Source organism: Danio rerio, chromosome 2 (genome assembly GCF_052040795.2).
Source record: "Danio rerio strain M-AB ecotype USA chromosome 2, GRCz13ab, whole genome shotgun sequence".
NCBI classification, from domain to species: domain Eukaryota; kingdom Metazoa; phylum Chordata; class Actinopteri; order Cypriniformes; family Danionidae; genus Danio; species Danio rerio.
The window spans coordinates 56026127-56170305 of record NC_141022.1 but is presented as its reverse complement, the minus strand read 5'-3'; the positions used below and the strand labels follow the sequence as shown (position 1 = coordinate 56170305).

General features: G+C 36.7%; 1 protein-coding gene across 5 annotated transcripts; it reads left to right on the top strand.

The window, feature by feature from the left end:
• The first annotated feature begins 53556 nt into the window (after positions 1-53556).
• Positions 53557-143429, top strand: gna11b (guanine nucleotide binding protein (G protein), alpha 11b (Gq class)). Of its 5 annotated transcripts, none has more exons than XM_087239311.1 (8): positions 53557-54540; positions 112555-112739; positions 115590-115744; positions 122413-122541; positions 129631-129760; positions 132428-132581; positions 134335-136480; positions 139862-143429. In XM_087239311.1, the coding sequence occupies exons 1-7, from the start codon at positions 54405-54407 to the stop codon at positions 134523-134525; spliced, it is 1080 nt and encodes a 359-aa protein (XP_087095437.1). In that variant the 5' UTR covers positions 53557-54404; the 3' UTR covers positions 134526-136480; positions 139862-143429.
• Positions 143430-144179: the final 750 nt, after the last annotated feature.

The window sequence follows — 144179 nt, the reverse complement described above, 5'->3', positions numbered from 1 at the left end:
TTGATGCCACATAATTGCGTTTAAACCAGCCTGATCTCACAAGAAAACATTAGTATTTTACATTTTGCCAGTTTAGTGGCTAATTCGTACGAATTCGTTGGAGTTCAGTCGTACGAAATTGTACGATTTTAAAAAGGAAGGCGTGGCACCAAACCCCACCCCTAAACCCAACAGTCATTGGGGGATAAGCAAATCGTACTAAATTTAATTAATTAGATCGTACGAATTCATACGAATTAGCCACTAAATCAAAAAGTTACGAATTGCCGAGAGATTGTGTTGGTTTAAACCCCTTATAAAAGTGATTTTAGCATAATAGCTCCCCTTTAAAACCTGCCAAACAATATTCAGAATAATAATTTAAAAAAAGCTACAATCCTAATTCATAGTTTCTCAAGTATAATTGCAAAGTGTAAAGCCCCAATTATGGAAAAAGTCCAAATTGATGATGAAAAAGTCAAAATTAGTCTATTTTTAACAGTGTGTGCGTGTGGGGAGACGCAAAGCAGCTTCACAGGACAATCCGTCCTTGCTCAGCGGACAAGGTTAGCGTCTACTAATTATAATTAGCCTTATATAAACACAACAGAAGTCAGTGCTACATCTTTTTTTTTTTTCCGATGTGTGCACGCTTTAATTGCTCAGACAGGTGTGAAACAGACACCAGCTGTGATGTGGAAGTGAAAGCGAGAGCGGTGTCGGGGTGCAGGAACAGCAGTCAGACCCGCTGAGACAATTACTCAGCATCCCCTCAATGAAATTAATGTTTTCTTAAGACTAATTGTAGCTTCTGGACGTTGATTTTAGCGTCGCGTTTGAAATCACGTCCCCCGTCGACCAAAGCCTGGCTGCACGGTGCGGTTTGCTGAAGAAAATAGCACAACATAACAAGACACACACTGAGAGTTAAAACAAAAACAGCTTTATAATATCTGAGATGCGAGTCATTTCCTTCACAATCCTCTTATTGTCTTACTTTCAAATTCTTTGTCGGTGTCTTTGCTACCAAAACATTTGCCATGGTTACACGGGGGATTACCATGGTAACCATAGTTTCTGCCAAAGTACCATAATTACTATGGTTCCAAAGCTTTCTGAATCATCAGAGCAGACCCGCTTGAGGTCCTGTTAACACCTGCTATTAAGACGTGTGTCTGTCAGTCCAATCGCAGGTAAGCAATGCTAAATGCAGGTGGGAAGGGGATCTAAAATGTTCTTGTCAGAGGCGCTGATTTGTGAACATACTGACATTTTAAACTGGAGGACTATTAAATACAAGAGTTATGCACAAATTTTGGTAGTTCTATAGAAATTTGAGGTGTACTAAGGAAGTTATTGAAGAATGTTGGAAACGTAGTGGGGATTAAATCTACACTGTAAAACTATATCTGTTAATGAACAGTTTCCACATGTTGGGATTCACAAGGGTTTTCCTTCTATTTACGGTTGTGAATTGCATTATGGGATGCTGATCTCTGCTCTGTCGACTTTTGAAGTTGAAAATACAACCGTACAGTTTAACAAAGTGACTTTTATCGACATTTTAGTAGTTTGACATAGTATAATATGGAGAGAAATAAGTCTGTAAAATAGCAGATAATATACTGGCTGCTTAGCTTTTTTGTAGAGTAATGTACAACACCAACCCAAACAATAGATCACTGGAAACTATTAACACTTTTTTGCCATTGACTTTGCCATTACCACTCGTCCAAATGGGGTTCTAGACTTGCACGATTACTAAAGTACTATTTCATACATATATATATATATATATATATATATATATATATATATATATATATATATATATATATATATATATATATATATATATATATAATTTTTTTTTATATATTTCCCAGAATATGTTTAACAGAGCACGGAAATTTATGTAACAGTATAACAGTATGTCTAATACTATTTTTTTCTTCTGGAGAAAGTCTTATTTGTTTTATTTTAGCTAGAATAAAAGCAGTTTTAGATTTTTTCTGAAAAACATCTAGTCGATTATTATTTACTGTCATCATGGCAAAGACAAAATAAATCAGTTATTAGAAATGAGTTATTAATACTATTATGTTTAGAAATGTGTTGAAAAAAATCTTCCCTCCGTTAAACAGAAATTTGGGGAAAAAATATATATATACAGGGGCGAATAATTCTGACTGTAGCTGTATATATATATAACGGTTTTACCAGATATTTGTTTTTATATATTGGAAATTAGTATCTATTTTATCTGTTTATTTGTGTATGCATTTGTGTTTATTCATGTTTATTTATGTTTGTTTATGTTATTATTTATTAATCTATTTAGTTAATTGTTTATTGATGTAATTGTTTATTTATTTGGGTTTATGTATTCATTTATTTGTCTTTGCATTTATTTGTGTTTATTCATGTGTTTGTGTTTATTTACTTGTTTGTGCTTTAGTGATTATTTATTTGTGATCATGTAATTATTTGTGTATGCATTTATTTATTTGTGTTAATTCATGAGTTTGTGTTTGTGATATATTTATTTATTTTTTATGTGTTTATTTTCTTTAACTATTTATTCATCTGTTTAAGTATCTATCTATCTATCTATCTATCTATCTATCTATCTATCTATCTATCTATCTATCTATCTATCTATCTATCTGTCTATCTGTCTATCTATCTATCTATCTATCTATCTATCTATCTATCTATCTATCTATCTATCTATCTATCTATCTATCTGTCTGTCTGTCTGTCTGTCTGTCTGTCTGTCTGTCTGTCTGTCTGTCTGTCTGTCTGTCTGCCTATCCATCTATCTGTTTATTTGTTTATTTATTTGATTATGTATTTATTTATTTGTTTATGCATTTATTTGTTTATCCATGTTTATTTATTTGTTTGTGTTTATAAGTAATTATTTATATATTTATTTATTTATTGATATAATTGTTTGTTTATTTACTCATTTATTTGTGTTTTTAAGTATTTATTTGCTTAAATTTGTTTTAAAGTTTATTTATTTGTCTGTCTGTCTGTCTATTTGTGTTTATCTGTCTATCTGTCTGTCTGTCTGTCTGTCTATTTGTGTTTACCTGTCTATCTGTCTGTCTGTCTGTCTGTCTGTCTATCTGTCTGTTCATCCATCCATCCATCCATCCATCCATCCATCCATCCATCTATTTATCATATTTTTATTTGTTTATTTATTTTTATGTGTTTATTGTGCATTTATTCATGTGTTTGTAGGTTTTTTTATTTGTTTGTGTTTATTTATGCTATTATGTATTTATTTATTCTACATTATTCACATAGTTAAAGCACAGGCAGGGAGGGGCAAAATAAGCCTGTTTTGTTCATTTATCTATTTATTTATTTGTGTTTATGTATTGATTTGTTTTTGTATGAATTTATTTGTGTTTATTTATGTGACTATTTATTTATTTATTTATTTATTTATTTATTTATTCTACATTAAAGGTAGGGAAGGGCAAATTAAGCCTGATAGGGTTTGCAACCCTAAAACTGAACAATTGAGTCTCTAAAAAAATTGTCTGTAATTCTCACAACATTGGTGTTCATAATTCATTAAGATTTTTACCTGCCAACTGGCAACTGACGACCGCTATAAATACTCACCACTGCTAATGTAACCCCTGCCAGTAACCATTGACTTCCATTGTAGGAAAGCAGATACTACAGAAGTCAATGGTTAAAGGTTTCCAACATTGTTCTAAATATCTACTTTCTTGTTTAATAGAAAAAAAAAATCTGAATTGAAATTTTGGGGGATCAACTAAACCAAACATGTATAAGGCTGGTTTAAGATGGTTTTGCTAATCATGATGGGATTGCCTCCAGAATTTTTCTTTCCTCTTTGTTAATAACATCTCTAACATCAACCATTTCAAGTAACACTTCATCTGATATGTAACCTGAAATAGAAATGTGCATCATTGTCTAGAAATGTAATGATATACGTCACCAAGGCTATCAAAAAAAAATCCACTGATCATGCAAGGCTTTTTAATTTACATGGATTAAATTCTCTGTGCATTGTGTTATTGTACAGAGTGAGTCAGAGCCGTGGTTGAAATGGTTAGTGTTCAGCATTCAGACGCGTCATTAAACTTGTGCATGTTCAAATGATGAAAGCGTGGCAGTGCTAAAAGCTAATCCCTCGCTTTTAAAAGACTCTCTCTGGAGTTCAGATGTGTTGTTGCCATGTATTCTTTGGGCTTTAAGAGATGGTCCTCAGTGGGGGGGCTCGTCTCTCTGATACATAGTCACTCTAATTGGCCAGTGTTTGCATGTAATATTTCTTACCGTTAATAATGAAAATAGCTCATGCATCTCGGTCTGACTGATCAGGAGCAACAAGAAAGAGAAAACATTGTCATTAAGAGGACGATGCAACAGATTTTAGATGGTATATGATAAGAGAAAATATGTAAACATTTATACAAGATGTAGATAATTAATAGGGATTTTTTTTGTAAAAACAAATAAATAAATAAAATTTAAAGGCTAATAAATTTTTAATCAGATGTAAGTAAAAAAAAGTTGCAGAAATACAAACAATTATCAGTTTGCATGTAATATTTCCTAATAATAACAATAACGAAAACAAACCATGCTGTCATTTAATGCTGTCAGATAATATAGAAAGTGTAAAAAGCATAAATATTTATCCAAAAAAAAAAAGGTTCATTAGTATGTGGGTTTACAGTGCCCTGATGTTTCATCTTTAAAGTACTTTTTGTAAAATGCAATTGAGGAAATGTGGGAGAAACTAAACTAAGCTAAATTTGGCCACAGTTTGCATGTAATATTTCTTACTGTTAATAATGAAAAAACTCCAGCATCTTGGTTTGACTCTGATCAGGAGCAACAAGAAAAAAAAATGAAACTATGTTGTCATTAAAGGGCACCTCTGGTGAAAAATCTACTTTTCAAGCTGTTTGTACAGACATATGTGTGGGTATAGTGTATAGACCGTCATATTGGGGTGATATAAACAAATCATATCAATCTTTTTCAATTTAACAACATAAAAACGGTGGACCAATTGGAGCGTTTTTTAGATTGACTGCAGCTTGATGTAGGAGTGCGGTCCCACAAATGATTCTGTGTCCAAGTCATATATTTATGGCTGAATGCTGGTCCTCTCACTCATGTTGCTTCTCTCTGTCTGCCTGTCTGTTGCCATACACAAAGCGGGGAAGCTCTTGGCTCCGCCCCCTTATTAGGGTTGGTGGGAAGTCGAAACAAATTTTCATGTGAAGCAACACACCCCTAAAACAACAAGCTGTGTACACACCCCCAACATGACACTTTTTAACACATTATAATAACAAATCTGAAATGTGTTTTGAAATGAACCTAAACTGACATGCTCAGAAGAACTATAATATTATTATTAAATCTTAAAAAGGGGGTAAACTCGGTGTTCTTAAAGGGCTATGTCACCCCCCACTTTTGGTTCAAGTTTACATCAGAATTTTTTCAAAAGATGCATGATAATGGGCGTGGAGCTCCGCGAGCAAAGGGCAGGAGTGGGCGTGGCCAGCAGGGGAGAAGAAGGGGAGCTAACAACTGTTGTCAGTCGGCTCACAAAATGAGACACAAACCGCGAGGAGATGCATGATTTTATAGTTTACAAAGTTAAAATGAAAAGAAATAAACAGTAATTTAATGTCCTGCTACATGTGTTATTTGTAATTTCATATACACACAACCACAATTTGTATCATTAAAAAGATAATAGTGTTCATGTAAACACTATAAAGAAGGACTTCTCCATCAATCCCCGGGTCTGAATGCAGACTCAGTGCAGCAGGTCTCTTGCCCTGTCTATTTTAACCATTAGCCCTGCTGATAATCTAGATGATCTAGGCAAACACAGCAGCACGGCGATGTGTCTAAATGTGAACGAACTCCTGATAAAGACAACATCCGCTATTCTCCAATTCTCGTACTGCTCTCCCGACAAAGACCGCATTGCGGGGAAAAACATGCAAAAACCCCATGGATCATGGAAACAAATACATACGAACCTTCATAAACAGCTAAATACTGCGTGCCATGGGTCTGTAGACGCGGTTTCACCAACATAGCGTCTCACAGCTTGGCACTGGCAGGTCTGCCTTGCCTTCGGAAAACATGTGCAGTCATGAATAATTAAGAAGCCGGCTCTTTCTCCATTATAAATAATAATGAGAAACCGACGTGTCATCTTTACACTTGCAGTTTTACGCTACGTTGCAGATTTTGATCCTGACCCAAAAATCACTTTAAACTCAGATTCTGAAATTAGCTGACAAAAGCTCAAAATGATACAGTTTTTTTCCCGAAATTAAAACTAACAGGTGCTAACATTGTCTTAACTAATGCTCAACACACACAAATCTGTTAAACTCTCAAAAAAAGTATTCAAGGGTTTTGTGAACATCTAAAGAAAGTATACAATGTGCAACTGTTTTTAGATGAGATGTAAGAGAAAATATATAAACATTTATACAAGAATGTGTATAATTAATTGGTAGTGTTTTTTAACAAATAAATAAAATTTAATTGTCCTAATGTTTTAATAACTTTTTAAATAAAAAAAGACTTGCAGAAATACAAACAAACATCATTTTTCATTAATGAAAATGACGAAAACAAACCATGCTGTCATTTAAGGGCATCCGTTACATAAAACATATCCGCTGTGGTGACCTCTGATAAATAAGGGACTAAGCCGATGGAAAATGAACGAATGAATGTTTTTGCTCATTTAATCTATTGAATTGCCTTGATATTTAACTTAAGTCAATTCTAATTCAAAATCGTCTTGTAAAATGCCTTGGGAGAAATGGACATACCAGAAAAAAGCACATGAATTAATGAAAAACCTTTGAATTCATATTGAACCTCTGACTCTGATTGCAGTCATGGGCTTTTGAGATTTTCACAGTTTCAGATGGTGTCGAGAGACTCTAAAACTTGATCAGGAGAAACATCTGAGAAGCAGGTGATGTTTGCTTCAACTTGCCTTATAATATAATCTCACGCTGTCTCGAAGAAAAACTGAGATATTACAGGGATCTCACTTCACTCTTGTGTTTTGTCACCTAGCTTCATTAGTTTTCTTCGACTAGGCTTTTTCCTTGTAATGAAGGCAACCCAGGCTCATTTCTATTATATACCCCTATATACATTTCTGGAGAGTGCCAAAAACGTCTCAGGAGCTACATTTTTTTTGCAGTTTTTGTTTTCACAAATCCACCAGAGGCCGCTGTGTAAGCTTTTTCAGATCTCAAATTTCTCTCACCAGTTTCATTTGGCCTGCTGTTCTCACATTAATTTACCAGAGGCTGCTGTCGACTGACTGAATGACTGTCCCTCCTCCTTCCCTAAACCCAACCAATAGTGTTTTCAAAAGCACTGATTGACCCATCCACCACTTTCCCTAAACCCAACTGACAGTTTTTAAAAAGCAATCCAAAAAAAGAAAAGCCCTCGCCTGATTTTGACCACATTTTCAGACTACTGAGAGATTTCAGCTGCTGTCTGGGCTTTCACTGCCTTTCTACACCTCCCTTTCTTCATGTGTTCAATACTTTTTCCCTGTATCGTTTCATTTTATTACGCGTAACTTTATTTGTAAACTAATTAGATTTGTTTTCTTTGCGTATATGGATTTATTTGGTTGTTACCAACATCCGAGGAAAATTTAAAGTCAACAGCAGCTTTAGAAATGTGTTTCCTGAGAAAAATGGTGACGTGTTGAATACTTATTTTCCCCGCTGTAGCTTACATCTAGAGAAAGGGGTAAAATAGGAGCCCTTTAACTTGTAAACTGGCCTCCGGTACACATGCGCCACATGTTTCAGTGTCCACTGGTAGGGCTTCCTGCTGATGTTAAGAGGTCTTGAAAAGAGAGAGAGATGAAGCAGACCAGGATGAGGTTGGGAAAATGTGTTCATTAATCCGAGCTGTGTGCAAAGAGTGTGTTAACCGCCGAGGCACACTTTGATCATCAAATGCTTATTTCTGAGAGAGAGAAGTGGGCGGAAAGGTAATGACAGCGTGCCTGAATCAACTGGACTTTGAATCAACTGATTTTTTTAAGACCTTTCGCCCCTTCTGCCAAATATTCTCGTTACAAAATACTACTCGAGCCAAAAAGCTATGATTTCTTGGCTGTATCGAGGGCGCTGAGAGCCATTTCCAGATGGCACAAAGTCGCACTTAAACAGTGGGAAGGATCATTTGTTTGCTCCAATATGCAAAAGCAGCCAGAAGGTGCAATAAACTTTAGAAATGTGATTTGTTTCTGATGTAAAAATGCTTTCTCATATCCCAGTTGACTGAATAATTGAAGACAAGGGGGACATTTTCAAAACGTTTCAATCTGTCTTTGAAGTGGACAACAGAAGATGTTCTGCTGAATAAAAACAGAAAATAAAACACTGTATGTAACCCTGGACCACAGATTGTATATTGCATTAGGGATATTTGGGGCTATATATATATATATATATATATATATATATATATATATATATATATATATATATATATATATATATATATATATATATATATATTTATAAGGGATGTCACTGTTCTCAATATAACATTGAACCGTTTGGTATGACCTCCACGGTTCAATACATGCTTGTGAATTGCGGTTTTCTCGGTTTTATGTTTAAATAATGTAGGTGCGTTTTATATCTCCCCGAACTGACTGTGTGTGCCTGTAAGTCCATGATCTGAGATGAGGAAACTCCTCCCCGCGAGTAAACATCCAATCATTATGCTCTAAAGTTCGGGGCGCTTGACTATCATCCCACACTTTAACATTGCGAGCGGCGGTGAAGTGAGGAACAAAGGCAGTACGGGTGTTTATTGTTAAAGATTTGTAGCCGTTTTCGGTGATTGGAGATGTGGGCTTTTGTCATCTTATAAAACCACTTGATCCCCGTTACAGTTTACAATATAGCATTTTTTCAGCACCAAGATAATTAAGATAATTTATGTTTGCTTAAGTACAAATATGTTTATTTGAAATGGCCAATTTATCTTTATTAGCTTCACATGTGTGTTTATTTTCAAAATGTAGAATTGTATGTATTCCCCAGTTTGTACATGGGCTACCAGCAGCTGTGAGATTTCAGTGTTAATTTTTTTTAAACAAAACAGTATGAACTAGTGTACTTTTCTTGGCTTTTAAGTGAAACAAAATGAGTATTGCAATAAATCGTTTAATTTTTTTCTCCTTAACCTCTTACTGTTCCTATTGCCTATATAAAAAAATTAAAAAATAAATGAACTGAAGACCGTGTTAAAAAAAACCGAGGTATGTATTGAACCGTGGGCTAACTGTATTGTTGCATCCCTTATATATATATATATATATATATATATATATATATATATATATATATATATATATATATATATATTAGGGATGTAACGGTATTATAAATACCGTCGTACCGCAATATAAATTTTTTTCGATATTACCGTAGTCGCATGACTCGGTAAAATTATAGGTCTTCTGAGAAAATTTGCTCAGGCGAATGAAGCGAACGGGAGGTACCGGAAACTACAATTCCCATCAGCCCAGGCTTGGCCATAATCCCTTGCGGTCTGTTGTCGCTACAGATCCAGTAATGCGGAAATGGAGTGTGCTGCTAGAAGCGGGGATCAAAAAGAGCTGGAAAACCCTAAAGCGGGTGTTGTCGCCGCGCGCGTACTGAATAGTGGTGTTGTCGCGCGAGTTCTTATCAGCTGTGTTGTCGCGCGAGTTCTTATCAGCTGTGTTGTCGCGTGAGTTCTTATCAGCTGTGTTGTCGCGCGCGTACTGTAAAGTGGGACGGAGGGTATGTCGTGTCACGGGGGCACTTTTGATCATTTTGGAAGGGAACTTTCTATCCAAGACTAAAAAGGGCATGTGCACTGCACAGGTTGAGCCCTGTGTGTGCACGTGCCTGCAAGTTGGGGAATACGCCCCCCAATACAATAATAATCAGTCATGGGGACTGCAGAAACACAGCACACTGTTCAGATTGATGCAGACATGAGATCTCTATCTCACTCATGGTTTGTCCTCTCAAGTGGGGGAAAGACAATGCACAACGTTACCCACTGCTGTCAACCTGGGCCAAGTCATATCTCTCTTGTCCCAGAAACCTCAGTCCCAAATGAGAGGGGTTTTTTTCTGTTGCAGGGGACATTGTAAATACCCAGAGATACCAGCTTTCACCAGATTATATTTATATGATAATTTTCCTTTAAACCCATCTCTATCTAAGTGAGTGAGTGATTAAATGTTGAATGTGATGAGTTTTCAACACTACTAAATTGAAACTTAATTTTTTTACATGGTTTAATATTTTTTTGTTATTAAAATTGAAGTTCCTGTTTCAAAGCTTACAGATAGATGGCTAATTTGTATGTCATTGACACTTTTGGCACTTTTTTGGAGTATTTTCATAAGTTTTGTTTTTTCCTGTAAATGATTCAATAAATACCGTACCGTGACATTCATACCGAGGTATTACCGTACCGTGAAATTCTGATACCGTTACATCCCTAATATATATATATAATTAGTTTTTTCTACATTTTTAGTATGTTAGTTACAAACACTCATTATTACATTTTCCATTAGTTTTTTTCTCGTATGTCTAGTAAAACAAAGTGAATATTTTTAAATACAATAATACAGTTTTTATACAAAATAAATAAATGTATATGAGCAATATCACATGAGTAGCACTGCGATATGGTACAGATGGGAGGCGTGCATTGGTTTGAGGCTGTAGGCCGAGTGCCTTAGTGTTCAACGAAATAAAATAAAATTATATAAAATAAAATAAATTATTTTAATAAAAAATAATTACATTTTAATTATCCAAACAATTATAAATTCAATTCTGTGAGTAATAATGGCAACAAGTTACAATTCATGCTAGTAACAAATCATTACAGCCGAGGCTCATTCTGATTATGTACCCCATACACATTTCTAGAGAGCAAAATACATCACAGGAGCTACGTTCTTTGCAGTTTTTGTTTTCGCTAATCCACCAGACGCCGCTGTGTATGCTTTTTTAGATCTTAAATTTCTCTCGCGAGTGCCATTCAAGAAACTGCTGTTCTCATGTAAATCCACCAGAGGTTGCTGTCGACTGACTGACTTACTGACTCACCAACTGACAAATCCCTCCACCCTCCTACTTCCAAAAGCACTGATTGACCAGCTCCAACCTCTTCCCTAAACCCAACTGATAGTTTTAAAAAGCAATCCAGAAAAAGAAAAGCCCTCACGACAGACTGGTTTTTACCATGTTTTTAGATTTTACCACATTTTCACCCTGTTATTTACTTGATTATTTTATCTTTTGCTCTTTGGTTTTGTCTCACCTGCTTTCTGGAACTGTTCTTCACTGTACATGAACCCCTAGACATCAACAATTCGCTTGTCAGAGGGCCTGTGGCTGCCAGCGGCACCCCTGTCTGCTGACATACATGTCAAGCCTCTGGACAAACTGGTAACTGGAAAAGCCGTCCACATGGAGGTAAGTTGTCAGCTGGTAGTGCGAAAAGGATCTCACTTCGCTCTTGGAAGCATTGAACCATGAATTCTGCTGTGTACCAAAATATACTGAAGGAAAATGTCCAGCCGTCTGTTAGTAAACCCAAACTTGGATTCTGTAACAGGAGAATGATTCAAAGAACGTATGAATGGCTGAAGAAAAACAAATGAAGTCTTTGAAGTGGCCTAGCCAAAGTCCTAACCTGAATCCAATTGAGATGCTGTGGCATGACCTCAAAAAGGTGATTCGTTCTCACACCCTCCAATGTGACTGAATTACAACAATTCTACAAGGATGATTCAATCACAATTCCTCAACAGCGCTGTAAAACAGAATCATTGCAAGTTTAAGAAATTGGTTGATTTCAGTTGTTGCTGCTAACGGTGGCCCGACTATTTATTAGGTTTAGGGGGCAAACACTTTTTCACACAAGGACTTTGTACTTTTGTATTTTGTTTTCCCTCATCAACTATAACTTTCATTTAAAAACTGCATGATCTGTTTACTTGTGTTTAACTAATTTTTAAAGGTCTAAATTAGTAAGGGGGCAAACACTTTTTCACACCACTTCTTATTGGGTATTATGTCAGTCATTCCGATTACGCATTACTTCACAGAGAGATTACAACCTACAAACTATGTCCTGCCTTAAGGACATGTGGTGCAGTCGAGATAAGAACAAATTTATTTACAAACTAGCTAGTAGTTGGGTTCCGTAGCAGGAGAATGATCCAAAGCACAGCAGCAAGCTTATGAATGGCAGAAGTAAAACAAAATGAAGTCTTTGGAGTGGCCTAGCCAAAGTCCTAACCTGAATCCAATTGAGATGCTGTGGCATGACCTTAAAAAAGGCAATTCGTGCTCACACCCTCCAATGTGACTGGAATTACAACAATTCTACAAAGATGATTCGATTACAATCCCTCATCAGCGCTGTAACAGAATCATTGCAAGTTTAAGAAAATGGTTGATTTCAGTTGTTGCTGCTAACGGTGGCCCGACCATTTATTAGGTTTAGGGGGCAAACACTTTCACACAAGGACTGTGTACTTTTGTATTTTGTTTTCACTTATCAACTATAACCTTCATTTAGAAACGGCATCATATGTTTACTTGTGTTATCTTTGACCAACTTTTGAAGGTCTGATGGCCCGTTTCCATTGAGTGGTACGGTACGGTTTGGTTTACCAAACTGCAGAAAGGGTCCCAAAAGGTGGAGCTACACGCGCAGCTGAACGCTATTGGTTTACAGAGATATGTCAATCGTAGGCTCAACAAGCCAGAATGTAAACAAAGAACCCGCCATGTTTGAAATACACAGCGAGAGATTACAGCGGAATTATAAATACATTGCAGCCATAGTCGATCCTTCAAACAAACCCTGTCGTCGTCATGATAAACAGCCACAAAGCCATGGAGAAGAGCAGATTCATCCTGTGCCGCGTAGTTTTTAACGAGCCAGTCTGAAGCCTGAGTGGTTTCGCTTTCATTCTTGTGCTCGCCGCGCGTCTCTATCTGAAATAACAAACTTCTTGATCTGATAATAATAACATGCACTTGATTATTGACAAGCTTTGGAAACCCGATCCTGTGAGAAGCTGACAAACGCGAGAGTGACACATTCAGAAAGAAAAGGACAAACGCGAGAGTGGAGCGCTGGAAAAAGGCGAAGCCTGGGGCGGACTGGGACAAAAATTCAGCCCTGGCACTGTAGCCACACAAACTACCACACCGACACAAATTACCACACCGACCCAACACAGCCCCACCCATGGACACGCACATTCACTATTAATTTTGGTGTACAGATGGTGAAATAATATGACATTCTTGCCAGATTTTGATTATGTCCAGGTAACCTCGGATTGGGTCAGCCCATCTTGAAACCAGGCAGCAATTGCCGATTGGGCCAAATGCTTAACATTAATAATTATTATTATTATCATCAACATAATAGCATCTAGCAAGAGATAAAAGTGGTCTGCACTTAAAAACAATACATATTAAAAACAAAAAAAACAAACTGACCGGCCCACATTTAAAAATTGGTCCGGCCCTTCTGGCATTTGCCAGAATTGCCAGATGGCCAGTCCGCCCCTGGGCGAAGCCAATGAACATTATTTCTTCAGCAAACGTGAACAAACTGCGCTGTTTTAATCTTTAGTATCACCTTTTGGACTAATATGAACTGGGAATGATGGAATGACTCTCTAACAGAGGCTTTGTGTGCTGCTGAAGATGACAGACACAGATGAGAGGTTTACTCTGACTGTAGGCTATATTTTGTTTTGTTTTGAACCTAATTAACGACGAAATGTCTGCTTTGTGTAGTTCTTCTGTAGTTGGTAACATATCGGAGACTGTAAGGGTCTGTATGTGTTCATATATGTTCATTTATTTATTTAATATAATTATAGACGTTACAGTAGGCTATTTCGCACCGTCATTGATCTGCAGTTAATCAACTCCTGTTTATAGAAAAGTTAGTAATAAACATTCATACACAAATATTTGTGTGTAAAGCATCTGTTTTGTGAGAAGTGCTTTTCATATGATATGTGAACGACCTGTGCAGCTTTACTGTAGACATTTTCTCGAGCGAAAATGACGTCGACAGAAACTTCGCATACACCACACTCACCAAAAGGGTACCCTTGGTAGTGGAAACGCAAGCCTGATAAAGGTGACCCGTACCGACCAGAACCGTACCGTACTGTACCAGTCAGTGGAAACGAGCCATAAATCAGTAAGGGGGCAAACACTTTTTCACACCACTTCTTATTCTGTATTATGTCAGTCATTCTGATTACACGTTACTTAACGGAGAGATTACCACTTACAAACTACGTCCTGCCTTAAGGACATGTGGTGCAATCAAGATAAGAACAAATTTATTCACAAACTAGCATGGACATTGCGTTCCAGTTTAAGCAAGAACATACGAACAGCTGGTGCAAACCTACCTAGGTCTCTAGACGGGTGATGGTGCACATGTTCCACATGATTAAAACCTTTGCGATGGATTTCATCAGCTCATGGGACTCTCTTATATAATACCATCTCAATAATGTGGCTGTTTCTCGCTCAGCCGACTTACAGAAGGATCAATCCATCTAAATGCCACCACACAAAGGAATAGCACTGGTTAAAACCGATGAACTTGCCTCCGTGAGGTTGAAGCGCGTGATCGATATCTCCTTTTCTTTGATAAGTTCTGGTTGGTCAATAGCGCATTGAATATCTAAGACTGTGACCCCGGGACAGAAGACGGCAGGTGAGGTGCTCTCCAGCATTGAAGTCAATTACGGAAACAAAAGAAGCTTTGAAATGGCATTTTAGTCAGGACTGGTTCATTCAGAGCGCATCAAGCACAGCTGTTGTGTTCCCATTTACAGATGTACGCTGAACAAGAGTGTAAACACCCAGCGGTTTGTGCTGGAGAATCAGCCGATGCCGCAACTTAATTCCAGCACTCTCTCTCTCAGTGTGTGCTGCAGGAAAATAACAAAATATCACATTTCTCAAACTCACACCTCCCACCGTCAGGGCTGAGTACAATTTGCTGGCAGAGTAATTTGCAGTAATGGTTATTTACGATGGGAGGAGGCTGTAAAAGTTCTTTCAGTCTCTCAAATCAGAGAAAAAGCTGAACGTTTACAGGTTATTACTTGTGCTGGCGGTAAAGCATTACGAGTGATTCTCAACTGCGGAGTTATAGGAGCGTTTTAAGTGGGTAGTGTGCTGGTTCTCAAAGTCTTGCTTTAAAGGTCTAAATCTGAATTTTCGTCAGTGTCAAATAGCCAGAAAAATTGATTATTACCAAACTTGTGTGACCAGATGACTTTTGTCAGTGTTAATGATTTAGCAGAGGGTAAATGAAGTGACTTACAGTTAGAAGAACAATTATATTTTATTTCACAAATTGGAGTATACAAATTGTCTCTTTATTGCAAACAAGGAGGGAAAAAAAAGTAAATAAACTAAATAAAAGAAAAGAAAAAAAACAAACCACTAATGACCACCGGTTACCCAGAAAGTGAGGACAGATGAGGTACCCAAGCAGCAGTGTTTTCACCACACTCAGCTCACAGCAATCACACTGCAACTTAAAAAAAACACAAAAATCAACAGTGACCAAATCACCAAACAATCCCAACCAGCTTTTCTCCACCGCCATCCACACAGTGCAGGGAACCCAGTGGCCACTGATGGTAAAGCAAATCCAAAACAGAACCTGCAAAAGAAAGAAAAGTTTAACAAAGGAAAATACAGATACAAATTGTTGTCAACCTAGCAACATAATAAACAACCCAAATTCGCATACAACAAAAGTCAACAAAAAGATTCAATAACAAAAATATTATTGTAAGTCTAAAGTAAACGGCAACCGTGCATCCCTAAAAAGGGGAAACACAGTTTATTACAACACAGAAACTCAGAATATAAAAGTCACAAACACAACTAGATTCTTAAAGTTTGAGAACAAACTTTGAGGCTGGCTTGTGAAAGCCTGACGGTAATAGTTTATTTAGTTTAAACAGTTTTAAAAAGTATGAAAAGATAGATAGATAGATAGATAGATAGATAGATAGATAGATAGATAGATAGATAGATAGATAGATAGATAGATAGATAGATAGATAGATAGATTAGCATGTTATTACCATGATTTTAACGTGAAATAGCATGTTGTTAGCATGATTTTAGCATGAATTAGCATGTTACTAGCATGATTTTAGCAATAATTAGCATGTTGTTAGCATGATTTTAACATGAATTAGCATGTTGTTAGCACGATTCTAGCATGAATTAGCATGTTACTAGCATGATTCTAGCATGAATTAGCATGTTACTAGCATGATTTTAGCATGAATTAGCGCAATTCTAGCATGAATTAGCATGTTGTTAGCATGATTCTAGCATGAATTAGCATGTTGTTAGCATGATTCTAGCATGATTTAGCATGTTACTAGCAAGATTCTAGCATGAATTAGCATGCTACTAGCATGATTCTAGCATAAATTAGCATGTTGTTAGCATGCTTCTAGCATGAATTAGCATGTTACTAGCATGATTCTAGCATGAATTAGCATGTTGTTAGCATGATTCTAGCATGAATTAGCATTTCACTAGCATGATTCTAGCATGAATTAGCATGTTGTTAGCATGATTCTAGCATGAATTAGCATGTTGTTAGCATGATTCTAGCATGAAATAGCATGTTACTAGCATTATTCTAGCATGAATTAGCATGTTGTTAGCATGATTCTAGCATGAATTAGCATGTTACTAGCATGATTCTAGCATGAATTAGCATGTTGTTAGCACGATGCTAGCATGAATTAGCATGATACTAGCATGATTCTAGCATGAATTAGCATGTTACTAGCATGAATCTAGCATGAATTAGTATGTTGTTAACATGATTCTAGCATGGATTACCATGTTACTAGCATGATTTTAGCATAAATTAGCATGATTCTAGCATGAATTAGCATGTTGTTAGCATGATTCTAGCATGAATTAGCATGTGACTAGCATGATTCTAGCATGAATTAGCATGTGACTAGCATGATTCTAGCATGAATTAGCATGTAACTAGCATGATTCTAGCATGAATTAGCATGTTGTTAGCATGATGGATAGATAGATAGATAGATAGATAGATAGATAGATAGATAGATAGGTAGAGGTAGATAGATAGATAGATAGATAGATAGATAGATAGATAGATAGATAGATAGATAGATAGATAGATAGATAGAGGTAGATAGATAGATAGATGGATAGATAGATAGATAGATAGGTAGAGGTAGATAGATAGATAGATAGATAGATAGATAGATAGATAGATAGATAGATAGATAGATAGATAGATAGATTGTTAGATGGTGTAAGAGCATGAGTCAAACAAGCCAACCCCCGCCTCTCTACGATGTTCTGATGCTGAGATATAGCTGGTGCCATATCGTTGCTAGGTTAGTCTGTTTTGTTGCTATGGAGTTGATTGACAGCTTAAACTGATGATGTATCAAAGCTTTTTGCCAGTATGAACAGTTAAACACAACCCCCATGTCTCTATCACACTGCAGCATGACAATATCAGTCTGAACCTCTTTAATGGCAGTCTATGGGACAGTTGCTAGGGTGCAGTATCTGGTTGTTAGGGTGTGGCTAGAAAGTTAAAAGGCCATCGGTGATTGGCTGCTGGCTAGACTGAGTTAAATGAGCCTAGCCATTAGTCTGTAGGACAGTCTGATGCAGAGTTATGAGCTCACAAAGTTTGATCCCATGTAAAGTCAATGAGAGTCTTTTGCAATGGAAGTCTATGGGACGGTTTCTAGGGTCCAAAAGTGGTTGCTAGGGCATGGCCAGAAAGTTTAAAGGTGATCAGTCATTGGCAGTTTGATAGTCTGAGTTAAATGAGCCCAGTTAGAAGTCTGTGTGACATTCTGATGCGGAGTTATGAGGTCACAAAGTTTGATCCAATGTTACGTCTATGGGATTTTTCCGACGGTCCCGGGACGTTTTTCGGGAAACCGAAAGTCGGATCAGTCGGAAAGGATATAGCAACTCGAGTCAGAATAGTTCGGAGGTCTGACCCGAGTTTGATGGTCATAGCTTGAAAGGCCTAAGAGGAGATAGAGTTTAATTTTTAGTCTCAGAAGAAGAATAATATAGAAAAATAATAATAAGTTTAATAGGATAACAGTAGTCTGGCTTGCTACACAAGCCAGCCTAATAAAACATCCTATAAATAAAACAAGCATTAAGAGAGATAAAAACTTTTCTTTGTTTTAAACAATACCTCTAAGATCCTTAATTTCCCATGCTGACACTCAGGCAACAATCAGCAGACAATGATCCTGTATCAGCACTAGAAATAAAAAGGATAATATCATTAAAACAATACTAAAAACGGTTTATTAAAATTATAAAACAACTACCTCTTTAAATAAGTTCGCAATGAAGATCTGGCAGCATTAAATGTTGTTTGCTCATCAGCTACCCCTCACGTGAAGTGTTGACTCGGCCTTTACGTGCCGCGACCAGAATGCAACAACGACAGCAAAATGGCAAACAAACTTTTACTCACTTATATAGTGCTGAGCAATCTACAACCTGTTGTTAATTTACGCCGCAATCAGGAAATAAAGTGTCCGCACATAAACAACACTTCCTTGCATTCCTAAGCCTGCTGGGACTTGTAGTGCCCAGACATAGTCTCATTACAATCGGTTTTGTAAAAAAAAAAAAAAAAAGTCACTTTAACTACTAAACTCGCATTGCGCTGCACTCTTATTTGCACTCTACCTGCATTGTGGTACTTGTAGGGATTGTTTACAGTTTAACCCAAAGAATGACCAGTCTGGTTGATAAAGAAGAGCCGGAGTCAGAGATTTAAAAAAAATAAATCAAGTTTACTGAAGATAGTTTGCAGTTTCATTCGCAGAAGCCAGCTTCAACACTCGCAGTGAGTTCCTAGGCCGCTCTGCTTACAGGTTCAACAATCGAACAATTATACTCTTTACACAAGTCCAGAAAGGGTGGGATCCAGGTAAACAGTTCTCATTGGTTACAACAGAAATAGACTATTCTAAATACATGCGTCAAAGAAACAATAGCCCCTTTCACACATACAGACCTTTCCAGAAAATTGCCGGCAAGGTCCTTTTGAAAATACCGGTAAATTCGTTCTGGCTATTTTCCGGAAAGAGAAGTTGTAACATTACCGGCAATTTGCCGGAATGCTGCGCTGTGTGAATGCAGATGGAAGATTGCCGTAATAAGCGCGTGCACGTCTAGAACGTGCTGACATGAAACGTCTGCTTAAGCCAATCACAACAGTCAGACGCATTTACGTCCGCGCGGTTTGTGAGAATAAAAGCCTTTGAATATTTTTCCAGACACATTTAGCTGCTAGAAGATAGTCAGATCACGTTTATATGTTCTTCTTAATGCCAACTGTGTAAATAATCATCGATGAGATGCTTATGATAAGCCGTTGTTTGCTTACGTTCGTGTGCCTGTGAAACAGCCTGTGAGCGCCTGCACACGCACATATTATGAACATCTCGACATGCGAAAGTGATCCTGCGAAAGTTGTTCACAATATTGATCATCCACAGAGTTTGTAATTTAGTCAAATGTTTACAAATACAAGCGCAGCCGTTTAAAGCTCATTTGTGGTGAATGATGTCAGAATTTACCGGTATTTTGGAATGGATGTGTGAATGCTCTTTTCCGGAAAATTTCCGTAACGTCCTCGCCTGTGTGAACAGCGCTTTTTTGAATATACCGGTAAAGTCGTTCCGGAAATTTTCCGGATATTTACCAGTATCACTGTGTGAAAGGGGCTATTGTATCTACTTCCAGATATGGATGGCCTTAATGTGTACGTCAAAGAAAGCATTGTATCTGTCTCCAGATATGGATGGCGACCTGATGCCTAGAGGTGAGGTCGCCCTAAGTTATTAGGAGCTGATCTTCGACCTGTAAAAAGCTAAACCAGGAACACAATAGACACAAACGACCATCTGTGTTAAAGACTCAAGGATGTTTCTTGTACGTTCAGCTGTGTTATCAGGCTGGTTCAAGACTGTTTCCATCAACAGTCTGCTGCAATATCTTTACTCCACACAGTCTATCTCCACACAGAAAGGAATTACATTAAAATTAATTATACTCAAAAACAGATCAATCAAACAGCTATAATATTATAGGCAATATCAGGACAACTAGAACAGGTGTCTTCTTCTCCTCTGTATTGGACCTCCAGTCATAGGAACAGATGGGGAGATAGAGAGATCTCCATGTCCTTTGACCTGGTTTGTGTGTTTCCTGAAAACAAAGTTAAAATAGACAGGCAGCTACCATATGCATTAGTTAAAATCAATTCCCAGTTAAATACTGAGAAACATGATGATGAAAAGGATAAACGGTGGTCCATGATGAGACGGATTGGAAAGCAGAAATGCGAATCCTTCATACTCATTTTCCTTCAGCTTGGTCTCTTGTTCAAAGGTTTCCACATCAGAATGAACCACCAACTATTCTGGGATATGTTTTACGCAGCAGATGCCCTTCCAACAGCAACCCTGTATTAGGAAACACCCATACACGCACACAAACACACATGCACTATGGCCAAATCAGTTTATTCAATTCACCTATAGCGCATGTGTAACCATCCCAAAGAGGACAATATTCAGACACAAACCATGTTATTTACTGGACAAAATAAAGTATTTATTTTGAGCCACAATAAATCAAGCAAAATTCAAACACTCAATTCACTTAAATACTAGTTTCAATTTTATTTTATACAATAATCTCAAACAGTAAAATTCCACACAAGGGAAGCAGCAGGTAGAGAATAAAATATTGCGGCTAGAATGACAGTTTGACAAAGGTGGCTGGCCTGACCATAGTCAAAATTCGCTCTTTTTGACCTGAACCCAGTGGCGTAGCGGACGGGCCCGCAGGGCATGCACCGCGGGGGGGGCCCCGTGTGATTAGGGGGCCCCACGTCGTCGCGATTTTCAAAAATTGAAAATCCAGGAACCGCAATAATAATAACTCTTGGGAACAACTGTGGACGGAACCAAAGTTCACAGGTCTGTGTACTCTGAACACCTCTCAAGCGGTGGACTACTTCATTCTGATTGCTTGCCGCCGAACCGCGTCATAGCCAATGAAGACGCGCCGCTGTTTCTCGCCGCCGGTTCTCGTTAAAAAATGAATGACTTCTGGCTACTTTGACGCTCTCGCCGCTTTCATTTTGTGATCGCTCCTCAGTTTGTGAAGGATTCCCCGCGTTGTCGCTCCACTCCGCCTCCTTTCCCCGCACCTCAATTTGTGACATAGATATATACACTAGATATTGTATAGGGACCCTGAGCATGCGTCAATATCGCCGCCACATTGGTACAGCGCTCCCAGGACAAATGTCATTCAGTCGCACTAGACAAGTGTTATTACGTGAAGATGCGGGACTGTAGCGCTGTCTACGAGTGTAGTAACGAGCAAACAAAGAAAACAAAGCACAAAGGCAGAACATTTCATAGGTAGGATTAAGTTTTTTACGTTTTTGTATGTTCTGAAATTTGTGCTAAACAGGTAGCGTTATTGATAATAATACAGCCACTTACTGCATTCACTATAAGTCAAAGTAGCTCCAATTCGCACTAAACACTCGGCTTATGCTAGTTTTGTTGAATAAAATCAGCAAACAATGAAAAAGAAATATGACAACGAGATGCTGCGCTGCCAGAAACTTGTATTATTGTCGGCTAGTGAACAAGTCGTTCATAATGGAGATTCATTCACAGACAAATCGCTTCCTCCATCAGTATGAGAAGTGAAAGCAGGAGAGGAGGTGTGTTTCAGGACATGATTAGATCAAATTTAACAGGGAGGGTGGATAGTACATTTCTGTACACACAAACACAAGCTTTTTGTCAGGAATGCCCATGCGATCACTGATCCATCAATGTAGAAAAGTGATGGAAAATTATAATTTTCATAATTGAAATAAAAATACTAACATCCAGGAAAACTCCCGATCATATGTGTATATGTGTATATCTCTGGCTCTGCCGCCCCCAAACCCCCCCCGACCCCCTTGAAAACTGGGGGCCCCATCGGTGATCCCTGCAGGGGGGCCTCCGCATTTTGCGCTACGCCACTGCCTGAACCCGTCGGGTCCCGCCGGTTCCTGTCTCGGGTTCAGGCAAAGATCTTCAGCTCTACCTTTAAAAATGTTTTATGGTCTCACAAAACTAAGTTATTATGAACCATACTGGTTGAATGCTGCTCTGGCAAAAAAAAAAAATTAATAAAACATTGCTTTAGACCCAGACAGGCGCGGAAGCAGCTGGTTTTTGTTGTTTTTTCCTTCAGATTTTGAGAAGACTGGGGGTGGACGGCGAACAGAAGCGTGTTTTTGAGGTGCAGTCTTGAACGCCCAGGGCTTGACGAGGCTCATTGCTTCACCTTCAACATCTCACACTGTGTGGCAGGAGAACTCCCACAATCCCACAAACAACAGCTTCTGGAGAAGAAAAAAAACTGCTTCACTTTTATATCTCAGTTGTTTATCTTGTAGAGCAAATGGAGGCTTTTATTTTATAAATCTAAATCGCCTGTTAAACGTTTTTAACTAATCCCGCTATAAAGTTCATTCATTCATTCATTTTCCTTCAGCTTAGTCCCTTATTTATCAGGGGTCGCCACAGCTTAATGAACCACCAACTATTCCAGCATGTTTTACGCAGTGGATGCCCTTCCAGGTGCAACACAGTACTGGGAAACACCCATACACCCCCGCATTCACACACACACATGCATACACTATGAGCAATTTTGTTTACCAAATTCACAGCGCATGTTTTTGGACTGTGGGGTAGACCGGAGCACCTATGAACCTACATAGGGAGAACATGCAAACTCCACAGAATGATTCTGTTGAGGTAAAATGAGCGTTGTATGAGTGTAGATATGATTATGTAATTCATGGATTCATTGTATTTATTTAACATTTTCCAGATAAATTGTATTTGTTTATTTGTTAGGATCTCTTGAAGAGCTTAGAATGTGTAAAGAAGCCAAAACAGTGTCAAGTATTATTTCTTCAGTCACCAAAACAATGAATTACCATAAAACAATAGGCCAGGAGATGAAGCCGTCCATAGAGGGTGGCAGAATAGTGACCTCCCCCCTGGTCCTCACTTTTGTTCAAATCTTTGCGCTTAACAAACTAAATTAATTATTTATAGGCTAATTGATGTCTGTGTACAAGGTTTCCCTATCCACGAGAGTGAAAGTGAAAGTAGATAAGGAGAGGCCTTATCTCTCATTCTCGGGCTGTAGATGCTCTGTTTAACTGTTTTCTTGCTAGTGAAATGCTCAGTTTGTCCACTTACAAAGTTCGTCACAGTGACAACTGATACGTTTACATGGACATCAGTAATTAAATTATTTGCTGTAATCTGAATTAGACAATAATATGATTGAGGTGTTTACACGAGTTGCTTTTTGAATGTTCCTTTCATGATCCTGTTTTACGTTGTTGCACATAAAACGATTATTGCGTCACCACGCTGTCAACATTTCCTCCAGAGTTTCATTAAATGTTGGGTGTTTCATTCTTAAATTGTCAACTTTAACTGCAGTTTGGCACTTACTGGATGTAAGGAACTTCTGGAAGTGTGTTGTTTTGATGGAATTTTTGATACAGCACCCCGTATGGGCATGGGCGAAAATCTGATTTAACAGTCAGTAGGGGGGGACAATAAATATAACATTTCTTTCAAGCATTTTTTTGAAGGGGACACAAATAATACAGCCGAAGTTTACTAATAAAGACTATTACTATTAAATACTATTAAAAATGGTTTCATTATAATTATTAGTATAGCATGGAGACTTCTCATTATGATTTTTGTCAACGTTTTTCTCAGGTTTAATGACAAAGCAAATTTTTCTTCAAAACTATTTATTGCATTGTTTGTTGTGTTGTTTACAATCAATAGACTGACTCCTGAAGCAGAATAAATGCAGGACAAGACATTTTCCTCATAATAACTAACTTTAAAACGTTAAAATAACCAATCATATTGTAAATCAGTGAGCCTGTAAAATCTGCTAAACAGCCACAACTCCAAAAACATAAAGAAATTGCTTCACCCCCCAAAAGAATTGTCATTATCCCTTCAATAAAGCACAACACCCTTACCTGACACTGTACATCTGACTGACCCTGCTCTGCCTGTTCCTCAATTATTTCTTTCTGCTTTGCCTGCGATTGATAATGTGACGTTAGTATTTTCATAAGCACTCATTCTGAATGCCAAATTGCTTAATATGTGAAGTTTTTGTACTTGGCGTTTAGCTGCACTGAAAAATTATTATGTCCATTTTCTCTGTCATTTTAAACGGCTTTAGCGTTAGCAACAAGCTAACGCTAACTAGATAAATAATTTTAATCGCTAATACAGAAGATTCATAAACAATTACATCCTTAATCATCATTTTTTGCCGCAACTAATTTATGAAAGAGTCTGTATTAACTACATTGAGGAGAATCACTTTAAGGTGGGTTAAAAACCCCCTCCTTACTTAAAATCAACAGTTACTCAGCCGCAGCCACACACCCTACGTGTGTGCGTGTGATTAGGTAGGATGAGTGAAAGCACGGGGTGGACCGAACCAATCTAAGGAAGGGGAGGGGGAACTCAACTGTTTCTAAATGCATTTAAAATGATGAATCCGGTTTTCTTTCTACTTAGACAATTATTTTAGCTATATATACATATATTTTTCACAATTAAGAGTTTTTATTTTTAATATTAAATTTTTTCCCCCCGGGAAACGACCATTTGTATGGGAGAAAAAAACCTCCGCATTTTTCGGTAAATGCAAAGACTCAATAGATGCAGAGAATAGCGTCAAACTGCCGTGTGTGTATAGACTATCATGTTGCAAAATGTGTTGAAAATCCTACAAGATGGTAATAGTTTGATTAAAGTGTTGACATGTTTACATTCGGAGAGCAGCATCTTTCAGCCCATAATATTGTAGTGATATTAATGTACTGTAAACTTATTTAGACTAAGGTCTGTCTTTAAAAATTGAAAGAGTATTGCTGACAATACTAACTTTGTCATCTGAATAAACGTAAACAAAGACACTGATCCCACACTCAACAAATCTGTCGAGACATAACAATTAACACCAACTGGAGCCGCGTCTTCATTAAAAGAAGACGAGTGGCGAATCAGGAATTTACCATTTCCAGATGCGAAAACCTCTCGGGTAAAATACGTTCCTTACAAACATTTTTGTCGCGTGTTAGCAGAGCACTGTAATCCACTCATGTCCACACGCAGCGGTGCTCTCTTTGCATAAAAATAGAAACAGTATCTTTGTTGCAGCACATTAACAAACGCAACACTGACCACTCGTGTCTCCAAACTATTCTTCTACTAGTTTTAATTACGGTCGGCAACACAACTTGGGGTCTGAACATTGTAACAGGTAAAATCAGTCTTTGAAGCTATATCATGCATATTAATGAAGTTGCACTTCATTCACAATAGAGCGTGCTGATTGGTTCGAACCAAGCCTTTCTCATAAATTAATGCTGAAAACTCAAAGACGTCACGTTGTACTCGCTGGAACAGACATTTAGGGCCCTGTCATACACTCGGCGCAATGTGGCGCAAGGCGCGGCGCAATAGTCTTTTGGTAGTTTTAGCTTGGCACAAGAGTCGTTTTGAGGCGTTGCGCTACACTGATTAAATAGCAAATGCATTAGCGCACATATGTGCACCCATAGGTGTTCTGGTCTAAAAAGGAAGGCGTTTTGAGGCGCATTGCTGGTGCGTCGCTATTTTGAGAAACCAAAATAGATTTTTCATTAGACCAAAACAAACCCGGTCTAAACTCCGGCACAGAGTTGCACACTGCTTAATACACACAAGAGAGCAATAGGCAAATATCTTTACATATGAAAAAAATTAAATATTAAGGATATATATAGTATATAATAAGAATAGATATAGAATATAAATATAAAGAATTAAAATATTACAAAACATATTATTTTCTAGCCTACATAAATATGAAAAATCACTGCTTTCATGTCTTCTTCATCTCGGCAGGCTTTTTCAGTTTATAACAATTTGCTTTTGTATAATGTTGTTATTATTAGCAGTATTATTTATTATATCCATATTTATATTTGTGTTATTAAAAACAAGCTTAGATTTGTCCACCTGTCAGGTTTTAGACCATATGGGGCACAGCATGTGTTTTAGGATATAACTCAAGTTTTTGAACACACTTCGTTATTGTTGTTCATTTATTCGTTTGCTGGAAATTAGAACTGAATTTAGAAATAGTTTTGAAACGAATATTTGTGCTTAACAAACAAAATTAATTATTTATAGACTAATTGATGTCTGTGCCTAAAGGTTTCCCTAAGAGCGAAAGTGAAAGTAGACCCATCTCTCATTCTCACGCAGTAGATGCTCTGTTTAACTGTTTTCTATTTAAACAAAAATGTCAACTGTTTGCTAGTGAAATGCTAATTTTTTCCACTTAGACTTACTTTGCGTCCTGTAAATAGCGAATGCGCTCATGGCGCGACATAGCTGGCTCTTAAAGGGAATGGAAGATGAGACTCTAATTGGTTTATTCTCAAAACAAACCTATAACTCATTAAAAAAATAAACTCAACCCTTTTAGACCATGCGCCGCGGTGCAAAGCGGATTTTCCCGTCCTTAAATGAGCAAAAATGCGCTCTGACACGCCCTGAAAGCGTTTGCGCCCTGCGTTTTGCGCTCTGCACATGGACCGTCAAAATAGAGCCCTTAGTCTCCACTCTGGAATTTACACAATGATCTAATCACTGTTACGTAGCTTAAACATTTCTTTCCAAACTGGAAGAACGAATTTGAAAAACAACCAATTTTCACTGTTTTGTGAAATATATGTGTCCTAACAGTGTTTACTAGCAGCGTGGGACACATGAATGACTATCAACATCTCAAAAAAATGTGTTTTGTGACCCTTTAAGTGTGGAAGAAATCTCCAGAAAGTCTTTTGGAACTGCAGTAAAGCATTTCAAAAACAGGCATAAGAGCCTTCAGTGATTATTTATTCTCTTTGAGTATCTATTGGCTTCTTTAGTTCACACTTTCTTTTATTCATCCTCTTCCCGCTGCTTTGCCAAGATCAGTGTAATTATGTGTTTCTATTTGCAGGTATGACTTATTTGTCTGGATAATCAGCTCCATGGTGATGACAAACAACTTTGACATTAAATTTCAGGTCCCGGTTTGAACACAACCGACGATGCTTGTTTGTTTGCGAAGGCTATAGCATCATTATTACTATTGCTCGTACTTGGAGATAGTGATGTGACCCTTAAAGATTTATTATGGACAGCGCACTGATCTTTTTCACCTTTCATTCAGTTGTTTTAATGAAAGGAAACCAGTATGTCAGGCTTTTTTCCAGTTTAATGGTCACTCGGACTCGACTTATTCTCGTTAGCAGGATAAATGAACACATGCTGGCTGCGAGACTGACGAAGGGGTGAAGACCAACTTTATGAAGCAGGTTTATTGAAATGCAGCATTGAGATTACAGTGGACATGTTGAGCTGTGTTGCTCATATAGGTGATATATACTGTAGGTTCAAATTCAGTTTCTCCTTCATTTACTGTAGGTCGTGACACAATATGTGACCACTGAAGTAAAGATTGTGTTCCATGGAAGTATTTAGCAAATTTTAATTACACCTAAGTGACATGACTTTAATGCCTTTTTAAAAATTCCAAGTTTAAATGTTAGTGTTCTAAATGAATAGTGCTTAGGGGGGATAACTGGAAATAGAACACAGCCAGGAGCTATGACTCCAGAGGTGTAGCTGCAAACGTACAAGTTCGTGACGCAGTTTGCGAATGTTCGTTGAGAACATTGTCAAATAAAAAAAAACAGGGCTGTTTCTCAATATCAAGTACGCAAAGTTTGGACTTGCGTCCTTGGAAGTTCAGACTTGCCAAGTTCAGACTTAGAAGAACGAACTCCCAAGGACACAAGTCGGGTACTTCTTCAAATGGAGCAGCAGTGTACTTTACAGTGTCACTTACCTCACTCTGGATTTCTCTGTACACTATCAACAACTTTCATCATAGCAAAGATAAAATAAATCAGTTATTAGAGATGATTTATTAAAACTATAATGTTTTAATAATGTGCTGAAAAATTCTCTCTGTTAAACAGAATTTATGGGGGAAATAAGCAGGGGGCTAATAACTGACCAACTGTATTTTATTCTGGAGAAAGTCGAATTTCTTCTGGTTTAGCTGGAATAAACAGTATTTAATTTTTTTATTTTTTTTTTACAGTCATTGGCTTCATTTATAATTATAATTTTTTGATTGGCTACCGAACGAACCATTGTTGTCTAGTAACTTGCTATTTAAGCTTACCTAGTTAAACTAATTAACAGTTTAGCCTTTAAATTCCACTGAACACTATCTTTAAACTTAACTTGAAAAGATAAAACTAAAATAAATTATTAGAAATTAGTTATTAAAGCTAATATGTTTAAAAACATGTTTTAAAAAATTCAATTTCACAGCAGGATTAATAATTTCTAAATGACAGCTGTAAGTTAAAAGATATAGAGGTCTGAAATATAGTTTACGAAACTTATTAGACTTAATGTAATTTCAAGTGCAAGTATCGAAATTGTTTCTGATTCCTGAAGAGAATTAAAATCACACCCCTGACAAAAGTCTTGTCGTCGATCTCAGTTGTAAGAGCAACAAATAATTACTTGATTTGTAGTTGATCATTTGGAAAAGTGGAAGAATGTAGATTTTTCTGATGAATCTGTTGAGCTGCATCCCAATCATCAAACATACTGCAGAAGACCTACTGGAATCCGCATGAACTCAACATTTTTACAGAAATCAGTCAAGTTTGGTGAAGGAAAAATCATGGTTTGGGGTTACATTAAGTATGGGGGCATGAGAGATCTGCAAAGTGGATGGCAACTTTAACAGCATAAGGTATCAAGACATTTGTGCTGCCCATTACATTACAAACCACAGGAGAGGGCAAATTCTCCAGCAGGACAGCGCTCATCATACTTCAGCCTCCACATCAAAGGCCCTAAAAAGCAAAATAGATCAAAGTGCTCCAGAATTGGCCCGCCCAGTCACCAAACATGAACATTATTGAGCATGTCTGGGGTAATATGAAGGCATTGAAGATTAATCCAAAGAATCTTGATGAACTCTGGGAGTCCTGCAAGAACGCTTTCTTTGCCATTCCAGATGACTTTATTAATAAGTGATTTGAGTCACTGCAGAGATGTGTGGATGCAGTCCTCCAAACTCATGGGAGCCATATACAATATTCAATCTTCTTCCACTGCAGCATGACTTTACAGTATATTCTATACTGGACATTATTCTAAGTATTCTAAGTGACAAGACTTTTGTCCAAGCTAAGTCAGACCTTACTGCCCTAATTAAAGAATTAAAAATCAGGGCATGATCATATTTTATTTTGGTAAAATAAGTGTAATCTAGAGGCCTTCGCCTTTCACATTAGCCACTTCTGTTCTGATACCAAATGATCAACTAGAAGTCAAGTTATTGTTTGTTGATCTTAAAACTTGGATATGCGACAAGACTTTAGTCAGGTAGTGTACACAAATTAGACAAAATTGACATACAATAAAAGCTGGCTATAAAGTTAATGTGGCATCCTGCAAATTAATTATTCCTGGAATAATATGATGAGAAACACGATATATTTTTTTCCTGACAGAAGCAAGGAAGATTAAAACATGTTAGTGAACAGTATTGTTTTATACAGTCATCATTCATAGCTCTGATTCAGACTGAAACTTTTTAGCCTCACGTTGCCGTTCAATTACTTCCTTGATTCCTCGTCCTCGCTGTTGGTGGACCAGTTTCAGGACCGACCGCTGGGTCTTATTTTGCAGCCGTTCCTATTTAACTTCCCTCCCCAGCAATTAATCACTCTCTTAATTGGATCTGTGCATCTTAATTGCAAAGAGCCTCTTGGTTAGTTTCAATCTGTGACTCTGTTGTAGAAGGAAGGAATTAATTAATGGCTTGGTTTTTGCAAAAGGCAAGATACCGTTGATATCCCACTGTTTTGCTTCACCACAGGATCCTGTGTACCCCGCGTTCTCTGTGATAGACAACTGAGAACTTGTCAGAAACATGCAGTCAGTTTTTCACAGTGTTTCATAAGCATTTTCCTTTGGAACTACAGAGATCATAAGTTATGAGGCGAGTGATTTATGCTATGAAAGTAGAGCAGTTTTGGTGGCGGCGACTGCCCCTGGTGTGGAAACCATTTTGTAATGAAAAATACACAAGACTTTGAGAACTATGAAGTAAGATATTCTGCTTTGAATGTGTGCAGACACGTGTCTTTGTTTTGGTCATTTATCCCACCCACTGCCAGTGTAGCCAATTATATTTCAGCACTCCGGGTTGCCTTGGTGGAAAACCAAGTATTTCATTCATTCAGTCATGAAGGCTGGGATGGGGTCTTCACGTGAACACAACTACTGCGCTCATGCATCCAGGTTAATCATGAACAACTCAGTGCGCATGCGCTATTTATGGAGACAGATTAAACTCAATAATAATTCACACAAAAGACACAATGTGCACATGCGTAGCCAAATTCACGTGCATAAAACCAAATTCACGTGCGTAAAAATATTTATTTTCACAAAAAATTTTCATGTGCACAAAATAAAAATAAATTTTCATAAAATACGTTTCACAAATGCAAAACACCATTTGCAAATTTATAAGAGTGTACAAAAAGTTTTGAATGTTTAAAACTTGCGAGTTCATCCTGAATGAGAATGTGCAAATCCTCTTTCACGTACGACTCCCCCTGGATACATGTGTGTGTATTTTTGAGACTTTCCTGGCAGAGTCAGGGCTACTCGTACCTTTCAGCCAATCAGATGAGATCTCATGAGCTGTAGTTAATGACACCAACGCTGCGCTTCATTTGCGCAGACTGTTTCTCTCCAGCATGGCGAACGGAGAAAGCAGCAGTAGCAGTCGCACTTTTTTTTTATTTATTTAATTATTTGACCATCGCCTCACTCTTTTTATCCATTATTTTGCCGCAGCTCCGCTCTTCTTATTTATTGTCTCGCAGCCTCATGAGCAAAATAGCCTGCAGAATGATGAATTATCATTCCGGCAAGGTAAGCATAGTAGTTCCATTGTGGTCTAGTGGTCAGCACATTGCATTATCAAGCCACCGACCCGTGTTCGATCCTCACCTGAGTTTTTTCATTTTTATTGTTAAGACATATAAAACTGTAAGGTTGTTGAACATTTGAAGTTCTAAAGCAGCTGCTATTTTTAAAAAGACTTGATAGTGTAATTAGAAACTGAATTGGAAATTACCTTATTTTAATATAGTCAGTCGTAAACTGAGGTAGGCCGGTCGAAGGCTTGAAACTCCAGGGCTGAAAAGAAGTCCCACTCCGGCCCTGATTATATCTAATGATTTTTTGCGTGAATTTCTTTTGAGACTAATCTGATTCCATACTAGTTGCACCATCGCGGTCTGATAATGTTTCAATCAAGGTTTATATGCATCGAATACATAACATCTGTGCCAAACATTTCAACTGACGAACATATTAACCGTATAGCCGAATTAAATGTATGCATTGGCATGTTACAGCTCTAATGAGTATGATTATGTGAAACTCCATATAGATACATATTGCAATGATTTCTGGTACTTACTAAGCGATGCACGCACACATATATGCACAATACTTAAATGCTCTGCTGATTTGGACCCTATAGACCAATTACTAACCTACGTCACACATGACGTCACACCGGTCCCCGGTTGCAAAAAACAGACAGGCTGCAATGGGAAAGATGTCGTGTTTTGCAGTAGGATGCCGAATTCGAGTCCAAAAATAGAAAACTTAACTTTTACCATACACCACACACTGCTTTAATACCGAATGCAGACGTCTTTGGCTAAATGGGAGCTGAATGAAGTGAGGAGCTAATTAGAAATGCTGGACTCTGCAGTTCTCATGTCATATCAGGTCAGTTCACGCTATGCTGAATCAGACACATCACTCGTTTTTGATTGCTGAAATGATGATGCTAAGAATGAAACGTGAAAGTTACGTTTGTTAAGGTAAACTTGATTTTATATTCACACATTCATTCAGTGACAACTTGTGACAAACTCCCTATATTGTTTACCACGGCACTTTGAATATTCGGTCTGAAATAACCTGCAAGTGTGACTTGAAAACAACATTAGCACTGTTTATTTGACTGTGAACAATGCTGTACTTTGATAACGTTAGTCATTGGCTGCTGCTAATATGATTTCGCTATTTAGAGTTTGCAAATAATATTTTTATGAAATTATATTATTAAGGAGAAAGTCTGAATGTGCGAATATAAAACCAACTTTACCTCTATGTGTAGGTTCACATACCCTGCCGTACAGGTGAAGTTCACTGTCAGAATGCAGTTGTCTTGCGTGATGGTGATTAATTACCCAGGCCTTGTATAACGTTAGCTCCGTCTTGTTTCCTTGTCTTTGGCTAGGCGGAATCTCGGTGTTTAGCTCTTGAATCTGGTCATCGTGGAGCATTATTTCTTGCACATGACCACAAAGAACAAAATTGTTGGCATCTAAAGACTTGTAGACCTTTAACTTCTCTCTTGTAAAATCACTCGGAGCTTCAATGTGATTGTATATTTGGGGCTGGATGCTTGATCACTTCGTCTTATTCAATATTCATTGGGAGGGTGCTGTCGCAAATGAACCTATCAGACGAACGCCGCTCACTTTAACGTTAATTTTGCCGAATCACTGTGCTTGTCACTGGGTGACGTGATGTTATAATATGCTGAAAGCATTATGTAAATAATATATATAATATGTAAGTAATATATCTTATTTCTAAGACAACAACAAACTCTGCACCGCATCTGATGTCATTCCCTCGCTGTAAATGCTGGGGCTCCCAGTTGCTTTCTGCCACCTCCCTGCGCGCGCATCCTGAATGTTTACAAACATGGTAATTGGTCTATAATACCTGTTTTATAACTTTAAACTATTAACAACCACCACTGAGCTTTATTCTATCGTTCTTCCCGCTCTGTGGTGGATTTTGGCATAGTCTGTCACGTGAGATGGCGGGGGTGAGTGGAAGAAACCAAGTCGTGGGGGGAATATTTTCTACAGAAATAATTTATGATTTCTTATGTGGCCCGGTACCAATTGTTCCACGGACCAGTACCGGTGGTTGAGGATCACTGCCCTACAGCCTGCAGTCCTTAATTACATTAAGATGGTCCTGGTGTCCACTACGGTGGACATTTAAAAAAAGGATGATATTTTGAAACACTAACAGGTTAACAGCTTGGAAAGCTAAATGTATTGTTCCTGACACTTTAATAAACAAATGTAATAATATAAAAAATAATATAATGTAAAAATGTAATGATAATAGTAAAAAAAACATTTAAAAAGCAAAATTTTACATGCCTCTCTCCTTCCCATAAAATGTGCTTTTTTGTATGTCGGCCATTTTGGATGCAGTGTAAAAAAGTGGTTGCTAGCATGCCAGCCCATCAAATGACATATCACTAGAAAGCCCCCCTCTGCACAGTACAACAGAACTTGACAGAGTAGCTCAATAAATTAAAAGGACATTCATGAAAACGCAATGTCCACTACAGAGGACACAAGTCAGTGAGCGGGGTCTCAGGAGGTTAAATTCCCTCATTTTCAAGTGTTTGATGTACAGCATGATGTTTGTGGATGCCAGAGATTCATTCAAACTTTACATTTCATGTTAGAATTGCAAACAGAAATAATAATTAGCTATAAAATTTGCTGTACTTTTTTTAATGATTTTTTTTAATAAATGGCAAATAGGGGGAAATCCCTTTTTGTTACTTAAAATAATACCAATGTTCAACATCCTGATTATCCCAGATTTTTGCATCACTGTGGTTACATTAATTGTAGTGTGGAGTCCCAGTGGAAGAGCAGGGTTAGGTTAATTGCCCTAATCAGATGTACAATGGCTAGAAGGCAGAACTGACGTCTTAATAATACTTCAGATCCATAGACCACCCCTTCTTACAAACGATCCCCTGACCTAGCAGAAGCAATAATCATGAAGCATTACCATATGTGTCCATAGCGAGTGGGGTTTTCCAATTCATTGTCTCTGAGAGCTGGACGACAGGGAATGTGGGAATGACTATGGAGTCATTGGAGTGGGGGAAAAACAGGACCGCAGTCCTTCTGTGTGAAATTAAGACAAGGTTAAGAAAACGAAAAATATGTCATTATTACCTTTTCACATCTCTCAAACTGCTATTGTTCTTCCAAAATTCCAATTGTGGATCCCAACACTAGTAAGGAATGTTTGGATTACATTTTTAGGCTCACAAAGGTACACCTGAAAATGCAACAGAGAGAATGATTTTCAGGTGATGATCAACACACATTCAAACATTCATTCATTCATTTTCTTTTTGGCTTAGTCCCTTAATTAATCTGGGGTCGCCACAGCGGAATTAACCGCCAATTTATCCAGCATTTGTTTTATGCAGCGGATGCCCTTCTAGCCGCAACCCATCTCGGGGAAATCCTTACACACTCATTCACACACATACATTCACTATGGACAATTTAGCCTACCCAATTCACCTGTACCGCATGTCTTTAGACTGTGGAGGAAACCGGAGCACCCGGAGGAAACCAATGCGTACACAGGAAGAACATGCAAACTCCACAAAGAAACGCCAACTAACCCAGCCGAGTCTCGAACCAGCAACCTCCTTGCTCTGAGGCGACAGCAGTACCTACTGCGTCACTGTGTCACCTACATTCAAACAGATAACGATAATTATCATTTTATTTTTATCTTTGTCCCTTTTTACCACAGCGGAATGAACCGCCAACTTAGTTGAAGTTGAATTATAAGCCACCTTAGAAATTCTTCTTTTCTTTTTGAAATATTTCCCAAATGTTGTTTAACAGAGCAAGGACATTTTCACAGTATGTCTGATAATATCTTTTTCTTCTGGAGAAAGTCTTATTTGTTTTATTTCTGCAAAAATAAAAGCAGTTTTTAATTTTTTTAACACCATTTTAAGGTCAAAATTATTAGCCCCTTTAAGCTACATTTTTTTCGACTGTCTACAGAACAAACCATGATTATACAATAACTTACCTAATTACCCTAACCTGCCTAGTTCACCTAATAAACCTAGTTAAGCCTTTAAATGTCACTTTAAGCTGCATAGAAGTGTCTTGAAAAATATCTAGTCAAATATTATTCACTGTCATCAGGGCAAAGATAAAATAAATCAAGTAAAGCTATTACTGTATGTCTAGAAATGTGTTGAAAAAATCCTCTCCTTTGAACAATAATAACACGAGGGGGCTAATAATTCTGACTTCAACTGTAAATAAAATGCATTACAAATATGCGTTGCACAATACAAATAAAACAGGTTTTAATATGAATGTCAGCCGATAAACACCCTAATGTGCTTATCCTTTATCCTTTATGATTTTCATGTTAATGTTTACTTTCAGCGTCTCATTTAGCGAAACTCCTGAGATAAATAAGTCTGAAGTTAAATAATGAAACTAAATAATGCTGCGCTTCCATCTCCTTTACTCAATCGCAATGACTTCTAGGACTTCGACACATCCTGCATATCAAGAACACATCCTGGAACTTTCATGCCTCCTCGGTTCTTGCGGTCTTAAGTTTTGGATCTGAACTTTGGCGGTTGTTGATCATGTTACATGAGGACACAAGATCACTGAAGAACGCATATTGAGAAACAGCCTTAGAGCGCAGTGAATGAGAGAAGACAAATGTTTTTTTTTACAATCCTGTTTGCTAAAATAATAAAAGAAAAACTTCATGATGGTGGTTTTGTTTGCGATTATACTGTCCTGTCCATGGATGCTACTTTAGAAATGCCTTGCAAAGATACATACATAAATACATATAAATGTATTTCATTTAATCAACATATTAAAAACTTTGAATCTGAGATGCTGATGACATGACACAAGACATGAAAAGGGTGCTCTGTTAAAATAGTCGGGATAAAAATACCCCAACATATAACCCAACTTATTATAGCACCTTTCCAACTATGGGTTATTTTAACGCAATGCATTGGGTTATATAATTTTGATTAAATGTTATTTTTTTCCATTCTGGTATTACTATTGAAGTACTACTGTTAATTTTAGAATTATGGCTGTGTAAATAAATAAATGTCTTCGCTGGGTCCTAAAGGCGAGAATGACAGCTGAAAATCCCAAATATGTGTATCATTTCCTCCCCAAAAAAACTGTCGAGATGAACACAGGAGGTAGAGAAAGGGGCTGTGAAGTGTGCATTTGTATCATCAATGATTAAGAGAGCTGGTGAAACAAATATAAAAAAAAACTCAACACGGAGAGTTTTTTTATAAAAAAGAACAACAATATTATTGAGTTACAGCTTAAATACCCTACTGAAAAAAAACAACTTAAACCAGCTGGTTGGCTGGTGTTAGCTGGTTGACCAGGCTGGTTTTAGAGGGGTTTTGGCCATTTCCAGCCTGGTCTTAACTGGTCAGGCTGGGAGATGACCAGCTAAAACCAGCTTCATCAGCAGGCTGGGAGCCCAGCTAAAACCAGCTATGTCCAGCTTAAACCAGGTTGGTCAAGCTGGTTTTAGCTGGATTTAGCTGGTCATTTTCCAGCCTGACCAGCTAAGACCAGGCTGGAAATCGCCAAAACCCCTCTAAAACCAGCCTGGTCGACCAGCTAAACCCAGCCAACCAGCCTAGGCTGGTTTAAGCTGGATTTTTCAGCAAGACGTAAATTTACAACGCAAAAACAACATACGTATGCATATTAATACAACTCTTTTTTTGTCAGTTAAATCAGTTGACTGTTGAAATTCAAAATTTTAAAAAAATTTTTAAAAAAAAATTATTTAAGTTATTAAATAAATAACCAATAAATGGTTAAAAGTAACCCAACAAAGCACCAAATATTTAACTCAACAGGTTACTATTAAAAAATCTAATAAAGGTTATAAATAACCCAACAAAGCCACAAATCATGTTTGACTCAACCATTGGGTTAAATAAATAACTCAACGTTTGTTAAAGTGTGGGTAAAATCAAGACGTGTCAATTTAAAAGCATTATTTCGCGTTAAAATCACGAACATGGCAACCCACAGTTCTACTTTTCACTGTTCTGCTGTATTAGGAATATAGCTTTCTTCATTCTCCTAGCACATTTTTTGCCGTTGGTAGAACATTAAATGTTTAAGCCTACAACCATTGAAAACACAGTTTATGCAATTTACCAACCAGTGGGAAAATATTCAGCCTTTGTCAACAGTTTAAAAGCCGCCTCGGAGAAAACCGCAAACTTGGCAACTGTGGTGTAACGGAGTTCTGGCACTCATTTGCCACCTTCCGTCACCACCGGTTGTGTGGTGAAATCACAAACCTCCCGCCGTGCGATCAGATGACGAGAGAAAGTTCTCCGTTCCCCGCGGAACTCTCCGGTCGCGGCCCCGAGCTGCACATGTATGGTTGCTATTGGAAACTGGCGGGAATAAAGAGATCTCTGCTCAGATCCAGTTTAAAGCACATACTGTAAATCCAGGGTGAGACCTTCACTGTAGAACATCAAAACAAAGTCAATACTGCTTTTATTTCTATACCACAAGCTCGTAGAGAGTTGATGATTTATGAAAATTGTAAAAGTTAATTTTCCTATATTAATTTAAAAGACTTTTTGGTCACAATTCACTGTATTAACAAACGATTAGCCTAACAAGCTTAATAAACTACTTATTAGCTGTTTTATTAATAGTTAGTAAGGTAGAAGTTGGGTTTAGGTTTTAGATAGATGCAGTATAAGATTATACATTGATAGCTATCTTAAGGGACCCAAGTAGCGAAGAATTCTGGCCCAGATTTGGCATAAAGCTGGCACTGCAGGCATTCATTCGGCTCTGCACTGTCAGAAATAAAGGTGTATGAGCTGTCACTGTGGTGGTACCTTTTCAAAAGGTACAAATTTATACCATAAAGGTCCATATTAATACCTCAAGGGTACACAGTGTTGGGCAAGCTACTTGACAAATGTAGTGAGCTAAGCTATTAGCTACTTAAAATGTAGCTCAACTACACTAAAGCTACCCCCTGGAAAATATAAGCTTAAAGCTACATGGCAAAAGTAGCTTAGCTACATCTAAGCTATTTTTACAATTTTCATTTTTAAATTGAAGCAACTTAAACACAAGTCAATAATAACACAATATGAGGCAGAATAGTTCAGTTCAGTTATTTACTGTAAATAATATGCTGTACTAAACACAAACACATTATAGTATATAACAGCTAAAACAAAAAATCCAATAAAACCAGGTGTTACACATTTAAAATACTATAATCATTTATAGTAAAGGGAAATATTTTTGATAATATATATATTGTAATAAGCATTATAGTTTAATATATACTAAAGTATTTTTATTTTTTGAGCGCAGCATCAGAAATTAATTATTAAATTATTATTAATTTAATACATTTAATTATTAAATTAATTAACATGTACTTCTCGAGCTATCTGCTTGTTAAGTGGTGATGTGTTTGTGACGTATGTATACTGTTTCCGGGTCCAAGCCGCCATTCATTTGAGTGGAGAAATCATTCGTTTATGATCACGTTTTATTCCTATCACACATTAAAGTTAATTTTATATAAAATCATATAGTGTACACAATCTCTGGGCTTGCTGCATAACAAATACCAAAAATTTAACAATTTATAAAAAAGTTAATCACTTTTTGGCCATCCGATATTAGGCATGGACATATATACTGCGATCGTGATTGTCGAAAGCCTTAAATCGATTCGTAAACGTTTATTATTACCATTTCATGAATCTCCCTATTCAGTTGAATAGAGCGCTTGGACCCGGAAGCCGCTTCACGTGACGTCACACTTAACAAGCCGATGGTCACAAGCTTGGCTGTTTCTCAATTCCAAGAACGCAGAGAACGGACTTGCGTTCTTGTGGAGACCGGTCTTGCCAGGTGTCCTCGGAAGAACGAACTCAGGAGACCGCGAGGGCAGAGAACGCGTCCTTTGAGAATTGAGATGCTGCGTTCTTCCTTATGGTCACATGACCTTCACGTGTTGTAAATGGTAAATTATTTAAACATTACAGCCTTCATACAACGATTTATTGTTTTTCCCCTTTTCAAAATTCCATAAAACATTATAAATATATGTTGCACAATATAAATAAAACTGATTTTAATACGAATTTCAGCAAACAAACACCCTTAATGTGTTTATTTCTTTATTAAGATGTCCATGGTATTGTTTACTTTCACGGTGTCATTTAGGGAAACTCCTGAGGTGAATAAGTTATATCTCTGAACTTTGTTAATAAATCTAAATAAAATGCTGCGCTTCCCATCTCCAGTCGCAATGACTTCTGGGACTTCCAGTGCGAGTTCGGTGCTCAAGTCTGCATCAGTGCGTCCTCGATATCAAGATCACATCCGGGAAGTTTCACGCGTTCTCCGTACTTGCGGTCTTGAGTATTGGAACTGAACTTAGGCAGCTGATGATGACGTTGCACGAGAACACGAGGACGCAAGACCGCTGAAGAACGCATATTGAGAAACAGCCAAGGAATCCTGCTTCAGAAATAACTCCTCTCCCTCAGTCATCTTTCCAACAAGCAAGTTTCACCAGAGGTGGCAGTAACGCTCCAAAAACGTTGTTGTCAAACACCGTAAAACAGGAAGAAGAAGAAATCATCCTTGTAGCGACACTACTGCCCAACACTGAGGGTACATATATTACTTAAGTACAAAATTCTTACAATTTTTAGGTACTAATATATACTTTTGAGGTACCAATATGGACCCTTTAAGTACAAATGTGTACTTTTTGAGAAGGTACCACCCCAGTGACAGCTCGGGTACCTTTATTTCTGAGAGTGTGGCACACAGCATGTGGGCCAAATATGGCCCTGGTTTGATGGCACCGTTTTTAAGGGGTAAAGTCTAGATTGGATACGCAGCCGACCGAAAGTGCGATATGCACATCAATCTAAAGTGTTACCGACTTTTAATAGATCATTTTACTTCCACAATAGTTAATGAGGACTGTTGAATTATAAAAATCTAATTACGTGTTCTGCAGAAACCAGAGATAGAAGCTGTCGAGCCCTTTTTATTTCTTCCCCCCTTTTAGGTCTCACCATCTTGGTCATTTGTTTGCTTTTACATAAAGAAAATATAATAAAAAGCCATACTAATATTTCAGATTGTGGAGCATTTATCAGAAAGGCAGCATAGAGTATAGTGAAGCAGTCTTGCAGTATATGTTTCTCACAGCTTCTCATTGTGAGTTCAAAGCTGTGGAGATGCCCATATTGCAATAAAGCATTGTGTATAATGTGAGAGTAGGCAGCACGGTGTCTCTGTGGTTAGCACTGTCACCTTACAGCAAGAAGAACGCTGGTTTGAGTCTCGTCTGAGCCAGTTGGCATTTATGTGGAGTTTGCATGTTCTCCCCGAGGTGGCGTGGGTTTCCTCAGAGTGCTCCGGTTTCCCCCAAAGTACAAACACATTTGCTATAGGTGAATTGAATAAGCTAAATTGCCCGTAGTGTATATGAGTGTATATGGATGTTTCCCTTATACTTGGTTGCAGCTGGATAAGCATTCGCTGTGTAAAACATATGGCAAAATAATTGGTGGTTCATTCTACTGTGGCGACCCCTGAAATAGAGATTAAGCTGAGGAAAATAGAGATTTCAAAGAGCATGGGGGAAAAATGCATTTGATTCGAGCAATGTGATCCAGGACAGCTGCAGCGCAAGATTTAAATTGATTTTCAGTTTTAATTGTCATCATCCCACGACTACTATATATATTTTGGAACGGTCTGGAGAAGACTTCTGGATGCATATTTTACCACAATTTCTTATTAGTTATGTTGTGCTATGTTATGTTGGAAGAGTAATAGATTAAAACACATTTAATGTCACTCTGTAACCTGTGGGACCTTTTAAGGTTTCACTTATAAACCGTAATATTGCAGTCTAAACCTAAAGCAATCATGTCTAACTGTATTTTGTTGTTTGCTGAAAGGATATATATTTTAAAGCATTCGTAAATCATACTAAATTACTTTGCTACAGCAATCCACATGTAAAATTGAGTTTAGATGTTTTTTAACGGTTAAATTCAAATCAAATATCACCAATCTGTCCATACTAATTTAAAATTGTATGTTTACTTTCCAAATATCGTCAAAGGTATGAAACAAAATGTTCATATTCTTCAAAACATAAGAGGCGCCCTTGTGTGGTCATTAATGTAAACTAAACTGCAGCCAAACAAAATCATACTGAAAGCAGGAAAAGTTTCTTTCCTTAGGCCATTTACCTCATTCATTCATTTTCTTGTCGACTTAGTCCCTTTATTAATCCGGGGTCGCCACAGCAGAATGAACCGCCAATTTATCCAGCAAGTTGTTTTACACAGTGGATGCCCTTCCAGCCGCAACCCATCTCTGGGAAACATCCACACACACACACTCATACACTACAGCCTACACAATTCACCTGTACCACATGTCTTTGGACTGTGGGGGAAACCGGAGCACCCGGAGGAATCCCACGCAAAGGCAGGGAGAACATGCAAACTCCACACAGAAACACCAACTGAGCCGAGGTTCGAACCAGCAACCTTCTTGCTGTGAGGCGACAGCACTACCTACTGCGCCACTGCCTCGCCCAGTTAAATATCCCCCAACTGTGCAATAAACATGTCCAATACTTTCTCATACGCACTTGTATATATACCATATATAAAGCAATACTTTCTACATTCGCATTTGTACACAGCACCTTATAACCGGTATATTTATAACAAATCTGTACATACAATTCAACATGCAGATTTCTTGACTAACTGCAGATGTTTAATGTTTAACATCTTTTTATTTATTTATTTATTTTTCATATTTATTTTGTGTTGTCACCAGATTTCTTGACTAACTGCATCTCCGTTTACTGTTTATCGTCTTTTTCTTTCATATTTATTTGGTGTTGTCACCAGATTTCTTGACTAACTGCATCTCCGTTTAATGTTTATCGTCTTTTTCTTTCATATTTATTTTGTGTTGTCACTTGTCACTTCATGTACACTGGAAGCTTCTGTAGCCAAAACAAATTCCTTGTGTGTGTGAAGCACCCTTGGCAATAAAACTGATTCTGATTCAGATTCACCCTGCTTTTTTTTTTTATTGAACATTTTGATTTTGAACAAAGCCCGAGATCCACCCAACAAAATATGTAAAATAAAAACAGTAATATTTTAATAACGAGTACAAAATCAGGATTGAAACATAAAGGTTACATCCTCTCTCATATTTGACCAAAATTGTAGTTTTTTCACTGGCTCCATTTATTTCGGCTGTGGTGTATTCCAGACGAATAATGTCCAGTAGATAGAGCCTCCATGATAGATCAGTTGGAGCAGATGGATCCAGCCGTAGTTTCAGGATTGTTTTCTGCAGCAGTCACAACAACTGACAGAGTCCTTTTTTGGTTGATGGATAAGGTGAGTGATGAATCGTCCAGCATAAGAAAAAGCAATGGCGGATTCACCCTGCTTTAACTGAAAGATCTGCCTGATCTGTTAGGTTTGTGTTCAGTGAGCATATCTGTAATGTATTGAGGCCATTTAGTGATTTATAGACCAGTAATAATATTTTTAAATCTATTCTGAATGTAACTGTGAGCCAGTGTGAAGACTTGAGGACAGGTGTGATGTGCTGGTCAGAATCCTGGCAGATGAGCTGCAACTGTCTCACTGTCTTTTTGGGAAGGCCATAGAGGAGTTATTGGGTGAACTATACTTTTAAATTAATGAAAAGAAGTTTGCATGGTGAAAATTATCTTGCAAAAGTGTGTATTGTGGATGTGCCAGACAATAAATTATTCTTGAGACTTGAGATTATGAAAAGTTTTTTGCCTCGAGTTGGATCTGTACACAATTGAATACATGCACACTGATGAGAGCATTTGTAGTCGAGCAGTGCCCTCTTTTGCTTGAAGAAACCACCTTGTATACAGGAACAAGTGCATTATTGATTATGGATATCTGCTGCCCTCTGCTGTCAGGGTCTAATGCAGTTTTTTTTTTACTTTTTTATTATTATTATTCACCCTCAAGTAGATCAAAATGAGTTTGCGTTTTCTGTTAAACACAAAATAAGACATTTTGAGGAATGTTATGGACCATGGAAAATACAAAACAAATACTATGGAAGTCAATAGTTAGCCATTTTCAGCCTTCTTCAAAATATCTTCTTTTGAGGACATGGCACAGTGCCAGTGGTTAGCATTGCCTCCTCACAGCAAGAAGGTCGCTGGTTCAAGTCAGTGGCATTTCTGTGTGGAGTTTGCATGTTCTCCCCATGTTGGCTTTGGTTTTCTCCAGGTGCTCCAGTTTCCCCCACAGTCCAAACACATGCGCTATTGTAAAAAATTAATCTTGAGCCTTGTCATTTTCATAAAAAAAAAAAATTATGTGGTCATCAAAAATAACGTGCATGTTTTCTTTAAAAATGTGATGTTCTGGATTTATTATAAAATATTGAGAATACTTTTCTAAAAAAAAATCAAGAATTTGACATACTTTAAGCAAACCAGTGCAATTATTAGGCTTAATTCGAGAAACCAATTAAGCTAATAAAATTGAGGAAAGATGGCTTAACATTTATTTTAAGAATATTGACTCAATTATGCGGATTTGATTGGGATGTTTGCATTTGAATCGCAACGACGGCAGTGATCAGACGACATTTTGAAGGAGCAGATCAACTGTGAATGCTTACCTCTTAACATGCTCACTGTTTATCATTTCTATTGTCTTAAATAAGCTCTTTCAGAAAGACACACGCACTTCAAGCTTGTTCAGAAGCCTATACAATGTATATAGAAATACACAGGTATTTTTAACCACCCTGTGTTCAGTTTCACGTGTTTTCCAAATGCAGTCCCAAAGTCAGCCAGAAGTTGATGTCAACCGATGTCGGCCATAGCTCAGCCTTACTAGGCTCTTCTCTGTTTTTTGTTAACTGGCCCACATACTGTAAAAGGAGCCGTGAGCCAGAAGAGAATTCCCGCCTTTTCTGAATGTATGGCAAAACATATATGGTAATAATCTGGCCCATATCTGTTCAGCCATGCCATACCTTAGCCACATGTGCCAGCTATCACCCACATTTGGCCCAAATGTTCTTGCTATCTGGGCCATTGCTATTTAAAAATTGATTATTTGTTTATTCTGAATTATAAATTGAAATTGAGTGAATTGTTTTCATTGTAAAATTTAACAGCAACGATCAGGCAACATTTTGGTGTGGTGGAAAAAACAACAGTGATCTTGTTAAGTGGCAAGCCTAAACTAAGCTAAGCTAAGTTAGCTATATGCACAGTGTTTTTCTATTTCACAAGAACCTTTTACAGCATTGATGATGTAATTCATTTTCATTCATTTTCTTGTCGGCTTAGTCCCTTTATTAATCCGGGGTCGCAACAGCGAAATGAACCGCCAACTTATCCAGCACATTTTTACGCAGCGGATGCCCTTCCAGCCGAAACCCATTCAGCCGGAAACATCCACACACACTCATTCACACACACACTCATACACTACGGACAATTTAGCCTACCCAATTCACCTGTACCACATGTCTTTGGACTGTGGGGGAAACCGGAGCACCCGGAGGAAACCCACGCGAGCACAGGGAGAACATGCAAACTCCACACAGAAACGCCAACTGAACCGAGGCTCGAACCAGCGACCTTCTTGCTGTGAGGCGACAGCACTACCTAGTGTGCTATTGCGTTGCCCGATGATGTAATGTAATTAATAAATAAAATTAATAATTAAAAGATTATATAATACTGTATATAAATACTAATATTTGTTTGCTTAATTTTAAGATTAATGAAGAAAATGTTCGCAGCATTTTCTCACAGAAGAGGAGCGGTTTATTCAGGCAGATTTTGATAGAGAATGGTTGCCATACAGCAGGTATTTTTAATTCTGTTATTTGTCTATTATAATAAACAAATAGAATTTAATATAGGTTTAATTTAAGTTTAACAAACTGTATGTACCATTTTGTTAGCAGTGGAACATGTAATAAAATCATATTTGGCAAAACTGCATTGTGTATGTATTTCATTATTGTATATTTCACAATTTATGAATGAGTAATTTTCATTAATAAATTTGAGTAAATGGTGGTTAATTGGCTTAAATTATTAAAGTACATTCCACTAACCATATTAAAATCATCATAAGCTAGTAATTTTTACATCATTCTTTCAAGTGTTTTTTTTGCTAAAAAATAATAATTTGAGTAAATGGTGGTGGATTTGCATTAATTATAAAAGCACATTCCACTAATAATATTAAATTTATCAATTTAATAACAATTATTAATTAAATAATAATTTTCACTTGATTCATTCAAGAAGTTTTTGCTTTAAAAAGTCTAGTTTTGAAAACTACTTAAAAATATTGCGTGCAATGGTGTTACCACTATTCTTTAAATAAATAGCCAGCCTGATCTCACGAGAAAACATTAAGATTTCACATTTTGCCAGTTTAGTGGCTAATTTGTACGAATTCGTCAGTCATACCAAATTGTACGATTTTAAAAAGGAGGCTTGGCACCTAACCCCACCCCTAAACCCAACCGTCATTGGGGGATAAGCAAATCGTATTAAAATGTACGAATCAGATCACACGAATTCATCAAAAAGTTATGTCAAACATCAAAAAGGTGTTGAAATAGCACATACGATTTTTACAGTGTAGGTGAACTAAATAAACTAAATTGGCCATGGTGTATGAGTAAGTGTGTGTGTATGGGTGTTTCCCAGTACTGAGTTGCAGCTGGAAGGACATCCGCTGTGTAAAACATATGCTGGATAAGTTGGTTGTTCATTCTGCTGTGGCGACCATCGATAAATAAAGGGACTACGCCGAAGAAAAATGCATGATTGTGTGGAGAAGAAAGAAACTCAAATGTGTGTGTCACAAGTAAATGGTAAATAACTAAATAAATGAGCAATTCCAGCGTTATAGATGTGACGGTTGCAGTAAAAACTCAAAACATGAATTCGCATAGAAAGTATGTTAACATTATATTGAAACTTTTGTATATATTTACCGGAACGACCACAGGGTTAAGATATCAGAAAAATATCAATCTGTAAACATGTTTTGTACTTAAAATGAGGAAAATAAATATGTTATGGATATGACAGAATACAATATAGCGGAGACTGGTGATGATTGTAACACAATTTTTCTTTAGCACCTAAAACTACCTTTTTTTTAAGCTACATGACTGAAACTTTTAGGCAAAGTACCCACATGTGTCTACTACAAACGTCAACAATTTAAATTTCTTGAACTATATCACAGACTTTGTGAGATGATGACAAATACAAAGTGGCCATTTGTTACATCCTATGGGGTGGGTTTGATTGGGGAAGATTTGTTACATGGGGCAGGTTGTAACCCATACTGGGGTAAGTTGTAACAGGTAGACAAAATGCACAAAAACTAAAGGTACTTTAAGTGATATGCCACAACAACAGTTTTATTGTAAATAAATGACTGCAACAACACAATATTTGTGAATATTGGATGTGTATGTGCATATTGTGTGTGTGTTTGTGCATGTCTGTATGTGCACATTCATCATACCTGTCAACATTGGGAATGTGAAAATAAGGGATATGCTCACTATAATAAGGGATTATTTTAAAAAAATCTGTAAATTACTAAATATGTTCAATTGGAGTTGTTTCATTGTAAATAAACAGTTAAATGGTCAGTAATATGTTTTATTATTACTTACAAAAACAATAAATAGTATAAATTAGCAGCAAATAAACTAGCAAACAGTTCAATTAATAGCTATTATAATGAAATAGAATCAAGCTTTCAAATCTCATTAGCCGTTTCTTCACTGTATGACACATATTCTGATTAAAGAGCAACGAATGATTTATTTAGATTTTTTTTTTCATTTGATTACATTAAATAAGAGGTGTCACTTTAAAAAAGCACACATCTAACATTATAATGAAAGCATTCGATTGCTTTCCTAACTTTTTTTGCTCATTTGGGACGAAATTACTTCTGTTTGAAATAAAAAACCCACCAAGATCGACATCTTTAGATGCTATTATTATTAGTTATGTGTATATCTGTTTAAACACGCACCCAACACCCAGACTTTTTCTCTACTTCAAATCTCGTGTACAGAATCCGTTAAGCAAACAGTGTCTATTCATCAATATGGAGTGCGTCAGCTGACAGTCACGCACCGCTATGACTGTTTAGAGAATTGCATATGAAGGGGAGACTGTTTTTATGTTTATAAAGACGCCGTTTTTATGTTTATTTCAAAGTGTTTTAATGTCTAAACAAAGCGAAAGCACAGAACAGACTCACATTTAAGAGCAAGTGGCGGCCTCTGGTGGTTCGGCGGTATGAGTTGCGTATAGGGAGGATCGGCTCTTTAATGTTTATTTGCCACCCTTCAGTGAAAGACTTAAAATACGAGAGAAATACGGGAAAATAGCTTTAGGGGATGATAGCGGGGTAGAACTGTAAAATACGGGAGAATCCCGGGAAAAACGGGAAGGTTGACAGGTATGACATTCGTATGTGTGTGTAATTGTTTTTATACTTTCAAAACACGTGTTTTAACCTACCCCATCACTCAATGTGTGATAGTTAAGTTAACCTGAGGAAACTGTAAATGTTGCATGACCCCCATCTTATCCCTGATTTGTGGAACTGGTAGTTTTACAACTCTCCCTGTGTTTCAGCTATACCCGGTCTCCCCTACTTGGTAGAAATTCTGTGAATTAAACTGCACAACCAAAAAGAAAAAATAATAACCAAAAGGATAAGAGTTGGCTCTCTATAAAACAAAAATTATTGGTTTTATTTTATTTATTATTGTCACATTTATGAGAAAAAAAAATTGTCCTTATGGATGTGGCATCTCTCTGTTATGGATGTGGCGGAAGTGAAAATGCCTCTTGTGTGACTTTGGTAAATCAAATAGAATAGTTTGAAAACACTGAGAGACATTTTGAATGTTTATAAAGGACTGTAAAATACTTGCTTACCCAAAAAAACTCAGAAACGGTTTCCATATTTTTGTGAAAACGTAATTTTTTTTCATGGCAGGGTTGACATTTGCACAGAATTACTCAAATGCATAAATAATAAAGAGTAAATAATACAATTTTTCTATTTAGGTTAACTATCCTTTTAAAAAGTTCCATGTAATGGAAAAACCCTACTTTTTATTGTATGTAAATCAATACATAAATATTTAAATTATTTAGCAATATATCAAATATTTGGCATTAGCAATATATAAAATATATTGCTAACGGTATCACTTTATTTTGATGGTCCCTTTAACAAATTTTGTTGAATTTATGTTACGTTGCATCTACAGTTGAAGTCAGAATTATTAGCCCCCTTCGATTTTTTTTATTTTTTATTTTTTTATATTTCCCAAATTATGTTTAACAGTGCAAGGAAATCTTCACAGGATGTCTGATAATATTTTTTTTTCTGGAAAAAGTCTTATTTGTTTTATTTCAGCTAGATTAAAACCAATTTTGAATTTTTAATAATCATTTAGGGTCAATATTATTAGCCCTGTTAAGCTATATATTTTTTTCGACTGTCTGCAGAACAAACTATTATGTTTAGAAATGTGTTGAAAAAGTATTTTTTCCATTAAACAGAAATTGGGGGAAAAAACATCAGGGGGCTAATTATTCTGACTTCAATTGTACATGCCAAGTAATTCTCATTAGATTATCAGTTAGGTTGGGGTTAGGGTTAGTGTAAGTTGACATGTACTTGCAAAGTTTAATGTCTGTTGAAAGAGCAGTATCAACAGATAAAGCAGACAGCCTACCAATACTCAAATGAGAAATCAGCGTGTGGTTGCAATGCAACGATTAGTCAACAAAGTGTGCAATAGGGACCATCAAAATAAAGTGTTATCAATATTTCTAGTCAAAAGTTTGAAGATATCCTCTTTCATTGTATTTTTATTCATTCATTCATTTTCTTTTCGGCTTAGTCCCTATATTAATCTGGGGTCGCCACTGCGGAATGAACCGCTAACTTATCCAGCATATATTCTATGCAGCAGATGCCCTTCCAGCCGCAACCCATCTCTGGGAAACATCCATACACCACACACATCCATGTGTGTGTTCTGTGCGTCAGTTTTACCTATACTATGTTTTACTTCATGTTTGTTTTGCCTTTAGTAATTTTATGTAAATAATTGTAATGTGTATATATATTTATTATATTTTCCATGTTGCTAATTTTTAAGCCTCCTGTGGACAGGTGTTGAGAATTAGCAAGTTTGTTAAAACAATTAAACAAATGCATTTAGTTGTCCAGTGTAATTGTGATGTCCATGTCAAATAAATAAATAAATAAAATTAAATAAATGTTTGGAGCCTTAAATGTAATATAAATGTCACAATAGCTTTTTTCAGCAACACTTGATCAAAGCATTTTTAAATTATTCAGCATGTAATACCTGATGTGTCCACTAGATGTAAGCAAAGTTTCACAATTTTTATGTCTATCTATCTATCTATCTATCTATCTATCTATCTATCTATCTATCTATCTATCTATCTATCTATCTATCTATCTATCTATCTATCTATCTATCTATCTATCTATCTATCCGTCTGTCTGTCTGTCTGTCTGTCTGTCTGTCTGTCCGTCCGTTGTCTGTCTGTCCGTCTGTCTCTAAAAATGACACAGGAATTTTCACAGCCTCTACTTCCAGCTTCTGTTTTTTAAATATAAAGGTTAAATATAATATTTTTCCATGAATTACAGAGGGATGGTGACCAAAATGTGCTCTTTTCCAGACCAAAATGTGCTCTTTTCCATACTAAAAAACATATTTTAATTTGAACAAGTATTATTATTCACACCCTCTCAGAAATAAAGGTATGCGAGCTGTCACTGGGGTGGTACCTTTTCCAAAGGTACAAATTTGCACCTAAAAGATCCATATTAATACCTCAAGGGTACTAACTAGTACCTAAAAAGAACAAAAGTGTTCCTCTTAAAATCTTTTAGGTTTAAACAATTGTTTATTATTATATGTTATGACAAAATATTAATTATTTGTGCAAATAAATCTCAAGAAATGTTTTATACAGCACAAGAATTCTGTGAAATTAACAACACTAATAAAAGCAAATAAGAAAAACCAAAACTGTACATAATTTTAAAATCTTAAACATTTTTTTAATATATTTTGTTACTTGCATCTAATTTTTTTTTATTTTTGTTTTATTTTTATTTTTTTCTTTAAGTTTATTATTGTACTTATTTTTAATTATTGCCCCTGTGTTCACTGTTATACAAATGGAAATTTAAAAAATAAATATTTAAGCTCTATGCCTTGTGAGAAAAACCTGTACGTCATTTTAAAGCCTTAAACTTACCTTTTAGTATGTCAAATTTTAAAATGGATTTGTCATGTCTCAATACTGTTTCTTTTTTTCTTTTTTATTGATTTTATTATTGTACTGCCTTTCTGATATTGTCCTTGCATGTTCATTGTTATACAAATGTCAATACAAGTAATTAAAATAAATAAATAAATAGTGTTATGCCTAATTAAGTGAGAGAAAAAAACATTTTTAAGCCTTAAACTTATCTTTTAGTTCATCACTACTTGGACCTTCATTTTAAAATGGATTTGTCATGTCTGACTATTAATTTATGTTCTGTATGTTCATTTTTATACAAATGGCAATAACAAATTATATATAAACAAAATTGTGCTTTGCCTAATAAAGCCATTAACAGTTTCATAAAGCCTTAAAATGATTTTAAGTAGTTTGCTACTAGCATCTACATTTTTGGATCATTTGTAAAGAGTGGACAGTAATTTGGATATTTTTTAAATAAATAAATTCTTTGTAACTTGCACCTAAATTTTAAAATGGTTTTTATCATGTTTTTTTTTCTTTTTACAATTTTTCCAATTTTTTTATTACTCTTGTACACTGTAAAAAAATCCTGATTGCCTTAAAATTTTAAGTTGAATCAAATTAAACTTGTTGAAAATTGTTTTTTTCTCTGTTTAACAGAAATTGGAAAAAAAAAAAAAAAAAACAGGGGGGCTAATAATTCTGACTTCAACTGTGTGTGTGTGTGTGTGTGTGTGTGTGTGTGTGTGTGTGTGTGTGTGTGTGTGTGTGTGTGTGTGTGTGTGTGTGTGTGTGTGTGTGTGTGTATATAGAGAGAGAGAGAGAGAGAATTTGCCGGACATTTAAGCAAATTTTTGTAATTTACCGTCTGATATTTTAGGATAAATGTCTTTTTACAGTGTATTTGCATCTAAATTTTAGAATGGATTTGTCATGTCTTTTTGCTATTTCTTTTCCCCCCTAGAATTTAATTATGGTACTACTTTTCTGTTACTGCTATTATGTTCATTGTTGTACAAATGTCAATAAAAGCAACAAAAATAAATGAATAATGCAATGTCTAATGAAGTGTGCAAACAAATTAGCATCATTTTAAAACAACTTATCTTTTATTATGTAACTACTTGCACCTACATTTTAAACTGGATTTGTCATGTCTTTTATCTGTTGATTTATTTTCTTTGATTGTATTATTGCACTCATTTTGTGATGTTGCCCTTGTATGTTCATTGTTATACAAATGGCAAATAAAATTCATTCACTCATTTTCTTTTTGGATTAGTCCCTTTATTAATCTGGGGTGGCCAAAGCGGAATGAACCACCAATTTATCTATCAAATGTTTAACGAAACAGATGCCCTTCCAGCTGCAACCCATCCCTGGGAAACATCCACACACACTCATTCACACTCCACACAATTTAGCCTATACCCAATCCACCTATACCACGTTTTTGGACTTTTGAGGAAACCCATGCCAAAACGGGGAGGACATGCAAACTCCACACAGGAATGCCAACTGACTCAGCCAAGCCAAGGCTTGAACCGGCGACCTTTTTTGCTGTGAGGCGAACGTACTACCCACTGTGCCAACATGCAGCCTATGGCAACAAAATAAATAAATAGCGCTATGACTAAACAAAGCAAGAAAAAAAAACTGTACATCATTTTAAATCTTTAAACGTATGTTTTAGTTAAAAACTACTAGCACCTAAATTTTAAAATGTATTTCTGATTATTATTTCTTTTTTCTCTTTTAATTTAATTATGGTACTTCTTTTCTGTCATTGCTCTTGTAGGTTCATTGTTATACAAATGTCAATAAAAATAATACAAATAAATAGTGCTATGCCTAATAAAGCGAAAAAAAAAAAACAATTTAAAGCCTTAATCTTTTTTTTTTTTTTTTTTGTTACTTGCTCATTTGAAAATGCTTTTGTCATGTTTTTTTTACTGTCTATTTTCCCTTTAATTTAATTATTGTACTGCTTTTCTGTTACTAATCTTCAATTCGATTCAAGCCATAGACTTTTCTCTCTGCTACGCTCAGGCAGGCGGTTCCGCAGCATCCGGTCACGCACCAGCCGGCTGAAGGAAAGCTTCTTCCCTCAGGCTTTCAGGCTGATGAACACTTAACACACCACACACAGACTCTTCCATAGCCTCACTGCTCACCATCAATATGTAGCATGCACTGCACTTTAACCAATCCATACTTGAAACAATACTGCCAACAACTATGTGGACACCTATTCATTGTATTTGCACTGTCTGTGTTTTGCACTGTTATTTTATTTGCACTGTCTGTATTTTGCGCAGTCGCTGTATTTTGTACTGCCTGGAGCCAGCACCTAAGCTTTTCACTCATCATAGCACATGTGCTGCTGATGATGTGACAATAAAAGTGATTTGATTTAATTTGATTTGGTTTATTTGAACGAAATGGGCACATTATTGCAGTACAATTACGATTTTAGAACTTTTGCATGTTTGTTTTAATACAAATTGCAACAAAAAAAACATGAATTAAAAGAAAAATTAAAACAGCGCTATGCCAGAGCACCTCTACGCAGTGCACACTATTCCTCAGACACACCCCGGCAGTGAGCACTTTCAGAATGCCTGACCGACTTGCGCCGTCCACCAAACTTGACAGCTCCTGCCATCCGCCTCCCAGAGCGCAGTTCCCGCCTCTTCTCCTTTAACCAAGCCTTGGTCTCCCTGTCAATCATTCGTCGCCGTGTGGAATCATTCTAGAGTGCGCTCATGATGTAGGAGGAGACGCTGCTGTCATCTGCAAAAAAAAAGTGGCATAATCCATTTCTAAAAGCAACGGGCTGTTTTTCCCCCGTCCAGGATTTCTAAAATATTCTACAGGTGTCATGACTGAGAGCTCTCGTGATCTGAAAACGACACGAAAGGGAATGTTTTTGACGTTATTCAATTAACCGTTGCGAAGCAGCAGTGACGCTTCATTCACACAGCAATCGGACAGCGATTCCTCCTTATTCCCGAGGAGGAATCCTTTTTTCCTCTCCCTCCATTTGAAGGGGCGGATAAGACTGGAGAAGGTGGATGTGGCGACTGTGCGGTCTGTCCCGTTTTCACCGGGACCCGTGTTGGTGGTGAGCCGCCGCGGAACCGTTGTGGGAGTGTCGCACGTACGCGAGGATAGTTTGCCCTGGATTTTTCAATCATTTGCGAGATAAGGCTCCCGGACCTCCTTCTCCTCCTCCTTGTCGTCGTCGTCGACGCTGCCCTCCCTTCCTCATCCTCCCGGTTTTTCTTCCTCTCTCACCTCCGTGCTTTATCCGCGGGGTAGAGGCTCCGTTAACCGGAGAGGACTGAACGCAGCGCGGAGGCCCCCCGGCCCCCTCCCCCACTCTCAAACCATCTCCCTCTCATTTTTCCTCTTCTTCAATATAACAAATTTTTCCTCAAAGAAGTAGGATTGAGGGGAATATTTCATTTTTAGCCGCCCTTTTCCCGCGGCCGCCCGAGCGCAGTGATATTTTTGTCGTTTTTCCTTCTTTCTGAAGCCCCGACGAGGCCGGGCTGTGTACAGTAAAGCAGTGGGGATGACTTTAGAGTCGATGATGGCCTGCTGCCTGAGCGAAGAGGCCAAGGAGTCAAAACGAATCAACGCCGAAATCGATAAGCAGCTGCGCCGGGACAAACGCGATGCAAGACGGGAGCTGAAGCTGCTTCTACTCGGTATGAAATCGCCGTTAACCTCACTCATACACGCGCATATATCTACACACACACACACATACACAGCGCAGGCTTTGCTTTGGGTGTTTTTGTTGTGGTGGTTTGCGGTACTAAACACGCCACAATTGTTTTAGCACTCTAAATGCACATCTGAGGTGATTGCGGTTAATATGTGTCATGTAGTTTGCTGTATATTAATGTTAGCGAATTGTGCTAAGGCGTTAGCGCGTTAGCATATGCGGGCCGAATGCTGGACAGGGCCTGGCATGCAACAGCAGCACTCACAAATCTCAGCATGCTCTCAGTTCTTGTGCATGTTCATGTCAGATGTCTGCGAGAACGCACTGCTTGGTTTGTTATTATTAGATATATTTTTCTAGCTGTCAGTTTTGGTATGAGTCAACCCCGAATGGTCTGTTGTGTGATATGCATGATGCACTGCATCGAGCTGTTGAGGAGTATGTGCAGTATAGGATCACTGCACTGTACTGCACAGCACATTGAATGTGGTTTACATGTGACTACATGAATCCTGTCAGATCGTAGTATTCAAATTGTAGGCAAATCAGGCTTTGAGGGTTGAGAGAGTTTACTGCTTTAGTGATAAAACTTGCTCACTTTTCTTCTGTAGGTGAAGCTGGTGTGTTTCCCTTGATAATCTTCAAATTAATGAGAGAAAAAAAATCAATTAGTGTCTTAAGTATCTGCCTTGAGTGCAAAACATCAATCAATGTATGCATCCTGGGAGCGTTAACACGTCATTCTGTGCCACCTGTCAAATTTGGGTCACTTTTAACATTTATTCCTGGGTTGAATTATCTCAAAATGGTGGACAGTTATTGCCTTATGAGGGCGTGAGTGCTCTGCACACTGGACTCTGGTTACTCCCAAGGAAAGAGAATTGGATGCTTTATCAAGCTGTAAAGTTGGGTTGCTGTTCGGTCTATGACTCAGTGTGTTGGTAAGCAGTGATATCTGACACGGACAGCCTTCATTCATTTCCTATTAGTCAGGACTGTTTTTCCGCTTCAAACCACAAAATGAGCTGCTCGTATTAAAATGGATCATACAGTAGGATGAAACGCTGAGCTGATGAGAAAGACAGACAGGCAGAGATGGTCAGAAGTGAGCGCTTTGGTGAATTCATAATGAAATGAAGTTCGATTGACTTTTCGCTAAACTCCGCCCATCTTGGTTACAGTTGCTAACTCAGAAAAAGGTCTGCAGAACCTCCTTTGGGAATGAACTGAAGATTTCTGTGAATGATATTTTTTTAGTAATGCATGCTGGGAAATGCTTGTCATATTGAACAGTTATCTGCCATGTTATGCTCATTCTAGAATTTATAGGACTATGTGCTTTCCTGCAGGGATGCATGCATTCAAGACACTTTAAAAGCTCTGCTGTTTGATCCAATTGAAGGTATTCCAGTGTTTCCTCTAGGATTTTTTTTCCAGCTGTGCCGGCAGATCTTTTACACAAATCTACCAACTACCTATGGCATTATTTCAATGACAAATGGAGAAATGTCGTGAGTGCAGTATTACAAGTCGAGATCGCATTTGCGTAATAAAAGCAGGGAACGAAATTGCGACCATTTTGGTTGCATATGTGCCTGAAATTTTATCTATGCGACCTCAAAATATATTTGGGATAAGGGTGTCACGATCCTCCAAATTCTCGATTCGATTTCATTTTCGATTCTGAAGGCACGATTCGATTCGATTTTCGATTATGAATAATTAATTAATTAATGACCAATTAATTATTTGTAGCCTACCGTTTAAACTACCTGACCTGCATGGTCTTTGTTTTACCCATAAACAAATCATACAGTAAATGAATAAAGGCAAGATACACACATAATTACCACCTGTCAATCACTTTTTTTCCGCGGGACTCGTGAATAGGCAGTGATCTGTGTCGTTATAATGGCGTCGGTAAAAAAGACGCACAGCCAACAGGAACCAGCCAACAGTATCTGAGGTGTTCGCTAAAATGACTAAGTACAAGTGAGTGAAAGATTGAAGCAGTCCTCTGACTGCCTGGATCTGCTGTCTCGAGCGCATGGCTGTGTGTGCGTCTGTGAAAACTCCTATTACTGTAAAACATATTTTACTGGACTGTCCTGCTTTTACTGATTCCAGAAGGACTTTTTATGAAATTAACTCTTTTAAGGACATTTTTGACAAAGTGGAACCAGAAAAGATTTTAGAATTTTTATCATGTATTAACACAAAAAATCTTATTTAATTTATGTTTTATTTTGTTTGTTGATTTTTAAATTGTATATTTATTGTTGAAAGATTCCTGCCATGAAGATAGCCTTGGTTGCTGACATGGCACTAAATAAAAAAATACATTACATTACATTACATTACATTGTGTGCGTCTGTGTCTGTGTGGTCACGTGATGTGCATTTTCAGAGGTACTGAGGAAGGAGGCTGCTCAGAAATGCTACACGCCACTGTGGATGTCAAATCGTTGTCGTTCTAAAATGCCATTTAAAAACAAAGACAGTGTAAACAGGGCCTGAGTGTGTACTTTTCGCGAGCTAATTTGCAACGGGGGCGGACGGAGGATCGCGATGCCGGTGTTGTCTATCGGACAAACCGTACGTAATACGTACATAGCAGAGCTTGCAAAACTGTGTTTTTTTTTTGTCGACAGCACGAACGTTGTCAACATAACTCACTGGAAATCCAAAATGCTTCCACACCGGCGACTTCATTGAAAGAGGAGAGGGTTTAAGTTCTGTCGAAGGATCTCCTGCTTCTGCAGTTTAACAAGCACTTCAACAAGCCTGTTTTTTTCCCGCTTGGCAAGCAAAGCTGACGTGACATGGGGGCGTGGCAGCATCGACGATTCTATTTTTTGATTCGATAATCGAAATTGAGCATAAATTTCGATCGATTTCGATTTGACACCCCTAATTTGGGAGTATTTTGTTGAGTGCATAAAATTGTTGTGTGCGACCAGTTTTTACTGCAAAATGTTCACCACATGCGCGGATTTGGGAGACATTCATGCAGAATGCATCTCTGCACTTGAAACGCGAAACGCAGCGCTCAGGAATGATTTTAAACAGTTGTCATGTCAACTTGCTGTAGTAAACAAAGCCAAGTCCGTAATGGTTGCCCCGCCTTCGCCCACTGCTCTAGCACTGAAATATCAGCTGTCAATCACTCAGTCAATGCCTTCTGGCTTGGATGACAGAGAGAGCTACAACTGCGAAAAATTGTAAAGCGCTGAAAATGAGAATGGAAGATGAGTGGTTCAAACTCGATCATTTTGAGACGGGAACTGGCGGACGTGCAACAACTTTAACCATGAGGTAAAACAAAACTTTCTATCCGGAGGTCCTTCACAGGACTCCACACTTGTAAACAATCGCTCCATCGGGCTCGCGCGGCTCTCAGTCCCACCCACACTCGTCAGCGCTAGCAGAGCCAACCAATTACAGGGTTTGCGCTACACGTCGGTGCGCGTCGGCGAGGGGTATCCATAGGGCCAGGCGAAATCTGCGGACGTTTTTTGCTATTTCTGCTGAGAATTTTGGTAAAAATCTGCGGGTTTCTGCGGAATTATTTTGTGAGTATCATAACTAAAACCTTAATATTTAAAATAAAAATAATAACTTTTATTTCACTTTTATTTAATATTTAAAATGCATGTCCAATTAGATTCCTTTTATTTGGTAATTAAAGCAAGTTTGTTATATAACATATCTAGTAAAAGACAGAAAATAATGCCGTACAAACTGCATTGTACATAAATCAGATGAACATTTTTACATTAGTCAATAATATTACGGAAATGAATTAAAATAACTGAATAAGTATAGATTTACTCACATTTACTCAAGTAAATAAATAGAATTAATGATGGGCTAAAAATCTGTGGAAACTCTGCTGAATTCTGCGCCCGCAGATTCCGGATGGGCCTAGCTATGCGTCCACGTTTATAAGAGCAGTGTGAACATACATTCATTCATTTTCTTGTCGGCTGGGGGTCCATTTTCTTGTTAATCTGGGGTCGCCACAGTGGAATAAACCGCTAACTTATCCAGCATGTTTTTACGCAGCGGATGCCCTTCCAGCCGCAACCCATCTCTGGGAATCATCCACACACACATTCACACACACACACTCATACACTACGGACAATTTAGGTTACCCAATTCACCTGTACCGCATGTCTTTGGACTGTGGGGGAAACCGGAGCACCCTGAGGAAACCCACGCGAAGGCAGGGAGAACATGCAAACTCCACACAGAAACGCCAACTGAGCCGAGGTTCGAACCAGCGACCCTCTTGCTGTGAGGCGACAGCACTACCTACTGCGCCACTGCCTTGCCCCGCAGTGTGAACAGCCATGCAAAAAAAAAAAAAATCAGATCTGAGAAAAAAAATCAGATTTGAGCACTAAGCCTGGCAGTGTGAACTTAGCCTATATTATCTTTACACATGTAATATTTTTCCTGAGGTAATTTAAACCAAAATACACCATGACACTCAATCAAACATATCTACAATGATAAGGAACATGGTTACTTACTGAGTTATTAACGCACAGCAATACCACATGAAGAAAGGACGGACTTTGGAGGAATAAACAGTGTGAGGAAAGCTCCAATATAGTGCACTGGACTAGTCTGAACAAGTTCCGCCCAAACATACGCAAGGCAGGCAGCTCAGTACAATTACGTCATTTATCGGCTTAAAGATATCGGCCTAATTTAGACATCGGACGGATAACGATAATCTTAAAAAAAGCCTTTGTCGGCCGATAACGATATGGCCGTCGTTATATCGTGCATCCTTAGTGATTATGCTTGGTCTTTCTTTGGTGCTAATAAAACTACTACATCAAACCTGCAGCTCTTTTATGAAATTATAGTAAATCGCATTTTAAATCGAAATTTTGATCAGATAAATCGCAATTTCTGTTTTCCCCAAAATGTGCAGCCCTATTTCTTCTCATGAAATGTATCAATTTTAAGTGCATTGATACTTCTTGTTTTTAGAAATTATAGAGCTGCATGATTCTAGTAAGGTCATAGTTGTGGGTTCGATTTCTTTTTTTTTTTTCTTTTTTTTTTCTTTCCTCAGTTAACTTTGGGTTAAAAGCTGCCATGTTCAACACATTCACATGATCAAGTAAGCAAAATGATTGTATACAAGTTTTTCATCACAACTGTAGTTAAGTTCTGATGAAGAGGAGCGGCTCTGAAACAGTGAATGATTCTGAGGCTCATACGTGGCTCTGTGACCTCTGTAAAAACACACGAGTTTGACCTTTACCGCTATGAGAGAATTAATAAGTGAAAGTTCTCTCCCTGTCTATTCAGTATCACCAAAACAAGTATAAAAAAGCAGCTTGTTGGTCCTCAGTCATCCTATTAATTGCCCATCCTAAATAAGTTAAAACTGTCAGCCTAATTCTGGATAAGTCCTGGTTAGTCTGGATTAGCCAGACCTTAATAGGCTTTGTAAACAGATATTCACTTGTAATGTTGGTGCCATAGCTGCTTTGTTAACCACATCTGTTCCCATTGTGTAAAATAGCTAAGCTTAGTTAGTTAGGGTTGGACAAATTGTAGTTATTAGTAGGATTGAGCTATATTTGAGGTATTTGCTATTTCTTAGGGTCACTATTTATTTGACCTTAATTTTGTGAGCTCTCAGATTAGTATATGTGAGAATGTTTTGTTATGTCTAGTGGTGTGAGGAGATCTCGGGCTACGAGATCTCACGAGACTAAATTGTGACGAGATTTCTTTATGAGGTGACATGTTGTCTCGTGAGTTGTGATGTTATGATGAAGCGTGAGGGTGAAATTAGGGATTGGATTGGATTTTAACCCAAATCAAGTGCAACCCGGGCTGTCTCTGTATTGCGCATCACCTGTTTGCTTAGGCATTTGAAGAAATTATGTTATTTGAAGGAATAAACAGTGTGAGGAAAGCTCCAATATAGTGCACTGGACAAGTCTGAACAAGTTCTACCCACGCATGTGCGAGGTAGGCAGTTCTGTACAATTACGTAAGTTATCGGCTTAAAGATATCGGAATAATTTTGACATTGGAACAGTAACGATAACCTTAAAAATACCATTTATCGGCCGATAACAATATGTCTGCCGATATATCGCGCATCCCTAGTTCTTTTTACAGCTTCGATGTTGTAATGTAATTAACATACAACCAGTTAATCTAACCTCAGTATTCATTTAGTTGTTTAAGCGTAAAATAAATTGAAAAGCTTTTACATTCGCTGTCAGGATCAGCAGGCTAGCGCAGAAACTCTATTGATAATACTAGGGTAAAACATTTACCGACATGGTGGGGAAAAATGGAATTAAATGCAGTGCTTGTACATTCTGAGACCCACATCATATTGTATATCAATCAGGCAGTGGAGATTGTTGATTTTTAAAGTAAACGAACCTTAAACTCACAGATTTTGTAACTGCGTACAGTTCACCGGAAGCGCTTGAACCCGTTGTATATATTATAGTAATATAATACTAAGACCCCGTTGTATTGTATATAGCTCTACATACACTTGTCTATTTGTATATCTACAATTTTACCTAATGCATAGTATCATCTTTTACTCTATTATCAGAATCAGAAAGAGTTTTATTGCCAGGTATGTTCCCACATACGAGGATTTTTTATTTTTATTTTTTTTTTTTGACAGATCTTCTATAGTGAAACAGAATTACAGAGACAGGACAAAAAACAGATAATAAATATATAAAAAAGCAGTAAGTAGTGAATGCAAATATACAAATAGACAAGTGTATGTAGAGCTATATTACTATATACTAAGGGTGTCACGATCCTCCAAATCCTCGATTCGATTACATTTTTGATTCTAAAGGCACGATTCGATTTTCGATTATGAATAATTAATTAATTAATGACCAATTAATTATTTGTAGCCTACCGTTTAAACTACCTGACCTGCATGGTCTTTGTTTTACCCATAAACAAATCATACAGTAAATGAATAAAGGCAAGATACACACATAATTACCACCTGTCAATCAGTTTTTTCCGCGGGACTCGTGAATAGGCAGTGATCTGTGTCGTTATAATGGCGTCGGTAAAAAAGACGCACAACCAACAGGAACCAGCCAACAGTATCTGAGGTGTTCGCTAAAATGACTAAGTACAAGTGAGTGAAAGATTGAAGCAGTCCTCTGACTGCCTGGACCTGCTGTCTCGAGCCCATGGCTGTGTGTGTGCGCGTCTGTGTCTGTGTGTGTAGTCACGTGATGTGCATTTTCAGAGGTAGAGAGGAAGGAGGGCTGCTCAGAAATGCTACACGCCACTGTGGATGTCAAATCGTTGTCGTTCTAAAATGCCATTTAAAAACAAAGACAGTGTAAACAGGGCCTGAGTGTGTACTTTTCGTGAGTGGATTTACAACGGGGGTAGGCGGAGGATCGCGATGCCGGTGTTGTCTATCGAACGAACCCTAATACGTACATAGCAGAGCTTGCAAAACTGTGTTTTTTTTTTTGTCGACAGCACGAACGTTGTCAGCATAACTCACTGGAAATCCAAAATGCTTACACACCGGCGACTTCATTGAAAGAGGAGAGGGTTTAAGTTCTGTCAACGGGTCTCCTGCTTGTGCAGTTTAACAAGCACTTCAACAAGCCTGTTTTTTCCCGCTTGGTAAGCCAAGCTGACGTGACATGGGGCGTGGCCGCATCGACGATTCTATTTTTTGATTCGATAATCGAAATTGAGCATAAATTTCGATCGATTTCGATTAAAAATCTAAATCGTGACACCCCTACTATATACAATATTATATGTGCAGCTTTTATGTGCAAATTGGCATGTAAAGTTGTTAAATAAGTGTATATGTGTATAAAAGTGTAAGTAATGTTGGTTCCACAATTATTATTATGAAGTGTTCATGAGATGGATTGCCTGAGGGAAGAAACTGTTTCTGTGTCGGGCTGTTCTGGTGCGCAGTGCTCTGTAGCGTCGACCAGAAGGTAAAAGTTCAAAGAGGCAGTGTGCTGGGTGTGAGGGGTCCAGAGTGATTCTGGCTGCCCTTCTGCTCGCTCTGGATAAGTACAGTTCTTGGGGAGTAGGGAGGGTTATACCAGTGATTCACCCAGCAGTCCGAATATATACACCTTTCTTTGGATTTACATTTTTAATTTCTTGAAAATATGACTTGGGAGCTGTCTTAAGAACCTAATGTTCATATCTCAGAGTTGAAAATTCAGTCTCTTCGCTAGGATGCCATCTGGATAACCTCCAATCCTTGTCGTGAATCTCAGTCATGTCAAGAAACAAGTTGGACACTAGAAAAGAATCAATCTGATTCAGGGTTTTGAGGGGCAGCAGGATTCTTGTTTGTTGGCCTGTAACTCGATTGCCTCTATTATAAGGATCATCTCTGTGTGGCTTTGCATTTTGCTTGGGCCACAGCTAATGCAGATTCACTGCCGATTTCTGTGAAATGTGGAATTTGTCCTATTTTCAATTGACTTTCATTGCACATGTTCACGCTGAAACATACTGGGACTGTGTCCTATTTTCAGCAGGCTGTAAAAGGGAGAAGCAAATGTACTGGATGTGTTGGTTTAAATAACCAGGACAAGCGTTTTAATAGCTGATGTTCTACCCTGAGTTAATCGTTTTAAAAATGATGCGTTGTTGAAGTTTCTGAATTTCCACCTGAATGTTTGCTACTTGTATACATTTTGTGCTTTTAATGTTATTTTATTATTTAATGTGATTTATTATTTTTATTTTATTAGTCATTTTCTCCACTAGAAGCCATGTATTCACAACAAACAAAGTATTTTGATGATTCCATGATTGAATGTGGAATCACGAGAGTTGTAGTCCTCTAATATGGTCAGTGATGGTTTCTCAATAATGTGTTATGTATTGTTGTATAGATTGCTGTTGTTTGAATTATGGTTCAGCTTAGGCCAAGATTTTATACATGTCACTGGGATAGTTTTGAATGGGGAAAGGTGTAACGGTCAATATTGTGAATAACAGTAGTACAGGAGCTCTTCCTGCAGTTGGGATTGAATGCAAAGTCTAGTTTGGCCTAAATCTGCACGATACTGGGAAAATATGTGATATTCCTCCTAAGGATTGGGATAGCAAATTTTCTTTCAATTTAACCTGATAAAAGGTTATCTTTTTAAAAATCAGTACAATGTAAGTTGTTGAGATAATTAAAACAATTCTTTTTTGTTTTATTTTTGCATTTTTTGGTCTTGGTTTTGGCTCTGAGTTTTCATTCTGGTACATTACTTAAAAAAAAAAGTGATTTATTGCACTGCTTTTCAATATGAATTAGAGCTGCACGATTCTGGCTAAAATGAGAATCGCGTTTTTTTTATAATAAAGATCACGATTCTCTCACGATTCTGTAGATGTAAATCTTATGTGTAGGTCTACTACACATTTTTTTTTTGCATGTGTTTGCATTTAAATTATCATATCTCATTTTAGAGTTATGATTACAACAAGCATTTGATATGTTTTTTCTTTCATAGCGAACACAGTGTTGTGCATGAAAATAAATGTTTAAAAATTTAGAAAATGTAAAAAAAATTTAAAATAAACTGTGTCGGTAAAATAACCCTAGCCTATATGTTTTGGAAATAAATGGTCTAATAATGTTGTCAATGACAAATGACAGGCACATGTCTCAAACATAATAATTAAATTATATAATTATGAATAGTTATATTCTGATGTTATCATTTTACTGTGAATTAACAATATTGAAAGTCTGTTCAAGTCCACCATAGTACAAAATTTAGCATTTTAAGCAACAGTAGAGCTACACATAGGCCTAATATTATAATTATTGTGCCTAATTATACAGCCCTACAAGCCTACACAAAACTAGAAAGGGTTTCGTTATTTTGTTAAAAATGATTTTTTTTTCATGGCAAGGTTGACATTTGCATGAAATTGCTCTTATACTATTATCATGATTACAATAATTTTTTGGATATTGTGCTGCTCTAGCATGGCTGGACAATAATTCAATATCAGTATATATCACGATAGATTTTTTTTTTCAATAACTGTGATATGATTTTTAAACCCATTTTCAGTATTTCAATATAAATTTGCATATATATTTTATTGTATTTAAGATCTTACACATTGTATCTATTGTCCCTGAATGACTTTCAGTGCTCAGCCTTCAGAAAGAGCGATGTCACATCACAGACACGCTGCCAGCGCTCAGCAATAAGTTAAGCTCCGTTGCAGAAAGTTTTAGCCACAAAATGAGTGCCCTGAACACAGATGTGAATGATCAAGCTTCCACAAGTAAGAATGCAGACAAATTAGTTGATTAGTTGCTTTTTAAGTTCCGATAAACTTCGGTGCTCTACTAAATGTGCAGCAGAGTAGTGCCGACTAGCAGCGTGAACACATCAAATCTGTTCCACCCGATAGAACAAACTGAAAAGATGAAGCATCATAAAAGTTTAAGCCAACCTGTCGCCTCACAAACATCACCATCCACCTCTCTGACACCAAAACCAGCGATGCCAAAAGAGAAGGCAATGAAGCCAACACAGATGGCTATGAGGCACCATGTAGGATTTAAATCAAACTTCGCTTATTAACACGTGCATATACACCTAAATTACTCGCATATAAACCTATACTATTTAATCTTTAAAACATGTATAAAACTTGCACATAAACATATACACTTGATGCATGCATACACCGATACACGCGCACATAAACTCGATTCTTGCATATACTCCCACATTAACACATGCACATACATACAAACTTGATCCTCGCATAAACACCCAAATGAACACACACATACACATAAACACGCTGCATGCTGGCATATGCCACTCGCGCAAACATACTAAATAAAATTCACCAACATATTTATCTGGAATCCGATTATTACAAAGCTGATGAAATAGAAAGAATGTGATTAATAGAGATATTAAATCTGTTAAATAATGAAAATGTGTTATATAAAATATTAGTCTATATAAATAGACTATATAAAATATACAAGAACTATTTCATGGTAAACCTTTTAATTTAATTAGGTAATTGCGTAATATTACAAATATAAATAGACAGATGGAACCCTTAAAGGATGATCAAGATGAAAAGCAACCAGAACTACAGGGCTCGAAATTAGCCTTTTTGCTTGGTAGCGCTGGTGCTCCTAACTATAAAAATTTAGGCGCATCAGCCAAAATTTAGCCGTACCCACCAATTATAAGCACTGTTACTACAAGTTTTATACAAACATATTTATTGCATTTGAAATCAACAGTAATCAAACTAAAAAGTAAAAAAAAAAAAAAATATATATATATATATATATATATATATATATTTATATATATATATATATATATATATATATTTATTATATGCATATGTCATGTTAATAGCAATACCGGTCTTTTTAGGAGTAGCGATATTAATTTACTCAGTGTAAGCCCATTTGCGATGGTGTACAGGGTGTTCAATTATACATATAGCTGCCCCTTGCATAGCGGACAGCATCTGGCGATTATATGAAGGATTAAACAGAAGCTCTCATGCTAGATGTGGCAAACAGTTACCTGAAAATTCCATCCCACAGACTTTTCATAGCGAACTTAAAGCCAATGGTAGTCTTTTATCCACTCTTTTATCCAAAGTGTAGATGGTGGATTAACATTCAGCACATGATCATTAGTAAGATGTGTCATTATTTGTAGCTTTAGATGCCATGGTTTCTAAGACAAAATCTGTCAGTGTTATCTTGATTCTCATCTTGAGCGCTCTACAGTTTTTCGCGGTAGTAGCTCTCTCTTTCATCCCAGGCCAGAAGGCGAGTAGTGATTGACAGCTGATATTAAGCAATCATTCGCGTTCAGTGCTAGAGCAGTGGTGGGCCAATAAGAAGAGCGCGAAGGCGGGGCAAGCATTAAGGACTTGGCTTTGTTTACTGCAGCAAGTTGACAATTGTTTTAAACCATTCCTGAGCGCTGCGTTTCGCGTTTCAAGTGCAGACAAAGAGCTTAGAGATGCATTCTGCGTGAATGTCTCCCGAATCCGCGCATGTGGTGAACCTTTTGCAGTAAAAACTGATCGCACACAACAATTTCTAGCACTTGCACAAGTGCTCCCGAATATATTTTGAGGTCGCATAAATAAAATTTCGGGCGCATATGCGACCAAAATGGTCGCAATTTCGAGCCCTGAACTATGAATATATCTATAATATATCTCAAGGCTAAATACAAATAAAAAGCGAACGTTATTTATTTATTTATTTATTTGTATTTTTTGTATTTTTTAAAAAGGTTTAAGAGCCTGGAAGTATTAAAGACTTTGCAAATTCAGTTCTTGGCAGTTTTTTTCCTGTCTTTTTAATATTGTCCATATCGATATCGGAATTATATCCTATAGACTGAAATTAAGAAATATATTGTGATATACATTTTTGCCATATCGTTCAGCCCTAAGCTCTAGTTTGACTCACAAAGAATATGGTAAATCGGATGAGAAGCCATGCCCTGATTTGTAATAAATAATAATAAATTGCAGAGTTGCAGGAAAGTGGTTTAGCAAATTTGGAATGCATACATCCATCTGTGTTGGTGTGTTTTGTTTGGACCCATTGTTTGAAACCATCATCATTAGTGTTTACCATTAAACAAGCTTCAACCAGGAATGCAACTTATATGTGTGATTGATAGGTTAAGATTGAACATGATTCAGTGCTCAGGAGTATACTCAGGGTGAAGTTCTTTGAGATGTTGGAAAATGCTTTTGTTGCATTATTCTGCGATTAAAAAGTGAATAACTTTGAACTTGAATAATTCGGATATAAAGACTTCTTTAGTTGCATTTCCAGGAGCAGGACTGAGCTTGCTCTAGTAGTGTGAGCGTTCCACTGAAGCGTGATTGCTCATTTAAGAAATTTCCAGAGATTCCTAATCATGTAATCAAGAAGCATTCAAAATAAGCTGTACCTTGCCTTCATCTTATGGGATGCAAGGAAGAGTAATCTCTTGCACGCTCTCAATTAAGGTGACATCTACATTCTCCTGATGATATAATCACCCTCTTATGTGTGTTAACTGTGTGTTTTATGAACCGCAGAGATTCCTCCACCCATGCAACTTTTACATAATTTGGCACGCGTGTTGAAATGAGTTTAATGGACTGTTCATTTGTTTGTATTTATCGATTTCCCATTTGAACGTGATGTTTGGCCTGGTTCAGGTTCTATTTAGAAAACCCAGGCTCATTCCGAAAACGTAGGCCCGTGGACGTTTCTGGAGACCTCGAAATACATCCCGGGCGGTACGTGTTTTTGTCGTTTTTGTTTTCGCGAGTCCATGAGAGGCTGCTGTGTGTGCTTTTGCGCATCTCAAATGTCTCTCACAAGTGCTGTTTGCGCCCACGCTGTTCTTGCGTAAATCCACTAGAGGCCGCTGTCGAACGACCATCTGTCTGACTGACTGAATGATTGACTGGGCAACCTGTCAATCGACTGACCCACCCTCCTCCTTCCCTAAACCCAACCAGTTTTACCTATTGACCCGGCCACCTGCCTACTTCCCAGCCGGGGAAGAAAAAGAAACTCCTCTGATTTTTACACAATTTCGGATTTTACCACATTCTCACTCTGTTATTCACTTGTTCGCTTTATTTTTTGGATTCTGTTTTTGTCTTACCTGATTTCTGGCACCACTCTTTACCGAACTCAAACCCGCACCCGAACTCAGTAATCACGATTATTCAAAACGATTACTGTTAAAGTCAAAATTAGTAGCGCTCCTGAGAATTTTGTAAAAAATAAACATTTCCCAAATGATGTTTAACAGAGCAAGGAATTTTAACAGTATTTCCTCTAATATTTTTTTTTTCTGGAGAAAGGCTATTTTATTTTTATTTTGGCTAGAATAAAAGCAGGTTTTTTCAAGCAAGTCTAATATTAGCCTCCTTAAGCAATATATTTTTTGATTGTCTGCAGAAGAAACTACTGTTATACAATGACCTGTCTAATAACACTAATTAAGCCTTTAAATCGCACTTTGAATCTGAATGCATGTATTTTGAAAAAATATCTAGTCAAATATTATGTGCTCTCATCATGACCAAGATAAAATAGATAAGTTATTAGAAAAGAGTTATTAAAGCTATTATGTTCAGAAATCTTCTTTCCATTAAACAGAAATTGGGGGGAAAGGGTTGCTAATATTCAGGAGGGCTAATAATTCTGACTTCAACTGTATACAAACAGTTATTTTCCTACCTGCGAAGGAAAGAGAAATAAATACGATAGAATAAAATATGAAACAAACTGGGCTTTAAGCATCTTCACTTTAAGAAACACTTTAGCTACAAAAGTCCTTCAGTCAACAGCAGAGGCATGTTCTCCATTTGTAATTTGATTAATAATCATAAAAACAGGCGGCAGAAGGATTATAGCGCGTTGTCTCTTTAATAGTTTCTCTTTAGCGTCTCTTTTGATTCTCAACTCATTTGTTTATTACACAAATGATTCTTGATATGAATAATCACTAAACACCACGTTTTGACACCTATTTGACCATTAAAGCGCTCATGTTAAGATGACTTTAGATGTGTGCGCTCTACTCGTCTCAGTGTGCGAGTGAGGCCGAATGCTGACTGCATGCTTCAATTCTGTGTGTGCGCGGCACACAGAATCATGCGGTCTTTCGCGCTTTTAAGATCAACACGTGGAAAGGGGGCGGTATATGATGGAATAATCGTTTATCTCGATTAATGGTTTTTCATAATCGTTAGAAGGCAAAATCGAAATCGGCTTTTCGATTAATTGCACAGCCCTAATACATACCTCTGGTTACATAATTCGCAGTCTCCAGAAACGTCCGCGGGACTACATTTTCAGAATGAGCCTGGGTTGCATTTAGAAGTCGTCCATAAATCAATTGTGCTAGTCATTGGGTTTTAACTCATCCTAATCTGCCTTTATTACCCGTTTGATGCCAGATGCAGTGTTTAAAACAGTTTGTTTCCTCCAGCTTCTTAGTTTGTCAGGGCCATGACTTCCTGCCAGTGCCATTCATTTTGCCGCTTGCTTCATTGAGCCGCTCCACCCTTTCCCCCTGTCCATGCGGTCTGTGCTGCCCACTGCCCTGAAGCCCTTATCAGGCTATGGTAGGGCTGGGTGCACTGGGCCTTGTCTCTGTCTGTACTTGGTCAAAACAGATTAAAGCCAGAATTTGTCCCTCAAAATTACTGCTGGTGCTGTAGCACTTTGGGATGTTCTTCCACTGGTCTGCATATTTTTCCTGCTAGTCAGTAGTTTGAGGTAAGCTGATGTATAAGAATTTCTGGCCTTTTTGGATCAGTTGAGCTAAGTTGAATGGCTGCTACAATTTTAAACATGTTTAATTCTAATGTCAATTTCAGCGGTGCACACAACATTTTTGGTCCAGCTCTCAAAGCAGATTTGGAAATATATTTTTAAATATTGGTTACATATGACAGCACGGCATGAATTTGCCAAGTACAATGCGACTCTGGATTATCACCAGTGTTGATGATGGACCATCATTTTTGTTCGAAAATGTAATCCATACTTATTCTCTACCCCTAAACCCAAACATAGCTGTATGTATGGCAACATCTAATTTCTATAGTCTGGAGCATCCAATAGAATGTAATGTAAAAGTAATGTAATGTAAAAGTATTCATCACTGCACAGTTCTCATGAAAGCGCACAACATACTGACACTGAGTAGGGATGCAACGGTTTTAGATTTTGCTTGTACGGTTATAGTTCAAGGAATAATCACGGTTTCACAGTTGTTACGATTATTATGGATTATTATGCATTAATTAATTTCAAAACACTGCTAGTTTAGAAAATCACTAGAAAACTCCTTATATTTTAAAACGTTATTTATTGCTGCTTAGTAACCAATTAATACTACACACAAAAAAAAAACAAAAAAAACAAACAACAGTTCATTTCTCTTTGCACTTAAAAATAAGTGAAAAAAAGTTTTTAGCATGTAGACATAAGTATTGATTTTGCCCTGAAAATAAATGACAGATCAATAAATGAATGAACGAATAAATTAAATAAATAAATGAATAAATAAATAAATAAATATAAGAATAAAAAGAAAAATTGTCTAATGTGAGTCTAAGCTACATTAGAGCTGCACAATCCTGGCTAAAATGAGAATTGCAAATTTTTTATTTATTTATTTATTTTTGCTTAAAATAAAGATCACAATTTTCTTACGATTCTGTAGATGTAAAATAAAGCTTCATATGAGATTATTTAAATTATATTTTTTTCTCAAACATAAATTATAGAGAGACATAGCAGATGAACCAAGACTGCATCAGATCATGAAGCGGATCAATGTTGAACTTACTTTCGAGCTGTCAGTGCGGAAATGAACAAAACAACTTTCCTGACACAACATATTATACGATTAAAATATGTAATAATTATCAGATGGTAACTTTGGTCAATGTTTCTAACAGATAAACAGCTCTCTGTAATATTTCAGCATGCTTTCACTTTCGCATTAGACATGAAAAGCACATTTACCGGTAAGAATGACATCCCGCCCTGCTCATCATTCTCTCTTCATATAACCGTAAGCTATTACACAACTATAATACACTGTGGTGTAGCCTGGGTCGTCAGTTTGTTGCATTGTTTTGTTTTCTCACTACAATCGATCTGCTCAATAGAGCAGAGACCATTTCATTCAGGCGATCTCGGATTGATTGATTTGGCGCGGATGCAAGCGCAATAGCTAAATTCACATATGCCAAACGAACCGCGCTAACGGGGAAAACGAGACCGATTCCAAAACAAACGTCTATGTGTGAAAGCAGCCCAAGGTTGTATTTGACACACAATTGACAGACAGTTGCAGCAGGCAGCACTAGCCCGATCAGGCCAGTAACATTCTGTACTCTGGCCCAAGCATCTCGCACGCTGGCCATCGGGCAGTCCTTATTGTCGAGCCCTGTACTCGTTACGTAAACGCACTAAATCGCACTTCAGCAGCGTTTATTTAAGAGCACACAAGAAGATCCGTATATTTGAAAGGGCGTGCAAGACGTTTTGTGCACGAGCAGAGGAAATCGGCTCGCAAGCAAAGATATTGGCATGCTTGTATTACGTAAATGCGATCTTCACTTGTAATACTGCGCTCACGACATTTCTCCATTTTTCATTAAAATAACGGCATAGGTAGTTCGTAGATTTGTGTAAAAGGTCTGCCGGCACAGCTGGAAAAAATCCTAGAGGAATCACTGATTATTAAATATTACAATTAAAACAATATCAACAGCAACACTCGTGCACAATATGCACCTGATAGTTGTTGCCTAGTGACATAAGCACACCGCACTGCTTTTTTTACTTGTTAATAAAAAAGTGTGTTTGGTGCGCCTCACGTTTTTGGAAATACTTGCTAATACTTGCTGTTTATTAACCAAACATGGCCTGGTGGAGTGGTATTGTGTATTATATTATTGACTGTTTGTAAGTACAGGCAGCACTTTTTATGGAGTGTTCTGTTCATGGCTGAAAATTAAGATTACATAATTTTTGACGGGCACATTATGTTTTAGTAAGGACCTTGGCTTCCACACACACTTTCAGTTTCAGTTGTAATGCCATCAGGACACTTCTGTCTTGGTTGTTGTTTTTTTTTCATAAGCCGTCCTTCAACTAAACTCCACTTTGTTTCAAAAGAAAACTTGAATTGTTCTCCAAACAGTCACCATTTCTTTCTCCGCTCCCTCCCAAGCAAGGCTTTCCAGTGGTTTCCATGGCCAGTGCAAATAAGAGGATTTGCACTTTGGACTTCCACCTAGCAGGTGACGAAACTCTTGGCTTGCGTGCGCATCAGGTGTCTCAGCTGGGCTTTCTTTCGTATGATCGACCCACCGTCTCAGGGAATAATGGATATACGAACGTACCACAACATCCGTCATGATCAAATAAGGCAATGCAGTCATGACTGTGACTCTGTGACTAGTCCGTCTTGAGCTGGAGTGTTGCTTCCTGTCACTCTTGTCCATGTTAGGAGAGCTGATGGGCTGCGTTTATCACAGAACCACTCGGATATGTGCTCATAGAACGGTGGATCTCTGCTGGATATTACTGCCAGTCATTAAGATGATTTTCAAGCTCATCACTGCCAGGATGTTCAATACAAATCCCAAAGATTCTTATTTGTGCTGCAGCAAAATGCACTTCAGCATTTATGATGTTTTTATAAGCACATTCAATCTGTTTTACCTTGTCAACGTGAATATGATATTTCTAAAAATCAGTTTTTTCAGCATTTCAGCTTTGTGTTCAGCAGAGTTTGCATTGACTGCTTTAACGATTTTGAATGTAAATTAAATTAAACAGCACATAAGATGGTGAATGTATGGAGTTACATTTCTTGAGAATTCAACAGTTCCCAGAAGTAGGGCTGTGCAATTAATCGAAATCTGATTTTGATTTTGGCTTCTAACGATTATGAAAAACCAATAATCGAGAAATCGATCATTCATTCATTCATTCATTCTACAGCTTCATCTTATCAATTTTTATTATCTACTGAAGAACTAAAGTCACATACATCTTGGTTCATTCATTCATTCTACCATTCTACAGCTTCATCTAATCATATTTTAATGTTCTACTTAAGAACTAAAGTAACCTACATCTTGGTTCATTCATTCATTGATTCTACAGCTTCATCTATTTTTTATGTTCTACTGAAGAACTAAAAAGCCACCTACATCTTGGTTCATTCATTCATTCATGCATTCATTCATTCATTCATTCATTCATTCATTCATTCATTCATTATGTTCTATTAAAAACTAAGAAGCCACCTACATCTTGTTTTTTTCATTCATTCATTCATTCATTCTTAATGTTCTACTAAAGAACTAGGAATTCACCTACATATTGGTTCATTTATTCATACATTCATTTATTCCTAATGTTCTACTAAAGAACTAAGTCACCTACATATTGGTTCTTTTTATTCATTCATTCATTCATTCATTCATTCATTCATTCATTCATTCTTAATATTCTACTAAAGAGCTAAGAATCACCTACATCTTGGTTCATTTATTCATTCATTCATTCATTCTTAAGGTTCTACTAAATAACTAAGAAGTCACCTACATATTGGTTCTTTTCATTCATTCATTCTTAATGTTTTACTAAAGAGCTAAGGACCGCCTACATCTTGGTTCATTTATATATTCATTCATTTATTCATTTATTCTTAATGTTCTACTAAATAACTAAGAAGTCACCTACATATTGGTTCTTTTCATTCATTCATTCTTAATGTTCTACTAAAGAGCTAAGAATCACCTACATCTTGGTTCATTTATATATTCATTCATTTATTCATTCATTCTTAATGTTCTACTAAATAACTAAGGAGTCACCTACATATTGGTTCTTTTCATTCATTCATTCATTCATTCATTCATTCATTGTGTTTTATTAAAAACTAAGAAATCACCTACATCTTGTTTTTTTTCATTCATTCATTCATTCATTCATTTTTAATGTTCTACTAAAGAACTAAGAATTTACCTACATATTGGTTCATTTATTCATTCATTCATTCATTCATTCACTATGTCCTATTAAAAACTAAGAAGTCACCTACATCTTGGTTATTTCATTCATTTAATCATAATGTTCTACTAAAGAACTAAGAAGTCACCTACCTCTTAGTTCATTCATTTATTCAATCTACAGCTTCATTTAATCATATTTGTTCTACTCAAGAACTAAAAAGTCTCCTTCATTCATTCATTCATTCTTTTTTATTGTTCTACTAAAGAACTAAGAAGTCACCTATATCTTCATTCATTCATTCATTCATTTTAAGTTTTCTACTAAAGAACTAAGAAGTCACCTACATCTTCATTCATTCACTCATTCATTATTAATGTTCTACTGAAGAACTAAGTCACCTACATCTTGGTTTACCCGAGAGCAAGAAAAATACCACCCAATTTCCATTTTCGGTGAACAATCAATTAAATATGGATCCACCCTCCATTCTCATTCCTTCTAGGCCTGCTTCAGAATTTAGCATGGCAGCAGGCGTGTGGAATCCTGAAGTGTCCCTAACGGTAGGTGATCTACTCTGTAATGAGGCTGGATTTTAATTGAGCATGAGTCCCTGCTGTTCCTCTTACATAAGCAACCCTAATCTCAACCAGGCCTGTAGAGAGCGCTGTTGCCTGAACCGCACACGCTGCCACACACGACGCCCAGAGCCAAACGGGGCCAGGTGGTCTCGAAGGACGACTAAGTGAAATCGAAGAAACGCAGGCCATGGTGCCTTGCTCTCAAGATGCTCAGAGAAACCAGAAGTTTTTTTTCATCCCAGTCCTGCTGTGTGGCATCTTACAGTGAGATTTCTATGTGAAGGGTCAGGTTTTTCCTCTCTGACTTGAATGGTTTTATAGTAGGACTGCAGGATATTGGAGAAAATGACATTGAGATAATTGCTTTTGGCATAAAATTCAGATTCATAAAAATGATCCATAATTGTACAAAATATAATAAACAAATGATTAAAACAATTGAAATAGATTTTAAAAATTGTAGAAATAATTCAACACAATTAATGTTGTTAAAGCGGTAAACTTTAGAATTATTTGTCTCAGTCTTAGGCCTTGGAAATTAAGATTGTGCTTTTTTGCTGGTATTGTGATGTGCATCTACTAGAAATGATCCTGAAATAAATATAAAAATAGGGCGCTGCATAATTTCGTTCTTTGGGAACCGATCGGATTGTTGGAGGATGGGTGTTGCTAACAAAACGAAAAAAATATTGACTAATGGTTAAAGGTAGAGCAGAAAAGATTCACTGCCTTATTGACCTTATTCTAAAATGCGGAAGTGCGCCTGTTTTCGCGATTGTCTTAGAACTTCCATTTCAGTCGCCTATGGGAGAAATGACAAGGAATAATAAACGGCAAAAAAAATGGTCAAACTACTTGCTCTACAAGCAAATGTTTGCATGACTATACAGACCAAGTAGAATAATATAACAAGGAAATATCAGTTTGCAACATAAAACAGCGAAACGAGCAGTTTTTAATGTCTAAAAATGAATGGAAGTGAAGAGACCGGAAGTCTCGTGCCAAAAAGATTCAAATGGCAGCGCCCGCTCGTCGGCGGAGAATAAGGTCAATAGCCCCACCAAAAAGACATTCTATGTGACCAGAAGTGAAGAAATGAGAGAAACGAGACGTTTCGAGGTTACAAGTACATAATATTTTACTAAATATTTTTCAAGATGCTAGTAGTTAAGCTTAGTGACATTTAAAGGCTTAATTCGAGTAATTAGGCAGGTCATTGAATAACAATGGTTTGTTCTGTAGACAATCGAAAACAAATATTGCTTAAGGGGGCTAATAATATTGACCTTTAAAATGGTTTCAGAAAAATTCAAAGCTGCTTTTATTCGAAAATAAAACAAGTAAGAATTTCCCCAGAAGAAAAAATATTATCATAAACTAGGGCTGTGCGATTTGGCAAAAAAAAAAAAAAATCTATTTTTTTTTTTATAAAGTTTGACCGATTCACGATTTCGATTTTGACTTTAATTTTTTATTGTGTTACTAGTCTTCTCAAAACATTACAACAACATGACTGAAGTAACATTCTCTTTATAAGTAACTTGAAAACCATCTGGTTAAGGAACATTGTATTTTTAATGGCCATGTCATACAAAAATCGGTCAAGGTGTAAATAAATGTAAAACAAATTCTCGAGTTAAATAGCGTTGCTGAAGATTTGAATAAGAAATATTTGTGTAAATATTGCAGTTGCAGGAATACAGAGGTATTTTTGCAAGTTTTGCTGAGCCTAGGAAAGATTGGCTGTCAGCTCAGCTTTGACTTTGTCTTCTGTTTGAATGACAGGTTGTAAAGCTGCTGCCTTTTTCTTAAAAAGATACAGTGGAAGAAAAGGACTGAACATGGAAACTACAGCCTAATTTAACACAATGTGTGAAGTTGTGGACGTATAGTAGGAGCAAATACAAGCACCAGATGTGTGTCTAATATAAAATAATATATTTAATCTATTTTTCTTTGTTCCCCCTTTTAAATACCGATCATTTGATGCGCTTTGCTCCACTCTCTTTATTATGCTGCCTGATCTTTCTGGTTTTCAACCAGGTCCGCTAAATGACGTCATGGGGGCGGGTACTTTTATTTTCACTGCTACAGTCCCTCACCTCTACTCGTGTTCAAACCAAAAGATAGACGTGGTTTTTCACATGGCAGGCTTTTACGTCCTTCAAACATGTTGAGATCGAGTTTATCGACTTGATGAGGGAATATGTCTTGACAATCCACACAGATGTGACTCAGACTAATGCAACAAGTAAATGACTTCAGGCTTTAACAGACAGTCAAGCAGGTCGCACACCAGAAGCGCCGCGACACGGCGCGCACATGACCGTTTAAACTATCACACACCAAACGCGCACATTCGCATGATATTTAACATGAAACTAATCAGATGGCGCTCTGCGGCTGAAATATTAACTGCTTCGTGAATCGTGGCTGGGGGCCGCCGGTGTGTGTATAGAAACCTGTTTAGAATTCTAAAATCCGTGGTGCTGCGCGGCGCGTCACCGAGAGGCGCTTCTGGTGTGCTTCCTGCTTCATACAGAGAGTGAACCAAAGCGCATTGGTACCATTATAATGTATTAAATATATATTTTTTTTATTGATTTGATTCAAAATTAAATCGTCTGAAAACGTAAATTCGAATTAATCAAAAAAATCTGAAAAGTCGACCAGCCCTATCATAAACTCCTTGCTCTGGCAAACATAATTTTGGAAATATTTGAAAAAGGAAAAAATCAGAATAGGGCGAATAATTTCAACTTCAACTGTACATACATCAATGCAAATATGATATATTGTGCAACCCTAATTTATATTCATATTCTTGTCTAAATTCTTTAAGGTGGTTGATCCACTGCTCCTTATGTGGCAGTATTTATAGATCAGCTGGCAGTTTCCAGCACTGACCTGCAGGGATAAGATGGCACACTGCTATCATTCTTTATTGCTCTCTGTCTTTCTTTTCATCATTTTTCTTCCACTTGGACTCATAAGTCGAACAAAATTGAGTGGCCAAAAACAATGACTCCGTATGATAACCATGCATCTAATTATACACAGCAAACCTCAAATGGCCTTTCCTGTCAGCCATGTTGCACGCATAAAACCTTTTTTTCTTCCTTTTCTTATCCTTGACACATTTAACGGATCAATTTCCTCACAAAGTAGGCCATAGAAGTGCAAACCCACTACAGAGAAAGAACAAATAAAGAACAGAGAGCTTTTAGCGAGTAGATGTGGAATACAGACAGTCTTTTTGGCATCTTGCTGTGGCAAATGTACGATTTCTGGTTAGATGACTATCGCTCGCAGATGCTTGATCATACCCTAATATTTCAATTGTTTTAGAATATGATTGGACTGTTTCATAATCTTTGCTGTTGTTGTTATTGTTGTCATCAATGTTAAACACAAAATGTGAATGACTCCTTAAACAACATGCATTTACTCAAGAAGCAAAGCAGACAAATTTCTGAAACTAAATGCCAGTAGGGTTTTGTCAACTTGTTTTTCCTTTGAAATAAGTTTATTTTTCTTACAGCGTTGGCCTTTTTTATTGGTAAAGCTTGTTTTATATAAATGAAAAATGAATCCTGTTTTAAAGGCACTTAGGACCACCTTAAAGTTCTGCCAAAAATGAAAATTTCTCTGCTCATGTGCTCTGAGCTTTGATTGTTGTCCTGTAGCTTTTGATGGACATGAGGTCATGTTACGCAGTTTTTTTTTAAAGATATTGGTGATTGTCACCTACCCTCTTGCTATCATCATAAAAAGAAACCTGCAATGCTTCAGCGTACTAGTGTTCTGGAGATACAAAAATGCTTTTTGCTTATAACTTCTCAACCCTTAGTCCAAAATTCATCAAGTTGGTCTCTTTACATCCGGCAGAGCATGCCGAGTCTAAAGATGTTTCCCAGATCAGCCAGTTTGGCTGTCTGTCATTTTAAAGGGCACCTATTGTGAAAAATCTACTTTAAGCTGTTTGGACAGACATGTGTGTAAGTTTAGTGTCTAGACCATCATATTAGGGTGATATAAACACACCCAGGCCTTTTTTTTTTTCAATTTGACAACATAAAAATGGTGGACCAATTGGAGCGGTTTTCAGACCGACCGCAACTTTACGTAGGAGAGCAGTCCCCCCGCCCACCAATATTGTTTGACAGCTTCGCGTCACGATCACATCCTCAGTTTCTTGTTGCACGTCCGCCATTTTCAGCATGTGAGTCAAAGTGATATCATTAAAGGTACACCCTTGCTCTATTTTTAGATGAAAAGCTCATTGGGCTCAACACAACATCAATATTCTCCACATAATCGCTCTCATCGGAATTATTACTTGTACCTTTTGCGTGGCGTGGCGCCGTGCATTTCGGAGTTCTGGGCGTGGGTTTCTGTCGGGGTGCACGTGGCGGAGCTTCGGGTCAGCGGCTCGGTGGACAAGATGTTTCTGCCACGGCGCCGTTGTGTTTGCCCTGGTGGAGGCTTGTGTTTGGAGTTCTGGAATGCATGGCGAGACGATTCTGGACACTTCATGTTTCTGCCGCGTCACTGAGTGTGTCTGGTGTGCCGTGTCGCGGCACATTCAGTGCCTCAGTCAAAGTTAATTCAGTGTGCGTGGTTATTAGTCTCGGTGTCAAGCTCAGCACTTGTACACCGAGACTATACAAAGACAAATGATTTTGTACTGTCTACTTGGTCTGTGTCCGAGTTGTACATGTACGGCTGAATGCTCATCCTAGCTTAGCTTAGCTTCTCTCTCTGTCTGTCAGCCTGTCTGTTGCAAACAGAGCGTGGGAGCTCTTGGCTCCGCCCCCTTGTTACGTTGGGCGGGAAGCAGGAACTATGAAGCAACACGCCCCTAAAACAGCAAACTGTGTAAACGCCCCCAACATGACACTTTTTAACACATTATAATAAAAACGTCTGAACTGTGTGTTGAACTGAACCTAAACTGACACACTCAGAAGAACCATAATATTAATATTAAATCATAAAAAAGGGGTAAACTATGTGCCCTTCAAAGGGCACCTATGGTGAAAAATTCACTTTTCAAGCTGTTTGGACAGACGTGTGTGGGTATAGTGTATAGACCATCATATTGGGGTCATATAAACACACCCAGTGCTTTTTTTTCTATTTAACAACATAAAAACGGTGGACCAATTGGACCGGTTTTTAGATAGACCGCAACTTGACGTAGGAGTGCCCACCAATATTGATTGACAGGCGCATCACCATATCCTCAGTTTGTTGTTTCACGTCCGCCGTTTTCAGTGCACGAGTCAAAGCAACTAAAGGAACACCCGTGCTATATTTTTAAATGTAAGACTCATTGGGTTCAACACAAGATCAACATTCACCAGATGATCGCTCTAATCGGAATTATTGTTTGTAACTTAGTTTGTTTGTAGGTAGGTTTGCAAACGTGTACTTTTCATTGCGTCTACGTTAAACTTCAGCCGTTTGCATTTCTCGCGTTCGCGGCTCCCTGTGATCTTAACTAGGTGCAGCTGGTAAGTGCGAGCGTGTTGTCTCACGTGAGTGTCTCTCCATTGGAAATAACATAAAGAACTTGCCTGCAGGTCGCACACCAGAAGCGCCGGTTCGATTCTCGATTTTAAAAAGAAAAATTTGAAAGCACAAGCTATGCCACTTTTATGCAATAAATTATATCTTATATAATTATATCTGACCTTTGTGCGCTGTGACAGTCATGAAGCTCTGTGTTGCTCTGGAGGTCCAGCAATCTTTAGTCAAAACTAAATGTGCACTGCTAAGACCTTCAATAACTTTCTCCTTCACATTATTGTACATGGAGGGTATCACCATAGCTGGGAAATGCGTTCTACTTGGAATTTCGTAGCGTCTTTATAGCACTCTAATTAAATGCCTAAAACCAGAGTTTTCTTGCACTGAATAAGGTTGCTTGTCCGCGGCTATAAGTACTCCTATCACGCTTGTAATTGTCTTTGAACATGTTGAGTTACTTGGAAGTTTTATTCCAAATGAAGACGGGAGAGTAGTTTGTGTTACACTTGTCGGTTTAACAGATATTTTTGTGATGTTTGCGGAGATGCCCTGCCATGTTAGTCTTGCTGCTGTTAGAATAATATGGTATACGTACATAGCAGAGCCTGCAAACTGCGTGTTTAATTATATATTTTTTGTCAATAACACGAACGTTGTCGACATATCTCACTGGAAATCCAAAATACTTCCACAACAGTGACTTCAGTGAAAGAGTTCTGTTGACAGGTCTCCTGCATCTGCAGTTTTCATGCTATCTTTTGGCAGTTTGTTGTAGCAGTTAGGTTGACTCGCAGCATAAGCGTGTTTTTTTTTTTTTCGCTCGGCAAGCCAAGCTGACGTGACATGGGGGCGTGGCAGCATCGACGATTCCATTTTTTGATTCGATAATCGAGATTAAGCATTTTAAAATCGAAATCATGACACCCTTACTAGTGATACTGTAAATAAAGTTCAATTTCTTACATAAACCAATCGTTTAGCTTCACAAGGCCTCAATGTGTCGCCAGTAGCCATGGCTATTGATTTGGACTCGATTGTATGCATTTATTTCTAATCTAAAAAAAAAACTATCACCATTCACTGCCATTATATCATTCACCAAGGACCACAGATTCAGCTGAAAATCTTCTTTAATTTTCTGCTGAAGAAAAAAATCCATCTAAATTTTGAATGACCTACTATGGGAGAGTAAATTAACCATACCTTTTTAATTTTGGGTGAGGTATCCCTTACTTTTTACTGGTCAAAGGATTTTAACTGTGCAGACGAGCAGTAACGTTTCTATTGTGGGTTTAGTGTTGTTTATTTGTCACTGCTCTCTTTTATAGAAGGGAGAGACTACTTTAATTGTTATTGGCTCCGTCCCTGCAGCATTTCCTGTTTTCCTGTAGTAGCACTGAGGCATGGAGCGTCCCTGTTTTCAGCTTCTCCTCCGTCACTCATAGAAAGCACAGACGGAATGGGAGGCAATGCAGCCAGTCTACAAGTAACCATTCATTAACATTACATTCCATCCAGAAGGCTAGGACTAGGAACCTTTAGACAACTAGTGTGAGCAGCTGCATACTTTTGCGAGATGACAGACATCTCCAAAATGAGAACTTCAAGGCCAGTAAAATGGAGACTTTAATTACTTTTATTAACCTTTTAAAAGGCAGCCAATACCATGTGTGTGTGTTTTGTGGATGCCATGTCTGTCTGATGCTTCACTTGTATACATTTACAGGTGATATTTGCACTAGTTTTTCTAGTTCTACAAACAAATTTTAGCTTCCTGCAAGCTTTTTGTTGTAGTAATTGCAAATTCTATTGATTTTGTAAATTGTAACAGGCTGTGTATTAAAATATTGCGATGAACTGATGTACATGCGTTTAAAGATAATCACATCATGTGATTGTGTTATTTCTGTAATTGTTATAACATGAAAACCTCTCATATTTTTTGGCTGAAATTTTGGTTTTATTTTTATCTGTATACAACGTGTTCAGAGCATTGTTGTAGCATTGTAGCATTGTTGTGTTATCAAGCACCTAGCATTTATTTATATTTGTTTTGCTGTTGTTGTTGTTTATGTAGTTAATAGAGTTGAGAGAGAGTTCTCTTGTGATTCTGGCACTTCGTTTTTTTTACATTCTTCAGTTTTCGAAGTGCGTAATCAGTATTAAATTGGCTTAATCAATTTGTGGAATTGTGACATGAAGGAATTGTGTGGAATCCAACATTTTTTTTTTACAGTAGCCCCTTTCACACAGTGAGACCGTTAAATATATGGAAAATTTCTGGAACGACTTTACCGGTTCAAATTTAAAAAAGCGCTGTTCACACAGGCGAGGACGCTACTGAATTTTTCCGGAAAAGAGCATTCACACATCCATTCCAAAATACCGGTAAATTCTGACATCATTAACCAAAAATGAGCTCTAAACGGCTGCGCTTGTATTTGTAAACATTTTACTACATCACAAACTCTGTGGATGGATCAGTATTGTGAACAACTTCGATGAAAACATGTAGAGAAACACTTTCGCATGTCAAGATGTACATGATATGTGTGTGCTGGCGCTCATGGGTTGTTTCATGGGCACACGCAAAGCTTGAAGGTAAACAAACAACGGCTTATCACATGCATCTTATCGATAATTAATTACACAGTTGGCATTAAGATAAACATATAAACGTGATCTGACTAACATCTAGCAGCTAAATGTGTCTGGAAAAATATTTAAAGGCTTTAATTCTCATAAACCGCGCGGACGTGAATGCGTCTGACTGTTCTAATTGGCTAAAGCAGACGTCTCACGTCAGCACGTTCTAGACGTGCACACGCTCTTTCCGGCAATCTTCCTTTTGCGTTCACACAGTGCAGCATTCCGGCAAATTACCGGTTATCTTACAACTTCTCTTTCCGGAAAATAGCCAGAATGAATTTACCGATTTTTTCAAAAAGGACCTGTTCACACATACAACCTTTCCGGAAAATTGCCGGTAACTTTCAGGAAAGGTGTGTATTTGTGAAAGGGGCTAGTGCTGGATGAAGATAGTAAGGGCCTCATCTGATTGGTCAGATTTGAATGAGTAATCTATGCATGCAGCATGCAAATGTCTTGTCTCATCAAATTATCTGAATTTAGTGCACTTCTCTGTGATATTGATATTGCTATTATCGTGATAGTGATATTCATTTTGTATATTGAGCAGCCCTACTTTCTGTATAATTAGGGATCGAGCACCGAAATGGTGCGTAGGCCCGATTGGTATTGCTCCGATTATTATTATTATTCTGTTCCGGAATGAATCGCGATTTTCGAGGTTAACATGCTCGAAAACTCACTAAACTTTGCACATGTGCCAGAAGTGGTTAAAATTTACGTAAAGGTTTCGAAAGTGGGCGTGGCAAAATAACTTGACAGCGCCACCTATAAAAATTTTATGAAGTGCCCTGCGAACTACGATTCATGCACACGTACGAAAATTGGCACACGTCAAACATGCCAACGTCTACAAAAAACGATCTTGTAGTGAAATCTCAAACAAAACAGGAAGTCAGATATGTTTATTTTCCTGACATGACATGTTTTACATTGTAACAAACTCCTCCCACAAGTTGTGTCGTATCAGCACTAAATTTGGGTGGTGTAATTAAAAAGCTCAGACAATGATATATTGTGAAGACCTAGAGTTTTCGCTTGAGGGTGTGTCCATGGCAGCCTGACAAACCTCAGTGTTTCGCCATAGAACAGGAAGTACTTTAAACTTATAACGGTAGGACATTTGGCTTATAACTCAACCAAACATTGTCTAATCTGCCTGAAAATTCATATGTTTGATAAGATTCCTCTCCTGAAGACATCTACATGCCAATGTTAAGTCACAGTCATAGCGCCACCTCAGTGTTTCGCCATGGAACAGGAAGTACTTATAACTCAGCCAAACAATGTCTGATCTGCCTGAAACTTCACATGTTCGATAAGATTCCTCTCCTGAAGACATCTACATGCCAATGTTAAGTCACAGTCATAGCGCCACCTGCTGATAAAAGGAAGTTTGGCATAAATTTGTGATTTTCTCAGATTGTTTTGATATATCAGCTTAATTTATTATTGTTTGCTGTTCTCTGTCATCCTGAGGTCACCTGGCGGCGGTTGGTTCCTTTTTATTGCTGCTTGCAGCTTTATTTAAAATGTAATTAATTTCAATTAGGCAAAGCTGAATTTTCACCATCCTCATGATTCTTCAGAAATCATTGTATTTGTAAAGCTATAGCGCAACTAACTCCCATCAGTGCATTAAGGCGCTTTCACTAGAAGCCTGATGTATTAAGCAAACCTACTGACTTATTTGGTAATTCAAAACAATCTCATTGATGCTGTCAAGACTATTAAAATAATTCAAACAAAACATTTTCTTTAAGACTAATCTGAATCTGAGTTTTGGTCTAGGGGAATTTTTTTGTTAAAAAGACATTTTGTGTGTTAGCTGAACCATTTCAGAGATTTGACAAAGATGTCTACTCACACTAAGATCCATTGCAGGCGGAATTGCTTTTATGCATGAACTTGTGAGACTTGCTGACCTTTTGAGAGAGAGTTGAGTGCAGCTGGTGCTATTTGAGTTCAGTCATATAAAATAACCAAGCACTTCCTTTCTGAATCATGTAAACCTCAGTAGGTAATCTCTAGCACTCATGCAAATTCTGTGGTTGCCGCTTATCTGACACGCTCACCTCAAACAGTTCACTGTGGTTACAGCCTGCAAATGGCCTACTGGTTCGATTTGCATGCTTTCCAGGAGCAGCCGTGATGTCACTTCCTCCTCACGGTCTCGGCGTCTGCACTGATTTAAACCTGCACTGACCGTAAGGTCAATATAACATATGGAGGAGAGAGAGCAGTGGAAGTGCATGCTGTTTCTCTCTGCTGAAAGCAGGAAATGCTTTATTAAGTCGAGACGCTGTATACAAAATGTTTTTTTTAGTCAAGATTCTTAGTCCTTCTTTGAATTTTTTGTTTTGTTTTTTTAAATACTTCCCAAATTATGTTTATCAGAGCATGGAATTTTTTCCACAATATTTCCTATAATTTTTTTCCTTCTGAGAGAAAGTCTTTTGTTTTATTTCGGCTGAATAAAATCAGTTTTATTATTATTATTATTTTTTTTTTAAATTTAAGGTCAATAATACTATATTTACTTTTTTCCCTTAAAAATTGGGGAAAAAATAAACAGGGTGGGCTAAAAATTCAGGGGGCCTAATAATTCTGACTTCAACTGGACCCGTCAATTTGAGAGGGTGCTCGCTGCAGAGCCATTTGAGCAGAGCTGAGCTCCAGCGAGGGGGAGCATGAGCTCTCGTTCTGCCTTCTGTAAGCTGTTTTAATGTGTACACCAACCCCACCCCTAACCCTACCCCCAGTGACATCACTCGTAGAAGAAGTGCAAAAAAGGTGGAGCTCAAGCTCCCCCTCGCTGGAGCTCAGCTCGCCCAAATGGCTCTGCAGCGAGCACCACTTGGTCAATTTTGGGCTTTTCATAATGTTTTTATAGTAAAGAAAACGTCCAACAGCCCGCTGCATGCATGCTCCTCCATGTCGTGTCAGTGATGGGTCGTTTTTGAACAATTCATTCATTTTGAACAAATCTTTTGCATGACTCAGGGAGTCAATCACTCCACATTTGTGCACATTTGTGCAAGTGGAGCATGCGTGCTACCTTGGGGTGGTCTGTTTCGCGCAGAATGCGCACATGTGGCCTCAAACCATATCGATATAAACGATCTTAAATATATATATATATATATATATATATATCGATCTTGAATAAATGAATATATATATATATATATCATGATATACCTCCAGAACCCGATACAGCCCAGCCCTAACCCAACTTCATTCAGTGTTCAGATTTTAGTGTTAAATGAATGCACATTAGCTCATATTTTAATAAATAATGCCTCCTTTCCACAATTAAACAACATCTTAGAGTACTTGTGAAACTAAAAAATGCTAGTAATTCTTAACGGGCCATGAAACCTCCTTGTTTCAGCAGGGTGTTTTCACACCTCTACTTTGGAAAAAGTCAGGAAAGTGGGCGTGTCCAGCTCTGTTTAGGGGGAGTGTCGCAGGAGCAAAAGAGCGAGGGTCTATATAAACAAAGACCACTGGTCGCTCATTTACCAAATCTGTAGAGACAGGACAATCACCAGCAACTTGAGCCTTGTCTTTATTAAGAGGAGACGAGCAGCAAATCCGGATCTCACCATTTCTAGATGAGAAAAGCTCTCGGGTAAACAATTTTCCTTAAACACGTATTGTTGTTGAGCGTCGCCTGCACTGATCCACTTGTAAGTCCAGCTGCGCTCTCATAGAGAGAAAATGAAAACAAAACCTTCACTGCAGCAAATTAGAAAAGCTACACTGCACGCTTGTTTTGCCAACACAACGTGGCGTCTCTTTGCCGTCTGAACACTGTAACATTAATGAATATTAATGAAGTTGCACAATAGAGCACACTGATTGGTTTGAACCAAGTCTTACCTATGCATTAATGCAGCACACTCAGAGACGTAATAAGGCACTCCCAGGTACAGACGTCCAGTCTACATGCTGGAATACACGTTAAGATCTCATGGCCGTGACGCAGCTTCAAAAATAGTTTTTGAAACCGGAAGTACGAATTTGCTCGAAATAACCCAAAAACAACCAATTTACACTTTTTAGTAAAATATTTGTGCCCTAATAGTGTTTTTAGCAGCATGGGACACGTATATGACTGTCAACAGCTCAAAAAATCTGTTTTGGTGTTTCGTGACCCTTTAAAATAATCATTAAATTTAAATAAAATTTAAAAGTCAACTGGGAAAGCTGACTGCATTGAGTTGCACTGTAAAAAATGCCAGCTTCCACAAAATTGATTTGTGTTGGGACAACATGAATAAATCAACTTCAATTTAAGTTTTCGGTTTTGGTTTAAGGATTAAACATTAAACAATCAAGTTGTCTCCAAAAAAACCCTTAAGAATTGTTTAGCTCATTTGGAAAAAGTAGTTCGAACAAACAGCAAACATAATTTTCAGGGTGCTCTTGTTTTATACGTGCACTCAGAGATTGACGTGCTGGTTTTCAGCGGGGGAGGGGGTTAGGCCTGTCTCTATGGCAACAGCACCGTTTTTTTTTTCAGTCTCCGTCCGCCCACGTGGTGCTTGCCGAGTGTGTGTTGGCCTCTTTCCCCTGGACTCCACATGCTTTCAGGCTGGTCTCTCAATGAGACTCCTGCAGGACTTGAGGGACAGTTGTAGCCTAGATTGGAGTGACTTTTCTGGCTCGCGCACTCAACTGCTGCCAGCGTCTCTGGTGTTATACGGGCCACTCGTGCTGGGCTGTAGCCTGAGGTGCCGCCGTATCCTACATCCCGAACTGCTCTGCTATTTCCACTGTTCTTGGAATAATCGTTGGGGCTGAAAACTGGCAAGTTTTCGCACAGATACAGAATTGGGCTTTTTCTGGTTAATTTGACACTGAAATGATGAAGGGGATGAATAGAGCTTGAGTTTCAGGAGCTGAGCAATGACATAACTGACTATATTACTGAATTGCCTGCCTGCAAACTTAAATTCATACGGTTAAAAATGACAAATGTGGCATTTTGGTATGGAATAAATGTTGAAAGTCTCAGTGTTTCCTCTACGATGTTTTCCAGCTGTCATGGTAGGCCTTTCACAGATCTTCCAACTACCTATGGCGTTATTTTAAAGACAAATGTCGTGAGCGCAGTATTACAAGTTGACATCGCATTCATGTAATACAAGCATACAAATCTCTTTGCTTGTGCGCTGATTTCCTCAGTGTGCAAAATTAGTTTTTATTGTGCGCTCTCCAGTGCTGCTAAAGTGCAGTTTATGGAGTCAGATCAGTCTCAAAACTAATGCCTTTATAAAATAAAAATCATACATGCACAATAATAAATGCAACACACAATTTGTGAATTCACAAGTAAAAATCCAACATTTTACATATTAATTACATTTGTGTATTTTTGGATTGCGTTTTTAATTTCTGAAATGGGTTTGTGTAATTTTGAATTGTATTCAATAAAGGGACTAAGCCAAAAAGAAAATGAATGAATGAATTGTGTTTTGAATTTTACTAATAAAATTTATGCATTTTGCAGTCGTGTTTTGAATTTACGAATTGGATTTGTGCATTTTTCAATGGCGTTTTGAATTTACGAATTGGATTTGTGTATTCTTGAATCGTGTTTTGAATTTACAAATTAGATTTGTTATTTATAAATCGTGTTTTGAAGCTATGAATTGAATTTGTGATTTTTAAATTGTGTTTTGAATTTACGAATTAGATTTGTGTATTCTTGAATCGTGTTTTGAATTTACAAATTAGATTTGTTATTTATAAATCGTGTTTTGAAGCTATGAATTGAATTTGTGATTTTTAAATTGTGTTTTGAATTTACGAATTAGATTTGTGTATTCTTGAATCAGTGTTTTGAATTTACAAATTGGATTTGTGTATTTACGAATAGTGTTTTGAATTTATGAATTGAATTTGTGTATTTATGAATCGTGTTTTGAACTTACCAATCGGATTCGTGTATTGGATTGTGTTTTAAATTAGGAACTGTATTCGTGGGATTTTGAATTTATGAATCGGATTTGTGCATTTTTAAGTCTTTTGAATTTACTTATGTGATTTCTGTATTTATATATTGTATTTTTAACTTTGTGACTTGGATTTGTGTTTTTTTTAATCATGCTTTGATTTTACAAAATAGATGTATTTATGAATCGGGTTTTGAACATACAAATTGGATTTGTGTATTTTTGAAATTACGAATAGGATTTGTGCATTTTTTATAAAAGAATTAAAATTTAACAGGAGGGCTAATATTTCTGACTTCAACTGTATGTATGTATGTACAGGTCATACTGAACATCCCTTGTGATCATCTGAAAATTATTCTAAAAGTGATCCCAACTCTATTTTTTCTCTACATCTTTAACGTTGTCGGTGTGGTTTGAACTTTGCTGTTGTTTTACAATCAGAACGAATTTTAGAATAATGTCTTCATCATTATCTTTACTTGTGCTTGGTATGAAAATGCCTTTATGATTGGCTGTCAATATTTGTATTATTTATCATTATCATTACAGTGATTCCAGTGGAGTTCCTCATCTGTGCAATTATTTTTCTAGTTGTAAAAGTTGAGTCATTTATGTTTTTACTGTAAAGGGATGTTTTTTTTTTTTTTTTTTTTTTTTTAGGAATATGTTGTCATTGTACTCAGGCCTTGTTTTGCATGGTTTATACAGTTTCTAATCTCTTGACTTCTGACATTAGGGGTTCTGGTTTTAGACGAGGCTTTATAAACTGCTTGGGAAAAGTTCAGCTTGTATTGCTTCTGAAGATTTGCTCTCTCAGTTAGCATCATTTAGGATACTTTAGGATACATTTAGGATAATAATGTAAATACCCATAAACACTTTAAAATACTTATCATTCTTAAGGTTATTTAGATTCCATAACTTGATGTTAAAAAGGTTAATGTCATATTATATATACTATTAATTTTCCCATTAGGTAAACATCCAAATCTAACTTTTGACACAGGTGAGATCAAATGTAAATGTCGTCGTAAAATGGCTTTAATGTTATTTGTGTGTGTGTGTGTGTGTGTGTGTGTGTGTGTGTGTGTGTGTGTGTGTGTGTGTGTGTGTGTGTGTGTGTGTATATATATATGTTTGTATGTATGTATGTGCCCCCACCAGTGCCGATATACAGCCATATCGCACTGCTATGAGTGTGATATTGCGTTTATATACAACAGTTTGTCGGCATAATTGTGTATATAAAAACAAAATTGTATGAGGAACTACTTTCTAACAAACAGGACATATTGAAAGTTTGATCAAGTCCACCATAAGGACTATAAATGAATAAGCATTTTAAGCAACAGTAGAACAGTAGTACACATAGGTCTAATATTAATAGTGTTGTTTAACCATGTTTTTGAAAATTAACAATAACAAAAGGCTAATATTAACCTTTATTTTACATTTACAGAATCGTGAGAAAATCGTGATCTTGATATTAAACCCCAGATGTAAAGCTCTATCACGGTTTAAAGTAAAAGAATAACAAAACAAAACAAGATGTTAGTTTTAATACATTAAAATATTTAAATCAGAGAAATCCTCTGGCTTTTTTCTTTTTTTGCTGTGTCAAAAACATACCGAACCGTGACACCACTATGTCGTATTGAGCAAAACATTATTAAGGTCTCCAAGTATTGCACAATAAGTGATTATTGTGACAGGCCTAACGATGAGTAAAATTGCAAAATGTGCAGTTTTTTTTTTTAAATGTTTCATTTAGGTACTTTTTAAAACTCCTTTTTATTTTCAAATTCAAAGAATTTTTCACAGTATTATAATATTTTAGTATTATAATATTTTAGTATTATAATTTTTTTTTTTTTTGGAGATAGTCTTAGTCTTATTAGTTTTATTTGGCTAGAATAAAAGCAGTTTTAATTTTTTTTTAAACCATTAAGCACTCCACAACAAATACATCAAATAATCATTAAGAAAGTTCTTACTGTAGTATTTCTCACAAATGTTATGTGAGATCTGCTTCCTTCATATCTGTCACAGTGCTGTTTATCTGACGCAGCCGAGGAGGAGATTGAGGCACACTCTGACAGGCACGTGGGAATTGTGGGCGGGGAGAACCAGCATTAAAGGCACAGGCCACAATAACAGCTACAGTACATTGTGTTCAGACTAGAAAGTCCAATATTCTGTAAGGTATAATAAATAATCTGATGAGTGTTTTAACTGAAACTTTACAGACACATTCTGGAGACAGAAAAGACTTAAATATCTTTAAAAAAAGACAGAACAAACATTGTTATACAATGACTTGCCTAATTACCCTAACTTGCCTAATTAACCTAGTTAAGCCTTTACATTTTATTTTAAGCAGAATATTAGTATCTTGATAAATATCCATTAAAATATTATGTACTGTCATCATGGCAAAGATAAAATAAATCAGTTATTAGAGATGAGTTTTTAATACTGTTATGTTTAGAAATCTTCTTTCCGTTAAACAGAAATTGTAGACAAAAATATACATGGGGGGTGGGGGGGGGGTGGATAATAACTCTGACTTCAACTGTATGTGATTCCATTGCATTCTATTTTGTTGTTATGTTTTGTTTTTGTTTTTTCCCTAAGTAAAGTGCAAAGCATGCTCTTGTCTTTCTGGTCGTCCAGTCAGCAGGTTCTGTGTTTGGTTTTTGTCAGGGAACTGAAGCCGAAGTGTGACCGCAGGCCTGCACTGTGCTGGCTGGAGACTATAATAGCTGCCCCCTTATTTCTAGGTCGCTTCAAAAAATAGAACGGAGAAACATTTGAGTTATGAATATGCCTAAAACTGGACGAGGAGGAGCGCTGGCTGTTCAGAGGAGCTAAACGGCTGATTTAAGAGAGAGAGTAGAGAGAGAATTTGACGCTTCACATTTTGTCTTTCGTTGTCTTTCACAGTTTATTCTGATTTATGCCGTAAAACTGTTGTATAAATGCATTGTTACACTTGTAGCAGTGCTATATGGCTGTATATCGTCACTGGTAGAGCGCTAAGGCAACACACGCCTCCCACCAGTGCCGATATATAGCCATATCGCACTGCTACTCTTGCAATATTGCTTATGAATGGTGGACAAAAAACATAGAGAGATGTATGTATGTAGGGATGCTCTGATTGATCGGCTGGAGGTCGGTGTTGGCCGATAATCTAATTTCATGACTCGATCGGTACTCGTCAATCTGGCAGATTACAAGTGTTTGTATACGAGTTTACACACAGAGGAAGACGCATGTGGGCTCATCAGCAGTGCAACCTGTGTATGTCCAGTGTTTTGAGCTGCTGTCACGCGAGCGGATTGATTGCCGTTATCTAGTGTCTCATCCAATCATATAAGCTCTGCGATTCTCCTGCATTGGCCTCTTCAGAGTGGCACCCTGACCAAAGACTAAAAGATTTAGACGTAGTATCCGTGATGTCATCAATAGGTTTCTGAAGAGATTTTCTTTTTTATATACAAGATTATGTTGTCGAACTGTTGTATAAACGCAATATCACACGAGTAGCAGTGCGATATGGCTGTATATCGGCACTGGTGGGAGTCATGCGTTGGCATGAGGCTGTAGGCTGAGTGCCTTAGCGCCCCACCATTGCCGATATACAGCCATAGCACACTGCTACTCGTGTGATATTGCGTTTATACAACAGTTCGACGACACAATCTTGTATATAAAAAAGAAAACCAAACACAGAGTCTAAAACCCTTTTGTATTAGGAACTACTTTCTTCCGCCGTTCATTCACATCTGCAGCTGACGTCAGAACAACAGAAGCCATTACTAATTCACCAACGTCACTTTAGAGCTAGTTTTTAAATGACTCTGTCTAAATGACTTTAAACCACACTGAACTGAGCTAAACTGAACTTAAACACTAAAAACTGAACTACCCTGATCCAGTTACTATGACCATTTATGTGAAGCTACTTTGACACAATCTACATTGTAAAAGCGCTCTACAAATAAAGCTGAATTGAATTGAATTAAAGTGATGACAAAACTGCTGATTTTGCTTACCCTTTAAGATTTTAAGGCTGAATGTGACATGAAAAGCCATCCATCTACAGAGATATCTTCTTTCAGTGTTACAGTCTACAGTATTTTTCTGTTGCAATCGGGATTTCACAATAATTAACCCTGAAATTACAACAAATCCACTAACGTTACCAGACTGCTGTTGAGCTTGCGATGAGGGGAAAAACGCTAAACACATGCAAACTTTGCTTATTTCAATCTGCCAACACAACACACATTCCTGATATGCGAGCAAATCTGTATAAACACAACACTACAACATACAAAAGAGAGAGATCATCTAACCTGCCAACATGTCTCTGAAAACCCGGGAGACCGGAGGGGAGAGGGTTTTCTAGGGTGAGGTTGAGAACAGGATGCAGCGGGTTTTGGGTGGCTGCTTCGATCGGGTACTGTACCAAAGTTGGCAACCCGGGGGTGTTTAGTTTACAGACTGTACCAAAGAGGGGGGTGGGTGAAATTACGGGAGCTTTTTTTAAGGAAGAAATAAGAACGGGATGTTTGCAGGAGACTGGTCTGAAATACGGGATACTGCCATGAAAAACGGAAGTGTTGGCAGGTGTGCTTACCAGTTTAATATTGATTTGATCTGCTATAGTTAGAAATCAGACTGTTATATCTTCTAAGCGTAAGGGCTTATTATGCGTTTCTGTCGCCATCTTGTGGATAGAAACCGTCAACTGTTGCCAACGAGCTGTCTTTCAGAAATTGTAAATATTTTACAATAAGCACTATTCTTGCAAATAAACTGCAAAGTTGCAATATAAACAACTACATTCTCCTCTAAAAAGCCTCTAAAGTATATTTTGTTGTCTAACCGCAATAATATTTGTCAAACTGTAGTGTCTGCTTGTTGCTGGCTGTATGTAGGTGGAGTAATACACAAAAGGGTAAAGAGGCTGTGTGGGTGCTGATATTACTTAAATATATCACGGCTATCAGCCAATCAGATTCGAGATCCAGACTGTTGTAATATTAAATATATGTTTTTTTCCCCTATTCTTTTTATTTATTTATTTTTTTGTCAAATCATTCTCTGTATCTCTTTTTTTGTCCATCCTTTTCTTTATCTGTTCTTTGTCCATCATTCTCTATTTTTTATTTTAGAGAGAGAGAGAGAGAGAGAGAGAGATAGAAAGAGAGATGGAGAGAGCAGCAGCTGGCTGTGGAAGGGTGGAGTGTATGTTGTAGGGTGTTATAATCTTGTGACTGGGTCACGAGAAATAAATCAGACGTTTTAAATTATTCTATTGCTTCTGCTTGGCATGTCGGGAAGGGTTTAGGGGAGGATCCACTCGGGCTTCATGAATGAATGTGTAGGCCTCAGTCGGAGTAAACGCCATCTTTAATTTGATGTGAACGAAAAACAGCGCCGTGAGGGACAGAAGTACAGGCCGTTCAGTGTGTCGTACTGGCCTCAGGTCAGATCTGAGACTGTCACGCTTTCAGTCAGAGACTACATCAAAACGGATGAGAGCGCTCTGTCTGTCTGTCTATCTTTCTATCTTTCTATCTGTCGTTCTATGTATACATCTATGATTGTCTATTGTATGTCTCTTGTTGTATTGCTATTTGTCTATTTGTGTGTCTATCTATTATGTTTGTTCTTCTATTAATCACTGGCTATCTGTGTGATGTTCTATCATTCTTTCAGTCCATTCATTATTTGTTTTGTTTCATTCTGTCAATCTTTCTGTCATTCTTTCTGTTTTTTAATCTTTTCATCTTTTGTTCCATCTGTCTTTCTACCAGTCTTTCTGTCTGCCCTTCAGCTGTTCTGTCTGTCTGCTTTTCTTTCATTTAGTCTTTCTGTCATCCTGTTTTTCTATCTTCTTCATTCTATTGTTTTCTCTGTTTCTATTTATCATGTATCTTTCTGTGGTTCTGTCTGTCTGTCATTCTCTTTTTCTTTTTTGTCCACTATTCTTTCTCTTTTGTCCGCCATTTTATCTTTTTTTTTGTCCATCATTTTTTCTCTTTTGTTCATTCTTTCTCAATTTTGTCCATCATTTTTTCTCTTTTGTTCATTCTTTCGCTATTTTGTCCATCATTCTTTCTCTTTTGTTCACCATTCTTTCTTTTTTTGTCCAACATTCCTTCTTTTTTGTCTACCAATCTTTCTTTTTTGTCCATCATTCCTTTTTTTGTTCAAATTCCCTTTTTTTTGTCCACCCATTCTTTCTTTTTTGTCCACCATTCCCTTTCTTGTTCACCATTTTTTCTTTTTTGTCCACAATTGCCTTTTTTGTCTATCATTCCCTCTTTTTTGTCCACCATTCTTTCTTTTTTTGTCCACCATTCCCTTTCTTGTTCACCATTCTTTCTTTTTTTGTCCACCATTCCATTTTGTCTATCATTCCCTCTTTTATGTCCACCGTTCCCTCTTTTTTGTCTACCATTCTTTCTTTTTTGTCTACAGTTATTTCTTTTTTGACTACCATTCATTCTTTTTTGTCCACCTTTCTCTTTCTCTTTTTTTGTCCACCATTCCCTCCTTTTTTGTCTACCATTATTTTCCTTTTTGTCTATCATTCTTTCTTTTTGTCCACCATTCTCTTTCACTTTTTTGTCCACCATTAATTTTCTTTTTGTCCACCATTCTTTCTATTTTTTGTCCATCATTCTCCTTCTCTCTTATCATCCATCAATCTCTTGATCACTTTTTATGTCGATCATTCTCTTTCTCTTTTAATATTTTATTTTTTATTTTTTTCACTTTTATTTGATAGGACACTAGAGAGGGAGACAGCAATAAATAGGAAGCAGAGAGAGGGGAGAGATCCGGCAAGGGACCTTGAGTAAGGAATCAAACTCGGGTCACCGTAAGCACCTTAGTGCTTTATGTTGGCGCACTTAACCACCTGGCTATTGGCCACCATTCTTTCTCTTTTTATTTGTTTATTTTCTATTAGGATGTTCAACATTATATTGCTATTGGTATTGCATGCACACGTCTGCATTTAACATTTTGATTTGAGCTCAAATGAAGCCCCAATATAAGAATGCAGAGCTTTTCGCCCGTTAGTATGGTTTCTGATAATTTAGCAATTACCAAAGGGAGCAGTCCAGAGATACTAACAGAACATTTTCAGGTGTGTAGTCAGCAGATTGACTAATCTGATATGCCAAAGTTCACATTATACTGCAACACTTGTTTGTTTTTATAACTCTTCTTCTGACTGTAACAACTCATTCACATCCAACACTGAGAGATGCTAATGCGTGTAGTATTTCTCAAACTGAATGGACTAAAACAAACAAAGGGGAGGCATTGTTGCTATAGCAACCAAATGACTGTCACTTTGAACCTTGAATGCAGATTGTTTTTCCTTCAAAGCACTGCGGATGTTCATGATGTAACTTTCATTGTCTACAGTGCATCGAGAGAGAGTTTGTGTAAGAATGCCGGTTGTTTCTTGTTTGTGCGAGTCTTCTCACCTCGTTGAATGCATTGTTAGCATGCTAGGGTTAAAGGTGCGAGGAATGGCCTTCGGTTTTTATATCCGGTGTATGGCAAACTGTGTGCAATCAGATCGGAGTAATAGAATTCAACTAAATGAGACAGTTTGTAACTGGAAAAATGGTGTGGATTGAAGCTTTGAGACCTTTGAGTTCTGGTTTTTGATTCTAGGCAAAGTTTTGATTTCAGATGGTATCTTGTGGAGCCATATCAGTCTCAATAATAATACATTTACAAAGTAAAATTTAAACATGCACAACATAATCCACTTTTACAAAGTCCAATTTGTAAGTTCAAAATGTAATTTGTAAATGCACAATCTATTCGTAAATTCAAAACGTTTTCAAAAATACACAAATCCAATTCATAAATTCAAAACACAATTCATAAATACACAAATCGAATACGTAAATTTAAAACACAAATTAAAATATCCACAAATCTAATTTGTAAATTTAAAAGACGATTCATAATACACAAATCCAATCCGTAAATTCAAAACACGATTCCAAAATCCACAAATCTAATTTGTAATTCAGAACACAATTCATAAATACACAAATCCAATACGTAAATTTAAATCATGATTCAAAAATACACAAATCCAATTCATAAATTCAAAACAAGATAAAAAAAATACACAAATCCAATTCATAAATCCAATTCATAAATTCAAAAATACACAAATACACTTCATAAATTAAAAACACAATTCTAAAATCCACAAATCCAATTCCTAAATTCAAAACGCGATTCAAAAATACACATCCAATTTGTAAATTTAAAAAACAATTAAAAAATGCGCAAATCCAATTCGAAAATTCAAAACGCGATTCCTAAATGCACAAATCTAATTCATACATTCAAAACACAATTCACAAATGTAATCAATTTGGTGAAACTATTTATAAATTCATAATTCATAAAATGTATTTATGAATTATGAATTCAAAAATTGTGTGTTGTGTTTATGAGTTGAGCTTTGAATTTATAAATTGGATTCTTTAAATTTGAATTGTGCTGTGCATATATAAATTGTATTTTGTAAATGCATTATTTCTGAGAATGATCTGGCTCCATAGTATCATGCCGTTTTCTTTTCATGTGGCATGGAATGGGAAAAAATGTTTCTTGGAGAATTTGTTAATACTATATTCATTCAAAGGAAATATGAATAAAACAGGAAAATTGTTATGTATAGCCTATTTGACCAAATTCCTGTCTTATTAGAAACTATTTGAATTATTTCCTTTCAGATTTGCTGGACAGCACTGGCACATTCAGAGTTGAAAATGAGTCACATACTCATGAGAGCTACAACAGATCTATTCAACATTACACCTTTTTTTAAATTTCTCTGTTACCTGAAATGTATCATGGGTCATTAGATTCAATCTTGTATATCTATTCCCCCTTTAATAGGCTTGTTTTGACGACCACCTTATAATTAGCCAGGAGTATTATTTTTATTTTTTTTTGTGATCAGGAAAATTCCCTTTTCACATGCAGGATATGTCTTTGATGTGTGTTGTCTTCTTGTGTGCAAAATTAGATTGAAAGATTAGACCTGACACATTTTCCTGGCTGCACAATATTAGAAAAAAAATAAAATTGTGATCTTTTGATTTGCTTTGATTTACATTGCGATATTTTACAAGACCTATTTCATCTGAAGGCAAAAGCAAAACAATATAATTTATTTTTATTTTTTTTAAATATTAGAATTGGGGCAACGCAGTGGATAGCACGTTTGCCTCACAGCAAGAAGGTCGCTGGTTCGAGCCTCTGCTCAGTTGGCGTTTCTGTGTGGAGTTTGCATGTTCTCATTTTTTTCTGTTGCGATTAATTTTCTCTACATAAATGCTGTCAGACATTCCAGAAAAATGGCAAATAGAGCTATTCAAACCATCTTGTGAAACTGTGTATATTGCAATACATTGCAGAAAAATAAAATATCGCAATATCAAACTTTTACAATATCATGCAGCCCTAAATTGAATTCAATTAATCTTTGTTAAAACTACAAACATAATAATTACTCTGGCTTAAATGCTTTAAACTCCTTAAAAGCTCCCGCAATTGATAAACTTCACATTATTAAGCTTAAATTGAAATGGCTCAAATTCTCAGTAAGGATAGACGATACCAAGTATTTTATTTCCGATACAAGGTATTATAAGACAAGTATCATTAGTATCGATCCAGATAATTTAATGAAATATTTTAGAGTGATTTTATAACGTTTTTTTAATCACCTAAGACTATTATAGTTCCCATTCCTGCACTATTTGCACTATCATTATTACTATTATTAAGATATTCTAAAATCAGTGATCACTCATTAAGAAAAAAAAACATAGGATTAATACTTCTATTTAAGGATCGATCCTTTCGATGCGTTTACAGTATTGAAAGTATCGGTACTTTAGCTCATCACTGATTCTCATGTGTTCTGAATTGTTGCACATGGTCAACTATAATCCTGACTTGCGATTTAACTATTACGTATTTACACATTTGCGTTATCGATGCATAAAACGATTTATTGCGCTGCCCTAGTTGCACGTGAAGTTTGATTGGTGCACAGATACTGTATTTTTGATGCTCTTGGATTTGCATCTGTTTAGCATGGGAAGCAAACACTGTTTGACCTGTTTGATATGAAGCACATTGACTCTCCAGGGATCTTGTTCTGTCATAACATAATCAGCACTGACCCATTAAAACTAGCTTGGGCTGAACTCTGCTTTTTGCTTTGGAAAAGCAGTGTCGACTTTCTGTCTTCTCCATCTCAGTTAAACCTCGGGTGTTGCCACTTCAGTTGTCTGATGCATCACGTCTTAATGGGTTTTCGTTTTTGACTTGCTGCACAATCAGCGTGTTTAATGATGATCTCATTAGCATCAATCCACCAAAAAAAAAGTAAAAATACCTTTTGTTTTCTTATTTCTGCAGTTTTGTGATTATCTCAGCAAGTGTGATGGTTAAAATCGACATGTGTGTTTGTAATGAGCAGTATCAATGGAGTTTACATTAGCTTCAAGGGATAACTCACCCAAAAATAAAAATTGTGGTATCCTTTACTCTCCCTTCACTTGTTCCAAACCCGTCCAAACTGAGTTTCTTTATTCAGTTTAACACAAAAGAAAGTATTTTGAAGAAAGCTGAAAACTCTTGCTTTCATGTTCATCAGAATTTCTTCAGAAATCTTCCTTTGTGTTCAACAAATAAAGAATCTCAAACAGGTGTGTAACCATTTGAGGCCGAGTAAGTAGTAGGATTGTCCCGGTACCAAAGTTTCAGTATTCTGTATCAATACCACTGTTCTCGGTACCAAAGAAAAACATACTCAAAGAACAAATCCACTTTATTCATTAACAAAGTTGAGCAACATTTTAATGGTTATAGATTTTAGTTTATTTTTATGATTCGATTGTACAAAACTGCACATGATTGTTAAATAAAATATATTATAGCAAAGTTTGATAATAAAACTGTTTATATTTGGACTTTTAAGACAAAAGATAGTGTTTTGTTAGTGCTCCTAATGCAATTTTGGGAAAACTAAAGTTTATTAATTTTTTATAAAAGCAAATAAAAGTATATATTAGGGCTGCACAATATATCGTTTCAGCATCGAAATCGCGATGTGCGCATCCGCGATAGTCACATCGCAGGAGGGTGCGATGCAATGCAAAAAATAAAATAAAAAAAATTATATATATATATATTATGGGTGGAGCCGAAGCGGAATACGGTATTCGGAAAAGCACGAATATCATGTTTTTACGAATACTTATTTCAAACAATACTTGATATATTATTTGTATTTGGGAACAAGAAAAACATTATATCAAAAAGCTGCGTTTCCTCATGAGACCGCAGTGCATGCCCGCGTGAGTGAGTGAGTGAGTGAAACAGTCAGGAGTCGGTGGGCGGGGTGGGGCCGGGGTAAGGAGACTGAGCAGGCTGCTTCTCTATACAGCAACAGAGAAGGCTTGGCAGAGCGAAAAATACTTTTCTGCATTACTATTTTTGTTTATTTTATCATACTAAAATAACACGTGACAGAAGTTCACTCAAAAGTGAAAGTTCTTTCTGTTATTAATTACTAACACTCCCGTCATTCCTACTACTTTCAGAACATAAATTTTAATATTTTACCATATGAAAATGCAATGCAGTTATGAAAATTGAGAAATTAAAGCAATACAGAGATCTGGTCCCCGCGTCAGGTCAAGGTGCACCTGTAACTAATTATAGCTATTATTAAAACTAAACTAAACAATTGATAAAACAAAACCCTTTTTAATGTTTGCTTTCATTTTGACACCGCTAACAGTTGTAATAAGAAACATCACATTATGCAGAAGCATGCAGTCTCAAGTTAAAAAGACCTTTTGAGTTTAAAGATGATCAGCCTGCCAAGTCAAGTTTACGGTGTCATAAATGAAATGGGTAGCATGAGTAAAGGGGATTTGCCCAGCACACAACCTCATGCGCTGCAGGTAAGCTGAATGATAATCTTTAAAAATATATATGCAATACAAAACTTTAAACATTTATTCATTTTTTAATAAAAAGAAAAGAAATCAGGAGAGTAAAATATAATTTAAACCACTGGTCTGGCGCTGATACTTTATTGTTTGTATCCAGAAGAAGGGGGAAAAAAGCAGATGAAAACCTGGCTGGGGAGACGGCGATAACATATCAGTTTTTCAGCAAAGATCACGACATCATTGTCATGCGTTTATCATACAACGCAGTTCGTGTTTATAATCACTAATATTAACTAGTATTAATTCTCTCTCTAGACTTAGTTTTAGGGCTTGTTCTTGTCGGCGCAATATAGCCTCGGCTTATTGCACGTACGACTCCGATTGTGAAGAATGATTAAGCGCTTGCATTTTTTATTGCATCCTTTTCGCAAGTTATTCATTTATTTATTTTTTTAAGTGGTACGAACATTATTTACTGGCAAACATGTTCCATGATCTCGTACATCAACAAATTAAGTAGCCTACCTAAGTTAATTTACCTTTTATGTAAAAATTAAGGAATAACCTAATTAAATATTAATAAATAAAACATCCGTATAAACGTACATGTTTATTTTTGAACTTTCATTAATAATACAATGCAAAACTGTTTATAAATATTGTAGTTAAATATTAAATTACTTTAACTGCTTGAAACCGTATAATAATAACAATTAAACGTTACATTTTTAAGAAGTTAACAAATAGTCTAAATGGCACTTTACTAATCAGTGTAATAATAATATAAATATTAATAATTATAAGTAAAAAGAAAATATTAACCTAGTAACAATATAAGTCAGATGTTTAAAAAAACAGCGTAGTTTCTCTCCACCTTTTGTAGTCATATTTTAAATTATTTGCCAGAAAAACTAACATGTTGACTTTGTCCGGTTTAAGTGAAGAATGGGGTTATAATGTTTCCAGCAATACACTGTCAGACGGTGTGCTTGTAGCGAAAATGCACAGACAGGCTACTTTTTCACAACCATGCGAGAGGGCTTCTGCTTCTGTTCCGCCGCCCGCATTACTCGCAACACAGGTTTCTCTACTCTGCGGAGCGGCGCGTTCTTAACTAGTTACCAAATAGCCTATGTTGCTCAATTTCTCGTCAATGTCTTCCATTTATCACTTTTTCTTTTGTATCTGGCCATTTTTGCAAATGCCTCTGCCATGCCTGGCTGAGCTGGGCTTCTGCGTTTAGAAGACAGGAGTTGATTAAAGCCTACATGGCTTTTTTTCTCTCGCCGTCAATCGCCACTAGCTTGCATGGTTCGGGACCCGTGGATCTGCGTATCGATGGATTTGCTCCTCAGTGTTTGGACTCTCAGCACTCAGCAGTGAATATTAAAACACACTTTACTTAAAACCCCCATACAAAATGCTTAATCTAAATTGATTCGTTCACCTTTCTTGATCGGCACGAATCCAAAATGTTCCCAGATGTAAGAGTTCGTTTTCTAACAAGATTCATGGTTGAACTTGAACTTGCTGAATCGCGCCTAATGTTATATTCTAACAGATATGTAATACTTGGCAACATAACAGTAATTTGTGTTTTAAAGTGCGTGACGTCACGTACTACGGCCGGTGGCAATGGACAACCGAGGTGGCAACTGACCACGGCGGTGACGCGGTTGTCATGGTGACCGTCACAGCCCTAGTCTTAAGTATATATATATAAAAAATATCGCAATATATATCGCAGGGGAAAAAAATATCGCAATGTCAATTTTTTCCAATATCGTGCAGCCCTAGTATATATGCACTATCTGACAAAAGCCTTATCGCCTATTCAATTTAGAAACAACAAAAAATAACTTTTAGTTGATCATTTGACTTAGATGTGGCTTAAATAAAAGGCGAAGGCCTCTAGGTTACGCTTATTATAGCAAAATAAAATATGATCATGCCTTGATTTTAAATTATTTAATTAGGACAGTAAGGTCTGACTTTGCTTTAACAAAAGTCTTGTCACTTAACAGAAATAATGTCCAGTATAGAATATAAAGTCATGGTGCAGTGAAGAAAGAATAAATATTGTGTCTGACTCCCATGAGCTTGGAGGACTGCATCCATACATCTCTGCAATGACTCAAATCACGTATTATAAAGTCATCTGGAACGGCAAAGAAAGTGTTCTTGCAGGACTCCCAGAGTTCATCAAGATTCTTTGGATTCATCTTCAATGCCTCCTCCTTCATCTTACTCTAGACATGCTCAATAATGTTCATGTCTGGTGGCTGGACGGGCCAATCCTTGAGCACAAATGTCTTGATCCCTCCACTCTGCAGATCTCTTAAACACCCCCATACTGAATTCCCCAAACCATGATCTTTACTTTACTAAACTTGACTGATTTCTGTGAGAATCTTGGGTCCATGCGGGTTCCAGTAGGTCTTCTGCAGTATTAGTGATGATTGGAATGCAGCTCAACAGGTGATTCATCTGAAAAATCGACCTTCTGACGCTTTTCCAAATGATCAACTAAAAGTCAAGTTATTATTTGTTGCTCTTACAACTGAGATCAACAACAAGACTTTTGTCAGGTAGTGTAGTTTTTGTAAAGAAAACTGGAATTTGTGAAAATTTATATCGGAAGGTCGGCCTACCGAAAAATTGGAAATCAATTTCGCCTAAGAATTTTACAATATTTGCATCTCCACTGACATAAGCTGCATCCCAAATCGCATACTTATGCACTATTCTAAACCATTTTGTAGTATAAATAGTGTAAGTAGTGTGTTCACACTAAAACTCTAAAAATAATAAGTGCACTTTAATTACCCGGATGATGCACTCATTCAGCCGCTAAAATGAAGTGTGTAATGATGGACACTTCACACACTCAACGACCGCAGGTTTGCCTATGTAGCGAAAGGGGCGGGGCTATCGGACGCACATGTTGGATAACTTTACATATTTTGGATGGTGAAAGCAAAATTCTCCTACGAGAGTGATTATAGCGCCTCCCGATGGTGAATGCAGTTATACTCACGGCAGGTATTATTTAATAACTCGGTCGTATATTTCACTGATTTGGCAACCGTCAAACGTCATCAGGGAAACGGTTTGAATTTCCGCTTAGTAAAAAACAGTGTGCCATTTGGGACAGCACTACATACATATACTATGCTGTTGAGTGTGTAAGTGCATAGTGCATAGTGTATAGTGTGCCATTTTGGACGCAGCTATATTCTTTGATGTTTAACACAAAATTTTCAAGGAAAAACTCCCTTTTTTACCCTTTTATTGGTATTAAGAAACTATTTTTGTGGCAATTTAAACATTTAAAATGCTGAGTGCAGTCGAATCCTCTAGTTTATGCAAGTACATTTGTTTTTCTTCAACAAATTAGACTAATCAGACTAAGAAAATATGATCTTATCCTGTATTGTATTTGACCCTCCTCTGTAAATGCAGGCTTTTTGTTGGAAGAAAATGTTTACGACTCTTTTATACGATGAAATGCTCATTAAATGGAAATGAAGAAGATTTTTAAAATCCACTTAGCAAATGGCCAGCTGTATCATTTGAAGAATCAAAGCACAGAATTCATCCAGTGTAAAATGAAAGCGAGTGGACAAAGATGCTAAATCGCACTTTATTCTTCGTAAAGCGGATGAAAAATATTTGAGGTTTTTATTGGAAGTTTGCTAGGATGTTGTGGAATGTTTTTTTGGCAATTCTAACTATGTAGATGGATGGAATATTTGGGAAACCTGTTTGAAAACCATCCTCAGAGATGTTATTCGGGCTATTGAAATGACAGAAAAATCAAGTAGATTTTGTGCTTCAAGTAGCTCTGAAATTGCTCAAAGCTACGTTAACTGCAGCACTACATTTGCATTCCTCAGAGCCTCCAGATTTTTCCAAAAACTGAGTCGGATTTGGCTTTATTTGAACAGATATGCTCGTGCCCCTTCGCTGATCGGTTCACTTCCTGCAGTTGCAGAGGGGATGAAGGACAGCTCTCATTCTGAAAACGCAGCCTTCCTTTGAAATCCTCACTCAGCTGAGCCGAGGAGCAGCACAACAGGAGTGTTATGTAACGAGAGAGAGAAGGAGAAACCGCTTTTAATTGTGTGTAGAAGAGAGGAAGTCAGAGGCGAGGTTGTAGTGAGTGGTCAAAACAAAAACTGCATCTTTTGATAATGTCAGTGTCTTTATAGGTTCATATTTCCATTGCTTGTTAAAAGAAATGTTTGTGTTTTTTCCAACTGAAGCATGTTTAAATCATTTTGTTGTGGATAGTTTGAGATGGACCTCTACCATTAATCGTTTTTAAACCAAAAATCGCCATTTGAAAGGGTCTGATTTTTTTAAATGCGCTATTAAATATTATAACAAGCATATCGTTTTTGAAAGTTCTGACAGTTTGTAAGCACATTATCCTTATTCTGGTTATATATATATATATATATATATATATATATATATATGTATATAACCATCAACACAGCCACATTCTGCCCCAGCAAGTCAGTTTCAAACATAAAAACAAAAAAAACAAACAAACTTTGTGTCTGTTTTTTGGCTGGCAGATGACAATAGCTGGGCTGTATCTTTTAGTATTATATAGAATACTTTTGTTCTGCCAGATCTCCCAGGCAGGGTTTTATTTAGATTTATTTAGTTCATTTTAGTTTTTGGAATTATGTCCATTGGAAAAAAAGTTCTTTCAGAAGAAGAACAGTTTTTTTGAAGTATTATTTGTTTTTATTCTGTCTATTCAGTGTCCTTCAACAAGAACGGTGGTGGTGGGGTTCATAATATTCACAATGGTATTTTATTACTTGTTGGTTTAACCATGGATGAGATAATGGCTTCTACAGTATGTTATTATCTTTTCAATTACATTTCTTGTCACATGTTCAAAAACAACAGCCAATATTGCATATCTATAATTTATATAAGAATATAATTAAACAATACTTTCACTATATCGTAAATTAGAAGTGTAATAGAAAAAAATATATATTTTTATATTTTTACGCCATTTTGAATTTTACTCAAAAACAAATACAAATACTTTTCCCAACTCAACAAATACAGATGCAAATACCGGCTGCTCCGCACATCCCTAATATATATATATATATATATATATATATATATATATATATATATATATATATATATATATATATATATATATATATATATATAAACCCATTTCAACAAACCAGAAATAAAACTGCTTAAAGAAAGATAGTAAAAAAGAAATGTAATAATAAAAACAAAAATAATCAGTTTTATTACAGTTTATACAAAAAAAAAAACATAACTAAATAGTGACAACAGAATGGGTGATATGATCAGGGATAACCTCTAAAATATATATTTTTTAAATGTCTGGGTAAAAAAACTAAACTTCCCCCCCCTTTGAAAACAATATATTATAGTAAATGATTGGATTGTTGGAAGATGGGAGGGAATGGACAGAGGCCCTGGTTTTAGAGCACAATAAAGTCCTGCACTGTGGCCAGAGGGATGTTGAGCCATTCATCTCCAGAATAGTTTTCAGGTCACTATGTGATGCTGCAAAACACCCCTAAGTGCTCAATAATATTTAGATCTGGTTACTGTGCAGGCCATGGGAGATGTTCAACTTCACTGTCATGTTCATCAGACCACTCTGTCACCAGTCCTTGCTGTGGGTATTGCTACATCATCATCCTGATACATGGCACTGCCTTCAGGATATGTATTTTTATTTTATTGAAGATTTATAATATTTTGGAACAGTAAACATGTCATGCTAAATACTTACAAGGAATCATTGATTTCTGCTGTCTTTATTAGTGTCAAAAACTCAGATTTCTTAAGGCATCTTTGAATATTTTTTTCTGCTGGACATACTGCAAAAAACAAACAAACATTTAAATAAAAATCTTACAGATACCATAGGCATTACAGATAATATTGGTGGTTTTAAAACCTTGACTTTTCCAAGCTGCGGTATACCTTAAAATGGTTATTGTCCCATGCCTAATAATTACATATTAAATATATCAAGAAGATGAAACCCTGTTAATACAAGTTGGCTTTTGGACGCTTGAGGCAATCTTTTGAGCACAGACATTCAAGATATTCTGGAGGTAATAATACTGAACCTCTCAGATGACTACTTTGGCTGAGGCATTTAAGATGCTTTACAATGTGGTTGTCCTCTTATTTGTCCATTAATGTGTTCCGTCAAGGCCATTGTTGCCATGTTAGCAAATTGCAGTCACGTTACTTTTTTTTTTTTTTTTTTTTGATAGGCATGCTGGAATTTATTCGGTAAATATGTTTCCATCTTAGGCCCCGTTTACACTAGTGCGTTTTAGTTTTAAAACGGCGTTGTAGAATGAAAACGATCCGCGTCCACACTCGTTTACCCAGCGTTTCTGAACAGCTCTCCGTCCACACCAAAACGCTGAAAACGCACATCACGTGACCACACACACACTCTCGGGCAAGCGCTCCAGCATTTCTACCCAGATGAGAGCTCTGCTTGTCGGACTGCTCATCAAGCATCTCCCGCTGGATCTAATCTCACTATATTTGCTGAACGTGATATTTCATTCATGTTGTTGTCTTTATCTAACGACATAGGCCAATTCCCTGACTTTGGTCATTGGAATCTATTAAGTTACTTGTTCACGGGTAACATGTTTTGGTTAAGCGCAAAGATAAGTTTATAATTAATCCAGGTACATTAACTGATCGCTTTCCTTTATTTCCTACAATGTATAAACTTATTGTATGTTATACTTTTATAATTATCGATTATTAAAACTGATGTTCAGCAAAAGAGAGGGTGCGTTTCGTATTTTCACTGAAATTGAAAGGAGGCAGTTGTTATCGGCTCCGTTTTGTTATAAATATCCACACAGTGAAGATGACGCTCATATATGCAGCACGGCGCCTCAACATTTCTGCTGTCTGTTAAGTTGCTAATATTAAAAAGAAAATAGGCAGTTCCTTAAATCATCTTTACATTTTATTGTTGAGAAAGTGAAACAACGTAGCCAAGGTGATGTGAATGAAGTTATAAAGTACACTGTTCCCTTTGAAGATTTACCCGTGTCCTCGGTATGTTTTCCATATCAAACTGAGAAGGGGGAGACTGCAGCCTTGATCAAACTTGCGAAGTCTTAACTTACAAGAAGAGGATGCGAGACTGAACTGTGTGTGGGCTACTTAATATTGAGGAAAAGCCCCAATCAGATGTCTCCGTCTTTCCCCATCCACACTGAGACGGAGCAGCAGCGTTTTAGAATGAAAACAGCCTCTCCAGCGTTTTCAAAAAGCTCCGTTTTCGGCGCTCGAGAACTCCGGCGTAGTGTGGACGGATGGCGTAACCGTAGCAAAACTTATGCGTTTTCAAACTAAAACGCACTAGTGTAAACGGGGCCTTAGTTTATGCACATTTTAAAAATGTATGTGCATTTGGCGTTTCTATTTAAGCATTTCTTTATGCAATAGTGCAATCTGAACATAAAATAGGTAAAGAGATGCAACTAATAAAAAACCCTGAGTGTAAGTTAGTCAACTTAAAATCTAAATTTACTTCATTTTATGCAAGTCCCATGTCTTATAGGAGTAGTTTAATTGACTCATACCATTTTAAAAGACTTCCTGCCCATATACCACAACTTTTTTATTTTAATACCCTACATTTGGGAAGTGTAGGAGAATTAAAGCATTATTTCATGTTGACTTTAATCTTGGTCTTGGATTGAGGGTCGTATGTGTGTGTGTGTGGCCGAGTTCACATGTGCGAAAGATCATGCAAACTCTTTTGAAGCTCAAGACTGTATACTGAGCTGCACACACACTAAACATTATCTAGACTATTTAGATAAAGATGCCTTGCAGTGTGAAACCCCCTGGGATTCATTAAAGTTTTATGGCACCTGAATTTGACTGTACATCCTTGGTTTTGCTGGTTAATGGTTAAATGATACAAAGTGGAAGAGATTAAAAAACAAGCTTCACTTTTAATCATTGAAGCTCAAAAGTTTAACATTTCAGATGTTTGAATCGGATTATTTTTGTTGAGTAGTGGTGAAATGAGGTGCAAATTAGTATTAGTTGTTCTTTTTAACTGTATTGTTAACTCTATTTGCATGAAATGCCCTGCTATATATCTATTTTTCTTTAAATATATCATATTAAATCTTTTAAAGACCTCCTGTAGTTAAAATTCTGATTTTGTCCTTTTTTTATAATATGCTTAAAGACAAACCTTGTGCAAAAGCATCAGCCATCAACATTTAGCCTTTGTCAACAACAGATGAGCATTACTTTTTGAAACTAGCCTACTAAATGGTTTTTGCCTACTTTATGCTTATTTAAATAGCAGCCTTTGGTTTGATGATGTAATCTACTAAGACATATACTGGACAAACAGTTGATTTTATTTTCATGAAAGGCGCAGTATGTAATGTTCACCACTAGAGGGTGTGTATTCACAGCAAACAAATCTGTATTTTGAGTGTGGAATTATAGGAGTTATGGTCTCCATCATCCTACAGAAAAAAGTTGTGTTGATGGATGCGCTAAAGTATTCAACAGTTTTTAATCATGATAGTATGGGGAAATTAAGGCTGAAAGCTGTCAAGGAATCAAGAGAAACGAAATAATTGCTCACGAGAGATGAGCGGGACAGCAGCAAATTTAGCAAAACACTGAGGGCTCTATTTTAACGATCTAGACTCAAAGTCTAAAGTGCATGGCACAAAAGCATTAAGGGTGTGACCGAATTCACTCGCTATTTTAAGGATGGAAAAAAAACGGTGTGCCCCCGGTGTATGGTCTAACAGGGTTGTGCTTATTCTCTTTATGAGTTGTGGGTGTGCTTTGAGTAAAATGTGCATTAAACCAAGAGTCTCATCTCCTATTCCAGGGGTGTCAAACTCAATTCCTAGAGGGCCGAAACCCTGCACAATTTAGTTACAACCCTGCTCCATACCTGTAGGTTTCAAACAAGCCTGAAGGACTCAATTAGTTTGATCAGGTGTGTTTAATTAGGGTTGGAACTAAACTGTGCAGAGCTGCGGCCCTTTTGGAACGGAGTTTGACACCTGTGTCCTATTCCCTTTAAGAGTCAGTTGCGTCGCACCATGGTGCATTTGCTATTTACATGGCGGACTTTGTAAGTTGAAAAACTGAACGCTTCACTAGCTAGAAAACAGTTCAACAGAGCATCTGCAGCGCAAGGATAAAGAACAAGCCTCCTCTATTCGGCTTCTTTGACTTTCTCTTTACTTTTACTCTTTACTCCTGAACTTTCATGGATAATGAAGCGGTGTTGTACGCAGTTGTGCCTGCAGCCATACGGTTGTACGCACTGTGCATACCTACCGTGGGATGGCGCAAATTAATTCCGCTTTTTAATCATTTTTTTATTACATAATTTAAATTGATTATTAAACAGCATACAATACAATATAATGACAAAGCAAGAAAGAATGAGAATAAATAAAGGTGTGCGTTTGTGTGGTTTAAAGTGTGTATGTACTTGCATGGTGGGAGATGGGTATTGAAATCTTTTGGCTTTAGTTTTGTTGGTGATTTTTTTCTGCACACTAAAAATTACAAGTCAGCTAGCTATTGTTTAAAACAAGGTTTCACCATGAGTAAACTCTCTTTAAAACAGCTAAACCTAATTGAGACATTTGCCAAAAGGCCTAAACCTAATGAGACAAATATTGCTTCCTCACACGGGGTAGAGATCAAAGTCTCATCAGCACCTGAGCCGGGGGAACTCCAGGCCCAGCTCATGGCTGCGCAGCCTCCTTACATGGTACCGCTATAATTCAAGATGTTTTACACCGTTTTATCTGACAGACTGGCACAACTAAGCAGACATCTTTATTCTCACAGCAAGTTTCTGAGTTCTCTCACCCTTCCAAAAGAGTTATAGACTTTCTTTGAAGCACTTCACCTCAGATGTTATTGGTTATTTTTGTTTATCTAGTACAGTGGTTCTCAAACTGTGGTACATGTACCACTAGTGGTACGCGTGCTTTCTTCTAGTGGTACACAGAGAAATCCAATATGTCATATGTGCATGCAACAATCATTTCAAAATTTATAAAAAATGATTCAAATATGAATATTAGGACATATAGCCTATATTTATTGGGTCCAAGCAGCATTTCCAGGTTTTGATGAATAGCATACTATAGGTTAACACTTTACATTTAAGTACAGGAGTTTTTATTTTTTTTTTTTACTTTCTAAGAATAGTAGTCTACCATTTTTAATCAACTTTTAAAAGCACATTTTAATTTAAACATTGATATTTTATTTTATTTATTTATTTTTACAAATAAGCACAATACAGTGTTAATGTTCAAACTATTTATAATGTTTAAAGTGGCTATTAATTTTTTAAACAAAAATAGTTAATCTGCCACGTTTTTAAACTGTGCAGGGTTGTAGCTGCTTTACTGAGCCTACTACGCTACTGTATTTCAATACTGGTCATTATCGTGGAACTTGGACAATTTTTTTCTGAGGTGGTACTTGATGAAAAAAGAGAACCACTGATTTAGTAGATAACTGACCAACAAAAATATATCTTAAAATTAAGATAGAAGCGATGTGCTTTCATTTTCCCGGTCTCACTCGCGGGAATGCCCTTAAATAATGTAGCCATATGGCAATGCAGTCGTCTCCAAAACCCGACAGGTGGACAAATCTAAACTGTTTTTTACTAAAATAAATATAAATAAGCATATAATAAATAATACTGCTAATAATAATAACATTTTACAAATGCAAATTGTCACGAATTAACTTTGACATGGAGGTTTGACATGGCAGTGGTTTTTATATTTATATAGAAAATAATCAAAGTGTATCAAATAATCAAAGATATTTGTGTATTGCTGTACATCCTGTGTATATTAAGCAATGTGTAAGCGTTTGGACTCGCATAGGTGCATAACTAACACGCTCATCACTGGATATTAGACCAGCTTTCAGTTGGACAGTGGCACAGTTTATTTCAGTTTCTCAAAATAGCTACGTGCCAACAATGCGCCTTTACACCTCCTAGTCCACAAAGTGGCGCAAATGGATTTGCTATTTCAACAACGTGATGGAAAATGTGAAAACTAAGGTTACGTTGGTCTGAAAATAGCAACAAATCATGCCAAAAAAAGTCAGAGTGTATGATAGGGCCCTGACTGTTTTAGTGCTTTTAGGATATTTTAATAAAAAAAATTATATATATCTTTAATTCTCCAACTTCATTCTATTCATTTTTTTTCATTTCCATTCATTATCCATTGGTTTTGGTCAGTGTTCAACAGGCAAAATAAATCTCATAGACTTGCACTGAAGTGAGCCATGCTGTATTTTAGGTCTGAAATGCTCGCTGATGTTATTGTGAGGACCAGCAGCACGTATTTGCTCTCATTAATTAGAAGTGGCTCTTTTCCCTCAATTGAAAGGCTTAATTAAATCATTTCCGAGTGTCCTGATTTGCTTCCGCATTGTGACCAGCCGGCACGTCCGAATGGGATGACTGTGAATAAATGTACCCGTGTTCTTGTTCTAGATTTTGACCTCTGAATCTTCTCTCTGCTTTAGGAACTGGTGAGAGCGGCAAGAGTACGTTCATTAAACAGATGCGCATCATCCATGGCGCCGGATACACAGATGAGGACAAGCGCGGCTTCACCAAGCTGGTGTACCAGAACATCTTTACCTCCATGCAGGCCATGATCCGCGCCACAGAGACCCTGAAGATCGGCTACAAGTATGAACAGAATAAGGTGAGAGTGATCCATGTTTGCAATGTTTTCTGTGTTACTAAGTTCTGAAAGGTTATAAAGTCCTGTCGGGGGGTGAAGAGGTCTCGTGTCAGATCGAGATTTAAATCGAGATTAAAGGTTCAAAGTTGTCTCGTGAGTTGTGATGTTAGCATGATGGCGTGTGAGAGTGAAATTCTCGTCGAAAGTTGGAGGCAGGATTCCATTTAAACCGCAAATTAAGTGCTTTGCACACACCTGGCAAACCAGGCTGGCCTTGATATCACACGTGTCATTTGGTTGCTTGGGCGAGTGTGACGTAACCTTTTTTATTTCCACTGTAGTCACTGCCATGTGTAAACATAGGCTGCTGGTACCACATCACGCACGGCGATTACGTCTCCCTGGCCTAGGTTCAGAATCTGGCAGTTTTTCGCATGACTAGCTTTTGAACAGAGACCTGCGTGCAATTATGTCATAGCGACACCCGCTGGCATATAAACATAGTAAGACATGAAAGCTTTTGTTTTTATTTTATTGTTTTTGTTATTTTGTTATTTTTTCGCCTTTTTTATTAATTAAAAAAAATTGTGTTAAGTTTTTATTTTATTCCAATAAAAACATTGGCCTTATAAACATAACTTTTCTCACAAGTTCTCGCGAGATTAAATCGAGATTTATGGTAAAAAGTTGTCTCGTGAGTTGTGATGTTAGCATGATGGCGTGTGAGAGAGAAATCCGCGTTGAAAGTTGGGGGCAGGATTCCATTTAAACCACTAATCAAGTGCTTTGCACACAAGTGGCAACCCAGGCTGGCCTCGATACTGCATGTCACTTGGTTACTTGGGCGGATGTGACGTAACCGCTTTTTTTTTTTTACTGGAGTTCAAAGTCTGCCATGTCCTAACAGAGGCTGCTGGTACCACATTACCTACTGCGATTACGTCACACCAGCCCAAGCAACCAAGTGAGACGTGCAACACTGATCGATCGACCCAGGTTCGGAATCTGACAATTTTTTATTTTATTTGCAATGATGTCACAGTGACAACCACTGACATAAACATTGGAAGACATTAGTTTTATTTTATTGTGTTTTAAGTTATTTTCTCATTTCTTTTTTCCTTTTCTTTGTTTTTATTCAATATTTTTTCATATTAATGAAATTTGATTTTTAATTTTAGTTCTTTGAAATAAAAACATTGGCCATATAAATATAGGACAACATGAAAACTTTTTCTTTTTTAAGTTCTTTTTTACACAAGATCTTGCGAGAATATATCAAGATTTAAGGTAAAAAGTTGTCTCGTGAGTTGTGATGTTAGCATGATGTAGTGTGAGAGTGAAATTCGCATTGAAAGTTTAATGCAGGATTCCATTTGAACCGCAAATCATGTGCTTTGCACACATCTGGCAACCCAGGCTGGCCTTGATATTGCACGTGTCACTCAGTTGCTTCGGCGGGTGTGACATAACCGTTTTTTGTTCAAAGTCTGCTGCGTCCAAACAGAGGCTGCTGGTACCAAATTACCTACCGCGGTTATATTATACCCGCCCAAGCAACCGAGTGAGACGTGCAACACGAAGCCAGTCCACATCGATAGACCGACCTAGGTTTGGAATATGACAGTTTTTTGCATGATCAGCTTGACCAAAGACCTATGTGCAATAATGTCACAGCAACAACCGCAGACATTAACATAGGAAGACAAAGAAATTTTTATTTTATTGTTTTTTTTTTAATTTATTTTATTTTGTTGTTTTTCTCCTTTGTTTTCTGTTATTTAATTTTTTTAATGAATTATTATTATTTATTTTTTATTCCATTAAAAACATTGCCAGGAAAAAAATTTATACATTACATTTTTCATAATTTCACAATGTTTTATTTATTAATTTATTTTTTTGCAATAAAAATGACTGATTTTGTAGGGTTAATTTCCCGAAATTTGCGAAAAATTTTGCAGTTAAAAAAAAAAAAAATGTATATATATATATATATATATAATAAAAAATGTGTTAGGGCTCTCTCTACTGTAATACACCTAAAACACGGATTGCTGTAAAACTTGTCAATGGCAGGGAAGCGTTTTCTCCCGTTAACAGCAGGGAAAGAGGTAGGCGAAATCGTTTATCGATTTGATGCACACCATAATACCAGCCATACATGTTAAGCGCAAATAATGTCCTTCAATTTGGTCATGTCTATCGGCCGTCATCCTTGAACCAATCTTCATTATTGTAAGCTGCTTTGCATTGCTCCGTTTGTTAGATGTTTGCTCCCACTTTTTTCCTGCAGTCTGAAGCACGTCAAACACTCAAAACAAACAATTCTCTCGGTGTTATTCATTCGATTTGTGCCACAAGATGTATAATCGCATCTTTGCATTGTCTTCCCATGTAAATAACCCGCGCTTCATCTGCGTCTGCTTACTGCACAGGCTGCAAAACTATTTCCCCCCGCTCTCATGTAGATTGTGAGGGCACAGGTGAGATGTCATTTTTCGAGAGACACTAAAACACTTCATGTGTGCTGCGTTTGCAACGTCTATAAGTCATGAAAAACAATTAATTGCAAACTGAAATAAATATAATTTAATTATGTGGTTTGGACTTGGATGTTTCATGAGATTAATTACATATTTTATGTGATTATTCAGCGTTTAATTTAAGTATTTTGCAGGATTGGAAAAAAAACGTTGACTTTACTTTGGATTCAGCGATTGCAAAATCGTAATAAACTAAGGGGTCACAATTTTTTTACACGAAGCATTTTTTTAATAATCTTAGATTTTTCATCTGCCATATTACACTACTGCAGATTATCAGCTTGTTCTCCTTTTGTCTAAACTGTTCATCTTCTCTAAACTGCAGGCCAACGCTATGCTGGTGAAGGAGGTGGACATCGAGAAGGTGATGTCCTTTGACCACCCCTACATTAATGCCGTAAAGATGCTGTGGTCTGACCCAGGCATTCAGGAGGCCTACGACAGACGCCGAGAGTACCAGCTGTCAGACTCCACCAAATAGTGAGTATACATCTGTCATCATCCCTGCATTGAATAAATGATGATCATTCACAATCAGCGTTGTTTAAACAGTGTCACGTCCTCCTAACAGTTGCATATGCGCTGTTGTGTAAGACCACAATGCGATCCGGCGACTCATTCATTCACACTGGTCATGCTGTATCTGTAAGTCAACAGGAAGCCACCGTTTCTTAATAAGTGTTCCTGGTCATATTGTAAATGATTAATTGGTGTTTGTTATTCCATTGAAAAAATACTTGTTCATCTGGAATTCTGTCATTGTTTGCTCATTCTCGTGTTTCGTGAGTTTCTGTCTGAGGGAGTAAATAGATAAGGAAATAAATGACTATTCTGAGGACAAAAATAAGTCCTCAAAATGGCAGGAAAGCCTTTGAACTCACAAAATTAGTTGTAATCCAAACTGTAAAAAATTATTAGTCGACTTTACTTAAATTTGACCCCTTTTTTAAGATGTAAGATTAGCCTTTGGTGTCTCCAGAATGTTTCTGTCAAGTTTCAGCTCAAAATATCCATCAGATTATTTAGTATATAATATAGAATCTGTCCATTTTGGTGTCTGATCACAATGTTGCTGTTTTTGTAGCCTGTGGCTTTAACGAACCCCTATTTTGCATTATAAAAGGTCATATTTTGGTTTTGCGGGTCTCCAACAGCATGCTGACATGCTTGCAAGATCAAAAAACATTTTTATTGTCCTGTAATATGCATATGTTTTATCTAATTAACCCAACAACTCCAATATGAATCGTTCAGTGATTCATTAGTTCCCAAACCTCTCCTTTTCATGAGGCTAATCTGTTGTGATTGGTCTGATGACCCAGTCTGTTGTGATTGGTAGACTGGATTCAGCACAAAACGTCTACCACCGTCATGAAGCAGCAGAGAGTGTGTGAGAGCCCAATGCAGTAATGCAATAAAGCAATGCAGTTAAACTAGAGCTGCAACACCGAATCGATTAAATCGATAAAAATCAATTACTAAAAGCGTTGGCGACGAATTTCATAATCAATTTGTTGTTGCGCGACACGGGGACGTTTGATTATTAAAAAACACTTTAGTTCAGCGCGGAGCGGAGTGAACACGGTCTCTCTCATGTGCACTGATACAGAGTTCGTCGCCTCATAGACAGGGATGAGAAGGAAGAGAGTTTAACAGTAGGGTCCTACTTTTGAAGTGAGGACTGTAAAGTCCCTGCTGCTGATGTTTTACTCGTTATCCAGCTTGACAAGCATGACAAGCTAGCGTTAGCTTGTTTACCTTTAGAAAAATCTAATTCAGCTTTGGTGTGGTGTCTGATGGTGAGCCAGAGAGAGCTCGCACTGAACAGAGCTCTCAGTTAGGGATCGTCGGAAAAGTGCTTTTTTTTTTTTTTCGTTTCGAAAACGAAACCAACTTAACCCTGCTGAGAAAGACGAGTCATATTATCACAATTATGCAGCGTTTTAAAACTAACCGCCTAATGCTTATATTATGTTTTAGACATGTAAATACACACAAGTATTAGTAAAACAGAACATTTAGAGTTTGTAAAACACACAAGAGTCTAACAATCCATTCCGTTTTATTAATATCAGATACACATTACACATAGTGAAAGTAACTATGAAGCTGAATCTACTCTTCTCTAAGTTCACCAGCCGCTTACTTGCATGTAGTTATTAGGAGTAACTGGTGAATTTACGTGCTGAATTCTGCGTGTTTTGCTTTTTATGAATGAGGAAAACGTGCAGCTGCAAGTAAACATGGTGACGACCATCTCACATTATAGATCACAATCACTTACACGTTTATGTGAACTGTTAAAACTTCTCTTTGAGATTACATCTCATTAAGATTATTTTCATTACCCAATTCACAAATAATATAACTTGTTTTAAGCAAGTGATCACTTAAATCTGAGGTGTTTTTTTTTCTTCAGAAAACAAGACATCATTTCTTATGTTATTTCATGTGTCTAGTATGTATCTTGATTTAAAAATATTTAGATATTTGGATTGAAAACAGGACAAAACTACTTTAGTTTGTATTTTATCATTATTATAACAGCTCAGGGATGAGCTTTTTTGAATAAACGGTTGAAAATTAACTATATTGCTTAATTATTAGGGTGAGGCAGTGGCGCAGTAGGTAGTGCTGTCGCCTCACAGCACTCACAGAAGGTCGCTGGTTCGAACCTCGGCTCAGTTTGCGTTTCTGTGTGGAGTTTGCATGTTCTCCCTGCCTTGACGCTCATAAACAATCATAAAGTCCTCGTGCTGCAGGAATTAGGAGGTTTGCTGAAGGTGCAACTGTTGTGCATTGAGGGGAGGGGGTTTGCGTCTTTAATAAACTACGGCAGATTGTGTTCATTAAACAGTAAGAATGATTCATTAATCCATATAAAACGGCCCCTTAAAGTCACGTCCCGCTTTCAGTTTCGGGCTCAGGCACATTTTGCACTCAAACAAGCGTACTGTGCCAAAGCCCAAGTAAACCGCGCTCAGAGGCTTACAGAGTAAATCGTGTGTGAGCCTGATTCAGAGCACTCAAACTTCTCAAACGATCCGGAAAACGTGCCTGGGCATGGTTCGGACAGCATAGTGTGATTAGGCCCTTATTCAGACACACTCATTCACTATGGCCAATTTAGTTTATTCAAGTCACCTATAGCGCATGTGTTTGGACTGTGGGGGAAACCCGAGCACCCAGAGCAAACCCACAGCAACATGGGGAGAACATGCAAACTCCACACTGAAATGCCAACTGGTCCAGCTGAGACTCGAACCAGCGACCCTCTTGCTGTGAGGCCACAGTGCTTACCACTGAGCCACCATCCCACCTCTGATCTGAATCGTAGAGTTAATCTGAAAGCTGAATGGTTAGATGCAAGGATTATCTTTGATTCAGCTCACAAATGTCCACAAACTAATTCATGAAAGAGTCATTCAGAAACAAGCGATTCAGTTTGATTTATCTCATTAACGTTAATGAACTGGAATCAATTTAAGTATAATGACCTTAATGACTTTATAAGATTTACAATGTATTACACAGAAGTCATATAAACCATTTTTATGATTTATTTGGGTGCAATTTTTATTTATTTATACTTTATTATTATTATTATTATTGTCATTAAAAATTCTCCAGTGTAATAGCATGAAAAAAATAGCAATTTCTTTAAAAATAATATCTTCAGTTCTGCCCTAAAAGAGAAAGCGAGTCATGTAGATGTGAAATGACAGAAGAGTGAGTCACTGATTTATATTTGGACCATTCTTTTAATGCTTACAGATATCTAAGATTTTATTATGTCTGGAGAAGGGAGAATAAAGCGATCAATTTATGCTTAAAAATAAACACAACAACTTCCAGCTTGTGCAGGACACAAAAATCAATTCAGCTCTCAGAGAATGTTTTGTGTGATTGTCTGTTTCACAGCTTTCTTTTTCTGAATGGGTTTGCGTCCGCGTCTCTCTGATGATCTAAATGAACAGTTTGGCGGCAGTCAGTCTTGTCCTATTTCTTTTACTGGCCCAATAAAATACGGAGGCAGTGCGCTTTTTTTCACCACATTAAAACGCACAGATGTATGAAGCCTGGAGTCTGTTCAAGAATCATTGGCATCATGTGAATCATGTGAATCGCTCCCCCTGCTGGTGTGTTGAGGAAACACAGGTCACATCAGTGCTGCAGAATTGACACATTTACACAAACTTCACTTAAAAGCAAGGTTATAATAGTTTTGGATTTCTCTTTAGTTTTAATTTCTATTTAGTTTTGACTTTGTTTTCAAATTTAGCTAGTTTTAATTGGTTTAAGAGGCAGATTTACTAGTTTTCATTAGTTTCTATATATTGAAATGACTTTGCTTTAGTTTAGTTTTTATTAGTTTCAGTATTATCTTTTTTTCATAATGAGGATATTTGTTGGGTGCAAGATTCAAAATCAACAGGATAAATATTGGTTAATAAAAACTCAGTCATACATTATCTGAAACATTTATTCAAAGGACACATGAACACTATCATCTACCACTACCATCTACTCATCCTCAAATTCAAATACAACAGCCCTCAAGAAAGCAGCCCTAAGTACAATATGTGTGCAAGCCTGCTTCTGAGGTTAAATACACAGCAGTGGTGGGAAGTTTAGATCCTTAACATTTAAGACCTCGGTTCACCCGCGCTGCAGTTGTTCAAGTTTAGATGCGCAGTATTGACAGTTCAGCGCTTCTCAATGTAACGTTGCTGTTGCCGGATTATTTATTTAGTTGTTTAAAAAAATAATCTGATCTCACAACAGGTTTCTTTTAAAAGGTGTATTGGATATTTATTGAATAAAAATGTCTGTTTCTTTTTGGAGAATATTAACATTCTTGCTTTCAGAGCTGCGCTATTGTCATGTATCATACAGTTGAAGTCAAAATTATTGACCCTTAATTACTTCCTTTTTCTTTTACAAATATTTCCCAAATGATGTTTGACAGAGCAAGGATTTTTTTACAGTATTTCCTATAATATTTTTTCTTCTGGAGAAAGTCTTATTAGTTTTATTTCGGCTAGAATGAAGCAGTTTTAAAAAAATTAAAAACCATTTTCAGGGTTCAACGCTAGGGATTTTTTTCTACTAGCCCGATCGGGCAAGTGGTTCAGATTTTTACTTGCCCTGCCAAAATTTTCTGATTAAAATTTTCTGATTAATTAATACTGATTAGATTAATTAAAGTGAATTGTTTAATGTGTGGTTTAGTTTAATTATTTAGTTGACAATTTTATGTTTTTTGTTTGTTTAAAATCCACCAAAATTCCTAATTTTATAAGCAGGCTCATTACATCAGTCTATAATACTGTCAGTATTTTTATTATTCATTTATTTGTAAATCTTAATTTAAAATGTATTTCACTTCTTGTTCTTGCTTGATCCATCAACATAATAATCATATTAGCCGCACGAATCGCGCTTACTGGGCAAACAAGTTCTAAAACAAACGTTTGGGCATGAAAGCACGCAATTGACAAACAGTCGCCGCCAAATTAAACTTTAGTGACAAACCAGCACTGGCCCCTATCGGGCCAGTAACCATTCTGTATACTGTCCCGAGCGTCTTGCACACTGGCGCCGGGCCAGCGGGCAGTCCTTATTGTTGAGCCCTGATTTTAAGGTCAATATTATTAGCCCCCTTAAGCAATATTTGTTTCGATGTTCTACAGAACAAACTGTCGGTCTACAGTGACTCTGGCCAAACGTCTTGTGCGTAGCTACACTGAACACTGGACGTCCATCGTGGAGTAGCTGCAGGTGTGAGTAGGTCACCGGTGAGCTAACCCACGGCATCAATGCGAAGACTCGTCTGTCACTGGGGTCTTTCTGGAATCAGACTCATGCTCTCCACTCCTCCATGACCGCGACGGCATCTGCAAACGGCCTGGTCCAAGATTATGGATACCTCTAGAAGTCCTCTATGGAGGACATAGAGAAAGTCTTATTAGTTTTATTTCGGCTTGAATGAAAGCAGTTTAAAAAAAAATTTAAAAACTATTTAAAGGTCAATATTATTAGCCCCCTTAAGCAATATTTGTTTCAATGTTGTTCAAATGTCTACAGAACAAACTATCGGTCTACAGTGACTTGCCTAATTACTTTAACTTGCCTAAATAACCTAGTTAAGCCTGTAAATGTCACTATAGGCTGAATACTAGTATCTTGAAAAATGTTTCATCTTTATTTCTATAGCACTTACAGTGTAGATTGTGTCAAAGCAGCTTACCATTGAAGTTCTAGTGAATTAAGACTGCTTCAGTCCAGTATTTAGAGTTGAATTTCAGTTTAGTTTAGTTCAGTGTGGTTTAGTTTTCACTGCTGAAAGCCGAAACACTGAAGAGCAAATCCATCATTGCGCAGCTCTACAAGTCCCAAACCAAGCAAGCCAGTGGCGACAGTGGAGAGTAACAAACTTCACCAATTGACGAAAGTGAAGGAAAAACCCTCAAGAGAAAACAGGCTTAGTTAAGCACGACCATTTCTCCTCTGGCCAAACGTCTTGTGCATAGCTAGACTGAACACTGGTCGTCCATCGTGGAGAAGCTGCAGGTGTGAGTAGGTCACCAGTGAGCTAACCCACGGCATAAATGCGAAGACTCGTCTGTCTGGGTTCGTTCTGGAATCAGACTCATGCTCTCCACTCCTCCATGACCGTGACGGCATCTGCAAACGGCCTGGTCCAAGATTATGGATACCTCTAGAAGTCCTCTATGGTTGGCAAAAATATCTAGTAAAATATTATGCACTGCCATCATGGCAAAGATAAAATAAATAAGTTATTAAAAAAATTGTTAGTAAAACTATTATGTTTACAAATGTGTTGAAAAAAATCTTCTCTCCGTTAAACAAAAACAAACATGGGGGCTAATAATTCAGGAGGGCTAATAATTCTGACTTCGACTGTATAATGCTTCAATCACATGAAGTCTACCTTCATTTGACCAGTTCAACAAATCATCAGTCTTCCCTATTTAGCTGCTGTTTTATTTAGATCGTCTCATAAGACAAATTAATGAATATCCTCTTAGATCTGCTGACTGGGGAAGCATCCTTTACCAAACCACACGCTAGTGAAGTAAAGGGGTTAGTGATGTTTTATTTTTCTCTCTTTCTCTTTTTCTCAGTTATCTGTCTGATCTGGATCGTATTGCCGAATCTTCGTACCTTCCCACCCAGCAGGATGTCCTGAGGGTTCGAATCCCGACCACGGGGATCATTGAATACCCATTCGACCTTCAAAGCATCATTTTCAGGTAGAGGACGCAGGGCAATTATTCATCTGCCTTCGTTCGATATTTAGGAACTCATTTTTTTTCTTCCCTTCTCACTGAATGTAGGTTAACATTGAGAACTGGAGAGTTATTAATATTTTCAAGAGCCACAGATGACTTTCTAGTGTGCGACCTATAAAGATCTAGTCACACATCAGTCATAGATGTCTTTGTTGCAGTTTTTGGAGAGAGAGTAAATAGTAAGTAAATTAAGATTTTAAAGGTGTACTATCCCTTTACGTAAAGATTACAGTCTAGTTTTACTGTGGTTTTAATGAAAAGTACTGTCTTTGGTTCAGTTTTTGGGTTTAAGCACTCATTTAAAGGGACATTACATCAATTTACTGTCATTTAGGGTGCATTCACACCTGTGGATCGATTCTCTTGTGCTGAAATAGGGATTAAAATTGTTACAATGTTGCTCTTTGCTCTTGGTGTGGTTGGCTTGCACACTGCAAGGTTTCTAAACGGACCAAAAGAGCTAAAACAAGTCACGTGTGAGTAAACTCTCCTCATATTGGTCAGAGTTTCACAGTTTATTTTGCAGAGACCCGCTCAGCTGTCATGCATCCTTATTTTAATTCATGATGATGAGCAATAAGATATTATCTGTGAAAACTGGAGAAACGCACCAGGTTCCGAAACAAACATCTAGGTGTAAAAGCACCCTTACTCTCTAATTGTTTCAAATGATGTGTTCCTTTGTTCTGTTGAACACAAAAGAAGATATTTTGAAGATAGCTAGAAACCTGTAACCGTTGACTTCCATACTGTTTGTTTTTTCCTACTGTGGAGGTCAATGGTTACATGTTTCCAGCTTTCTTCAAATAATCTTCTTTTGTGTTCGACAGAAGAAACTCAATGGTTTGTAATGACTTAACCAGTTAAACTTTGCAGACTCGGGTACGTGACGTCAACGATTTTCGCTTTAGGATTTAAAGGGCTAGCATTGCACCAGACCCCCGTAAGTGGTTTAGTTTGAAAGTGTAGAATCTTTATTTTATGCACATACCTGTATGCTTCAATTTGGTTTTTATTCTACTGTAAAAAAGTTATTTACGCTTAAATACACAGCATTCTTTTTACTGAACTATATTCAACAGTTGCCAAATGTATCGCGGTGTTTCCATGGCGCAGAAGTGAAAACAATACATTTATGATCAATAAGCAGCCCCAGATTGCACAGACAGCTGTCATCTCTTACCTTATCAGGTAACATGTCACAGCGTCAGTAAACTGCATCAATCTCTCGCTTTCACACTTGTACTTAGTCATTTTAGTGAAAACCTCAGATGCTGTTGGTTGTGCACTTTTTTAACAGCCAGGTTTATCGACGCCATTGTAACGACACATTGCTTATTCATGCCAGAGTCCTGCGGAAAAAGTGATCGACAGGTGGTCATTTGTGTGTAACTTATACTTTTTTATTTATGATCTGGTTATGGCTAGGCCCACACGGAATCTGCAGGCGTGGAACTCTGCAGATTTTTAGCCCGTCATTGATTTAGTTTATTTACTTGTGTAAATGTGTGTAAATTCGTATTTATTCAGCTTTTAAATTAATTTCAGTAATATTATTGGCTAATATGAAAGTGTTGATATGATTTATGTACAATGCAGTTTGTAAAGTAATATTTTCTGTCTTTTAGTAGATCTATTATATGAGAGACTTGCTTTGTTTACCAAATAAAGTGGATCTAATTGGATTTGCATTGTAAACATTAAATACAAGTTAAAAAGGCGTTACTTTTTATTTCATATATTGAGGTTTTAGTTATGATACTGCCAAAATCATTCGACATAAATCCGCAAGATTTTTACCTAAATATTGCGCAGAAATAGCAAAAAATGTCTGCAGATTTCGTCTGGCCCTGGTTATGGGTAAAACTAAAAACGGTAAGCCACAAATAATTAATTCATCATGATTCATAAATAGTTTATTCACCGCCGCCTACAACGACGATGCTATCATCCATCGCAATGTTTCACATTAGACGTTGTACGATGCCTAATTGGTCGACATCGCCCAATCCTATTAAATATTAGAATTCTACAGTATTTCAGTTTTTAATGAACGGTTTGGATCATTTTTGTTGTGTTTGGAAGGAGAAAACATTATTTATGTATTTATTTTGCATAATTAATTCTATTGACACTTAAATAAAACAACCTTTTCAAATAATATATTTTTTAATGCAATTGAATTTGATTACTTTAAATTTTTAGCATCTTTCCTCCAATATTCAGTGCCACACGATCCTTCAGAAATCATTTAGATATGATGATCTGATGCTTTGTGATAATAATGCATTAGTGAATGTTGAACTCTGATTAAGAAATGCTGTAAAAGTATTGTTCATAATTAGTTCATGTTAGATAAAACATCAATAAATCCTGAAATTAGCATCTATTACAGGTAAATAATATGAAGCAGAACCGTTTTTTTAAACACTGAAGATGCACACTTACATGCTTGTTCATGTTAGTAAATGCATTAACTAACATTAACCAATACAACCCTATTGTAAAGTGTTACCATTTGATTAAAGGAAATAATAGAAAGTTAGAACATTTGCAGTGTTTTAAATGTCTTTACTATTAATTTTGAAAAATCTGTTGCGTCTTTGTGTGATCAGATTTGACATTTCTGTAGAACTAAAACGTTTGACTGGTGTGTGATGATCATTAAGTTTTAATGAGGTTTATGTTTCATTGGCCGCAGTTAAAAGGACTCCAGTCAGAAGCCTCTGCCATCCGGTTGCTGTGGTTAAATGAATCCACAAGTCAATCCCATAATGCTTAGCACTTACCAGCTTCCGCCTTTTTACCAATCATATTATTTGACCTCATTTGAAACTTTGTATTATCAGTTCTGTCTTGTGTTATTGCTTTCTTCAGATAAAAGGTATAAAGGCATCTGCTAACATCAATGAATGTAGATGTATGTCAGAGCGTAAATATTCTTTGAGATAGTTAATATTCATGACTTAAGGGTGTGGCCAGTGTAGGCAAAAACTGGTTCATTAAAACTACGAGTTTTGAAGATAATGTTAAATTATATATGAATGTGAAAATATTATAATCAATCTTCCAGTATTACGATAATGTAGATTTCTTTTGCCATAATTTAGGCCTAATACTTATTATATTCATTCATTCATTTTCCTTCGGCTTATTCTCTACTTCAGAAGTCGCCACAGGGAAATGAACCGCCAGCTATTCCAGCATATGTTTTCAATATATTTTCCACCATATGTTTTATCTTGCCACAACCCAGTACTGGGAAACATCCATACACGCACACACTCATACGCCAATTTAGGTTATCCAATTCACCTAAAGCGCACGTGTTTGGACTGTGGTGGAAACCGGAGCACCTGAAGGAAACCCATGCCAACACGCGGAGAACATGCAAACTCCACACACAAACGCTAACTGAGCCATCCCGGGGCTTGAACTAGCGACCTTCTTGCTCTGAGGTGACAGTGCTAACCACTGAGCCACCTAGTTATTATATTATATTATATTATATTATATTATATTATATTATATTATATTATATTATATTATATTATATTATATTATATTATGTTATATTATATTATATTATATTATATTATATTATATTATATTATATTATATTATGTTATATTGCCCATTATTAATTTTTATTTTAGCCCTAATCACTATATTAAGACAACATTGCTATAGTTGCATGTTACATGTTACATGTTTTTTTTCCGACTGTAAATCCTAGAATTGCACGTTTTCCCACCTTTTTATTTTACCTAAATATTGAACTTTCAGTACAAAATGGCCAAATTTGCACATTTAAAGAAAAATATATCTGCTTTTTTCTCATCTAAAATTAGCTTATTTGTATTTTTAAAATTAATTTTAGACCTAATTATCAAAGGTTTTTTTTTTAGATTTAGTTTTTCCAGTGTCATTTCAGGCAAAATGACACTGGAAATGACACTTTAAATTATTAATAATTCTATTATATATATTTTTATATAGAGAGCCAAAAAGTGCTATTATTTAGTTTTTATTGTATGTATGTATGTATGTATGTATGTATGTATGTATGTATGTATGTATGTATGTATTTGTGTGTGTATGTATGTATTTGTGTGTGTATGTATGTATTTGTGTGTGTGTGTGTGTGTGTGTGTGTGTGTGTATATATGTATATGTATATATATATATATATATATATATATATAACACACACACACACACACACACACACACACACACACACAGATGAAGTCAGAATGATTAGCCCGCCCTTTGAATTTTTTCTTCTTGTTTTAATTTTTCCCAAATATTAAAACTTATTTGTTTTATTTTAGCTAGAATAAAAGCAGTTTTTAATTTATTATGAAACATTTTAAGGTCATTAAAGCTGTATAAAAGTGTCTTGAAAAAATATCTAGTAAAATATTATGTACTGTCATCATGGCAAAGATAAAATAAATCAGTTATTAGAGATGAGTTATTAAAACTATTATGTTTAGAAATACGTTGAAAAAATCTTCCCTCCTTTAAACGGAAATTGGAGAAAAAAATAAACAGGGGGGCTAATAATTCAGGAGGGCTAATAATTCTGACTTCAACTGTATATTCAACATTGTTTAAATGGTACTTATTGAATTTGCAAAACAGCAATAGTGTTTGTTGCATATTATAAACGTATTTTTCCATACCATTAATGACCTAGATTCATAATTCCTGCAATTGTGCTTTTAGGCACAGCTATTAAACTACACACTAAATTTATCATATCAAGGGCTCGCAAAACTGCTAGCCCGATATTCTAGGGCTATTAATTTTCCAGTTGGGCTACAAAAATGTAATCCATCCTGCCTGTCGGGCTATCTTAATAGGAGGGAAAATATAACCTCTTTCAATGCTTTTGCTTTCTAAACAAATTGGGTAATTGTGTTTTATGTAATTGTCATGCAGCAAAGACACACTATAAATATTTGTTTGAATTAGCTGTTGGTGTCAAATAAATGAGTGGTACTTTTAGTATGAACTTCATAAAAAATAAATGAATAATGAATAAATTAACTGTATAAAAGTAGACAAAAGGTTTTTTTCAGGGGAAGTAAAAAAGCAAATAAATAAATGAGTGAAAAAACAATAATAAATAAACAAATAATAAATCTGTTTTTAAATAATAAAATAAGTAAAATACAATAATAAAGAAATACAAATAAAGAAATAAAGAAATCCTAAAATAAATAAATAAATTCTAAAATCATAATAAAATAAAAATATATTATAATAGTAGTAAATAAATATTTTTTAAATAAAATAATATATATATATATATATATATATATATATTTTTTTTTTTTTTTAAATAACTGAAAATACAATAATCAATAAATAATAAAATAAATAAATAAAATAAAAAATAATCAAATGAATAAAAATACAATAATAAATAAATAGATAAAAATTTATATAATAAAATTAATTAATTAATTAAATAAATGCAATAATAAATAAATAAAATAAATAAACCAATTAAAAAAATAAAATAAACAAATAAAAATACAATAATAAATAAATCAAATAAATCAATAATTTTTGTAAATAATAAAATAAAGAAATAAGTAAAGATAAATTAATAAATAAATGAAATAAATGAATAAAAAAGTTATAGTAAATAAATAAAATAATAAAATAAATAAATACAATAATAAACTAAATAAATCAATCAATTAAATCAATTTTGTAAATAATAAAATATAGAAATAAGTTAAAATGCAATAATAAAGAATTAAGATAAAGAAATAAAATAAATGAATAAAAATCAAATAATAAATAAATTTAAAAATATTCAAATAAATACAATAATAAATAAATTAAATTAATTAATTAAATCGATTTTGTAAATAAGTAAATAAAAGTACAATAATAAAGAAATAAAATAAATAATATTCTAAATGTTTTTTTATTTAATATTGGTTGGCTTCAATGAATGCATCTATATATATATATATATATATATATATATATATATATATATATATATATATATATATATTTATTTATTTATTTATTATTATTATTATTATTTTTTTATTTACTAGATGTATTTACTTTTTTGTATTTACTAAATAACATCTTTTCTATTTGGGCCACTTGACTTTGTTTTGGGCAACCAAAAACTGAAGAGGGATTTAAACCTTCTTGTGTGTGAAGAGACTCCAATGAAACTCCTGGTGTGTTTCCTTTATTTATTTTCATTCCTATGTGCGTGATGAGATGAAATTTCATCAAAGGACACGAGAGATTACTTCTGCCTTATTGCCTCCATCAATGATTGCCATCAGCTCTGTGTTAATCTCCGTCAAACTGCCTTAAACCCTCACGCACCTCATGCCCAAGCTCACTCACTCACAGCCTTTTCTCCATCCCTTCACGTCCCGCTCTCCCTCTCAGTCCAAAGTTGGCCAAGTGCGGAGTGAATGTGGAGCCTCGTCCTACATTAAAGAGCGTATGTGTGTATGTTCGGAAGTAGGTCACCGAGCCCCTGGCTGAAGGAAATGAGGACGCTTTCTATCTGAAGGAGCTTTATTTTGGGCAGCCAATCCTAGAGGGCTTCATTTATCAAAGGCCCCTCTGTGAACTGCTGGCTCAGGACTGGAGCTCTGACTCCATCAGGGGGCGCTGTGTCAATCCGCATAAATCACTGCTGGAGAAACAGCGCCATCTCTGGCCGGACACGATTTACCTCAGATGTGCGCCATTGTTTTTTTTTTTTTTTCGGATATTTACCGGTATCACTGTGTGAAAGGGGCTTTTGGTATTAGGTGCTCCCTGATTATTTTAATCAAAATTCTCCCTCACTCTTAGAACTGAGAATTCATGTTAAGTGCATTGCATTGTGGGATGCTGTACAGTGATTTTGTGGTCGGCACATATTAGCACTTTTTTTTTTGTTCCAGGCATGCTGAGGATTTGCATACTGTGCACAGTATAATGCTGAATTATTAATTGATGTAATGTCTGTAAGAATCAATAATGCAAACGTTGGCTCTCTGTGTCTCTTAGGATGGTTGATGTCGGGGGTCAGAGGTCAGAGCGCAGGAAGTGGATCCACTGTTTTGAGAATGTGACGTCCATCATGTTTCTGGTGGCGCTGAGCGAATACGATCAGGTTCTGGTGGAATCAGACAACGAGGTGAGAGAGCTGGAGTCTGAAATATTCATAACTGCATGCTATAATAATCTATAATAGTCTTTTGGTTATCTTAATGTCAGTGATTTTTAATTATGATTTATTGATGGGTTTTTTTCTCAGTGAATATAGGTCATATTTTGGTGCATTCAGACAAAACAGATTTATTAAGCAGATATATTTATTAAAATAGTATTTTATTCACCTTAGTCATCATAAATTCATCTCAAACATTGCAAAAATAAATGACAAACTACAAAATTTCAACAAAATTCAATGCATTTTTTTATTTCTCTTCTCTTCTTTTTTTTTCTTTTTTTACATTTTTATTTAATATTTTTCCCTAAGATATGAATTTGGGTGTACTAATTTTGGACCTTTATTGTAAGTTATTTTGTTGGATTAGCTCTTTCTGAATAATCTAATTTATATGTACAAATATAATATGGTGAAGCGTCCTATAGAAAATATTCATTTAAATGAGCACTGTATATAATAATATTTTTCTAAATGTTTAAAAAAAATTTTTTTTCATTTTTTTTTCAACTTTTTGCGTTTTACTAGCTTTTGTTGTTTTTTGTTTTGGATTTTATTGTATTATATATTTTTGACTCCTTTAGTATTATATTATTATTATTATTATTTTAAATATTATTATATGTTATTTAATCCTTTATTTTCTTGGGAACTAGTTTATTCAATATATTGTTTTCAGGTAAAAAAGTTTTGTTTGAAAGCATTCGTTTTATTATTTAAATATATTATTTTCTGGACAAAGCATTATTTAAATCATAAATCATTATTTCATTATTATTTATTAGTTTAACATTAAAAACTTAAACAAAACAATTTTTTGATAAATGACAGAAGTTACTCTATCAAAAAAACAACATTGCAAAATTGCAATTATAATTCAAAGGGCTTTAAATTTTAGATAATTTACTAATTATAAAAATAATTCACAAGAGATAATATTAGGGATGCACAATATATCGGTGACCATATTGTTATCGGCCGATAAATGCTATTTTTTATGATTATCATTATCGATCTGATGTCTAAATTAGGCCGATATCTTTAAGCCGATAAATTACGTAATTGAACAGGTTGGTTCATGCCGCATTTGCTAAAAGTAATACAATCTGTATCTAGCTTTTTGCTTGTACGGTGGCTCTGAACTGTCCAAAAAAGGCTTTTTTTTGAGGTGTTTGGACATGACATTGTACACATGTACATCACTGTAACACGTTTTATTCAAGAACATTTGGACTGGTTTCAGTCCTTAGCTCTTTCATTTTCATTTTGTTTAAAATATATTTAACTTTCTTGTTAATTAAATTCCATTTTGTTATTTAACCTATTATTTTTATGGAACAGTCAAGTCGCATGTTAATTTGCTATGAAGAAGAGGAAATAATTTATTTTTGGCATGCTGATTTACGTGAAATCGTGAATATAGGTCTATATAATCACCTTGCAATTTTGAAATTATAGCTTTTTTTGCTTTGAGTATAGACTATTCAGAAGTTTGCTGTATAAAAATATAACATCTTGAAATATTTAGAATTATCTGCCTATGTATATCGGCTATCGGCATCCAAGTCTAAAGAGTTATCGGTTATCGATATCGGCCAAAAAAAATCCATATCGGTGCATCCCTAGATAATAGCAATGAAAAAATGACTCTATCAAAAAACACTGAGCACAATTCAAACACAATTATTATTGAAAGTACTCTGCATTTCAAAGTGCATTTATAAAATAGATTTATAAAACATTATAAAAGTACACTTGCAGAATAGTAGGCAGCTTGCAATTTTTTTTTAATGTGCCGCAGTATGGTTTTCAGAAGTATCGAGTTTAGCACCAATCGCTACTGATATCATGTGAACATGTGAGCACATTCTCAAGCAAAACTGGTCATTGTGTTTACGTACTGAACAATTATGACTGTTATTGGCCGTTTTTAAGATTAAAAAATATCCACTTTTACCTCTTTATACAAGTATGGTCATTACATTAATCATTAAAAAAATAAATGAATAAACCGAATAACAATCACTTTTCTCTAAGAATTATCGCAATACTCAACAAGAATATTGCATGTCCTCCCAGTATTGTGCAGCCCTAATTTAAGGGAACCTATTATACCCCTTTGTACAAGATGTAAAATAAGCTTCAGTTTAAAATACCCCAAAAATAAGGTTTTATATCTGCCCCAGTTTAGCCTTTAATCGTAACTGTGCTGTCTTGGTGCCTTTCGCTTTAAATTCAAATGCTCTTTTCAGAAGAGGGCGGAGCTACAAATGTCTATGTGTCAGCATAGTGGCACATTTATAAACAAGACCAACCTTGTATGCTAATTTGGGAGAGATCATCACAAGTGGGCAGGGCTTTCCCCTTCTGATGGCACTTACAAAGGAGAATGTCAATCAAAGTGTTTCTGCTGGCTGTTTTATTAAGTCTGATTATACCATTTCTGCTATTAGAAGCTGCTTACTGTATATTCACAGACTGTTGCCATAAAAGTGTGTTTAAACTCCTTATAAAAGTGATTTTTGCATAATAGGTCCTCTTTAAAACTCTTATATTTAATAATGTGCATCAAGCAACACTAATCATTTTGACTTCAACTGTATGTAGTGACGTATTATTTGTGTCTGTGTTCAGAATCGTATGGAGGAGAGCAAGGCTCTGTTCAGGACGATAATCACATATCCATGGTTCCAGAACTCCTCAGTCATCCTCTTCCTCAACAAGAAGGATCTGCTGGAGGAGAAGATCTCCTACTCACACCTGGTGGACTACTTCCCAGAGTTTGACGGTACTTCTGCTTGTGCTTATCAACTAGATCGCTTCGATACAAACAGAAGCCACACCTGTGGAATTGGCTGCTGATTTAATTAAAGGAGTGTTGGTGTTTACTGTTTTACTCTCTCAAGGTCTATTAGCTAGTAATGCTTGTGTTGCTGAAAAAAGATCTGCACAAAGTCACTCTAAAGTCACTGTTTTTGAACTTCATCAAATAAACGTGTTATACTATCCGGATTTTAATTACTTCCAAACATCCAGTGAAGTAACATGTTTTTACTTGAACCTAAAAATTTGCATTTACAGCACAGTTTATTAAATGATCTGTGAAGTATTGTGAACTGAAATGTCAAGTCCTTTAAATTGATTAGCAATAGTGCACATTTTTCCATCTGATGTTATATGGCAGGATATCCATGTATTTTTATTTATTTATTTTTTTTGATGAAATAATACACTACTTATTGTAGTGACTTAAGCTAATAAAAATATGCATATTAATAATTAATGATAAGTTCTTATTTAATTATGAATATTTAAATTAACTCTCCAGTAGTAGTCAGCAGTTGCAGAATTAACATTACAATCAACTGGTCTGCTCATCTATTGTGCTTACAGTGTAACTGTATATTATTTCAGATATAGAAGTAATTTTTCTGGCCTGGAAAAAAATAATCTTAACAGATTTCCAGGGCTAATGTTTTAGAAATTATTGAACGTCAGCATATTTGGCTCTCTTGGGAAAAAATAAAAAATAAATAAATATTGAAGAGTTGAAGTCAGAATTATTAGCCCCAAATTTTTTAATTATTCCCAAAAAATTTCCTAATTAAAAATTAGCGTAATTTTTGTGACACTGTACAACAAATACTATTTTTAGATTACCATGAGGGTTGGGTTTAGGGTTGAGGTAGGGGTATACTCTTATAAATCAATGTTTAATTTAATTAATAATATTAATACTTATTGTTAACAGCTGTATCCCTTCTAGCAACATCAGCGATGCCCATTACCCTTCCTTTAACACAATACGATTATTTATTAAGCTATTTAAAGACAAAGTATATGTTCTACCACGTGTTTGAAAATCAGAGTATCAGAAATTTCACAATATAATTAGAACGTTTGTCAATATTTATAGAAAAGGGCATAAAGAAACAAAATACAATATATACATAGGTCATTGGGGCTGGTGGGTTACGTGATAAATTTGATGAGTAGCCATCGGAACCTTAAAATGCAATGGTCTTTTTTTTTTAATGACTTTTTTGCGTTGTGTGTTGTTAGGACACTGTAAGAATTATTTTATTTACTATAAATTTTATTTATAATTATTTATTAACTATAAATATTATTATATAAGGAAATAACAAACTACTATTGCCAAATGACTTGACTAATTAATCTAGTTAAACCTTGTAATAACCCTATTTAACCCTTTCATGCGTACGATCACACTGGTGTGATTAGCCTTGGCTGGTCCCTGAAGCATACAATCACACCGGTGTGACTAGAACGTTCAGACTGCACATCATCACCTGAGGCATGGCCATTAAAACCTAGAACGCAATGGTCACCAAAAAATGCGGGCAGGATGGTCAGCTGGAGTATTTGAATATTAGTATCTTGCAAAATATTGCAGCATTTGGAAAAAAACCTTGCAAAGATTTAAATTTTCATCCATTTTGCCTTCGACTGTATAAAACTGCACAAAATTAGTTTAAAGTTGAAGTGTCTGACTCCATGCTTACATCATTGTTTTGCAGGGCCCCAAAGGGATGCCCAAGCTGCACGTGAGTTCATCCTGAAGATGTTTGTGGATCTGAACCCTGACAGCGACAAGATCATCTACTCTCATTTCACCTGCGCCACCGACACAGAGAACATCCGCTTTGTGTTTGCAGCGGTGAAAGACACCATCCTGCAGCTAAACCTGAAGGAGTACAACCTGGTGTGAGACCAGTCCCCACACCGATCACATGATTAAGCATTGAACAGGCACCCACAGAGCGTGCACACACACACACACACAAACACACACAAACAACACACATGCATCATGAACACACAGCTCTTTTCATTTCTCTTTCCCAGCTTCCAGGGTTCTTCTCTTTCTGTCCAGTGGAATCGGAAACAGACACATCCTGCTTTTGTTTTTATTTGTAAGTCTGTCCGCTCATCCCCGGCAGCTCTCATCTAAGGCTTCTCTTTCCCTTTATCAAATCTGAACGCCCAAAAATTGGGTCGGATTTGACAAAGGCTGTTAGACTCCAACTCGCCTTTCAAACGTTTATGTATTTCAAGGAAAACGTTGGATGAGCGGAGCTACGTTGAGAATTTTGATCCGTTGGCCTGATTAAAAACTGGAAGTGACGTTCCTTCCCCTTCCTGCACTATCACTCGCTCTTCAATCACGCCATCTGCTCCATGTGCGTTTCGGTTTTTTTCTTCTTCAGGAATTCTGTCTGGATCAATAGAATGGTTTTCACAGCCCTGCAAAAAGACGAGAAAACGAGAATAAAATAATCACCACAATATATTTACATACTTGGACACATGGACACATGGACTAGTGCTGTGGTGCCAGAGGTTCCGAAAATGGAATTCTAGAATTCCGAGGATTCCGTGGGATTCTAGAATCCAGCAGGTTCCAGTGATGGTGTGGAGAACCTTTCACTCGCAGAGATGTGATGATTCTCTGGACGAGGCTAGTCTTCAACTCGCATCGATGAATGTAAACTTCATTGTGAGAGCATCGCAAATGCAAAAACCAACAAAAAAATGTCACAAAAAAAAAAACGAAAACACAAAAAAATGATAATGAGCGAAAATAGTGTAAGAATGCCTATATAAGCAAAACGATACAAAGCACGCGAGGGAGAGATGAAACTAATTAAATCTGTGTATATTGCTGAGATGATCATTTTAAAAGAACTTTTTAATGATAAGTAACTATAGCTACTTCTACTGCTACCGAATATAAAGTAAATTATAACAGCAGTCGAGTTAATGATGGGTAAGAGACGCCGATTTTTAAATGTGCGCGAAACACATACGATAAGGTATTGTTCTGCAGATTTCCACATTTAACGTTAAAAGTGATTGCATTGCTTCCTTCCCCCATGGTTGTTATCTTTTATCCTCCTGTTTTTGTTTTAATTTCACGATCTAAAAACATTGTTTTTTGTTTTTTTTTTGGTAAACAGATACTTTATTAATTCAAAATCCGGGTCATAGACTCGCGGGTATCGTCGTCATCCAGTGGCCCGGTTGCACACAATTCATTATTTGTTTACGCAGTTATTTTTTTCCGTTATTATTAATATTATTGTCATGGCGTAACTTTATCCGTCAACAATTTTCAATATTTTCGCACGACTTTTGGTGGGATCGTGGGAGGACGAGGGTGGGGGGACAGGAATGCATTTATGCGCTGAAGTTAATTGATTGTGTATATTTATATTTGTAAATACGTATACACATTATTGCTTATGTACAAAACGTCTGTGGTACACTATCTTTGGCAAAAAAAATAAGAGAAAAAATCACTTTTTCGTAATTGTGTACGGTTCGGTTGGTTTTCTTATGAATTACAATATTATTGATACTGTGATTCTTCGTTTTAAGTTTTGATCTTTTCTTTTTTGGTCACTATGAATACGTCAAATGATATACACTTAGCTGTACGCGTGGAGGATGAACGTGATTTTTAATCTAAAATGCACACGGTTATGATGAGCAATAGTCTGAGAGATTCTAGACTTCGGAAAAAAAGCATCAGAGAAGGAGCGCGCCTCCACTATGGTGTGAATGTTATATGAGATAAGAATAAAAAAAATCTGATTTTTAAGCAAAAGATTAATTAAATAAAGAACGTTTTATTTATATAATTTATGGACCAGATCTGAAGTTGTTGATAATTTGAATGCTATTGTTTCCTCTTCTGCTATATGAAGCACTCCCATGTTATGAGACAGAAATAGGAGACTAGTGTCTGTACTGCTGTATAAAACCTCCGTTATGGATACAAATATCAGCTTTTTTTTCTTTCTCAAAACACACAATATATTGTACTATATTTCCCTGAACACACTTTTCACTTTTTCTTTTATTCGATTGTTAAATTTCCAGATGATGTTTAGGTGAAGTGCTTAACAACAAACATAGGAACTGTACCATATGAAAATAGACAGCTTTTTATCTGTGATTGAAGATCTATTTGGTCGACGCTTTGCAAGCAGTGACGTTTTTTTTTTTTGTTGTCTTTCTTTCGATTCTGATTTCGTTTCGATTTCTTTCTAAATTCACGGCTTGTTTCCTTCATTGTGTACGTGATGCAAAGATAGACGAAGAAAAAAAACAAGTATTCTACAGTTCTTTTACAGTCGATATTTTATACAGGTGATGTTTCATTCATTTTCATCAAGGGCTACGAAAAAAATGTGCCGTGCGAAATCCTGAAACGATTGGTCACTGTCGGACGTGCGAGGAGAAACTTCACTTTTGTGAACGGTTTGAGCAGATTCAGAAATGCACCCATTTCCACCACGTGTTACTTCTTATTTGATCACTTTTGCTGCCATGCATCGGAGTTCATCACGTGCCACGGTCATCAGACTCTTTCTTGATGGATATAAAACCTGACGTGTTCTTTGTAAAACGAAACCTGTGTGAACTCAGTGTTTTAGTGGGGTTTGGAAATCTCACCATTTTGTAACTCCAGTGTTTTCTTAGATATCCGTAGTGAGTTAGATTTAAAGAAACCAATGATACCAAGCAAACCATGGAGCACTAGACCATCCGAAATACCATAGTATTGACGCATTTCATTCTTCGAATGAATCTTTTGACATTGAGTTCAAGGCTCTGCCCACTATAAGAACGTATTAGATGCATTGCTTCTGGAAGGGGAGGTTTATTTGTTTATTTTGCATCATTCTTAATGCACTTTTTGGGTTTTTTCGTGCCACAAGGCGAATGCCTGAAATGCTTAGACCGTTTGAGCAACACATATCCATTAATGTGCCAGTTCCAGAAGTCTCATATTGAACGTTCCCTCAAGAACCTCTACCTCTGTGAACCGTCTGATGTTTTTCGGGGCATTTCAGGATTGGTAGACATGCGACAAGCACACTTCTTTAGTCCGCAGGGCACAGTTGATGAGGTTTGGAGGCCAAACTTTGTTTGTTTATTGGATCTTGCCAATGACCTGCATGTATTGTCTGCGCTTCAAACACTGAACACAGCAAACAGCACTTTCCTCAGGTCAGATGTGATTTGTTGGCCGGCTTCTGAGTGGAAAAAATAGTACCAGTTTTGGATTATGAATCGTTTGCCTGGAGCTTTACGCTTTGGTTCTGCAGTTGATAGTTTTCACGTGACATCACACACAAAACTTCACTATCTCCTGCTGACCGACAAGTATTTTAGCCAAAAAGCAAGATAACTGTTATGCAATAAGATATAGTATTACTAACCAATAAGGAGACACATCTAGGGTGTCCTTCTACACAATTCCTTCATAGAAAGATCAGCCAGAAAGGAGAAATGTATGGATTTGTGCCGAATGGTAGCATGGTTGACCCATAACAATCCTTTAGCTGTCTCTATTCTAGACAGTTTCTATTGTAATTTGCAGGTTAAGTGCAATTAAAGTATAAATTCCAATGCAAAAGTCAAACTATGAATCGCTCAATTGAACAAATAGATTTCATCCACTAATCCAAGCAAAAAAAAAAAACGACGTCAAACATACAAGCAGACACTTGAGCTCAACACAGATCCTTCTCGGAGCTCTCTTCTTATCTAAATCATGTGTGTTAAACAAGTTAGACATGCAAAATAAACAGCGCAAGGACCTGGATTGAGAATCGCTAGTCTTTCCAAACTGGATATATCGCCCTCTTAAGGACACTTTAGAGTTAAAACAATCATGGCCGACATAATGGGGTTGCTCCAAACCGAAGTGCGCAAAATCAGCCACTTCGAATGGGTTTTCTAATTGAAAAGTACAACTGGTGGACACGTCGGTCCCCTATGATCCTCTGCGTAGGGAAGTTGTTTGGTGTCAAACAGCATGCTTCATTCAGAATGGTTCCTCCCTATGTCATAATCCCTTTGAAGCGGTCGCTCCCTTTAAAGATATTAGGGCATATTGATGAAATTTTCCAAATGGAACTTCTGTAGTAGCTCAAAATTAGCCTCTTCGTAGGGGTCTTCTGAATGAAGGGTTTTGCTGGTGGACGCTTCGGGCCCCCATGATCTTTTGGGTAGGGAAGTTGTTTGGTGTCAAACAGCACGATTCATTCAGAATGGTTCCTCACTATGCCATAATCCTTTTGAAGCGGTCACTCCCTTCAAAGACATTAGGGACTTGAGTGCACTTTTTATATAGTTTCTAATTTGCAGGCTAAGTGCAATTTTAGTATACATTCAAATGCTAAAGTCAAAATATGAATAGCTAAAGAGAACAAATAGATTCCGTTCACTAGCAGTAAATATTAATCTAAGCAAAAGAAACCGACACCAAACATAAAAGCAGACAATTGAGCGCGCTTTTCATGTAGTTTCTAATCTAATTTGCAGGTTAAGTGCAATTAAAGTATGAACTGAAATGCGAAGTTAAAGCAGAAGTAAACAAATAAGATTCATCCAAGCTAAAGAAACCGACACCAAACACAAAAGCAGACACTTTTCCACATAAATCCATCACTAATGACTAAATCTCTGAGGAATATTCACAAGATAAAGGTAAACATCACCAGATTGGAGCTGTAACAGAGAGATGACAGTTTGAAATGACTGAGAAATGGCTGCAAGTGCAGAATATGGATCACAAGTGCTCACAATTTACTGTTTGTGATTATATCTCATTTTATATGTGATCCAAATATTCGTAACTTCAAACGTATGGAAATTTGAGCAGATTTTTTTTACAATTTTAGGGAGATCACATTGTAGCTGCCGTTACGGCCTATTGTTTTTTTGCCCGGTCTCCAGGCAGGTCACGTGACTGAAAACTATCAACGGACAGATGAATAGACATATCGGTACTGACGGCTGTTTTCAAAGGCAGTTTAGATACAGAAGTCAGGCTAGAAATATATTGTTGATGCAGGAAACAACATTCAGTTGTGCAGTGTTTCTCAACCACGTTCCAGCTCTGCACATTTTCCATGTCTCCTTAAACAAACAAACCTGATACAGATCATCAACACATTAGCAGAGACTGAAAGACCTGAAACGAGTGTGACAAAGGAAAAAGACATTCAAAACATGTTGGTGGTCCTCCAGGAACGTGGTTGAGAAACACTGCAGTAGGCAAATGAGTGCTAAAACTTACTTTATACGCACCATAAAAATGGATGTTATTACTTTAGGAAATGTGGCTTTTGCTGCAACCAAATTCCCTTCATTTCAGGGGGCATTTACACTAGACTGTATCAGCCAAAACTATCATTTGGCCATTGATTGAACTAATTTCAGGCCAATCTGCGACTTTTAGAAGCACGCCGATAGGTTTGTAGTCAACAATGAACATTCGGTGCTTCTCAATCCTTGTTCATGCTCATATTTTGTAGGTTTCTCTTACCGCTTTAAAGGTTTATTCTATTTGACTTCATGTTCCCTGCGAAGTGTGAATGATTCCAGTTTGAAAGCATGTTTAATTTAAAGGGTAACATGCGCAAGACGCGACTTCTATGCTAATCACATGATTACGGTTAAATAGCCTTTCACACTTCGGTAATAATTGAAAATTCTTGAAAATTTTGGTTTTGTTTTGAATGGCATTTCCATTGTGCATGAGAAAGCATAGAAAGCAGTGAACACTATGTAGGGAACATGTCAATCTCAACACATGCCCCTCTATCAATCAGGAGTGTTAAACAAATGAGGCATGCAAAATAGCACCACAAGGACCTGGATTGAGAACCGCTGGTCCTTCCAAACTGGATATATCGCCCTCTGAAGGGACACTTTGGAGTAAAAACAATCACTGCTGCCATATTGAAGTCTCCTTCCAAAGAGAAGTGCTTAAAATCAGCCACTTCGAATGGGTTTTCTGAATGAAAGGTACAACTGGTGCACACTTTGGTCCCCTATGATCCTTTGCCTAGGGAAGTTGTTTGGTGTCAAGCAGCGTGCTTCATTCAGAATGGTTCCTCCCTATGTCATAATCCCTTTAAAGCGGTCGCTCCCTTAAGAGATATTACGACATATTGATGAAATCTTCCAAATCAAACATCTGTAGTAATTGAAAATTGCGGCGCTAATCTCTGTTTTTGGTTATGTTTGTTTTGAATTGAGCACGTTTCAAATTCAACCTATTTTCCTGTGTGCATTGGGAGGCATAGAAAGCAGTGAACACTATGTAGGGAACATGTGGAGCTCAACACTGATCCTTCTTGGAGCTCTCTACTTATCTAAATCAGCTGTGTTAAACAAATGAGGCATGCAAAATAAGCAGCGCAAGGACCTGGATGGAGAACCGCTGGTCGTTCCAAACTGGATATAGTATCGCCCTCTGAAGGACACTTCAGTGCATAGGTCTCAAACTCAATTCCTGTTACCAGTTTTGCTTCAACCCTAATCACAGCTGATCCAAATAATAGAGTGTTCAAGAGTCTCGAACATCTTGATTAGTTGCATTTGATTAGGGTTGGAGCAAAACTGTGCAGAGCTGCAGCCCTCCGGGAATTTGGATTGAGACCTATGCTTTAGAGCAGGGATGCCCAAACTCGGTCCTGCAGGGTTGACGTCCTGCATAGTTTAGTTCCAACTTCCTTTGACACGCCTGCTTGAAGTTTCTAGTATACCTAGAAAGAGCTTAATTTGATGGTTCAGTTGTGTCTAACTAGGGTTGGAACAAAATTTTGCAGGACACCGGCCCTCCAGGACTGAGTTTAAGCACCCCTGATTTAGAGTTAAACAATCATGGCGGCCTTATTGAAGTGTCGCTCCAAATCATAGTGCTCAACATTTAGCCACTTTAAATGGGTCCATACCTGCTAACACTCCTGATTTTGCCAGGAGTCTCCCGTATTTCAGACCAATCTCCCGCAACCATCCCGGTTCTCAACAGTGTTATTCAGAGATAAAACTCTGAATGACCAGTCTGGCCATTCTCCCGTATTAATGGGTCTTCTGAATAAAGGATGTTGAAGGGTACAACTGGTGGACATTTCGGGTCCCCATGATCCCTTGTGTAGTGATGTTGTTAAGTTGTTTGGTGTCAAACAGCACGTTTCATTCCGAATGGTTCCTCCCTATGCCATAATCCCTTTAAAGTGGTGCTCCCTTCAAAGATATAAGTCCATAGGGATGAAAATTTTCAAATGAACCGCTTTGCAAATGTGTTTAGGCGCATTTCTTAATAATGGCGCCATCTATTGGCTTGGCATGCAGAATGTGCCATTTATAGTCATTTTTGTGAATCTGGTGAACAAGGATCATTTTGCTAACATTTAAAGGGATAGTTCACCCTAAAAAAATGTAATTCTGTCATCATTTACTCACCTTCCAGTGTTTCTTTAAGTCTTTTTTTCTGTTGAACACAAAAGAAGATATTTTGAAGAATGTTGGAATCTGGTAACCATTGAAAACCAAAACAAATACGCTAAAAAAAAAAAAAAAGACTTTTGCTGCTTGATCAAACTCATTTAAAATAAGCGGAAACAACATAATTCTTGAGAGTTTTTTGGGACAACTTAATTCTTTAAAGTTTAATCTACTTTGCTTTGTAAAAGCTAATAAGTTGACTTCCTTCATGTTGTCCCAGTGCAAATCAATTGTGAGTTACAGTGTTCTAAGAAAATCAATGGTTACCGGTTTCCAGCAGTTTTCTAAGTATCTTCTTTGTGTTCCACAGACGTTAAGAACTCCTGAAGGTTTGTAAGGAGTAAAGGGTGAATAATTGATGACTTAATTGTCATTTTTTTGGTGAACTCTTTCTTTAACATCTTGAAAACATCAGTTTACTGTAGACTGCTGTAGTGTAAATGCACCCTTAACATGAACCCTGCTTTCAGAGCTTTCTCTTTGGTATGAATCCGTTGGTTAGGATGAACACATGAAGCTTGTTGGAAGCAAATATGAAGCCGAGAGCGAGATTTCCATGCAGGCTTGTTTACTGCTACGGTTAGATGCATCTGTTTGGTGGACGGTCGAATGGATAAAGTTCTGACCCTCTGAAAGAGTCATTGAAATGTCAGCTTTTCATCCCGTCGTTTAATTGTAATCCATTTACCATAAGACGCTGAGTCCAGAACCATGTGCATTTTGATTTGGGATTTCTCTCTTGGCTTTTCTTTTTTTTTTTTTGTAATTACACCAAATGTAAATGTTGTATAATATCGTGCGTGCCAATCCCCTTCTCTGAGACTGACTCATAACAAGTGCCAATTGTTGTCCAAATCACATGCGGACCGTGAAATTAGATACGGCCCTCTTTGAAAAACAAGTTAAACACTAAATGAGAGTAAACGGATTTACTTTGTATTTAAGTTCGAGGATAAACTGCTGTTTTCTCTTCTCTTTTATTATTTTTTTAAAGGAATTGTAATTATTAAAGCATGTGCTCTTTGTCCAGGTAGGAGTTTTGGGCTCAGACAAGCATCAAAATCCTCGACATGAGGAGAAACCTAGTGGAAATTGATTTTACAACATTCTCGCCATAACTTTGTTTGTTAGTTTGTTTGTTGTTGTTTTTATTTGTTTCATTTCAACCACTGTTGCCTGAACCTCATTCAAACATGGAAATGATTTTCATAACCGCCTTCTAAAAAAAAAAGGAAAAAAAAAACAACAAAAATTATAAAGTATCTGTTTTAAATTGAAATAAATTTGTTCCTATACTTGCTGATGGTCTTGTAGTTTCTTGTGTTCTTGCAGTGCATGAAGTGTTTCTTTGTCATAGGTGTCAAACTGGATTCCTGGAGGGCCGCAGCTCTGCAGTGTTGCTCCAACCCTAATCAAACACTCCAACTAATCAAGGTGTTCAGAAGAGTCTCCAATCCCTTGATTATTTGGATTAGCTGTGTTTGATTAAGGTTTGAGCAAAACTGTGCAGAGCTGCGGCCCTCCAGGAATCCAGTTTGAGACCTGTGTGCTTTGTTTGAAATCATTTGCGGTGTTTGTCCAGAAGGGGGCTCACTGAGATCACAGAGAGGAAAATGGCATCTTTACCAGGTGGACAGCTTCACACAGGAATTACAGGGGGTAATGAATTTCTTTCGTTTATGATCATTTTTTAATGTGCATTATTTATTTTGAGTTGAAATGCTGAGATAGCCTAATCATGGGGAAAATATTTATTAATATAAAATTATTTTAAATGCATCTTTATTTCTTTATTAGCACTTTTACTGTGTAGATTGTGGCAAAGCTGTTTAACATGCACTCACCGGCCACTTTATTTGCTACACGTTACTAGTATCGCGTTGGAACCCTTTTGCCTTCCAAACTGCTTTTATCCTATGTGGCATGGATTCAACAAGATACTGGAAATATATTTCTCAGAGATTGTGCTCCATATTGGGATGATAGCATCACTCAGTTGCTGGAGATTTGTCAGGTGCACATCCATGATGCGTATCTCCCATTCCACCTCATC

Excerpts from the sequence above, each read along its gene's own strand:
- gna11b (XM_087239311.1), top strand. The coding sequence starts at position 54,405 with ATGACTTTAGAGTCGATGATGGCCTGCTGCCTGAGCGAAGAGGCCAAG. Across the intron at positions 112,740-115,589 it reads ACAAGTATGAACAGAATAAG|GCCAACGCTATGCTGGTGAA; the intron begins GTGAGAGTGATC and ends TCTAAACTGCAG. Across the intron at positions 132,582-134,334 it reads CTACTTCCCAGAGTTTGACG|GGCCCCAAAGGGATGCCCAA; the intron begins GTACTTCTGCTT and ends ATTGTTTTGCAG.